At 47.1% G+C, this 103,852-nt stretch overlaps 3 protein-coding genes across 3 annotated transcripts in view; 1 reads left to right on the top strand and 2 right to left on the bottom strand.

The window, feature by feature from the left end:
• The first annotated feature begins 2,214 nt into the window (after positions 1–2,214).
• On the top strand, positions 2,215–16,222 carry SUN5 (Sad1 and UNC84 domain containing 5). Its single transcript, XM_010960863.2, has 13 exons — positions 2,215–2,300; positions 3,773–3,831; positions 4,050–4,124; positions 5,137–5,203; positions 6,083–6,144; positions 9,482–9,531; positions 10,854–10,888; positions 11,457–11,565; positions 12,886–12,964; positions 13,570–13,685; positions 14,232–14,399; positions 14,908–14,994; positions 16,067–16,222. Exons 1-13 carry the CDS (start codon positions 2,215–2,217, stop codon positions 16,220–16,222), a joined length of 1,149 nt encoding a protein of 382 aa, XP_010959165.1.
• A 10,003-nt stretch (positions 16,223–26,225) lies between these two features.
• Positions 26,226–70,426, bottom strand: EFCAB8 (EF-hand calcium binding domain 8). The gene is given in 27 exon segments (XM_074347899.1): positions 26,226–26,892; positions 27,895–27,993; positions 28,079–28,283; positions 29,484–29,616; positions 34,330–34,498; positions 36,792–36,929; positions 37,502–37,723; positions 40,579–40,713; positions 41,759–41,968; positions 42,837–43,041; positions 43,823–43,893; positions 45,036–45,263; positions 46,334–46,447; positions 47,745–47,851; positions 47,854–47,881; positions 49,246–49,397; positions 49,732–49,799; positions 53,387–53,517; positions 54,169–54,236; positions 56,069–56,193; positions 56,728–56,812; positions 57,002–57,107; positions 59,785–59,920; positions 61,555–61,655; positions 63,004–63,122; positions 68,714–68,969; positions 70,421–70,426. Coding segments are annotated over 27 exon segments (3,891 nt in total). The 3' UTR covers positions 26,226–26,418.
• Positions 70,427–81,221: 10,795 nt separating this feature from the next.
• The window catches only part of MAPRE1 (microtubule associated protein RP/EB family member 1), a 25,090-nt gene continuing 2,459 nt past the window's right edge, over positions 81,222–103,852 (bottom strand). The window contains exons 2-7 of the mRNA XM_074347134.1: positions 101,612–101,735; positions 94,126–94,271; positions 91,815–92,022; positions 89,130–89,251; positions 84,587–84,739; positions 81,222–82,965 (exon numbers count right to left, since the gene is read on the bottom strand). Of these exons, the coding sequence (XP_074203235.1) occupies positions 82,909–82,965; positions 84,587–84,739; positions 89,130–89,251; positions 91,815–92,022; positions 94,126–94,271; positions 101,612–101,732 (807 nt within the window). The 5' untranslated portion in view covers positions 101,733–101,735 and the 3' untranslated portion in view covers positions 81,222–82,908. The remainder of the gene's footprint in view (positions 82,966–84,586; positions 84,740–89,129; positions 89,252–91,814; positions 92,023–94,125; positions 94,272–101,611; positions 101,736–103,852) is intronic.

The following is a 103,852-nucleotide window of genomic DNA, read 5'->3' as shown; positions in this document are numbered from 1 at the left end:
CACTAGGTCATAATTACTGGCATCAGAGGAAAGAGTGTGTGTGTGTGTGTACATGAAATGGGCATGTTGCCCTCTTAGTTGATGGTGTTACAGGCCTGTTTACACAAACTTACATGAGTGCAGGTGTGGGGAGTTTGGTGGACAATATGTAAAAGTAGGCTTGGTATACTGAGTGTGTCTGTGGGTCTGTGTGTGAATGTGTGTGTGTATCATGGACTGTTTCCTGACATTAGGGGTGTGCAAATGTGTTTGTGTGCGTACATACACGTGTGCCCCGGAGATGATGGCAGAACCACAGGTAGGCCCCCCCCCATTCCTCTGCATGGCTCACCTGGGACACAAGCACAAGGAGCCTTGGGGCCTCCTCTCACTCCAGAGCCTTCTATGGCTCCCACTGATTCCATTCCGGCCCAAACCTCAGGTTCAGAGGCCAGGCCCACCTGTGCTGGGTCCCCACTAGTGCTGACAGGAACTGCAGACCCCACTGGGCCCTCCCCCAGAAGCCAGAGCTCACCTGGACCAGCCCTGCCTCCCAGCCAGTGCTCCCCTGCCCCATTCTATAGACAAAAAGGAATGAGCAGAGTGAGCTGCACGCTCCTAACACCCTATACCTGGCCTCAGTTTAGCCACTGATGCACAAGACCAGCCCTCCTGGTCCTCACTGTAGCCGAGGCAAACAGCAGACTCAGCATAGAATGGTACAAATATTGACCAAAGCCACTCTCAGTGTTTGCTCTCGACATGAACACTTCCTCTTTCTCGACATTTCAAGCACCAGGGGACATTGGGCAACAGCCAGTAGACACAAAGGAGGGAGATTCTCACCAGCCCCTCCTCCCTGCGGTGATGGTAAGCGCCGTTAGTAGCACCTGCTACGAGCAGGCTGTTCTTCGGTCACTTTACCCTCTTCCCCAGGGATGGGAGCTGGTTCTGCTCCCCCCTGTGATTAATAAATAGCAGTGCTTATTAAACACTTGTTGAATGAATAAATGAATGAATGAACCATTGAAAGACCCTTGTAACAATGACAGTGGCCACATTCCAGAGCTTCCCCTTCACCAAGTTTTCCTCAGAGCACTGTATTAGTTTCCTATCACTGCCATAACCAACTACCACAAACTGAGGTACTTAAAACACAAATTTATTATGTTACGGTTTGGGATGTCTAAAGTCCAAAATGAGTTTCCCTGGGCTAAAATCAAGGTATTGGCAGGGCTTTATTTCTTTCTAGAGGCTCTAGAAGAAAATCCACTTCCTGGCCTTCATTCCTTGGCTCGTGGCCCCTTCCTCCACCTTCAAAACCAGCAAGTGAGGCTGAGTTCTCTTTATGCTACTGCCGCTCTCCTCTTCTGCTGCCCTCTTCCACTTATAAGGACTGCTGTCATTACACGGGACCCCCCCGGATAATCGAGGATATTCTCCCATTTCAAGGTTAGCTGATGAGAAACTTTGATCTCACCTGCAAGCTTTAGTTCCCCTTTCCTATGTAACGTAACATATTTACACGTTCAGGTTTTGGTACCTCTTTGGGAAACAGTTCTGTTTACTGCTGGTACTTAGCCTGCAATTTGAGCAACTGCCACCAGGGGGCAAAAGTGAATTCATTTTAGCCTCATGATCCAAATAGGCTCTCCACAGGCAGGGCTGATGGAAAAACCATAGCCAGACATTCGCATTCTGTATACTTTTACTTTTCACCAGTAAAAAGTAGAACTTTATGAAGACAACAACATGCACACATTGTTTTATGTTATGTAAAACGTCTGCCGGTGAGAAGCTCAGCATTAGAGTGCATTCGTGTACAGCCTAAGAAGGTGGCAAGTCTGGAAGCTCAGAGCAAGAAAGCAAGGGTCTGGAAGCAAGAAAAAGTGTGACCTGGATATTGGAGCCCTGGGTCTTGCCCCTGCCCAGCCCCTGGGACCCTGGCATGGCCATCCCTTTCTTGAGGCCTCAATTTCCCCATCTTAAAGGTGGAAAGTTGGTCAGAATGGACTCCTCTGAGGGGAAGTTCCAGGCCAAGCTGGAGACTGGGCAGACCACCCCCACCTGCTCTGTGAGGTCACAGTGCCAACGGCAGCACTTGACCCAGGCAGATTCCACACAGCACCTTCCAGGGAACTCTAGGGGGAGGCGGCAGCGGCAGCGGCAGCTACTTCCTCCTCGCCAGCTCCCAGAGAGCCCCACCACTAACTCCCCGTCCTAGAGAAGGAAGCAATGCCACGGTCCTCAAGAAGCCCTGGGGACTCGTGTGACCCACCCCAAGATGTGGCCCACGTCCTCAGGGATGCCAGGCCCAGGAGGTGAGGACAGCAGCCCCTCCCTCTGCCCAGCCCTTTACAGTTTACAAAACTCTGCCCCTCTGCCTTTCTTGGAAGTGAGCAGGCATTAGCAGCTACACTCCCAGATGCAGCACCTGAGGTCAGAGAACTTTGGGAGTGGCTTTCCTAAAGTCTCCCAGCCAGGAAGTGGTGGAGCAGTCATCCTTTCAGCACGTGCTCTTTGAGCACCTGCTGTGTGCCAGGCGCTGGGCAGAGTGCTGGGGGGACGGCTTTGCACCAGCCGGACGTGCTCCCTGCCCCGCCAGAGCTCACGTGAAGGAGACAGATAGTAAACCAGGAAACACGCATCTCTGCTGTCTGTATCAGTAGGAGGCCTCCGGTTGCAGGTGATGGAAATTCCCACTCAAAATGGTGCCTACCTCTGGGCCCCCTAGACAGGTGTACATCCCAAGAGGGTGTACAAAGCAAGCCACTGGGGTGAGGGGGAAATTATTTGAACTTCAGTGTGTATTTTTTTAGCTCATCCTCTTTTAATTTATATTTCTCAGGAATATATAAAGTTTGTACGTTTGAAAGGGTAAACTATGTTAGCACACTTGGAGAGATATATACATATATAACATACATTGGGGGTATAATCAAAAATGAGGTTTGGAGATCATTACCTGAAGAAATAAAGAAAAAATGTACAACATAGGGAATATAGAAAACATTTTATAATAACTATAAATGAAGTATAACCTTTAAAAATTGTGACTCACTATATTATATATCTGTAACTTAGAAAATAGTGTGCGTCAACTATACTTCAGTTTTTTAAATTTTTTAAAGAAATGAAGAAAATTTATCTCACATACCAAAAAGATACCAAGATGTGGGTGGCTCCAGAGAACATTAATTCCGCAGATCTGCAATGCCACCCAAGACCCAGGTTCCTGCCACCTTTTTGCTCTCTCTTTTGACCTCCTCTCATAGTCACCAATGGCTGTCACCAATCCAGGGGTCACGCAGAAGCCTGGTTGTGTAGGGAGGAAGGAGAATGGGCATTGTATCCTGCGGGTCTCAGTTTAGCAATGAGGAAACCTTTCCCCCAAGTCCCAGACCCCCACACCCAGCCTACAGGCCCCCTGCAGACTTCCCCCGCCTTGAGCCCACAGCAAGGGGACTGAGAGTATTGCAACAGCCTGAGACCAACCAAGACCGTCTAAATCACACGAGAGAGAAGGGGACCAGGGACCGAAATCAGCCTTCTTCCAACAAGAGAAAGGAGTGGTTCTTGAAAGGACAACTGCCTGTGACTTCCACGGCAAACTGAGTTTTTTTCCCTCTAAAAAGACCTGGACTAGGGGGTCAGCCAGACCTGGTCCATCCCTGATCCACAGACCTGTGGTCTTGAGCAAACTTCTCTGCAATTCACTTTCTCCATCTGGAACATGGGGACACCGTGCTCCTTGTAAACTGTACAATGCAATTGTGGATCTTGTCATTGGCAGGATCATCCAGCGAGGCCGGAACATCTGCAGGATGGCAGAGGAGCCCTTGCCAAACACAAGTGAGACGGGAGAGGAGAGGGGAGCACTGGGGTCTTTGTGGGCAGTGAGGGGCTGAGGCTCAGAGACATCAAGCGGCCAATCCAGGGCCCAATCCACCCAGCAAGGGGCAGGGCAGGGGGCAAGGATGCTGGCACCAAGTCCTGGGTGCTCCCCCAGTGTCTGCAGGCACCATGTCCCAGAAGCTGGCAGCAACGTGACAGCCCTGTGCTCTCTGCAGGTGACGCCTTCCTGCTGCCTATCCGCATCAATGTCCCGGCTCCAGGCCTGATGCAGTGCGTGCTGGGATGCATGTGTACGTATACACTGAAGAGCTGGCTTCCCAGCAGTGTGGGCCTGGGAAGAGGGCCCAGCCTCAGGCCAGGCTGACCTGGAGGCGGGGCGAAGGCCAGTGCTGGGCTGCAGGGGCGGGAGAGAGCTGCAGGTGGCGCTCTGGAGGGCTTCTCATCAGAGGTGCCAGTGATGTCATTCCAGCGAGGATCTCTTTGGTGGTTGGAGAGAGGGAGTGGTAGGGCGACTTGCTGTTTAGAGGAGGAGCTAACTGCCAGCACCCCCTGCTCTGCCGGCAGCCTGGTCACTGGGCCAGGAGGCCACTGGGGAAATCATGGCAATGATTTGAGGCAACTCACCCTCACTTCAAGGACACGGTTCTGACCACACCCTAAAGACTGGTCTTCTACTTCCATGTCCATCCACCCACCCTCCACTTATTTATCCATTCAGTCATCTATCCAACCATCTGTCCACATAGCCATCTGTTGTAATATCCATGCATCCCATTTGTTCATCCACCCATCCATTCACTAAGTCAGTTCATACATACCTTTGTTAATACTCACACCCGCCCGGTCATCCACCCATCCAGCCTTCTGTCCCTCCTCTCACTCTCCCTTCCTGTCATCCATCTTCCAGTTCATGCATCTTCCAAGCCATTCTCTCACCCATTCTTCCATCCACCCACATGTCCTTCCACCTACTCTCCATCCTGTACCCTTTCTGTTTGCCTAGCTCCACACTGGGCAATGTTGGGGAGCCAGGGATGTCCTGGACAAGGATTCTTCCACGAGATGCTCTCAGTACATGCTCCCAAGTCACTTTTATGTATTTATTGACTGCCAGTTGCAAGCAGTGCTTACTATCGGTCCATTACTCACTCCAAGCTGGTACTTACCCAGAAGCAGAGCCAGGGACTGTCCTGGGCTCAATCAGCAAATTGAGAGGGTCTCCCAGCAACAGGGTCTCACCCCCTGTGAGCTGCTGTAGGATAAGAAGGAGGTTGCAGCTCCTCCCTGCTGTCTCCTCCACAGCCTGGATCACCTGCCTGGCCTGCTTCCTGAGGACTCAGGCCCACCAGGTTCTGTTTGGCACGTGCAGGTGAGCAGGGGCAGGGGAGGGGAGGGTTATGGGGACTGGGACCGTGCAGCTGGTGACCATGGCAGCCCCATCACTAATCGGGACCTCCCCTTGATCACCAAAACATATAAGCTATCCCAAACCAGGCTTTTATCAAATCCCCTCACCCTAGAACCCACTGTGGCTCCCTGTCACCCCAGCACCTCAGCCTGTGGCCCTCTGAAATATTGCCCCACCCTTCCTTTCCAAACTCCCCTTATCCCACTTTCTGCTGTGGACCCTTTGGGCCAGCAAAGGGTCCACACTCCATGGACCCACTATTTCTATTCCCACCTCCGTGCCTTTGCACACGCTGTTCTTCCTGCCGGGAATGCCTGCCCCGTTCCTTCCTTTCCCAATTCTTCCACGTGAAAATGCGTCTGCAGTTCTTTCCTTTACTTTCTAAACATTTCCTTAACGTCTACCCTGGGCCCAGCCTTGGCCTCCACCATACCTGAGCTCCCCGTCAGATAGCAAAGGCAGACACCAAAAACAGTGCCCACCTGGGAGTGTTGGCTCTGGAGGTTGGAGGCAGAGGGGACATTTGAACTGAACCCTGATGGATGCATTAACCAGGAGAGAAGAGAGGGGACAACCAGTAAGTACATAGATGGAGAGAGGGACTGAGAAGGACGTGGGTATGAGTGGATCTCTGATGGCTCCAAATACTGGAGAAAGAGCTTTCTTTCCTCTGAGATGCTGTGGAGCCACTGAACACGGCCAGCATCTTGGAGACAGCATCACTGCCCAGATTGGGACCTACCCCCCAGAGTGGGAAAGGGGCAAGGAAAGGCCAGGCTGAGACTCACCAGCCTGTGCAAAGCCCTGCCTCACCCTGACCACGGCGTCTCTATTTTCCAGATGCAAGCTGCTCTTCCAGAAGCTCATGGAGAAGACAGGCGTTCTGATCCTCTGTGCTTTTGGTGCGTGTCCAGGGCCCTGCCCCAGGCTGGGGGGGTCTCCCTGGGCTCTTGCCCATCATGGGGAGGGCAGAGTGAAGGCTCTGGCACTGACTATGTGACACTGTGTGAGACGCTGCCCCTCTGTGAGCCTCAGTGTCCTCGTCAGTGTCCTTCAGTGTCTATCAACGTCCTCAGTGTCCCTACTGTCTTCTAATAAGTGTTGCTGTGAGGACTAAACAAAAAGATGTCCAAGAAAAATTTTTGAAAGCTAAGAAAAACTTTGAAAATGGTAAAGCTCTCTCCAAACCATGTTACGCCAATCATTACATTCCGCCTCTCTCTGGGTTTCTGTGGCTTCCTTCCAGCTGCCACCACCACCTCCCATGTCACAGCTTTGCTTTCTCCAACAAGGCAATCTCCTCCCTCGGCTCGAGTAGATCAGGGTGTGTGTAGGGCAGGGCGTAGGGGGATCTTTCCTAGGAAATTAGAAATTCCTGGGTAACATAACCTAACAAATAAGATTTTTTAAAATAACAGCTTTATTGAGATGTAATTCACATACTATGAAGCACAATTTTAAGGTGTGTAATTCAGTGGGTTTTCGTATATTCACAAAGTAGTGCATCCATCACCACGATCACATTCCAGTATTTTCACGGCCCCAAAATAAACTCCCCAGTCCCTGGGGAAGCAGTCATTCCCCAGGCCCCATTCCCCCAGACATAGGCAACCACTAATCTATTTTCTGGCTCTATAGATTTGCCTATTCTGGACATTTCATATTAATAGAATCATATAATATGTTGTCCCTGTGGCTTCTTTCATTTATCATAATGTTTTCAAAGCTCATCCATGCTGTTGTAAGTATAACAATTTCATTCCTTTTTATAGCTGAAAAATCCATTGTACAGATGTGCTACATTTTGTTTATCCGTCCATCAGTCAGTAGATATCTGGATTGTTCCTGCTTCCTGGCTGTTATCAATAATGCTGCTATGAACATTCCTATAAAATTTTCGCACGGACACACGTTTTCAATTCTCTCGGATATACACCTTGGTGTAGAATTGCAGGGTCATGTGGTAACTCTGTGTTCAACCATCTGAGGAATTGCCAAACCTTGTTACCAAGGGCTGAACCATTTTACGTTCCCACCAGCAATGGGTGAGGGTTCCCACTGTTAATGTCTGCCTCTTATTTTAGCCAGCCTAGGGGGTGTGCAGCGGTATCTCACTGTGGTTTTTATTTCATTTCCCTAATGATGTTAAGCATCTTTTCCTGTGCTTATTGGTCACTGGCGTATCTTTTTTGGAGAAAGGTCTATTCAGATCTTTGCCCATTTTTATATTTTATATTGGGTTTTTTGTGTTGTTGTTAATGAGTTATTAGGGCTCCTAATACAGTCTGGATACAAGTCCCTTATCAGATATATGATTTGCAAATATTATCTCTTATTTTGTGGGTTGTCTTTCTTGTCCTTTGCAGCACAAAATTTTAAAATTTTAACTAAGTCCAAGCTATCTATGTTTTCTTTTGTGCTCTTGGTGTCATTGCCTAACCCAAAGCCATGAGGGTTTACTCCTGTGTTTTCTCTTAAAATTTTTATAGTTTTAGCCCTTACATTTAGATACATAGTCCATTTTTCAGTTAATTTTTGTATATGGTGGGAGGTAAGTGTCCAACCTTATTCTTTTGAATGTAGATATACAGTTGCTCCAGCACCATTTATTGAGAAGAGCGTTCTTTCCCCCACTGAATTGTCTGGCACCCTTATTGAAAATCAATTGACCATAAATATGAGGGTTCATGTCTGGATTAATTCTCAGTTCTGTTCCGTTGATCTGTATGTCTGTTTGCTAATCCTACCCTGGATTGAGTGCTAAAGCTTTATAGTAAGTTTTGAACTGTATAAGTGTGAGTCCTCCAAATTTGTTCTTTTTAAGATTGTTTTGGCTGTTATGGATTCCTTACGTCTCCATATGAACTTTAGGATCAGCTTTCCCATTTCTGCAAAAAAGGCCATAGGGATTGCATTGACCATAGATGAATTTGGGGAGTAGTGTCACCTTAAGAATATTAAGTCTTCCAATCCATGAACATTGGGCTGTCTTTCCATGATTGATTGATATCTCTACATCTTCTTTCATTTCTTTTAATGAGGTTTTATAGTTCTCAGAATGCAAGTTTTATGCTTCTTTTGTTAAATTTACTCCTAAATATTTCATTCTTTGAGATGCTATTATAAATGGAATTGTTTTCTTAATTTCATTTTCAGATAGTTCACTGCTAGTGTTTAGAAATACAGTCATCCCTCAATATCCGCAGGGGAATTGGTTCCAGAAGCCCCTGTATGTACCAAAATCTGGAGATACTCAAGTCTCTTATATTAAATCACACAGTACAATGGATAGAGTCAGCCTGCCTTACCTGCAGGTTTTGCATGCACGGATTCCACCAACCGCGGATGGAAATTTTGATCAACAGTTGATTGACTCTGTGGATGTGAAACACCTCAATATGGAGGGCAGACTGTATATTTATTGAAAAAAATACAAGTGCAGGTAAGTGGACTCCCACAGTTCAAACCCTTGTTGTCAGAGGTCAACTGCACAGTTGATTTTTGTGTACTGACCTTGTATCCTACAACCTTGCTGAACTCATCGATTACTTCTGACACGGGGCAAGACACCCAGTGTTGGATACTTTAGAATTTCCATAGGCAAGATCAGGTCATTTGCCTTTTATTTCTTTTTCTTGATTAATTGACCTGGTTTGAATCTCCAGAATACTGTTAAATAGAGATGGCAAGAGCAGACATCCTGGTCTTGTTCCTGGTCTTAGGGAGAATGCATCCAACCTTTCACCGTTAAGTATGACGTTAGCTGTGGGTTTTTCATAAATGGCCTTTATCAGATTGAGGAAGTTTCATTCTGTTCCTGGTTTGTTGAGTGTTTTATCATGAACAACAAATAGGGTTTAAAGGCTTTTCATAATGGCTTGAATGATGGGGTTTCAGGCAGCATGGAGATCATAAAATGCAGGAGAGACCACGCCCTTTTTTCTTTTCATCAGTTATCCCCAGCAGGACTGAGACAAGGAAGGAAGAGGAAACGTGGATTATTTGATTTACATGAGACACTTTGCATATATGATGTCATTCAATCATGAAGTGGATATTAGCATTATTTCCATTTTGCAGAGAAGGAAACTGAGGTATAGAGAGATTAAGTAAATTCTCCCAATGCTGCACAATACTAGTATATGGCAAGGCTGGGATTTGAATCCAGGTGCCTTAACTCCAGAGCCTAAGCTCAACTTTTCACTGAAATGGCTCATTCTCATTCCCCTGGCCCCACAGGGTTCTGGATATGCTCTATGCACTTACCGTCCAAAATGGAAGTCTGGCAGGTGAGTATATGCTCTTTTCAGGCCCTACCACTGACTGGCCTCACCCCAACCAGTCAATGTCAACTTCATAAGCTCCTTTCACTCTTACCGCATCTGAACCCTACTCAGTTTCTGACTCATTTCAGCTCCAAATCTCTGCCTTTGCCATGCCACCCACCTCGAACCCATCTCTCCCGCCAAAATGTGACTTTCAAGGACCAGATGCATAGTCCCTCCTCTAGTATGCCTCTCCTGCCACTCAATCCCAGAGGTGACCCATCTCTCCCTTATCAAGGCCCCACCTAAAGTGGGATAGTGAGGCCAGAGAAGACATTCCTCTTTCTACTCAAGGCAGTTTATTCTTCTGCTCAAATGAGATGAGACCATTTTCTTTGTGTTCCTGGGGAGGAAGGAGGAGGAAATCAGCAGCCAGAGCTCTCTGTCTGAGGACAGCAAAGAGTCTCAAAAGGCCTAGAGAGAAAGGATCTGATGTGCCTGTCCCTCCCTCTCCTCTTATGAACTCTACTATATGCTTCAAGATCCAGCTAAAATATCACCTCCTCCAGAAACACCCAAGCAGAGGTATCCAAACCTCCCTCTCTCTTCCCACAATTTTCTGTAATTATTAATGCAATTTTTTATAATCATAACTTATTTCCCCAACTGTATTGGAAGTCCTTAAAGGCAGAGCCAGATCTGATTCATTCCAGTAATGTCCACTTCAAGGCCAAGCACAAGGTTGCCATGATCAATATTGGTCATCTAGATGTCCAGATGAGAGTGTGAATGGAGGGAGTAGATGTAGGGATGGGGGGAAATGGATGGGAGATAGATGGATCGATGAATGAAAGAGCCTATGGATACGAGTGAAGATGGGAAGTCGAAGGGGATATACCTAAGTAAATGGATGGGTGGATGGATGGATGGATGGATGGATGAACGGATAGTTGAATAGAATGGTGGATAGATGGGAGGGTAGCTGGATGCATGCACGCATAGATTGATGAGAGGGTCAGAGGAGAAGATAAGGTAGATGGATAGGAGGGGAGATGGATGAGGAAGATTGGATAAATGGAGGAGCAGATGGATGGGAAAGGGTGGATGGATGGGATGGTAGATGGGTGGGAGGGTCTGTGAATGTGGATGAGAATGGATGAATAAAAAGGAGAATAAATTGGATTTTGAATGGATGGTAGGTGGGTGGGTGGGTGGATGGAAGAATACATAGGAAAGTGGATGAAAGGATGGATTTATAGTTGTGGGAGGATGGATGGAAGAAGATCTATTGGGCCCAGATTTGGCCGTCTGAAGGAGAATCCTTGCTTTCCTCAACACCCTACCAGGATGACAGCATAAGGAGTCCACTGCAAAGCTTGAGGTAAGAAGAATCTGCTCAGTAGTCCTATTATCACCTAAAAACCAGAGCTATAACAAGGACTGGGGATGTACTGGCTAAGAATGTGGACTCTGCAGTCAGACCAAACTGGGTTTAAATACCAGCTCCCATATTCCTTCCTGACTGAACTTAAGCAAGTCAGTTCACCTCTCTGGGGCTTTGACCCCTCTGTTAGGAGATGAAACATACCACCCACTTTGTTCTAGGTAATTATGGGTATTACAGAAGATGTAAACTCTCTTAAATAGTTCTGGACCATAGTGAGTGCTCAGCCAATGGTACCTGAAAAGAAATTTTAACCAACAAGACACTACCTGATGGTAGCATCCTTAACTGCATATAAAATATTTGAATATTTGGAAGGAATGAGCTGGGTTTAAGGATATTCCAAGCATATGTAATGTTTTGAAGATAAGTACCTTCTGGGTAGGTCCAGAAGAGTGGGAAAATGTGAAGCTAGTTCTTTGTGGGCTGACTGGCAAAGGTAGAAGCTGAGGTTGATAGTAGCAGCATCACAAATCAGTCTATGTTCTCACTCCTTGTTTGCAAGGATGTACCAAGAGAAGGTACGACATCACACTGGGGAAATCCAGGACCTCCGAGGTGACGTGAATCAGCTCATTGCCAAGCTCCAGGAGATGGAAGCCATGTCAGATGAGGTGAGATGCTGGCCATTCTGCCCTCAAACACCTATCTTCTCTCTTTGTTTGATGCTCTGATCCTCATTTCCCAAGTTTTGGTGGCACACATCCCCCAGTAATTTCCTGGGAAAGAGTCAAATAGGAGGTATATTAATTTTTTTAACTTGCATGTTTGAAAATGTCTTTATTCTACTGTTGCACTTGATTGATAGTTTGGCTGGGTATAGAATTCCAGATAGGAAGTAGTTTCCTCTGAGAATTTTGAAAAAGGTCCACTGTTGTGTTCTATTTTATACTGTTGCTATAGAGAAGTCTAATGGCACTCATTATCGGTCCTTTGAGTGTGGTCTGTTTTTATCCCTTGGAATTTGTAGGATGTTTTTTTGTCCCTGGTGTTCTGTACTTAACCTGCTTGGGGGATTGCTGACCCCATTGGCAGCCTTTTCTTCCAGGGGAAAGCTTGGATTCTCAGCCTCTAATTGTACCTCATTCATGCTAAGCATGTGCTCTACCACTTGAGCTATACCCTCCCCTCTGACTCACTTCTTTTAGGGCAGCAGTTCTCAAAGTGTGGCCCCCATTCCAGCAGTGTCAGCATTACCCAAGAAGAAAGTCCTTGGGGCTGCCTCTTACCAGTGTGACTGCATATGAGTTACCCTCCTGTGCCTCAGTTTCTCCTTATTAAAATGGGGATGATGGTAGTGTAACCTCCCAGGGCTGCTGGGAGGGGGTAAGTGTGAACATATGTGAAGCCCTGGGCTCTAGTAGTGGCTTTGTAAGTCTCAGCTCTCACCCTCACAAAAGTGGGAGTTGGACCTGGGTATAATCCCATCTTACAGACAAGAAAATCAAAGCAGGGAGGGTAGAGCTCAGTGGTAGAGCACATGCTTAGCATGCATGAGGTCATGGGTTTGATCCCCTGTACCTCCATTAAAGAAAAAATAATAAAAATAAATAAATAAACCTAATTACCTCCCCCCACAAAAAATTGTTCAAAGAAAGAAAAGAAAAATTAAAATTAAAGAAAGAAAATAGAGAATCAGGGGGCAGGGGGCAGTAACTAGACCAAGGGTGCACAGCAGAAAAGGTCTGTCTGACTCCAGGCCCCCTGCCCTTAACTTCACTGAGACTCCTGTCTCATGTGTGACACCCATCGCAGCAGGTGTGAAGGCATTGAGAAAACCCAGTAGGTGGGGTGGGGGCAGCCCTGTGTGTGGACCAGCCTTGGCCTCCATTGGCAGGGGAAGCAGGTAAAGACAAGTGGGGTCCTGCAGCCATGTCACCTGGCATGAACACACGTGTGGACTAGTGCACAGCTTGTGTCTTCTGCCTTCACAGCAAAAAATGGCCCAGAAAATCATGAAGATGATACAAGGGGATTACATCGAAAAGCCGGACTTCGCCCTGAAGTCGATAGGTAAGTGATTTCCCCCCTCCCCCACTGGTCGGCCACCTCCAGTGTCCCCAGAAACACTTCAGAGGGTGGATTTCAGTCCTGGTCCAGCGCACACTCTGCTGCTGGGAAGTTGGTCCTCAGGGCCAACCTCTGCCACCCGGCTGGTTTTCTCGCCATAGTTGCCTATTTTCTCTCAGGGCAGCTGAGGTGGGAGGGGAGGCCCGGAGCAGAAGAACCAGGGTCAGAGGCAGAGAAACAGGGCATCAGTCTAATCTCTCGGGGCCGAGTTTCTTCCTCTGTGAAATGGGTATACTAGTGGCCATAGTAATAATAACTAGGTTATAATAACTAGGTTGACATAAGTGACTACTTTGCACCAGGCAAGGCCAGACAAAGTTTGGTGTAGTAACTCATTTCAGCCTCGCAACCACCCTGTGAAGTGGAGGCTATCTTACTGCTACTATCGTTACTATTAGTACTCCCATTTCCCAGAGGAGAACACCGAGGTCCAGAGAGGACCAGTGACTCTTCCAAAGTCCTCCCCTGGCACATAGGGAGACTCCCCTCCACCAGGCAGAAGCCAGGGCTGCTCAGCTGAGACCCGCCGCCCACCACCTCCCATACAGGGGCCTCCATCGACTTTGAGCAAACGTCCGCCACATACAACCACGACAAGGCTCGCTCCTACTGGAACTGGATCCGGCTGTGGAACTATGCCCAGCCCCCGGACGTGATCCTCGAGGCAGGAGGAGTGGCGGGGGCAAGGGGAGAGTGGCAGGGGCGTGGCCAGGGATCTGGGGGCAGGAGCTGAAAGCAGCGCCTGGGGTGAGAGTGAAGGGGGTGGGGGCCTGGGGCAGAGACAGAGAAAGGGGGCAGTTGATGGGGGTGGGGTGGCTGGGGAGAAGTCGGGGACAAGGGCAAGAGGCGAGAACAGACAGCAGGGACCACTGGGGGCTGGGCAGGTGTAGGGGACGGGAGCAGGAAGGGCCCACCTGCTTCAGTGCTGGAAAGGGCCCCTCACCTAGCCCTCAAGTCTTGAGGGTCAGGGAACCCTCAGGCCCCAAGAAGGCCCCTGCCCTTGCCGTGCTGCGCTAAGGGGAAGGCTCATCCTTGCTGCCTCCAGTCAGGGAAGCTTCCTGGAGTTGGTTGTACTCAAGCCAAACTTCATAGACAGAAAGGATCTGGCTCATCCAGAAGGACCGAGATGGTCCAGGGAGCCAAGGTGGGATGAGGAATCCGTTCTCACCTACCCACCCAGCCTAGCCCTCACTGCATCTGCCCCTTCCAGCCCAACGTGACACCTGGCAACTGCTGGGCCTTCTCGGGTGACCGCGGCCAGGTGACCATCCGACTGGCCCAGAAGGTCTACCTGTCCAACCTGACCCTGCAGCACATCCCCAAGACCATCTCGCTGTCGGGCAGCCTGGACACCGCCCCCAAGGACTTTGTCATCTATGTGAGCATGCTCCGGCAGGGAAGGGTGCTTCACGGAGGGGACAGCTCAGATGGCGTATGCCAGGCGCTGTGATAAACTGTCACACAACGCACGTAGCCTAGAGGTTCTGGAGATTAAGGCTGGAAATGACCAGGGTTGGGGTAGATGGCAGCCTTCCAGGACACGGGATAGACAGTATTCTGTTTCAACCCAAGCTTTTCAGAACCTGTGTAGTCTTCAGAGACCACTGAGCTCTCATGTTACTGATAAGGAAACTGAGGTCTAGAGAAAGGACAGGGAAACATCAAGCCTTACAAGTCAGTAGCAGAGTTAGAAGTGGACCCTCAACCTTCTGACTCCCGGTCCGCTGCTCTTCCCTCCCCTTCACTCTGTGCTGCAATGGAACAGTGCCCAAACAGGTAGTGAGCTTCCCATCCTGAGAGGTGTGCAAGCCTCGGCTGGAGAGGGGCGGCACCCTCTGGAGGTCCTGCCTGTACCTGACACTTTCTCCTTGGTTCTGGTTCTCCAGGGCATGGAAGTCTCCTCCAGGGAGGAGGTGTTCCTGGGGGCATTTCAGTTTCAGCCAGAAAACATCATTCAGATGTTCCAGCTCCAGGTACGTGAGAAAGCTGCCTGTGTTGAGCACCTACTATGTGCAGGGCTTTACCCAGAGGGCCCCACCTCATCCCCTAGCAGCCTGAGAAGGTGCACAGGTGTCACTAACGCCCTTGATGGATGAGGAAACAAGAGTCTCAGAGTGATGGAGCCCAGGCTCAGGGCTGAGAGTGAGACCCTGAAGAGACCCACCCCATCCCTGGCTGTCCTGTTTCCCTGACCCACCCAGGAGCCCCACCCCCTACTCCACTACAGGCCCTCCCAGGGACAGCAGGTGTTGAGCAGTTGGGGCCCATCAGGCCAGGGTCACTGTCTCCACACTGGGAGGCCACATAATCAGCACCTGGTCCAACCACAGGCTGGGAAACTGAGGCCTGGAGAGGAGGGAGTTGGGGACAGAAGCAGGATGAGAGGGGGACTGATGGAATGGCCCTGAGCCTCAGTGGAGTATCTGGGTTTGGGAATCAGGATGACATGGGCCCAAATCCTGACCCAGCTACAAATTCTGCATGATCTCAGGCCACGCCCTTCCTCTCTGGGCCTCACTTCCCCCTGGTGTAATTTCCTGGGAGGTTGAGACCATCCAGTGAGATCTCACAGGCCAAGGACCCCTTTTCACTGGCCTCCATCCCCTCTTAAGGGGGAAAAGGGGAGGGGGCCATGCTGCTGGCATCACTGTGTGCCTGGTGCGCATAAGCTATCTCAGCCCCAAGGTCTCTCGTTGTGCTCACGGCAACTCTGGGAAGCAGGTATCACCCCTCCCATCTTGCAGAGGGGGAAGTGCAGCCCAGAGAAGGCAGTGGTTTCCCCAGAGTCCCAGAGCACCTGTGTGCCAGAGCCCAAAGCCTGGGACACATTCCCAATCACAGTCTGTCTGTCATTCTGGCCTCAGCCCGTTCCATCCCAGTCCCTGAGCATCGGCTTGCTGTGTGGACAGTCCATTCCTCTCTGAGCCTCAGTTTCCCCCACTGAGGAAATAGAGGTTTCCCTGCTCCCTGACTCCCAAACACTCCTCTGGACAGGCCTGGAGGGGGGCGATGCGTGAGCTGCCTCATGTCATGACTCTCTTCCAGAACCAGCCTCCCAGGACTTTTGGGGCAGTCAAGGTGAAGATATCAAGCAACTGGGGGAACCCACGCTTCACCTGCCTGTACCGAGTGCGTGTGCATGGCTCTGTGACTCCACCCAGAGAGCAGCCTAACCAGAGCCCCCATCCCAAAAGAGATTAAAGTTTATTCTTCATGCCCCAGCCCAAGTCTGAGTGTCTTTTGACCCCCAAAAGGGAGGGTGGGCTAGGGTTTGCTTCCTGAGGCCCAGTTAGCAACGATCAGTCCTGTTCTGGGTACCAGGAACCCTTACAACACCCCCATGAAGCCCCATTTCACAGATGGGGACAGTGAAGTCTCCAAGCAAAAAGGTGACTTGCCAGAAGTCACAGCCAGCAAAGGGCAGCACCAGGATTCAGACCCAGACACTCTGACACCCATATGTGGGTCATCTTCCCCTGCTTCAAGTCAAGCTCTGCCCCTGACCCAAGTGTGACCTTGGGCAAGACCCAGCCCTTTCAGTCTCCCTGTCTGTACAATGGGAACAGGATTATGGCCATTGTATCAGATAAGGTGGGAGATGAAGTCTGACCCCTGACCACCGCAATGTTTCAACATCACACAGACAATTTACTGTGTGACATTAGACAAGACATACACCCTCTCTGGACTCTGTTTTTCCAGGTGTAAATATTTCTAGTCCATTGTGTGCATCAAAAGACAGTATCAACAAAGTAAAAAGGCAACCCACAGAACGGGAGAGAATATTTTCAAATCATGTATCTGATGAGAGATTAATATTCAGAATACATAGAGAACTAAAATGCAACAACAAAAACCAAACAACCCAATTCAAAAATGGGCAAAGGGTTTGAACAGACATTTCTCCCAAGAAGATACACAAATGGCAAAAAAGCATATGAAAACTTGCTCAGCATCACTGATCATTAGGGAAATGCACATCTAAACTGCAATGAGACCACTTCACATCCATTAGGATGGCTATTATCAAAAAAACAAAAAACCCAAAACAGAAAATAGTAACTGTGGATGAAGATGTGGAGAAATTGGACTCCTCATGCACTGTTAGTGGGAATGAATGTGCAGCCACTGTAGAAAACATTATGGCAATTCATCAAAAAATTAAAAATAGAATTACCATATGACTCAGCAATCCCACTTCTGGGTATATATCCAAAAGAACTGAAAGCAGGGTCTCAAAGAGGTATTTATACACCCGTGTTCATAGTAGCATTATTCACAACAGCTGGAAGCAACCTAAGTGTTCATCAACAGATGAAAGGATAAACAAAATGTGGTCTATACATATAATGGAATATTATCCAGTTTTAAAAAGGAAGAGAATTCCATAATACGCTACAACATGGGGGAACCTTGAGGACATTATGCTGAAGGAAATAAGCCAATCACAAAAAGACAAATACAGTATGATTCCACGTGCGTGAGATACCTGGAGTAGTCAAGTTCATAGAGATGGAAGTATAATGGCTGCCAGGGCTGGGGGAGGAGAGGGTGGGGGGTTGGTGTTTAATGGGTACAGAGTCTCAGTTTTACAAAATGGAATGAACTATGGAGATGGATGGTGGTGATGGTTACACAGTATCGTGACTACATTTAAAACCACTGGGCTGTACGCTTGAAAAAGGTTAAGACGGTTAAGTTTTATGTTATATATATTTTACCACAACTTTTAAAATTGGAAAAAAGTTATAAAATATCTTAAATCTCGTACAGGAGAAAATCTGGGATACTTTGGAAACGTAGGAAAATCCTATAAATTCTGATAGCACGTTCCATATCATCACTGCGTACTATTAGAAATGCAGACACAAATTTTCTGTTCCCTAAATTAGTCACTCATTTTATGTACATAAGCTTTGTCATAGCCTAGTCCCACCTGTTTTAGTATTTACTCAAGAGCTTATAGAAATGCTGAAACCAGTATCTACTGCGAGTATGTACCATGGTTCCCCCCACGGAGCTCTCAGCACAGAGCAAGGCACCCAGTAGGTGCTGGGTAAATGATGGGTAAACGATCACCGATCACCGAGGTAAATGATCAGGGCCAACCTCCAACCCAACCCCAGGAGATGCTGCCCCGAAGCAGGGCCTTCCAGGCTGGCAGGGTGGCTGAGCTCGAAAGCGCATAGGGATGGAGCCTGCAAGAGAAAGACTTCATACGGGCAGGGGCAGGCCGGTTGAGAGGCTGACAAGGGTTCAGCTGGGCATTACGAAGGTGGATAAATCAGAAATACACTTGTCTCCTGGGAGAGCAGCCTGGACAGGCCCCTGTCCTGCTGCAGAAACTGCCCCTCTGGCCACCCGCCAGGATCCTCACCAGCCCCCGGGGACCCTCCAGCACCCAGCTCCAGGACCTGACCTCTGATGCTCTCAATGGTGGGGTGGGCTTCAAGGGGTCACCTCTCCCTAACCCCTCCCAGCAATCTGTGGACGTGGGAGCCAAACGTATCCAAGCCAGCATTATTTCCATAGTTTTTATGAGAACCATTCTTGTTATCAACAAGAATGTTACTAACACAGCATACTGAGGTTTGGTGAAAAGTAAACCCACAGACACCCCGCTTCCCCCCACAAATGCCTCTTCCAGTCTCTCTGCTCTAGCTGCTCTACATCTTTTCTTCTAGTCGTTTGTTTTTCAAATTTGTTTAAAGTGTCTTTCGTTCAGCAGATTTTTTTTTGAAAATTTTACACACATGGTTAAATCAGTCTTTTCCTTTGTAGCTTCTAAGTTGTATGTATTGTCAGGAAAGCCCTGCCCAGTTCCAAGATTATAACAATATACTCCCTATTTTCTTCTACTAATTTTATAATCTATGTATAATATATATGTGCATACCTACACACTATAGATACAATATATGCTTTTAAGTGCACTCACAAGATTTAGATGTATAAAATCTCTTTCATACATCTGGAATTTATTTTTGTGCACAGTGTGAGGTAGGGATCTAGTTTAATTTTTGCTGAATTGCTACCCAAAGGCCACAATATGGTACCACTATCAAACAGTTCATCTTTCCTCTGTAGCTTGGAAACAGAATCAGTGTCTAGCTTCCAGTCTTTTTCACTTCCTTGGGCCCCTGCCTAGTCCTGCACCAAACTGCTCTCTTCAAGTTACTGTAGCTTTGGAAATATGCTGGTATGTGCTATACCACATACCCTCTTATTTCTGTTTCTGATACACTTTCTCTTTCAGACAAACTTTAGAATCAGCTTGCCACGTTGCATTTTTTTAACAGCTAAACTGGCACTGGTTTTATGGATTCACCTGTGGAGGACAAATCTTGTGGCCACATCAGCTCTTCTCTTTCTGGAACATGGTATCTTCTCTCCATGCCTTCAGGTTTTCCTTCAACATCTTTAGTAAAGTGTCATTGCTTTCTTCATGTGACTTCTGTGCTGTTCTTGTCAGATTTAATTCTGGATGTTTCACCAGTTTTAGGGTGACTGTAAATGTGATCTTTACCCTCAGTGACATTCTGTATGGTTGGAGTTGCAGCAAAGGAAACTCGTGTGGCCTCGAGTTCCATGGTCCCCATCCTCTTGAGGGTTCAAGTCAATTCTCCTCATATCATCCAAGCATTCCACTGTGCACAGGTGTGTTCACGCCTGTCACCTCGCCTCCTCCTCACTACTGGGACGAAGCATCCCCACAGGCAAGGTGACAGAGGCTCAGAGAGGTGGAATGACTTCCTAAAGTCAAACAGTGGGTCATGGTGGAGCTGTGACACCAGCCCAGACCTTCCACGCCCGAAGTGCTTGCTCGCCACCCCCGAGCCTTCTCACTGTCATTTCAGATCCCAGTGGGTTCAGGTGGGCCGACTGAGGAAGCGTGAGGGAGGGAAGGATGGCTGGGTCTGTCCCCACGGGGCCCCACAAAGCAGCCTGAGCTCCCTACTGCATCCCAAGATGCTGGGACCATCACCCAGGCCTCACCGGAAGGGCAGAGCCGGGAGGCGCTCCACCCACCAGGAGTCCTATTCTCCAGCAGCCCCCACTGCACGCGGCTCAGCCCCCCACCTGGATCATCAGGTCCCCCTTATTCACCATGGGTTCCCCCTTCTCCTGCCCCCTACGTGCCCCACGCCCCACAGCCCCTGCCCTCCAAGGCCAATAGGCCCTGGATTGGGCCTTACCATCCACTGCCCCCTTGAACAGACAAGGAGACAGGCCCGAAGGGGACCCAGTCTCACCCAAGGCTGCTACAGAAACCTTTTCAGCCCAGCGTGGGGCAGGGGCTGGTTCCTGTAGGAGAACAAAGGCCTCTCTCCCCCCACCCCCACTCCAGGTCCACAGAGCACAGCACTGGCGGCCATCCACCTGCCATCCAGCCCACACGCTAGCCTGGAGCAGAGGAGTGGGCGGCTGGCCAGGGTGGGAGGCAGCTCTTGCAATGACCAAGACAGGACCGGAGGCACAGAGCACCAAACCACCTCCCAGGGCCCCCAGAGTGGCGCCTCCGGTAAACCCAGCTCAAGCTCCAGGAATTTCACTAATCCTGCTAATCCCTGGACACCAGGCAGGGTGAGGCTGGGGCTGGCGGACAGGGCCTGGCTTCTCAGAGGCTCAGGGACCCCCTGGACCAGTGATAAGACAACGCCCTGGGCCCCACCCTGGCCTGTGCTCCCTCACGAGTGACCTGGAGGGAGTTGGCCTCTTAGCCTCAGTTTCCCCATATGTACCTGGGAGATGCTAGTCCTCACCGCCTCCCGGCCAGAGGCGAACTGAAGCCCCCAAGATCCTGGTGTGGAAAGCCCTTGTCGACTGCAATCACGTGTATGAACCCCTCACACACACAGCGAGGGAAGTATCACTTTATTTCCCCAAATCACATCCAGCTCCGAGACCCCAGGTATCTAGGCCAGTGGGAAGTCCTATAGTGGTCACAGTGGTTTTTCAGATCCCTTCACCCTCCCAGGGCTCTGGGGATGACTCAGCCCTAGAGAGGAGGGGCCAAGGCTGCTGGTCACCATGTGTCATGGTCACAGCTGGGGAGCCTAAACTTAAGCACCCACATCCATCCCTCTTCACCATGAGGCCTAAGGGCTTATGGGACCTCAAGACTGGCTATCCCGCTCTGGAGTCGCTGCTGGTGGGGTGTCTGGGAAAGGGAGGGCTGGCAGTGACAGGGGTCGGAGGCTGTGGTGAGGACTCTCCTGTGGCCCCTGTGAGATGCTAAGGGACCATGGTCTGGCACCCCGACCCTCACCCCAGATCGCCCTCCTATACAGAGCTGGGCCAGGGCAGAAGGCACACACAGATGCCACCCAAGGAAGGAAGGAGCGAGAGGGTGACAATCTCTACAGAGACTTGGGGACCAGGGGAGGTAAAGAGATTTACCTGTAAGTACTTTAACTGTTTTTATATTAAATTATATTATTAAGTAAAAGGTGAAAACTATGCTAATTTTGTAAAAGAATTGGAGCCTTCTGTTGAGAGTCTATGGGCTCCACCTCCGGGGGCGGGAGGGGGGTTCCCTGCCAGCTGCCTTCAGGGAGGCTGAGGTCTGCCCACACCTGCCACCCATCTCATTACTCGCTAAATACCCCTCCATTCTCCTCACTAGCTGGGGAATTTAGCCAATTTCTGAGGGGCACCAGGTCCAGGCTCTGCCCTCCGGGTTCACACCAGCAAGGCTCACTGAGTCTGGAGGCCCTTTTAGGGGGGCCCTTCCCTGTGTCACCCTCTCCAGTGAGGAGCTGCCTCAGAGCAGCCTGGGGCAGGGGCCCAAGCACCACTCCCTGTGTGACTGAGGGCAGATCCCAGCCTCTCTGAGTGAGCCTCGGTTTCCACCAACGTGACCAGAGGCACTGGAGCAAGTGAGCTCTGGCCCTGCTCAGCGTGGAGCCAGCCCCAAGGGGACAGAGGGACAGACAGCAGCCTCCTGGTAACAACAGTAACAGATGGCGCCCTGGGCAACTGGGATGTGCCAAATCTGTCTCCTGCCTCATGTCCTCACCCCAGGAGGTCGGTGCCTCCACTTTCCCCCATTTGACAGATGGGGTCCCTGAGGCCCACAGAGGGGCAGTAACCTGCCCACGTCACACAGCAACTTAGGGTTTGGACTCAGATCTGTTAGGTGCCAAAGCCTGTGCTCCTAAGCCACAGAAGGACTCAGAGCACCCCTCCCCAAACCCCGCAAGTGGCATCAGGTCAGCAACCTCCATCCTTAAGGCATCTATACCTTGCAGTGTGGGTGGGGAAGGTTCCCCTTTCTCAGAAGGTTTGGAGGGGTGTTTGGCTCCTCCTGAGTCCCAGCTTCCTAGGACTTGGGCAGTGAAAGGGCAGCTGGAGGTAGGTCTGGGGACCAATGGCCCCAAGGCCATCCCTGCTTGCCTCTCCATGTCCACAGTGACCATGAGTTTGCATCCATAAACCACAAGCTTGGAGGACCAGGTCCTGCAAGGGAGGGTCAGTGGAGGCAAAAAGGGGCTCCCAGGAGTTGCCCACCCCACCGGGTCCTCACAGGCACCCAGTTCCCTCTGGAATTTCCTGTGATCTGCCTAGAAGCATAGCTCCCTGTGGGCCTGCTGGTGCCATCTTCCCACCATTAGCACCATGGCCCTTCAGCCTAAAACTCTGTACCTAGTCTGTGCTGCTCTCAGCCACTCACACTGCAGTGGGGACGAGTCCAGAGGAGCCTTTCCTAAGAGCCACTGAGACAGGGATGGTGAGATAAGAGCAGAAGGGTGGATACCCCCGCAGCCTTCACCAGGTTGAGTCTGACTGAGCCCTGGGGCCAACCCAGTAGCAGCTCCACAAAAGCACACACCTTCACCAGGGGCCCGCCCTCCTCCAGCAGCTCAACGGGGGCGCCCAACAGCACCTGCATTAGCACCGGGACCACAGATGGTGGGCACAAAGGGCACTGCAGGGCATCAACGGCTGTCTCCAGCCTCTCTGAGAACCCAGAGGCTCCAATGCCAGGCCTTGTCCCCTTCCCACCAGGGAATTCAAGCACCAACCATTTATCCCCATTTTATAAATGTGGAAACTGAGGCTCCGATAGGTTGAATCACTTGCCCAGGGCCACGCTAGGAGTGAGGAGAGAACACATGTTGGTCCAGTTCTGGAGTCCACATTTCCTGGCTGTGTCCCCAAGGGTTCAGCTCTGGCAGCTCTGTCTCTGTTTATTCTCCCCTACCTCAATGGAATTCTTTCCAAAAAGGATGAGGCACCTCCAGTCCCCTAGAGGAGCTATCAACCCCTTCCCCAGTGAGCCATAGGACCATTTCCCACCCCCACACCTGAAGTCTGCTTTTAGTCTGTCCTGCTCTCCAGTCAACATGCCCTTTCTTTCTAAGCCTCCAGCTTGTCGCCTATAATAGTCATGATGGTAATAATAATAGGCCACAATTATTGGGCATTAGGTACCTTCAGAGAGCCAAGACAGTGTGCTGATTGAAAACATACTATTTAAAACGAAGAAAAAAGGGGGGGTGGGGGCGGGAAATAGGCTTTGCAGCCAGGCTTCTTCCTGGATTTGAATCCCAGCCCCACAACGAATCATCGAATCATCGAGACACCTCTCTCTGGCTCTCTGGGTTTCAGTTTCTTTGTCTAGCAGATTGGGATAATGTTAGTACCCACATCTTAGAACTGGTGTGAGAATTAAAAGTAAAGACTTTAGAACATATAAGGCCTTTTGAACAGTACCTGTCCTATATTTACCTGTAGTAAATGCTCAATAAATGTCAGTTATTATTATTACTGCTGAGGAATGATATTGGGCTGATTAACAGTATGGCTACTACCCAGCTGTGGGACCGTAAGGCAGTTACCCAACCTGAGTCCTGTGGTTGTGAGGTTAAATGTGGTCACATCTAACACAAAATAACAATAAAGACTTATTACCCTTCTATGTCAGATACTGTGACCATCTCAATGAGTTTTCACAGCATCTCACGAGGCACGTTCTACCAACCCCAGAGGATTGCACTCCAGTGGCCCACAGTAGTAAAGCACTTACTAATAAAGCTCTATTGACTGGCTTCCTGTCTCTCCTCTAAATGAAGACTTCCCTGAACTGACTTCAGAGCAGAGCTGGTCTTTCTGGGGATGGGCAGCATGGATGACTGAGTTTGACCTCAAGTGTCAACTGAGATTGATTAGAAGTGGCTGCCTGGGAACGGATTCTGAAGCAAGTCCAAGCTCAACAAGAAAGTTTATGATCCATTAATGATGTCTGCCACAGGCAAGGTGGGAGGGAAGTGGTACACACGCTGTCAATCTGCCCAACCTTCACCCTGGAACAAATAAAATTTACAGGGCCTGTCGACTTTAATATTTCTCAATGCTGCACGTTAAGAAGTTGTGATTGGGAAAAGGTTGGGTGAAGAAATTTCTGTCCAGTTCTACTGGCTCCTGTGACTGAGTGAGTGAAAAGAAAATTGAGGTTGGAGGGGCCACACAGGATGGGCACTCCCTCCTCAACTCCTCACATCAGAGGCCAGACCTTGGAAATCAGAGCCTTGCTGCCCTCTCTGCAAAGTGGAAAAACTCAGGATGGCATCTCCATCTGCAAGACCTCCCCTCAACCCTCCACACACGCCCCATCAGTGCAAGGCATGCGCCCCGGCCCAGGGCTCAGGGGGGCGGTAGCTCTTTCAGAAGAAGTGAGTGGCTTGCTCAAGTTCTCCCCGCACACTGAACAGCTTGGACGGCATTGTGGGGCAACGGGACACTCCCCTTTCCCTGGCCTTTGACCTTGCCTGTTACAGGAGGTGGGGGTTTCCTGTCACAAGGAATCTTCCCACAACTTTTCTGTCTCCAATGTTCAAATGCAGCACCCCCAAATCCTGAGTATCTCAGCCAGGAAGAGGCAGAAACACCTGACGTCCCTGGTTGGAATCCTAGCTCTGACATTTCCTGGCTGGGGGACTCCAGGCAAGTCATCATTCTTTTTGAGCCTCAGTTTTCTCCATCTGTAAAATGGGGATAGATGACCTACCTCATAGAAACTCTGTGAGAAAAATGTGTGTAAAATATCCGACAAATTGGAAGATTGTGTCATCCCCCTGTCCCACCCCAAACAGGCTCGAAAAAGAAGTACTAGACGTTCCCCACTCACCTTCAATCTCCTCCACAAGCCCAACTCCTCTCCAGGAAAGGAATCTGCTCTCTTGCATCTCTGAAGGAGGCTGGGCTGTGACAGGATCTCTGTCCACCAGGGGGCGCTCCCTCCCCAGCAGGATTGGTTTCACTGCCTTGCTTCTATTCCAAGATACAGTATCAACATAATATACTGTATGGGCTCATCAATTGTGAGATACATCCCAATTTCTGAAACCTTTTAAAATTGCTTTTTAGTACAATTTTTGAATTATGTCTGAGAATTGAGGAAATTTGATAGTATTTAAAAGCTCTTAAAGTAAAAAGAAAAAAAAAAGGTTTTGAAGGGAAAACAGCCCAGAGCTCCTCTCCCGCACACTTCAGAGGCCCCCCACGGCCTGCTCCTGGCCATCAGTGTCTGCACCCTCTGGTCCAGGACACCCCAGGCACCCCTCCCCACCCCCACCCCCCGGGCAGCGTGGCGCACAGCAGGGGCTGCTCTGGCTCTCCACAGGCTGCAGGTCATGTGTCCTGAGCCCCCACATGCCCCAGAACAGGGTGTGGAGCTGCTGAGAGGGCTGGTGGCCCAGCAGAGGTCTGGACAAGTGCCTCCAGGCCAGTGGGGGACAATGAACCCAGAGATAACAAGGCACTCCCAAGCCAGACAATGGCAGAGCCAGGCTGGGGGCTGCCCAACACACTTCCCATCCTCTCTTGCTCAAGAACAGTCTGGAAACACAGATTCCCCACGGAGGAGTGTCTGACAGGGAAGGAGGACAGACACCCAGCAGGGGCAGGAGACAAACAGCCACTACGCGCTCCAGATGGCTGCTGACCTCACTCCTGCCAGGAAGCTGAACCAAGTTTCAGAACCAAACAGCTCACCCCAGCGGCACGACCCACCCACCACATCACCACAGGGCCTGTGAAGGCCCGGCCCCGGGCTTCGGCCTGGCCCTGTGACAGCTGCACCAGGTGTCCTGGGGAAGGGGCTCTCCTCCTTGCATCTGCCCAGGGTCTTGCCAGGAAAACGTGACCCCATCTCAGAGACACAGCCTGGTGTCTGATGGGGCTAGGGACACACAGCCTGCTCTCAAGGCCAACATCTGAGAACATTTATTTTCTTCTCTAGGATTCTGGTGAGGGTCAGCTTCACCAGACAGGCAGTGTGAGGATAGCCAGGGGAAGGTCTGTATCTTCTGGGCCTGGCAGGGTAACCCAGGGACAGACAGGACCCCATGGGCCTGGTGGCACTGCTGGAGGCCTGGGGAGAAGAGTGGGCCACCTCAGAGCCTGATGTGGGAGTCCTTCTTCACAGAGAATGAAATGCTGGCTTTCAGAGGCCTGGAGAGCAGATTGAGGGAAGAGGCGACGGGCCCGGGGGCCGCCGACCCCTGCAGGATGTACCAGGGTACGTGCAATAGGACTGCGGGGGCCGACTGGGCCTGGGGCCTGACAAGGGCTGTAGCAAGGAGCGGGGGTGCTGGGGCTGGGGCCGCAGCTGCCAGGAGGTGGGCAAGGAAGCTGGAGTCTGAGGCTGACAGAGAGAGCGAGCCAGGAGAGGAGGCCACGGCAGTGGGGGTGCTGGCCGCGCTGTCGGGCACCATCTCCCTGCCGGGATCCAGGTCTTTCTGGATGCGCTGGGTCGCCAGGAGGGCAAGCTGGCCCTGCTGGTCTGCGACCTTGTGCATCACGGAGTCAGGCTGCTGGATGGGCACCAGTTCATTGAAGTGCAGGCTCTGGTAGATCTGAGGCGAGATCTGTGGGGAACAGAGCAGGGGAGCGTGCAGAGGCATGCAGACCAAGGGTAGGCTCACGGGGATGCTGGGCCCTGGGGTCTCCCATGAGAAAGAAGAAAACTCCAGAATACTGTGGCTATCACTGATGACCACTCCCTGCTGAACCCACTGTCTGCCAGGCCCAGCAGCCAGCCCTCCTCTTGGTGCTGGTAACAGTCCTGTGAGGTCAGCACTGGACTGTCCTCATCTTAGAGTGAAGCCTCAAGCTGGACCCTGAGTGGGGCTCAGTGCACAGAGCTCTCCAGGCGTGCCCCCACCTGTCCTGTTAGCACTCACCACGCTGTGCTTTGAGGCTCATCTCCAGGAAAGGGCAGGGATGCCAAGCGTTCCTTCTCTGCACTGACCTCTCCCCAGCCTGGGACAGAGAGGTTATCTCACTGATTCTGAGTCCCCACCACAGAGCGAGGGAGATCCCCCAACACCCCTAAGGCAGGTGAGGAAGGAGAGGCTGGGATCCACCCAAGCAAGAGGCAGGATGGGACCCAAAGCTGGTCTTTCCAAAGCCCCTGGCTCCTTTCTCTCCCCAAGGACAAGGCTCCTTTCCATTCCTTCTGTCTCTTACTGACTGTGTGCCTGGCACCAGAAAGCCCTGTGTCTGCTCAGGAGTGGCCTGCAGTATGGAGACACAAGCAGTGAACACGCTAACAAAGAAACAATCAGACTCTGGGAACTGCTTTGAAGGTGATGGACAGGTGCCGGGTCCACGGAGGACCACCTCCCTTAGACCCAAGGAGGTTTGTCCTTAAGGATGAAACCTGTGTCCACGGCCTCAACCAGGGCCTTGACAGACAAACCAACCAGATTAGCTTCATCCCAGAACTGTCTGTGGCCTAGAATGGATGGATGCACCCCTCACCCCACTGGAGGGCCATATGGGTATAAGGGTGGCCGCCAATGGAGATGGGATCCCCCGCCTCCAGCCCCAGCATCCCAGGGAGCTAGTCTCCCCCATGCCCTCCTCACCTGGTGCTTCATCCAGCCGTACTGCACGTTGGTGAACAGGAGGCCGGGACTCTGTGACCGCTCCCTGGGCTTGTATGATGCTCCCATGACTTTGCTCGCCTGTAGGAGTCCCAGGCAAGAGCACAGGCTCAGGACTGCGGGTTGAGGGCGCCCCTACCCTCCCTGCGCCCCGACCTAGCCTCACCTGCTTGCCCTTGGACTCCCACTTGTGCCAGCTATTCTCAGTGTCTTCCGGGGAGCGCTCTCCAGCCCATGGGGACATCAGGGTTATCTTCCGCAGTCTGGCCCAAGCTTCAGCCTCCGTGTCCGCCTTCCCATTCAGGAGAGCCATGAGGGCCACCTGCTCCCGTCACTGGTACGTCAGGGCCTCAGCAAGATCCTGCTTCTCCCTGATGTGAGGGGCTTTCTTTCATAAGATGCCCTCGGCACCACAAGGCGGACAGCCCTCCCAGGAAAGCCAGGAGGGTTTCTCCCTTCTGGGCCTGATCCTTTCCAACCCTCTCATCCCTCCCCTGAGGCCATACAACCCAGGGCCCATCACTGAGCAAGTGTTCAATTAACACCAGCAAACCTCTGCTTACACTGGCTCCCAACAAGCCCTGCAACCCTTCCCACCACCCTATGCCCTCTTCTATGGAGGCATGACACCCCATCCTGACCTTTCCCGGACCTCCCCTTGTAGAATACTTAAACACCCTCTCCCTCCCAGGGAAACCCAGCCTCTGTCTTGTTTGATATCCCCCCTCCAAGGTAAAAACATATGCCTTGATAAGAACATAGGTGCCACAAGGACTCTGTGAGTGCCTGGCAAACTCCTACTTACATGTCAAAATCCAACTCCAAAGTCTCTTCTCCTATGAGGCCTTGCTTACTTGGTCCAACCAATCAGGTGATTGTTCTCTAATCCATCCTTGTTCTTAACAGTCTCATCACTTTTCACATAGAACTGCAGCCATGGGTTTGCATGTTCGTCTACCCAAGTGGACTGCGAGTTCTTTGAGGCAGGACCTGCGTCTGGGTTGTTTTGGCTCTCAACCTAGCACAGGGCCTAGTGGTCAGCAGGACCTCAATAAATATTTTTTGAATGACTCAAATTTATACGAGACTTGGTCAGGAATAAGGGTAGAGCAGGGACAGAGGAGAAACCTGCAGAGGAAAGAACAAGTAGCAAGCAACCTGCCTCCCCCTCAAATCAGAGAAATAGCACAAGTGTCCGTTCAGGACCAGAGCCCTGGGCACTCTCCTGCCAGGGGCCTCTGGCCACATGGAAGTGGCCTCTGCAGGGAAGCCAGCCCTGGCAAATCTGAACCTGACTCTGGGGCAGGGTCCCATCTAAGGAATTGGGTTTTTATATTTCTGACATGTACTGCTCAGTCTTTCGGCTGATCTGGGCTAGAACAGAGCCTCAAGCTCCTAGGCCACGGCTGCAGAGTCAAGTTGCCTACAGGCCACAGGCCTTTGGCCTTCTGAGAGCTCTTCCCAAATATGCCCAGCACTACCCAATCCAAGTGAGGCTGCCTGGGGTCTGGGGAGGCTTCCAGCATCCCCCTCCTCAGGCCAGAGTTGCCCAGTGGGCTGTGATAACTCACTGCAGATCTAGATGGAAGGCCTTTTGGGTAGTGTCTATGAAGTCACCCTCCTCCTTTGAGCTTTTTTTCAGTTCCTGATCACTGACTGTCGGGGCATCCTGCAGCATTTTCCAAACACTCAGGCCAAACGTCCCTGTGATTTAACCAGACCCAGTTCAGTAACAAGGACTGGCCAACACCCCGCCGCTGAACCCTCTGCCCCTCACCATCCACTCGCAAGAAGTAGCCAGCAACCCCTAACCCCTGGCCTACACTTTATTATGCCCACCACATTCCAGGCATTATGCTAGCTACTCAGCAAATACCTGCAGGAATCAGACACTGGCCCTAGGATATACTTGGAGCTCAGGCCTAAAGCATCCTTCCCCACATGTAGGCTAAGATGGAAAGAGTACCATGGCAGTGACTGAATGGTCCTCATTTGGGCTTTAAGTTGTTCATGTATAAAATGGCAATAGCACAAAATGATCAGGTGTCTATCCCCTATGTGAGTTAGAAGTGAGTTTGGGGAGGAATGGGGCTGGACTAGAAATTAAATAGTGAGAATAGAGAAGCACGAGTCCTTTGGACAGGGTAGAGTGAGTCGTAGGCCATTCTTCTGCTGAATTCATTTTAATTAAGAAAAACAAAACATAAATGTTACAAAGTCACATTTTAAAAAATCACTATAGAACCATGAGTTATCACCTCACACCTGTCAGAATGGCTATCAAAAACAACACAGATAAATGTTGGTGAGGATGTGCAGAAAAGGGAACCCTTATACACTATTCGCAGGAATGTAAATTGTGCAGCCACTATGGAAAACAGTATGGAGGTGTCTCAAAAATCTGAAAATAGAACTACCACATGATCCAGCAATTCCACTCCTGGGTATAATCTGAAAAAAGTAAAAACACTAATTTGAAAAGATACATGCACCCCAATGTTAATAGGAGCATTATTTATAAATGCCAAGAAATGGAAGCAACCTAAGTGTCCATCAATGTGTGTGTGTGTATATGTGTGTGTATACACACACGTACCACATGCACAATGGAATACCACTCAGCCATAAAAAAGAACAAAATTTTGCCATTTGGGGCAACATGGATGGACTTGGAGGCATCATTCATTATTTGTAAAGACAAATACTGTGTGATATTATTTATATGTGGAATCAAAAATACAACAAACTAGTGAATATAACAACAAAGAAGTAGACTCACAGATACAGAGAACAAACTAGTGGTTCCCAGTAGGGACATAGGGGAGGGGCAATAGGGGGGTAGGCGAGTGGAAGGTACAAAATATTGGGTGTAAGGTAGACTCGAGGATGTATTGTACAACATGGGGAATGTAGCCAATATTTTGTAAAAATGGAAAGTAACCTTTAAAAGGTGTATTAAAAAATCACTGGAAAGCTGAAAAAGGAGGAGACTAGATTAACTAAGATTGCAGAAAGGAAAGAGTCCTTCCAAGAAGAACTGAAATTGGAAGCTGCTTTCTTCTCTGGGGGCATTTTCTGAGTCTGGGCACAGGCTGAATGAGAACCAGGCTCAGCTTAGTAGAAGTAAGCAAGGAAGGCATGGAAGCCAGGAGAGCTTCTGACAGCCAATCTGGCTGGCATGATGGATTAAGTCTGAGGGAGTCCCAAAGGCATAGCTGTTTTTCCCTCCAGGACATTTGCTAAGCACTGTGTGAGCTGAAGTTCCGGGGGCTAGAAAGACAGAGTGAGATCATAGGGAGACAGAATCCCACTGAAGGAAGAAGCTGACAACAAACATGAAAGACTTCACTCTTGAGTCAAATGAACACAAGTAAACTGAGTCTCTTAAAGCTGTAGTCCAGCCCCAACCAGCTTACTTCCTAACTGCCTTGAGTTGAGATGCCCAATACAAAGGAAAGAGCAAGTATACAGTAGGAAAAATCACATCAACCTCAGACTTTACAATTCCGAAAAGTTTGGTTTAGTTTGGTTTGGTTTGGTTTGGGTTTTTGTTTTGTTTTATTGGGAGTGTTTCTATATGTGACATGTGAAAAGATAGGAAAATATAACCAATAATCAAAAGAAGAGATAGGTATTAGAATGAGAACCACAGATAATTCAGATAACACTTTAAATAACTATTATAAATAATGTTAAATGGAGGAAAATATGAACAAAATGGAGGAAAAGAAGAATTTCAACAGTGACTTGAAATCTATAGGGAAAAAATCAAATGGGTATTCTAGAACTACAAAATACAATATCTGAAATTAAGAATCAATTGGATGGATTTAATAGCAGGCTGCATACAGAAGAAGATAGGATTAATGAACTGGAAGGCAGGTCAGTGAAACGATCCAAACTGTAAGGCAGAGATAGAAAAAATGGAAAGAACAGAATAGAGCATGAGAGACTTATGGGACAAAGCCAAATGCTCTAAAAATACATGTAATTGGAATCCCACAGTGAGAGGAGAGACAGAATGGGCAAAAATAATATTGAAGAGATAATGTTCTCATAGATGCAGAAAGTAGAATGGTAGGTGCCAGGTCCTGAGGGGAGTGGAATACGGGAAGTTGTCCAATGTGTGTGGAGTTTCAGTTATGCAAGATGATTAGGTTCTAGAGAGCTGCTGTACAACAAATTACATTATAGTTAACAACACTGCATGTGCACTTACAATTCTGTTTAGAGGGTACATTTCATGATCTTCCCCCAGCACTACTGAGATATAATTGCATATAACATTGTGTTAGGTTTAAGGTGTACAACATGATGATTGGATATATGTACATACTGCAAAATGATTACCACAATAAGGTTAGTTAACACATCCATCACCTCTCATAGGTATCTTTTTTGTGTGTTTTGTGTGTGGGGGGGGGACTTTAAGATGTAATTCCTTAGTAACTGTCAAGTATATGATATATATATATATAGTATTCTTAACTGCATGGTGTACATTAGATGCCCAGAACTTAGTCATCTTATGACTGGAAGTTTGTGCCCCCTTGGCCACCTTCATCCACTTCCCCCATGCCACGTCTTGCCCTTGGTAACTACCAATCTACTCTGTTTCGATGAGTTTGGTTCCTTTGGATTCCATAAATAAGTGAGATCATGTAACACTTTTATTTCTCTGTCTGACTTATTTCACTTAGCATAATACCTTCCTGTTGTTGCAAATGGCAAGATTTCCTTCTTTTTATGGCCGAATAATATTCCATTATGTGTATGTGTATATATACACATATAAATCATATATGTTACATATAACATATATATTATACACATCACATATATGTCACATTTTTTTTATCCACTCACCCATTGTTGTACACTTAGCTCAGTTCCATGTCTTGGATCTTATAAATAATGTTGCAATGAACATGGAGGTGAAGGTATCTCTTTGAAATAGTGATTTCATTTCCTTCGGATGTATGCCTAGAATTGGAATTATTGAATCAGTAGATTTCATGTAATTTGTTTTTTACCATAATAAAAAAAGATTTGACCCAGTGTGGGGGGAAGGGGCAAGATATAAAAGGCACAAACCATAAAGGATGAGATTGATAACATGGATAACATTAAAATTAAGAACTTCTGTTCATCAAAAGACATTCCTGAGAATAAAAACCAAAGTGGAAGGAGACAGCTATAAAACATAGAATTGTCAAAGGACTCATATCCAGAAAATATGAATAACTCCTATAAATCCAAAAGAGCAAAACATCTCGATAGAAAAACGAGCAAAATACCTGAACAAGCACTTAAAAAAAAATACAGCCAAGTGATCAATAATATATACATAAACAGATGCTCAACTGCACTACTTATCCATCAGGAAATGCAAATTAAAAGCCACAATGAAATGTCACTATGTATCTATCAAAATCGCTAAAATTCAAAGCACTGACAATACCAAGTGTTGACACAATTACGGGACAGTAAGAGTTGTTCTACACTGGCGGTGAAAAAGGGCAAGTTGATAACCACTCTGAAAGACTGTTTAGCAGTATCTGCTGAGACTTAATGTGCATACACTGGGGTTCAGCAATTCCATTCTTAGATATATACCCAACAGAAATGCATACACTTGTTCACCAAAAAAATATGTATAAGAATGTTCATAGCAGTGCTATTTTTAATAGCCTGAAATAGCCCCAAAGCCCACCAACAGTAGCACAGATAAATAAATAATGATGTATCAACAATATAATATTAGCAGCAATGAGGATGAATGAACAGCCAACAAATGGCTGAACTGCACAAACACAATGGTGTTTGAGAGCATGAATCCAGACACAGAGGAGAAACTGTCACATGATTTCACTATACAAAGTTCAAAGCCAGACAAACCTAATCTTTGGATTTAGAAATCAGAACAGTGCTTACTTTTGGAGAGGAGGAGGTAGAAATGGTCAGGTTGGGGGATGAGGGGAGCCCTGAGTGCTGGTAATGTTCTGTTTCTTGATATGATGGTGGCTCCACGGTAATATGTTTACTTTCTGAAAATTCCCCAAGCTGAACCCTTTTGGTTTATGTGCTTTTCTTTATGTATGTTATAACACAACAATTAAGTTTATTTTTAAAAAGAGAACGGAATATACCTTATCAGATATATGATTTGATATACAAAGGCAAATATTGTTGGGTGGGTGAGTGAATGAGTGGATGGACAGCTGATGGATGAACAGACAGACTACTGAATGGACAACTGGAAAGACTCACATCTTGTAATAATGTTTGGCCAAAGGCAGCTGCTATGGCCTGATACCCCCAACCCCACAGGATATAAAGTTTGTGCCAGCTTATGTTCCATTAGGGACAGGGCCAGGAAGGGCCATGGGGCACAGCTGAGCTTCAGCAGGACCATACCAATGGCATCACCAGAGAGTTTCCAAGCCTTGACGTCCTGGTCCTGGCCAGCACTGATACTCAGCTGGAAGCTGTCCACATACAGGATGTCTGCCACACTCTCCAAATGGCCCTTCCAGGTAATCAGAAGCTTGGGCGGAACCAGAGAAATTGTCTGGCCAGCCACAACCTACAGGGGACAGTACAGGAAAATTCATTATACTAAGACACAGGCCCCTCAGAGGGCATCCAGAGGCAACAGGGCCCTCTGGAAGGACCTTGGGACATGGGCCAGGGTTCAAGTACTAGACACGTTTCCACAAGAACTTTCTGGTGACCTTAGGTAAGTCCCTGCACTTCTCTGGTCCTCACTGGCCTCTTTGGTAAAATCATAAAAAGCACTGCATATTGCTATGTTGTTTAGCAGCTGTCTGTATACAGATGACCTTCATAACAACCTTATAGGATGTATACGAGTCTCATCATCGCACAGAAGAGAGACGTGAGAGTCAGAGATGTTTAGTAACTGGCCCAAAGCCACACAGCTAGAAAGTAACGGGGTAGACAAGAACCCAGGGTGTCTTCTTTACTCAGCTGGGCATCGGGAGTAGAATAGGGTGAGTAAGGGGGAATATATCACATAGCACTATGAGAGTATAAAACTCTACTTAACTGGAAAATGAGTGCAAATACCCAAGACCATTTTTAAATAAAACAAGATTAATGAAGGGGGACATATTTTACCATATTCAAGTATGTTAAGTCACAATAATAGACATGATAATAAGCTATAATGGAAAAGAATCTGAAAAAAATATGTGTATGCATATGTATAACTGAATCATTTTGCTGAACACCTGAAACCAACATTGTAAATCAACAACACTTCAATAAAAAATAAAATTAAATAAATAATAATAACAACTAAACAGAACAATGGAAGACAATAGCTCAGGAACCAACACAAATATATATTTAAAACACTGCTAGATGATAGAATGATAGGAAAACTGATGGTAAATAGAGAGCAGGACTCAATCAACAGTGTTGGAATTCCTGATAAACCATGTAGTGAAACTTAAATCATTATCTTACAACTGAATAAACACGAGAAAGGTCGAAGAATTCTTTTTAATGACACCACTAAACATCTAAAAGAAAGTATGAGTGACTAGTTATTTCTGAATAAGAAAGTGATAGGCAATGAGAAATATCACAATGGGAGGAAAAATTGACTTGGTCATAAAAATATACTGTAACTTAAAAACCATCATGAGTGAAATTAAAAGACAAATGACAAATTGGGGAAAATATTTATAAGATATATGACAGGCAATGAGTTAATATCTTTTAATATATTTTAAAATGATTATACATCATTTATAAAAGATGGTTACCACAATAGAAAAATGGGCAAAGGACATGAAGAAGCAACACAAAATTATATATGGCCAATAAAATAAGGAAAGATGTCAACATCACTAATAAGCAATGATATCTTGATTAAAATCAAAAGAAACTATATCTAAAAATTGGCCCAAAGTTTTTTTTTTCACTTTAAACATTTATTTATTGAATGGATACTATTAACAAGGCACTCTGATAGACCCAGGGGATGCTCGCTCAGAAAAATAAAGCTAATAATAAAAACTTTATGTTGTCAAGGATTAAAGCAAAACAGACTAATAAAGTGCAAAACTGTATAAACTTTCTGGAATGTGGTTTGGCAGTTCACGTTAAAGACCTTAGCGGTTTATGTTCTTTTAAATACTACTTCCTTGGGATAAATTACATAAACAATTACAAAGATCTGTGAAAAAGAATATTTGCTCTATCGTTTCTATTTCTTTTAAACACAGCTCTATTGAAATACAATTCACATACAATTTACCCATTTAAAGTGCTCACGCCAATGGTGTATTAGTATATTCACGGAGTTTGCAACCATCATCATCAATTTTACACCATTTCATCACCAGTTGATCTATATCCTTGCCAACATTTGGTATTGCCTGTCTTTTTTATTTCATTCTGCTAGGTGTGTAGTGGTATCACATTGTGGCTTCAATTTGCGTTTTCCAGACAACTAACGAAGAGATATGTGCTCATCTTCATTAGTCACAGGAGAAAAATCAACTGATTTTTGAGCTATGGAAATGTGTTACCTACTCAAGAAAATACATACATATTTTCAATATTTTTAAAAAGAATTAATGATTCTAGGGCCTTTATTACAAAGATCAAAACCCCTAGATAGTGTGTGTGTGTGTACATGTGTATGCATGTGCGTATATTTGGTATCTGCATACTTGTGTGTTACTGGTTAATGGTGACTTCTGGTTAACAGAAACATTTCCACCTCACCCAGACAACTTTGAACAGGACACATGAAAGATTCAGAATCTCAGTAAAGGAACCATGGTCTAGCTTGTTTGTGAGGCTCAAAGGCACTTTTCTGAGCAACCTTTCAATAATCTTCCTACCTTCTTCTCCTCCAATGGAATGTTGTATGGGAGGCTGGTCTGAAACTGTTTAGGAGTTAAGAACTGAAACCCATTTGTTCTACTGGGATGGGCTGCTTGCTTGTCGGAAAATGTGCAGTAATCCTTGATGTCCCAGATCTAGGCACAAAGTGTGGATTAGTGGCCCAGCACTTCCTGATCCCAACACCAGCTCAATCTGAGGGCCCCTCCCAGACTATTTCTCTCCACTTTAGGGGCATAGGTCTTACTCATCCCTCTTAAGTACCCAGACACTCAGGGCCAAAGGGGCCCAAGGGATCTTCTAGGCCAGGCCCTTAGCTAGCTTGCACAGAGAGTGTGACTGAGACAAGGATAGGACAATCTTGCCTCATGTCATCACAAAGCACAAAATCAGTTCCTGATCGCAGATTAGATGTGTGGCGGGGGGGGGGGGGGAAGCGGAGGGAGTTGTAGGAAGAGAAAGATGGAGCACAGGACCCACTGGGGAAGGCTTCTGGGCAGGGGGGCTCCTGACCAAGCCCTCACTCATTTCACTGGGCCCATGAGAGCAGGAGAGAACTTCTAAGGCAACCCACCCTACTGCCCACTGTTTTACAAGTGAAACCAGCACCCAGAGGGCATAGGGACTAGGCGAGGGCCACATATAGCAAAGAGGTGGCCAGAGCTGGGCTGCTGTCAGCCCCTCAATCTCGACGCCAGTTCCTCCTCACCTTGATGTGTCCCTGACAATCCCCTGTGACAAGAATCCAGTCGTTTTCATCAGTGGCCTTGGCGCCCACAACCACGTCCCTTTTCTCTTCAAAGTCCACAGGGAACTTCCCCAGCAGGCCTCCACTGCCGTGGATGGACCAGGCGTAGATGTAGCCGTCCATGCAGCTGCTCAGCAGGGCAGCCGTGTGTGGCAGGCAAGGTCTGGTCTGCAAGAAGATTATCTGCGTGAGAGAGGTGAGCGCACTCAGTGGGGCTGGGAGCCAGGGCTTACCCTGGCCACTGTCCCACGGTGCTGAGGGGCCCGGGGAAGAAACCACACCTGCCTGGTCCCCCAGTTTCCTAGATACCCAGTGAGAATGGTGATGGGTTACCACCCTTCCTACCTAGCTGGTGACCAGGAACATTTGGCTGGACCATGAGCTCCTTGAGGGCAGGGATTTGTCTTTTTTTATTCACTACTTATCCTCAGCAACCACAATGCTGTCTGACATGTAGTAATTTATCAGGGCATGGTTATTGAATGAAGACATACAAGTTTGGTTTGTCTTAAAGGCTCAAACAAGATTTTCTAAGACTTGTGCTCAACTCAAAATGATTTGGAAAATGAATTCATTCCCCTTCATATATACCTACAGTGAAATGCCAGATTTTCCAGCCAATCACCAAGAAGCTGGTGTTGGCATTTTAACCAAATTCTTCCTCCAGTTTTGTTTAGATCTTGCCCTTTGCTAAATCCCTCCTCTGCTCACTGTCACCTCACACGTCACTCCTGTGGCCCCACGGTGCGTGAGAAGGAAGCTGCTTGCCTGGCAACCACCACGCATGAGGCAGAGAGAACACAGTCAGAGGGAGAGGAATCAGGCCTGGCAGGAGAAACTGGAAGCTTCCCCCTTCCTGCTAAGTCAAAAATCATAGTGTAGTAGCTTATGTGTCCCCAAAACACGTTGCCAACAACAACAAAATCTTGATTATCCTTATTGTCATAGAGACCCAAAACAAAATGCTCAGCCTGTGTCCTGTTGGCCCAGGACAAGAAGTCTGTAAACCATAGACAAAGGGGAAGTATTTTCCCACTTTACACAAGTGTACTTTGCATGCTGTACAAAATGTGGACAGATGAAAAGAAATTAAAATCACCCACAGATTCTAACACCCACCATTAAGATTTTAATGCATTTTCTTCTGGCTTTTTTCTAATTGCATAAGGACTTTTATCATTTCTTTTAAAATTGTGAAATATACATGCAAGAACAGACAAATATGCCAATGGAACAATGGTCTAGAAATAGACTATAGAAGACCACAATATATAATAATGATAGAATTTCAAGCCAGTGGAGAAAAGATAAACTATTCAATAAATGGTGTTGGAAGAACTGGCTACCAATTTAGGGGAAAAATTAGATTTATACATCACACTATATACAAAATTACTTAGACGGGACAAAAAAAGTTGACTAAAAATATATAAAATTATAAATGTCTAAAATATAATAAATTTTCCTGTGATCCTGGGATAAACAATGACTTTCTCTGTTGTCGCAAAGGAAAATAACAAAAATGGCAAGAAAAAAATTAAAACCTCAGTGTGATACCATGAATGCAGATAAGGTGAAAATAGCTGTAAGACACAACAGGCAAAGGATTCACTTCCAGAGAGTACAGAGAGCTCCAAGGAGTTAATATAAAAAAGAATGGAAAAGGATGTGAATAGATATTTATTCCATTGAAGAAATACAAATATCTAACAAATATACAAAAAGCTCAAACTCACAAATAATCAGAAGAAAAGTCAAAAGGCAATGCTATTTTCCAGCTATCTAACTGGCAGAAATGAAGAAAAGGCTGATGTCTGGAACTGGCTTGGTGTGAGGACAAGCAGACTCTCACACTGGTGAGGGGGATGGAGATCATCAGTCTTCCTGGAGAGCAGATCATAATGTAAACTGTGCACAACTGGATCCCTCAGACCTACTTCTGAGAAATCCAGCATAACCTGCACAGATAAACCTAGAAGGGTCTCAACTGCACCACAGTTTATAATAGTGAAATACTAGGAACAACTTCAGTGTGTACCAGTTGGGCCTTCATTAAATAAATTACGGCAAATCCAAGGAAATACACTGCAGCCGGGGCAGAATTATCATTGAAGTTCATGAAGTTCTAGGCCAAGTTAAGATCAAGGTCGAGTTCAAGGCCCTTCCAAGGTCATGAGAGGAACTACCAACATGCTAGTTGTAACTTCGTCAGCTTTGTACGTTTTGAAATATGCTGTCATTTCTTTCTCATTCTAAAGAAATTTTCACTTTTCTATCTAATTTTATATTTATAAATATGTGTTATTTTTCTTAAAGGGTGCCTCCTAAACTGTGTAAGTTTCAGGCTCCGAAAAAACCTACATCAGCCCCCTGTATGAAACTATTAAAAAGAATGAAGTAGATAGACGTATATGTACTGAGAGGAAAAGTTGTCCACTGTGCATTGCAAAAGAGGCAAACAGTTCAACTACGGTCTCAAACATTCCCAGCTTTATTTGAAAACCAAAATCATACCTGTGTGTACACATAGCACATAGGCAAATAAAAACACATCCTAAAAGATGCACACAATTTTTATAGTAGTCATTATTTATCATTTTTAAGGAAAATTTAAAAATCTTGTCATAAGAATCAGATCATTAAGTATTCTCCTAAAACATGATTGCAGGATTCACCAAAAAGATATGCCACGAAGATCTTCCTTTTCTGAACTGGGGGAAAGCTGAGTCTTCCTTCCCAACACTTTCTCCACCAGCGCTGGGACAGCTGAGCAGGCAGGATGGAGGCAAGTGAGTGGCAAGGACTGGCTGGGAGCACACGGGCAGGGCTGCGTCGTCAGAGTCAGGAGCTCCCCTCAGACACAGCGGCCCGGCAGCCAAGATCCGAGTGGTACCTTCATCTCCAAGCTGCCTCTCCTGGCCCTTCTCTGGGGAGAACCAGCTCGCAGGCCCCCAGGCTCAGAAGCACTGCATTTCCCAGCCCACCCCAACTGTTCCTCACGCCGCCTCACAACTAGACCCTGCCTGCGCGTGGCCGACCTTCTCCACTGATGCATTGGACTGCAGCAACAGCTTCCTCTGGAAGTCTGCTTTTCTCCTTTCAGCCTCTCTGACAAGTGACGGTCTGTCGTGGGGTGTTCTTGACTGTTTGAGGCTGTAGGCGCTGAGAGCCTTCTGGAAAGTAAAATGGACCTCCCAGCTCATCATGAAAGGGTCTCCAGGGAACAGAGACAGAGGCGGATGCTGAAAGAGCAGCCCTACACAGTAGATACGCCCTTGTGCACATGGTACAGCTGGGTGTCTAAAGGATCCTGGCTGTAAAGACACTCTGATGCTGGGGAGTCCCTGTTTTAAATTATAAGCAGCTTCTGCTCTCAGGGCAGAGACTTGAGTTGACCTTCGGGGAAGTACTCTTCTTGGTCCTGGAAGAGACATTCTGACTAGAGGTGAGGATACAGGGGTGTGTGCACCTCTTGCTCTAGAAGATTTGAATGTGATGGTGCAACCCTGACACTTTGAAGATGGTACGAGAGCCTCACAGTGACATACAGTGTGGGCATCTCACAGAACTATGTCCTGGCCGGTCACGTGGGGCCGGATGAGCCCTACACCTCCCAAGCACTGGGTATTTGGGGAAGGTGAGGTTTCTCACTCCAGCCCCAGCTCCCAGGAACGGGAATCAGGCTTCAGTTGCTCAGACCACCTGATGGGCCCCTCAAGCCCCACACAAGAGATCACTGTTGTCACAGCTGAAGGTCTGAGGCCAAAGCCCCCCCTCTGGGAGTAGGGAGAGCAGCTCCCCTACTCTTCCTTGCTACTCCCTCCAAAATCGGACTGTCAGTCAAGCCTGGGAGGGTTGACCCTGGGGCAGAGGCCAGGGCTTGGGGGAGGAGGGAAGTGGTTGCTGCATCTGGGCCTCAGACCACTGGAGCCTGTTCTCTGTGAAACGAGGCTTGTTGGAGGAGGGAGGCCCCTAGTGGCTCCTCTCTGCCAGGGCGACAAGAGCTAGAGAACTGACAAAGGCTTTCAGCTGTCAGTTCTCTGGGTTGTGCTCCCTCCAGGTCCTGCCCGGGAGCCTGTGGACACAGGGGTCTATACTGGCCATGCTCTGGGCAGGGGCCAGGCCCAGGCTTGAGGCCACCATGCAGCTAATCAGGGAGGGACCCTGCCTGGGCCTGGAACAGCACCTCCTCAGGCGGCAGGATTGTGGGGCACCCACCTGCAGGGGTGCAGGGGGGGCTGGTTCCTTGTCCCTCTGGTGTCTCACCACCGGGGGTGCCGACATCAGGTTCCGCCTCAGGTGAGTGTTGGCCAAGGACCTGGCGCCGGGGCTCTGGGGCTGTGTGTGGGTTTTGTGTGCCCACTTCTGCTCCACACAGGGCTTGCTGGCCCCGTGGCTCTCAGTCAAGCAGTCATCCACATCCTGCACCTGTGCCAGGGAAGGGGCCGCCCCTAAGGTGCTGCTGCGTCCCAGAGGGTAAGGGAGGGCCTCCCCCAGCCAACACCAACACCACTCAGCCCTCTGGGTTCCCTGGGGCTTGCTTCCCAGAAACCGAGTACCCCTAAAGGCATCAAACCAGAGCTTAGAAGCCTGTGCCTGGGCCAAACACTAGCTCCCCAAGTACCCACTGGCAGGAGATGGCTCCCAGGAGGGACCAGTCTCCCTACCTATAAAATGGATAGTGTTTCTAAGTATTTTTGAGGTTGTTTTTAACCTGAAGGGAAACTCTAAAGTGTAAAATAGATTTTTAAAAAACTGAGGTGCTATGGGTGAAGCTGCTGCAGTAGCCTCCAAGCATCTCTCCACAACATGCAGGGAAACTACTAGGCAGGGTGGCCCCAGAAGCCCCTTCCAGCTCTAATCCACCCAAATACGGTAATTCAGAGACTATATGGGCTTTCTAAATCCTACTGTGATCCCAGGGAGCCCAGCGCGGTAATCTGTAGCCGCAGCGGGTAAGATGTGAGCCACCTTCAACGAGAGTGGTCTCATGGGAGAACAGGACTAGCACCACCAGGCTCTGGAGGCAGACTACCCAGATTTGGATGTATTACTTCTTGGCTGCGGGTCCTTAGGCAAGCTGCTTAACCTCTCTGTGCCTCAGTTTCCTCATCTGTCAAATGGGGATAATTATAAAAACTACCACCCACCTACCTAGCTTCCAACCTCCTCCAGAACAAGTCACCACCATCCCCTCTACTTCCTGGGGTACACCCTCCCCCACCCCGCAAGCCCCATGATTCTGGCCCACAGCTCAGAGGGAAGTAAGAGGGGAGCGTGTTCCTGTCGACCGTACCCTCTTGGGCAGCAAGGGCAAGGGGCTCTGAGAGGCACTGAAATTGAGAACGGGCTTGAACATGCTGGTGTTCCAGAAGAGGATGTCGCCGTTGTAGGAGGAGGTCCCGAGGAACTGGTTATGGTACTTGGCCATGCTCAGGACATCCTCTGTGTGGAAGGTCTGCCAGTGGTAGCACAAGAGCACCAGCTTGGTCTTGTGGAACCTGCACACAGGCCCAGAGGCAGGAGGGCTGAGTGTTCAGCCTCAGTGGTCTCCTGGGAGAGCATCCTCTAGGACTCAGAGCACTGACTCAGAGGACACCTCCGGGGACATGTTGGAGCAGGACTGAAGCTCTGCCCTGCTGACCTCATTTACTAAGCACCTACTACCTGCCTATTCTAAAGGCTCTGTCCTAGGGGCTTTACATACACTACTCTTACAGATTTGCCCCATTCAGGCACCTGAGTAAGGATTCAGGTTTAAAGAAGGGGAAACAATGGCCCTAGAAAGTCCCTTTGAAGGGAGAGGGCCCCTCTTGTCCAGAGCCCTTCACTGCTTCACTGAGACCCCTCCTGCTCGCTCTTCAGATCCCACTCCACCCATGACATCCTCAGATGAGCCTTTCCTGATGGCCTCTGAGACCCGATCAGAGTTCTGTCCCCTCACCATAGAAACCTGTACTGTTTTATTTTCATGGCACCCAAAAGACTATCATTATAAACCATTATAAATTATATTATTTGATTAGTATCTGCCTTCCCCTAGGAGCTCCAGGAGGATGGCGACTCCATCATTCTTGTTTATACCCGATCCCTAGAACCTATCAGCCTCATGGAGTGATGAATGGATGGACAGATGAACGCCTGAAGCAATGAACATCACCCACCACTAATTTTCTGCCTGGTGTTCTAACCAGCAGCAAAGCTAGGACTGGAGGAATCCACCTGAAGTGAAGAGAGAACAGTCGGCTGCCCTACCTCCCCCTGTGCACCCTGGCTACTCACATGAAATAAGTGATTCTCTTACTCCATCCGGTCACATAGAACACTTTGTTCATACGGACAATCCCACTGATCTGTTGAGGATGAAAGAAAACAGAACTCTAAGGTACCTCAGAGAAAGTGGCTCCAGGCCCCAAATGTCTTCCTAATCGTACCATGCAAGGAGTCAAAACTCTCCATGATGACAAGGCTCCCCTAGAGGTGGTACTGCCATCTATTTTCCAGAGTGCCCTCACATCCCATTGTCTGTTTGATGGACTTGGAGGAGGCAGACAGGGTAGGTAACCAGGTCCATCTTACAGGCGGAGAGCAGGGAAATGGACAAATGACTAAGCTAAGGTCAAATAACTAAGTGACAGAATCTGGACCAGTCCTATAATCCCTGGCCTCTTGGCCAAGTGCTCCTTCTGAGTCGGCTAAAGGACTGTGCCACAGGGGTTAGTAATGGGCTCAAGTCCCAAAGTGGGACTGCTGGCTGGCTTTGGACTTTGCCACACCCACAGACTGTCCCTATAAGCCTGTCAGGCATTTCTCAAATGGGGTGAGCACGGGGGCTCTGAATCCCCTGCCCCACTGCTAGAAATGCCATCCCAAGCTCTAACGTGTAGGTAAGAAGTGCTAGCATGCTAAAAGAGCAAGAGGAGCTAACGTCTGTGAAATGCCTACTAAGGACAGGCACCGATCGGCAAGACCAACTCCATGTTGATGACTGGCTGCCATCTCAAGCCAAGCTGACCGCAAGCCACAACTTCCGCCTTTAGTTAAAGCCCCTTCTGCCAGTAAAACCCTCCCTGGACCTGAGTGAGAACTACTGGTGGGAGCAATCATCTGACACGCCCCTCTCTCTTTCAGACACATCCCCCTTACTTTCAGCATCCCTCATTTGCATAAGAACCCACCAATCAGCTCCTCCCCCCATGCATAAATAACCAAGCCTGTATGCAGAAAGCAGGCTCCAGTCTAACTGGAGACTCCCTCTGCAGGTTTCTCGCAATAAACCTGACTCTGCTGTTGAGCTGTCTCTGATCCTTTCTCTCTGATTCAAACAGGCACTGTTACCTATCTTCATCTTATGCACGAGGACACAAAGGCTCAGGGAGGCATGAAGCCAGGCAGACTACATGTACAGACTTTCGGGGAGGCATGAAAAATAGTGCACCCCAGGGTTCTGGGAGCTGTGAGGGACCCCTGGCCCCAGCTGATGGACCAGACTGACCTCCATCTGGTCCGGGTTGGGGAAGGTCAACAGGCATTCACCAACACTGTAGTTCCACATCTTAATGGTGCCATCCCGCAGACCCATGAGCAGGCACCCCTCTGACTCATCCAGGGACATGGCAGTCAGCTCCACATGCTGGTCATCAGTCACAGAGAACTCCATCATCCTCCTGCCTGTCACGACCTCCCACACACTCACCATGCCGCTCAGGCAGCCGCTCACCACCTGTGAGCGAGCACACAGCTGGGGCTTCTCCCAAGGGCAGCCTCCACCTGCTGTGATGGAGGCTAGCCCAGCCCCGGCTCCGTGCACTGAGGAGAGAGATGTTCAGGGTCCTCTGGTGGCGGGATAAGCCACTCTTAAAAACAGGCCTTCCTCTGCTCTGGGGCACAGGGTGGTGCAAACTGGCATAGTTCTTTTAGAAGGAACCAGTTTGGTGAAATCCTCTTTAATTCAGAAACAAAATTTATCAGAATCTACCCAGAGAAAGTAATCTCTAATTCAGAAAAGACTTTTACTGAAAAGTCATGAATCATGGAGGGAAGAAAAACCAGTAAGAGATACACTAACTACCCCTTAAGTAGGGAAGTGCTGAGAGGAAAGGTAGGTCACTCCACCAAAGGCAACATTTTGCAGCCATTACAACTGTTACAATGTGACAGTTGCAGGTGGGGCTGTTTCAGACCAACCTTCCTGCTGAGGAAGGGGGATTTTTTTTTTTAAACTGTTTGAAGGCATTGAAGAACCCTAAGGTATGAGGGCGTGTGGCACCACGAGCCAAAATTAGAGGGAAGTTGGAGAGGTGAGCTCTGGCCTCATGCAGCCCAAGGCCACCGCTGTACCAGACACAGCCTGTCCTGCCCAGAGCCTGGGCCAGAAAAGGTGTTTCCATAGGAGTGGTCAGAGGGCCCAAGAGCCCTTTCTGTTCCCACACTTCAGAAACCCAGAAACCGTGTGCCCAGTTTCCCTGCCCAACACAGAGACCTCTACTCCAGCACCCACCCTGGGAACCTCGCAGGGCAGTCCACGCCTCATGTTCCATCCCACACTGTGCAAAGAACTGCCCCGAGGCAGCAGTCCCGGGCATGCAGGCTCAGAGGAGTTTGATGACCCGTTGACCACGTGGTGGAGCTCCCATCTCACCTGGGGTCAAGCCCTCTGCCGGGCTGCTGCTGGTCCGCCTCCCGCCGCCCACACCTCCCTCCACGCTGCTCTGTGCCACCCTGGCCCTGTGCTCGCTGCCCCACATCATGGGGCACTCCTGCCGGCCCCAGAGACAGCTGTAGCCCACTCACCTGCTTGAAAACCTTGCTGTATAGGATGGCGCACAGGGGTGCACTGTACATCGTGATCTTCTCCTCTGGTCCCCCAGGCCCCTGGGTCTCTAAGTATCCTTTTAGGATGCCAATCTGCAGGTAAGGAGAGGGGCAGACAGCCAGGGTCAGAAGGGCCCTGCCCTCAGTGACTGGCCCCAGGAAGAAACTTCCGGTAAACTAAGACATCAAGACATCCTCAGCTGCACTGCACACAGGCCTGCTCATGCCTCTTGCCCCTACTTTGTGGCCCCCACTTCCTGAGATCAGGGCTCCCAAGCCCCAGTGTTCCTACAACCCGGAAGTCCAAGTCCAAGGTCCCTCTTATAACTTCTGAAAAGCATGAGGCCTCAATCTTGTGTCCATGAAGCACCCAGCACACATCTCCATCATAATACAGAGCAGTTTCTACTAAATTTGTTCTTCTATCCAATAGGTTCCTCAAAGGATGGGACAGTGTCTAATATATTCTCTGCTCCTGAGAAAGAGCAGAGAGTTGACAATGTTTGATGATCTGAAATGAACTTCAAAAGTCTATTTAATTCAACAAATGCTGGCAGCCAGTCTGGCACTCAGCAGAGATGAAGGGACCCACCAACTCCCATCTGAATAAACCTGCTGTCTGGGAGAGCCAGCCAACGGCACAAGGCCAGAATATGTGTCCCCTGCCAGGATGGCCTGGCCAACAGAGGGTAGGAGGCCTCAGTAGGGCCACCACTTCCTCTCAACCACAAGCAACACCCTGGTCTCCCTTTCTAGACAAGCCTCCCCATCCACTGGCTGCTGATCGTCCTTACAGCTCCCTAAGCTCCCGTCTTGTCACAGGCCCCACTGCCACCCTGGACAGTCCACCCCTTGTGCCTCCCCCAAGCCGTCCCATCCTCTGGGGTCAGGAAAGACCTCATATGGGCACCAGCTAAGTCTTGGTTCACAGTCTTCACACCAGGTCTCTCCAGGCTCTCTCTTTCAGAGGGGCTGCTGGGGTGTGGGCCCTGCCTTCCTGGGGTTCATGATTTGGCAGGAAAGACAGACATGTAACCATGACAGGGCAGAGTAACAAGGGCCATGACTGAGGGGAGGCATGGGAGCTTGGATCAGGGGGCTTCTAACCCAGCCTGGGGGTCAAGGTGGGCTTCCAGGAGGAGCGTCCGGAGGCCGCATAGGTCAGGAGAAGAGCGCAGAGAGCAGGGTAGAGGGTGACTGCTGGGGCCTAGAAATGTTCCTCCAGGAAATCCCAAAAGACAGAAGCTTCAGGGACGAGGACACAGAGTCTAGCAGCTTTGTCCTCATGGCACAAAGCGCAGTCTCAGGGGGACAGGATGTGGCCATCCCTTGGCGTTTCTCAGGGCTTCGGGCCCGGCCACAGTGCCCCACCCCTCTGCCCAGCACTCACCGAGTAGGTGCTGCAGATGAGGCTGTTGTCATCCCTGTGGAAGTAGGCGCTGGTGATGCGGCAGTGTCCCAGGGCAAACAGCTTCCCACAGAAGGACTGGAGGCTTCGTAGTCCTGCATGTCCCACACGCGAATATTCTAGGGGTGGGAAGCAGGCAAAGGGGCCAAGAGTGGGTCCTCAGGGATGCAGCTGGCACCTGAGGCCGGGGCACACAGGGAAAGCACTTCCAACGTACCCCCAGAGACACTGTGCCTATGCTCATATGAGGAAACCGAGGCCCGGCTCCACCCCCAGCCTCCCCTAGGGCCTCCACCCTGCTCAACAGCTGAGGACGAAGCCCACACACGGCAGCACATGCCCCTGCAGACCCTCACTAGTTCCCACCCCAGCCTTCCTGAAGTACAGCCAGGTGGGCACAGAGAAAGCTGCCAACATAGTTGTCCAAAAGTCCCTCCTGTTCCCCTCAAGTTCCTCTCAGGTTGAGGAATTGTCCCCAGAGAGGCCCCACAGAAGTCCCCCAGGTCACCCATCACTCAGCATCATGGACAGAAAGCTGGACATGGTATGAACTTAGAGTCTACCAGATTCCAGCCCACATCCTGCCTCTGACATTGCTGTCTGTGAGGGTTGGGACAAGTCTGTTTCTGTTCCTTCCACCTCTCCAGCCTTGGATCCTTCATCAGAGGCGATGATACCCAACTTCCAGGGCTAACAGGATAATTCCAGACAATAGCAAGTGTGGAGATGTGTTGGGGAGTGTGACCTGGTGACCCAAAGGCCCTGCCAGCTCCTGGTCTACTGAGTACCAGAAGACACAAACCTGTCCCCAAAGGAGGGCTAGAATAGTTGGCCTGCATCCCCCAGCAGATGGGGTGAGCCTCTGAACCCATAGCTCAGAGCAGCACAGTAATGGGTTTGAGCAGGGGAGCCCCCAGACATTTGAAGGTCCAGTCCGGCCCTGATAGCCAGGGCAGCCATGAGAGGGTCCCTGGGAGAGCTGCGAGGAGCAAATTTGGACCTGCGGGGAAGGGAAAGGCAGGGGAATGGCTCACATGTTGTACACCTACTATGTGCCAGACAAGCACTGCCCTTGCACCACCAGCTCTCCTCTAAGCCACTCGACACCCATTCTCTGGACAAGGAGATTGAGACCCAGAAAGGGAAGGGCCCTGACCAGAACCACAAAGTAAGAAGCCAGGCTGGGCTCCATGGGAAGCCCACTCTGGTGGCTGCTCAGAACTAGGCTCAGACCTCTGCTGGGTGTGGTCAGAGACCCGTAGCCCCTCATGGTGGTGCCACCTAGGATGCATCCCTCTAGGCCTCAGGCCAGCAGTGGGCCCAGGGGCAGGGAGGTCACACCATTGCCCTGGGCCTCAGGCTCCCACCACCTGCCCGCCCCGCGGCTGGCTGAGCTAGCTTGTTATCCCAGCTTCGTCGGGGAACGGGAATGCGGGGTGGGGTGGGGGGAGAGCAGTAGGGCCGAGCTCTCCGAGGGTGACACCTTGTCCTTGGAGGTGCTGAAGAGGGTGCTGCTGCTCTTGCTGCTCACGAGGATGTGCGTCACCAAGGTCTTATGCCCCTTCATCAGCCACACAGGCTTTTTCGAGAAGAAGGGATTCCACAGGTGGATGAGGGGGTCATAAAACCCAGTCACTGGAGTCGAAAAATGGGTATCAGCCACCGGGGGCCTACACGGGGACCCTGCCCTGGGGCCAGGCCTTGGGTCCCAGCCAGGCTCGGCAGAAGAGGGGCGTTGCTGCGATCCATGCCTCTGCCCTTCCCACAGCTTCCACCACCATGCCAAGCTAGCCCATGTCACCACCCCAGGTGCCCATGAGCAGGGACCAGAGCAGCCAGAGAGGACGCGGGACAGAGGCTGGACGCTGCAGGGCCTCCTCCTCAGCTCTGATGCTCTCCACACCCCCCAGCTGCCCTCACCCTAGTTTTGTCAGACCAGCAGCCTCTGCATGATATGAGGTTTACTTACCCAGGATGTTCTTTTCTGGGCAGTAATCAAAGCAAAGAATCCCTTTTCTTAAATTCAGCACTGAAAACCTACGACAGCAAAGGGGGAAGGCTGTGAGCAGAGGCCTCAGGGAGCCTCTGAGCTTGGGATGCGGAGGAGCTGGAGGCAGGGCCGCTGCGAGGCCAGGGAGAAGTCACTACCTCTCCACCCAAGGAGAGGAGCAGCCCAGGGAAATCCAGCCCTGGGCTCACCCTGCAGACGAGGCAGGGCTGAGCACTGTAGGCAGAGCAGCAGCCCCCACCACTTCTGAAACCAGCAGTGCAGAGGAAACACCTGTCTCCCGCTGTAGCAACTCCTACAGCTGAACGGTTTTGCTTCTTCCAAGGGCAAACTTAACTCGATCTTCACCGCAGCTATACTGGGACAGTCCTACCCATGACACCAACCACAAGGTTGGGGAGGGGGGCAAAGGCTAGGGGAAGAAAACAAAGTCTCTGGGTGCCATGTCCCTGCCACCTGCTGGTCGCTGTGCTAAGTGTTGTCTCGAGAGTCACCTGGACCCCTCACACAACCCTGAAGACTGAAATCAGCCTTGGGCCACAATGAGGATATGGGAGTTAAGGAGCTTGCCCAAGGTCACATGGCTGGCAAGGTGAGGGGTTCAGGATTCAGACCCAGGGTGGGCATGGCAGGAAGAGGCAGGAGGCTCAGGAACCAGAGCTCTAGGAAAGGAAGAGGTGCAGCAGGGCCCGGTGGGGCTCAGGAGGCTTGGTGACCCAGGGGTTCCAAGAAGTTCAGCCCTGGAGGTCAGCCCTGGAAGCTCCGTGCCTTTGCACAGGCTGTTCCCTCACGTCTACACATCCTGCCTTTTCAGCTCCTCCTATTCAAACTGCCTTCAAAACTCAACAAAGGTCCCCCATTGTAGGGCACCCTGGCCCTCTAACATAGACTGTCCTCCACCGAACTTGCCCTTGACCTGCTCCTCTGCCGCTCCCATGGGCCTAAGCCAGTTGCCTGGTTGTCATCCTGGAGGCTCCCTCTCCTGCACTCCCATTATTCAGGTGGGCTCCACATCCTCTTTACCCACGTCCCACACAGCCTTGGCCTCTACTTGGTTCAGAACCCTTTCATTTCTGTATTGGCCTCCTGGGGGGCTCTCAATCTCCAGCCCCCTCCCACTTCCCTGTGCTCCCTACTCCACAACCAGAGGGATTCATCTAAAAATCAAATCTTCAAGAACAACATATCAAATACACATATCATCAAACCAGATATGTCTCTGTCGTCCATGCATATATGTGCAGAGAAATATTCTAGAAGAATGGTCACAAAACAGTGCTAGAAATTATTTCAGGCTGAGTCACCCATTTATTCAGCAAAAATTTCCTGGCTCCTACGCCCTTCCAGGATGACCAGACGCATAGATATGATGCCTCTGCCTTCCCTGGGGCTTTCCTTCTAGAGGAAAATGGCATGAGCAAGTAAAGGAACAGAGAGCTGGGGGTGGACATGTACACATCATGGTGAGTCCGGCAGGGGAATAAACTTTAAGTGGCTTTGACAGGACGGCTGAAGGAGACCAGGTCTGCAGGCGGCTGCTGTGCAGAGAAGGGACTGGAAGGTCAGAGGGGACACAGGGAAGAAGTCCACAAGGCCACAGCAAGCAATTCAGGTGGGAAACGACAGTGGCTTCAACTAGGTGGTTGTGGCAGGAGTGAGAGGGGAGGAGGGAAGCAGGGGAGATGCTGTGGGTTGGTCCACATGCTCAACACAGGCTCCCTCCACCTCCACCCCGGCTTCTTCTCCATCAGAGTCACTGCTGGCTCGGAGCAGGAAGCCAGACCCTGAGACCCACATTGCCTTGGAGGCTGAGGCCAACTCCAGAGGCCGTCTGGGTTGGCAGGGCTGGGCCCCAAGAGGTCTGCACAGGAGACCAGCTGGCGGTCAATGGTGCCACCCGCTGGCCAGTGTGTGCACTGCCGTCAGACAAGAAGGAAGAGGGTGCGTGTGCATGTGTAAAAATATATTCTCCAATCCATCCCCAAAATGTATCTCAAATCCCCCCATGTCCACTCCACTGGCTGACTCCAGGCCACCATCACATGTAGCCTGAATTATTACAATAGTGTTCTCACTGGTGTCCCCATCTCCCCTCCTGCCCACATACAAACATTCTGTTTGCAACAGAGCAGTCAGAAGGATGCTCCTATGTCAGACCGCACCATTTCCTCTGCTCAAAACCATCCTAGAATTGTGTCTATATCTGATTGCAAATAATTGTAAGAACATTCTTCTGAGACACTTGGGGAAAGATTAACCTGAACCGGGTACTTATGATATTAAAGCATTATACTATTTTCTCTACATTTGCGTGTGTTTGAAATTTTCCATGATAAAAATGTTTTAAAAGCAGGCAGAGAGGAGCAAAGCAAAGGCCTGGGGACAGGAACACGCCTGAGGCACAAGAGGGCCAGTGTGGCTGGAGTGGGAAGGTGGCAGGGCCAGACAGTGGAGGCCCTCATGGCCAGGATGAGGTCATCCCGTGACATCCTCCTGCTGTGGAGACCCAATAAAACAAGAAGTTGAATGAAACACATCACAGACATGAGGTGATACTCCCACCAAATAGAGAGACGGTCCTCAGCAAACCAGCTCCAAGCAAAATTCCACCACACTGCCCTACTCAAAGCATGAAAGTCAAGACAGAAATTCACACCACCTCAGGCAGATGCTCCTCTCCTTGCACCTGCAGCTCATTCTTGGACTTGGAGGTTGGATAGGGGACGGGGTGGGGTTTACAGGATTCCAGTTTTATATATGATGTTTTGATTTTTTATAAGGACAATGTATGTATGTATATTTGTGTGACTAAACGCTGAATTTAAAAAATAAAAAAAGAAGAGGCAAAGATTCACTCTGGGGTAGAGGAATACTAGGATGAAGGATATAGATTAGAATCATCTCCAAAAAATGCGTGTGGCCAACTGTTGAATACATACCAGGTACAGCGCTCACTTAAGTAAGCCTCGTGGTAAGTGAAGTAAGGGCTGTTTTCACGCCCTTTTACAGACGAAGAGACTGAGGTTCACAGATGTGAAGAAACTCGCATTCATTCCTTTGTCCAGAAAACATTTTTCTGTCTAGTTACATGGTGTGCCAGCTTCTGTGCTGAGTTTTGTGCATAAATTGGTGGATAAAAGAGGCTACCGATATTTTTGTTGCTGGTGGCAACACTAGAATGATGATTAAAACCAGACTTCATAAAAGTTTTCATCACGGGAAGAAAAGATGTGTAACTGTGGGTGGCAATGAATGTTAACTTGACTTATTGTGATGTCTTCAAATATATAAAAATAGCAAATCGTAAACCTGAAACTAATATATTATACATCAGTTTTCAAAACTGACAATCTCAGTTTAAAAAAAAAACTCCAGAGCCCACATTCTAACCGCCACACCCCACTGTTGGCCCTTAGGACAAGCAGTGCTTCCTTGGACCCTGTGTGATCCACAGGACACGGTACTGCCCGTGGGAGATGCCACTGTCCCAGAGGCAGGCCCACTCTTTGCAGGGACAGCCACATGTGGCTGAAGTGAAGCCTGACTCTTGGAGTGACTGTCACTGCCCACCCCCTCCCAGCCCCCTGACCTCAGCCTGGAGAGAGGTGCTCCTTACCTGAGGCTCTCTGGGGCTTTGGACGGCAATATTTTCAGCACCAGAGAGGACTTGCTGATGGCTGAACAGGAGGCCACCAGGTTCAGCTGGGGGATGAACTTGACCCGTTGACACCAGTTGGGGTGGAGAGCCTGGGAAGAGAGCAGTGGTGGTGGGAGACCCAACTCAAGGATAGTCATCCAGGCCCAGCCCCCAGAACGTGGCAGGTGCTGGGGGGAGGGACCAGGAGATCACCGAGTCTAGCGCCCTTTCAGTGATCACAGCTCTGACAAAGTGATCCAGCTCGCGGTCCTAGCCCAGGTCATGTGACCAGGGGTGTGTGGCCATCACTTGTGAATGGAGCAGGTTAAAAAGCACTGAAGTCTACTGTCATGTGAATTTATTTGTAAGTTAGTGGTGAGCATTTGAGATTTTGTTCAAACAGGAGAGCTCCTGGGGGATTCTGAGTAAAGTGCCATGGCTGGGCGTCTAGCTCATGATTCCTAAAGCTGCTGAATGGGGAAAGGATGTGGGGAAACCGCAGCTGCCCAGGAGAGGTGGTGTCTGAGCAATGATGGCAGTGAGAGAGATCAGCCGTGCCTGGGATGCTATGGATTCAGCAGAAAGAGCGGCCAGGATCCAACAGCTGCCTCCATCCTGTTCCCAGAGACCAAGCCCCAAGGCCTCAGACTGAACCCAGGGGGCAGATCCACCCCCTGCATTTATTTCTGAGTGATGCTTGTATATAGCTAATTACCATGCTAACAGCTAAGGGAAGATTCCACTCACCTTCAGCCGATAACCCGATAACTTCTATGCATAGGGGACTTCTCATGCAAGAGCTTCTGCGTGGAAACGTTGGTCCAGTGATCTGACAGGGGAGAAAACCAAGGCCTACGTCACCAGCTCTCCTTGTTTGCCAGACAAGCAAAACCTCAGAAGACCCCTTGGGTTGGTTTGCAACTCCCATATGTCTCAAAAGGCTTTTTCCCTCAAGCCTCACTGTGTCCTGGTGAGTTCAGTGAGGTGAACTCAGCACCCAGAAAACAGACCCAGTGGACACTGCTGCCCGGAGTCCCCCTGCTGGCTCCTGGCAGAGCTGGAACCAGGTTTCAGGGCTCCTCACCCTCCCCAGCTGTTGATCTCCATTAGAAAGCTCTGACTTTGCTGGAGTGGAGAATGAACTGAGATCCTAGGATCTATTGATTCTGAAAATAATCATTTGGGAGTCGGCCATCACGCTTCAAACTACATGCCTCCTTGTCCAGCAAACACAAGTTCCAAGAAGTTGCCTGCATGTGCCATCCAGCAAGCGTGTCTGGAGCAAGCACACGAAGCACGGCCCTGCCCTCCTACTTTCCTCTCCTTCCACCTTATAGCAAAGCCATGAACAGAATGTGCCCATCCCCATTTGTATAAGGGAACTGAGGCACAGAGAGGTTAAGCGACTGGCTCCAGGTCACACAGAGCTGGTCTGTCCAGCCTCTCCCAAGTCAACATGCAGCTGGGCCCCCTTCCTATTTGACCCCCAGATAGCACATGGCACGGAAGGACTCCTGTCTGACCACTCCAATGTCATCTGCCACACACCTTCCGATTTCCTGTCCACCACTCGGCCCAAAGATCACCACAACCTCCTGTGCCAATTCCCAGGGTGGCATAGAGTCACCAAGGTGGGCTGGGTCAGGGCAGGGCGGGCACCAAGGGCAGAGGCTGATGAGGCAGAACACAGCGTGGTGCTGGCCCACTCCTGCATCCAGAACTGCATCCATCTTCTGTTTGGCCAGTGGGGGATGCTGCCCCAACAACCTGGGCAGGAGTTATCACCGAGGCCAGGGAGCTCCCTGGAAAGTGTCCTGCTCAGAAACCGACTAGAAGCCCAAGGGGCCGCCTGGTGTCCTGGATGGAAGGGACCCGGTGTCCCTGGGGCTGGAGCCCCGGCCCCCTCTAGATGGACGTGGAGCAGCTTGGAGGCCCGACACCGTGTTGAAGGCTCGAACCTGGTCAGGGTCCAGTTCAGATGAGCTCCCAACAGTCCCAGCTCCGAACCCTCGGGATCTAGTGCCCTTCAGGAGAGCGGCCTCAGACAGCATCCTCCAGCATTTAGTCCACTTGGGATACAGCCCAGCAAGTGGTTAAACTGCAGGCTCTGGGGCAGACTGCCTGCCTCTGATCTCAGCTACCACTGTGGGGCCTGTGCAAGCGCTTCACCCCCTAAACTCCAGCTCCTGCTCCCTTAATGGGCTGTGACAACAGCCGCTCCCTCAGCTTGCGTGGAGCGGGGCTTTCCTCCAGGCTCTGCAGAGCCCACGTTTGGGGCAGCCTCTTAGCCCCACCCCACCTACCCATAGGCAGCTCCCAGCCAGGAAGAGCAGAATCCTCCTCACACCATGGAGGAAGCCAGGGCCATCTCCCCAAGACCCAGCAGGGTCACACAGCTGCCATGGGTTCTTTCTTCCTGGGATGAGGAAGGTCCTGAAGCCCTCCCACCCCTACACCAGCTCTCACATGCACAGCTTCCCACCTTCAGAGAGACTACCTACCCTTCCTGTGTCCTGCTGTCACCCCATCACCCCATCTCCCACTGGTGGCCCTGAGCTGGGCACGTGGGTGACTTCCCAGAGGCTCTTGAGCATGGAGGCAAGGAGTAGGAAGAGCACCGCCGGGCAAGACGATCCCCCCAAACTTTCACATCTTCACTGCCTCATTTGGAGGTCCTGGGGAGGATTCGGGGGTTGAACAGCCCATTGGTCACATCGTCGGAGGTGAAGACAATGACATTGCCTTTGGTGTCCCTATAGCAGAACACAGCTCTGTGGTAGTCAGACCTGGAAAAGGGGGAGGCAGAAGAGGCTGTGAAGCCAGCTGGGCACATCCAGCTGCAGCCCTCCACCCCTCCTCGGATTCCAACAGCCTTTCTCCACCTTGGGAGTGAGGGTAGTTCCCACACACCTTTCCAGCCTTGCCCTCAACAGCTGACAAACATGGGCCCAGCCACCCTGATCCAGACCATTGGTGAATCAGGTCCAAGATAAATCAGTAATTTATCTTAAACCAAAATAAATGAATTCCTGGTCCTCCAGCTGCTCTTTGTCAAGTCACCCTACTGATGGACTATGACATCCCCAGAGCCTTCAGCCACAGCAGGACAGGCCTTGGCAAATCAGATGGCTGACTTGGTGGGGGAGGGAGAGGAAGAGGAGTCGATGAGTCTGAGGTCTGAGTGACCATGAAAGGGGAAGCAGCTTGGGGGAAGAGAACACAGGCACACAGGTGGGAATCTTTCCAGGGCTGCTTCCACAGGCCCCTCCAAGTGGTGGAGCTGCTGCCAAGACTGTGCACTGGTCTCCCAGGGAACTCACCAGTAATCCATGGTCAGGACGCAGCTGTCCAGATCAATGAAGGTGAAGGCCCAGACACATCTATGGTTACTGCTATCAAAGAACTCTGGGAAAGAAACAGAGGAAGGCATGCTTGGAACCAAAGCCTATGTCCCAGGCCTTGGGGGTCTCCACCTAGCAATGATCCCAGGGGACTCTAATCCACGCTCTCAGTTGGCTAGGTGACAGACCTCTCCAAGTGCAAATGCACGGTTCTAGTGGCCAGGAGCAGGCCTGGGGAGCTGTGGGGACTCACTTATCTTCTGGTCAGTTGACACGATCGCAACCAGGTTCATGTTGTGGAGACACACCATGTCGATGACCCACATCTGCTGGCTGTGGAGTGGCTGGATCTGGTAAAGCTGCCAGAGGCAGGGCAGAGGAGACCTGGGCTGGGGAAACTTGCCTAGGAGAGCACGCCAGGAACGCAGTGTCCCGTGAACCCTCTCCTGCCACCGAGGCCCCGGAGTCAGGCACACACCTGCTGTGGAACCCAGAGCTACCATCCACTACTAACGGTGGGGCCTTGGGTAAATTCCCTAACTTCTCTGAGTCTCAGTTTCCACGTCTGTAAAATGGACTTAAAGAGCACCCATCCTCACAATCCCCTTTCAGAGCTATTTGAGAAGCTCATCAAAGTTTTAAACGTGCATCGTTTGTGATCCCAGGATCCATTTCCAAGAGGCTCCCATGACTGCGCCCACGTGTACTCACAGAGACGTGTAAGTGGGAGTGGGTGCTGCTGCCCAGCTCTGACAGCAACAGGCCAGACACTGCCCGGAAACACGCCTCACAGAAACCCACACCACCAACCACTGCCCAGACGCTAAGAACAAGGGAGCTGTGTATGTACAATACAGAATAGTGGCCAAAATCTGTTATTAAGTGAAAAAGCAAGGTGAAAGCAGCATTATAACGTGATACCAGTTGTGTATTTAAAAAGGAAGTAGGGTGAATGTACAGGCGATTCCTCCCCAAACTGGTCACAGCAGTTGCCTCCAGCGAGAGGAATTAGGGTCTAAGAGAAGGAAACTGACTTTTCCACAGTCTGCCCCCTACGCCTGAATCTTTTTTCTGATTTTTATTGAAATATAATTGACATTTAACATTGGTATTAGGTGTCTTTGTTTTGTCTGAATTTTGTTTACCATCTGCCAGTGTCACCTGGCCAGAGTGGCTTATTAACGAGAAAGCATCCTGCCGGGTTGTGAGGAATGGATGGAACTGGGGACAATAAAGCCTCTGGTGTGCTGCCCGGCTTTGGGATGGGCTGGATGGGTGCCTCCCACCCTGGTTGGTGCCAGCCTCAGTAACCCTTATGCAGACAGGATTTGAGCTGGCACTCCAGGCAGAGGACACCATGAGCAAAGGCAGATCAGCAGAAATGAGCTGCTATGTCCAAGGAAAAGAGGAGGCCAGCCCGACAGGCTTGGGTTGGAGAGCATGGGCTGTGGGTGAGGGGCGCCAGCTACGGAACTTGTATTTTACTCCCCAAATAACGCTACAGGCTCTGAACTCTTTCATCAGAACCCAGAGCACCAAGAGCAGAGGCCTGGGCTAACAGCTGGGGCAGTGAGGACAATGGACCAGGGACCCTCGAGGACCCTCTCTGGCCCAGGGCTGGGGGTCTAATGCACACACAATGGAGATGATGGTAATGGCCATCACCCCTCCCTACCCATGCTCAGAGAAACTGAGAGGGCATCTCAGAGACTTGCCCAAGGTTGCACAGCTAGTAAGTGAAGCCCAGCCCCTGCCCCAGACTCCAGGGCTTTCCATCTGCACCACCGTGGACATACAGTTGGTGTTCAAGACGGTACTTGGTGGCTCACTCTTCCCAACCTACTTGCCAAAGCAGCCCCTCAAGGAAGCATGCCCAGCTCTGCTCAGCCTTTCAGGGAGCCTCCCTCTGCCCTCTTCAGCCATCCCAGACTTTGGCCCTCAGGGGCATTGGTGACCATAATAGCCACGACCAGAAGCTCAGGCTATAATGTGAACCCCCTCCCCCAATAAACACACAAAAGAAAGTGAAATGTGCCAGAAACCCCAGCCTCAAGAGCACAAGTATGAATCCACGTTGGTCCTAGACTACAAAGTGCACCCTAGAGAGTCGCTGGAACTCCACCAACCTAGTTCCCTCCCTTGGCAACTTGGGGGAACCATCCAGAATCCTCCTGCCCCAGGGCTGACCCCCAGTGCAACCAGGAAATGCTCGGTAGTCACACAGCACACTCACTCAGCCTTCCCTGTGGAGCTGTGCCTCCCTCGTCTGCGGGAGGATTCTGGACTGGCCTGGCAACACCAAGTACACAGTGGGTTCTCCTGAGTGTTTTATCATTTACCACACTTGGCCAGGGGCTGAGGCACAAAGACAATGGTGATGTCAGCTTATGTTTCTCAGGTGTGTGCTGCTGCCCTGACCTGCTCCAAGCACCAGACATGGATTATGCCATTAAGTGCTCCCAACAGCCCTGCGAGGGGTACTGTTACCAACCCCATTTGACAGATGAGGAAACTGATGCTCAGAGTGATACAGTTACTTTCCGGGGAGCTAGAAGGTGGTGCAGCCAGGGTTCTACGCCTGGTAGTTGGGCTCCAGAGCCCATGCTCACAACCACTGTGACTTCTTCCCAGGTCCAAGGGAAGGATCTGAACCAGCAGGACTTGGTGATGGAGTGGGTGTGACGGGGAAAGGAAAGAAGGTTGATCTCTAGCAGGGAACGTTGGTAGATGGTGATGCCATTCACTGACATGGGGCACCAGAGACGTAAGCCTGGTGGGCAGGGAGGGCTACAGCGACAGTCGGTTTGGACAAACTGGGTTTAGGGTGTCTGTTGGGACATCCAGGTGCAGTGGACATCCAGGTGGAATCCTGCTTTCAGAAGAGAACTGTGAGGCCACAGTCCCATGGGGAAGCCAGAAGCCAGTCCCAGGAGCTGCGGCTGCAAGTGAAGACTGCCTAGTCCATGAACCCAGGGAGGGAGCCCGCTCTGTGTCCAAGGCATAAAGGCAGAGGCTCGCGGTGCGGGCCCCACTCACCCTGAAAGAGCTGGTCAGCGAGAAGGACTCCGACCAGAACTACAGGATCCCGTCCTTGGTGACGGTCAGGAAACGCCCAATCTTCCTAAGCTGCTGGACTAGAAACTCTACTTTCACAATCTCACACCCGTGATTCCTGTGGAAGGTAATAAGAGAGAGGAGCCCAAACAAAACCAGGGCAAACAGCACAGAGGAGGAAGGCCAAAGCCGGCAAGAGGAGCTTCCCTCACACCCGCACCACAAGACACTCTGGCTCTGAGAGAAACTCAAGACATGGGCTCTGCCCTCCTCACAGGGGACTGCTACCATTATCCACGGTCACCAGAAGGAAAAGAGACCCACTTATGATGCTGGGATGAGACAGCGCTCCCAAAGCAGTAAGTTTATCCCATGAAATAGCCAGTCAGCGTCCTCAAGATGGGATGGGCCAGAGAAGACAGGGGACAGGCATCTTTTGCAAAAGTTCTTTCATAGGAAGAACATCCATGGAAGGCAAGTGAAGTGAGGTTTGTCACAAGACAAAAACTGAAATAACAGCGTTTCCAGCAATGCTCTAGTGTTTGGAGGTGGAGTGGGGAATAGGGCCCAAGAATGAGATGGAAGTGGACAAGGGGATAGTGAGAAATCAGGACCCCATGCACCCAACTCTTCTCCAAAAACCTGCCCTGAGTGTAGCAAACAGCTCCTGGGGCAGGTCTGGCCTCACCAGAAGCCACCGAACAGCCTTCCCAGCGAATTTTAATGCCACCTTCCAGTGGCTTCTTTCTGGCAATTAAAGGGCCAGACACGGCACAGCACACACTCTCCCACTTGATGTGCCCACAACTCCAGGCCCCAGCAGGGCAGGTAACGTTGCCCCACCTTACAGGGACAGGGGATAACCATTTGCCTGGAGTTATGTCCTGGTTACCAGCAGAGCTGGAACTAGAACCCAGGCGCCTTGATCCCCACTCCAGCCAGAGCCGTTTCCACATGTCACTATGGACGTGATCTGAGCCATGACTTACAGATAACCCATGACTCTGGGAAATGCTACTGCGTTACAGTCTCTGCAGAAAAGAGGGGGGACTCGTCATCTGGACATGGCCCTCCTCTTACTCCAGCCCTCAGCCCACAGCTCTGCCCACAGCCTGACGAATATTCACAGTCTCCCCTCTAGCCGTCACTTCCAATTCTGCCTCCTCTGCCAGGGCCAAGTTGTTTTAAAAGTTACCCTTCCGCAGTTTTCATTACACCATCTTCTCTATTAAAATCCAGGTTGCTTGAGGGCAAAGACAGTCTTCAAGTTCATGGTCTGCCGCGTGGCCTGATTGGGGTGTGGTCCCCTGGGACAGACCCACCCACATCCTCTCCTAACCAGGTCACAAATGTAGGTCACCATACCTGGTACCCAGGACCCATTCCTGGGCTCCAGCCACCGGCACTGGGCATCTGGTGTCGCAACAAAGTGGGCTCCGGGAAGGGAGCCAGGGGCCTGTGGGCAGCCCAGCTTAGGAGGCCTGGGCCTGTGGTCCACATCCACTAGAATGTTCCTGGTTCTTAGGGAGTTTGCAGGGGTGGAGGCACACAGGGCCAGAGCACAGAGAGAGGATAAAGAGCCTCATGAAGGAGTGGGCCCTCAGGGTCAGGCAGAGGTCAAAGCAGGGACAAAGAGCCACTTGGCCCAGGAGTGGCACAGGGCTCAAGGAGCGGTTTCCTATGTGGCTTTCCATGCAGGGCTAGCCCCAGCCTTGTCCAGACACACCCTTCAGTACAGGAGAGGCTCCTTACAGGGGGATGATCCTCATGGGAAGGTGGAAGCACGGGCGGTGGCTCCTCATCATCTTCTCCTTCGCTCAGAACTCGCGTATCACGTAATCCACGTACTCCTGCTGCCTCAGGGAGAAACGCAAGCACTGCCATACGTGTCAGCCAAGAGGTCTGAGCACTGGCTTCCAGTGCCCGCCCCCATCTCTCCCCAGCCAGCCACAGTGCTGTTCTTGGATCTGGGTGGTGCGAAGGGTCTGTTTGCCAGCATTTGTGAAGCTAGCACAGCAGTGCCTCCCTCCTTAATTTGTTTCTGTAATTCTAGATAATCCTCACTCACTTCCACATCTGGCATCTCATCTGAGTCTCTTCATTCACCCCACTTTGGGGTAGTAAGACTGAGGCCCACAGAAATCTAGATGAGTTGCCCCAGCTCATATATCAAGTCAGCAGCAGGGGAGGACCCCTAAGCCAGGCCACAAAGGCAACTCTAGGCTCTGTTGACCAGTCTCACGAAAATATGGCCAAGGTCAAAGTGCCACCACCATATGAAACTGTAACAAGAAGTAGGGAGTTATTAAGAAAAATCATTGTGTAGATGACAGAGTGCTGGAAACGTGTTTATTACAGAATATTAAGCGAAATGAAGGCAAAAAAAGCCACAGAAAAACACAGAATGTATGTCTACACTGAGTGGGCTTTTAACATATGGGATCTTGAGGCAAAATCCCTGGGTCTGAAGACTGACTCGGCACTAACTAGCTCTGTAACCCTGGACCAGTTTATTCCTCTCTTGCCTCAGTTTCCCAATCTGTCAAATGGAGGTAAATTACCAGCAACTACCCCATAGGATTCCTGTGAGGTTTAAGTAAAGTAATAATATAAACTGTTTTGCACAGTGCTTGGTGCAAATGCTAGTTATCATTGTCAGCAGTGCGCCATCAATATGTCAGACTGTTTCTTTGCAGTTCGTTCCGCATTCTTAAATGCTATACATGCTCATTGTAGAACATTTAAAATCAGCAGGAAAAAAGCATTACTATTAAAATGCTCTTACATCCTGACATTTTTTAAATCTAATGGCCCCTGAGTGACCATGAAGGGCAACAACATGGTTGTGGCCCCAGCCGGAATCCCCTTAGCCAGATAGGAGGCTGGAGTGCAGGGGAGCCACGTGGCAGGTGGGGGTCCTTGCCGGTCTCATGCGGGGTCGCTGAGAGTTGGTTATCCACTCTCTTGTACCCCTGGAGGGGAATGAGCTGCAATGAACCCAGCTCACAGGAGTCTCAGGAGGGCCCCTCAAAGACTCCAAGCGTTCCCTCCATGCAGCAAGCCCCCCAGAGTCCACGGGAGGCTTTCTGATGTTGTGCCCACCCCTCATCACCAGCCCTCCATGTGCTCCACTGAGCAGCTGAGGCCCGACCCCTCCAGCCTCCCTCCAGCTACCTGCGGCAGCAGGGGCGCCCTCCTCACCCAGGTGACGGAGCTGTTACAGTTTATGTCCTCCTTCAAAAACAGCGCCTCCAGCATCTCATCTGACACATTGCTCAGAATCTTCTTCACAGCCTTAATGAAAGCCTTGATGTCCAGGGCTTCAAAAGAGACAAGAAAGAACACCGTCTACTTTATGGCAAGTCCCTCAGGTCCATCACTGGTCATGGAGCTGTCTGGGTGCTGAGTGGGGGACACACAGAGGATCACGTTGCATCTCATCTGTTCAACGTTAGATCATCCACAAATGCTGGCTGCGCACCTGCCACACGAGAGCCGTGTGTTGGCCTCACAGCAGTGGGGCCGGGGTTGCTAAAAAAGATCAGATCCAAGATCAGATCCCATTTCTCAGCAAACAAGACAGACCAGGCTTTGAGACAAAGAACATTGATGAAAAAAAAAAAAAAGTAAACAGTGACAACAAAGAGACATAAATAAATTCAAAGCTATAGCACAAGAAGTGAAGTGCATCTTTTAGAGGCAATTAAAATACAAACTTGGGCTGGAGAGAAAGATGGGGAGGGGAGAGGCACAGGCGCAGGGATGAAATTTTCTCCCCATGCTGGGTTTTACGGCTACAAGGGAATCTGCCTGCAAATGGGTCAATCACCCCTGTCTAGATCTTTTTTTTAAACTAAAAGAAGTGTTTCTAAAACCCACTCCAAGTGTTGGAACCCTCACCATGGCCTGAATGCTGTGTGTTATCTGGCTCCTCTCGGACCTCAGGTCCCACCTCCATCCCCTGCGTTCTCTGCTCCAGCCATGATGGCCCCACAAGATTTCTCACCCTGCCAACCTCAAGGTCTTCACAGGTCTGGTTCCTCTACTTTTCTAAGGAGGCTGACTTTCCTCATTACCATCCTAGCCATGAGCTCTGGGAGGGCAGGGCTGAGTCTGTCCCCTCCGTGTCAGTGATGGCAATGACTGGGTGCCAGTATCATCTGTGTTTATTCATACTGACCTCCTGACGGTGTCGGAGGTGGGGCGGTTAGGGGGACTCGTAGGGAAACTGTGGCACAGAGAGGTGGAGTCACGTGCCCAAGGTCACACAGCTGTGAGTGGTGGCACTCAGGCCGTCCCCAGCAATCTGGCTCCAGAGGTCAAGCTCTCCCCCAATTCCATGCTCCTCATCCAACGGCCAGCAAGGCGCTACAGCAGCAGTTATCACTGACTGCTAGACTGAGGAACAAACGAAAGCCTAACAGAAGCTGCCCTGCTTAAAGGAAGATCCATCTTGCTGACCTGAAGCAACAGCCAAGAGCCATACACGTCTGAGTGACACTTAACGAACAGTCCTTCTGTGTATCACATGGACCTCAGGTGACAGTCCGAGCACGGAGCCCTCCCCTCAGGAAAGAGCTGGGAGTCAAAGCGCCTTTGTGTAGCTTTAATGAACAAACTACTCTTAAAAGCACTACAGGGAGAGTCCCTTCATTGGTGTTTAAGAACCTGTACATAATATTCACTGCTGTATTATTTTAATATCCTTCTTCTTACAAACAGCTTACCGAAAAAATTTTGAGGATCACAAGAGAACAGACAAAGGTGTCCTGCATACCATGAAGACCAGTCAGGTCCCCTGCTTGTCGCCTCTAAAAGGAAGCACTCACTCATCTCACACCAAATGGTTCATTAATAGCTCTGAAAGCACAAATGTGAAAACGTCACTTCCCTGGGGAGGGCATCACTACATTCCCTAGGATCAGACAGGAGAAGACTTTCTGGGAGACCCCTGCCAGCTGACTCCTCTGAGCCACCAGTGACCTGGAACCACACCTGAGGGGGGCTCTCCTGGTCCTAGAGCCTCTCCTCCCTTCCAGCAGCAGCGAAGCACCGGCCACTCCCGCCTGCCTGGGAGGCTCTGTCTCCCCCAGGCTCCACTGCCTGCTCTGCCCTGTCATTCAGCGTTTCTCTTCCGTGGGATACTGCCCTTGAACAGCCTCATCTACTCATCCATCTCTACATCTCAGGAGAGAATTTATCTCCACGACCCTGACCATTTCCAAGTATCCCCCGGCCCCTTCAATTTAGCATGTTTAAAATACAATTTATTATCTTTATCCCAAAACTTGCCCCACTTTACTATGTTCATTGTCTCTGCTAACGGCATCACCTCCACCCAGTCGCCCAGGATGAACACCTGAGGGGTGAATCCTGTGGTCCTAGAATGCAGGCACTGTCATTCTCCCATCTTACAGATGAGGATAGAGAGGCACAAGAGGCGTGGAATTGGCACAAGGACACACAGTGGTGCAGCGGGGATTTGGAACCAGAAGCCTTTCTCCTCTCCTCTCCTCTCCACTGCCCTACACAGGGCGGTCACATGACGAGCTCGCGCTCTTTCAACCAACCTCCCTGCCATGTCCATCCTGACCTCCTGGCCACCATAACACTTACCTTTTTCAAACGGGTCTAGATGTGTCACCTCCCCATCAGCCCCACTGTGGGAGTTCAGGACCGCTTCTGATCTAAGAGCACCCCACCACCACAGGGCTGCCTTGCTCCCAGCCTCACCTGCAGGACACCCCTCTCTCCTGGAGCACAGCAACACCTCTCTTAAGCCAGTCTCTGCCAGACCTGCCCTCCTCCCCATCTCCTGGGAAAATTCCTACTTCACCTTTCCCAGGCATGTCCCAGATTATTTCCTTTGTTACAGGGGCAGGAGTCAGGGGAGGGGTCGCAGGGAGAAAGCTTCCACTGCATCCTCTGCACTTCTCTGCACTGTCTGAATTTTCTACCTATACACACTGCCAGTCCCAAGTGCCCGCTGGCCCCAAGCCCCTTTCTCGTCCTTTCTTTGTAATGCCAAGAGGTAGGAAGATAGCTTATTTTTTATATGCTTACAAGCATCTTTAGAATAAATGGTATATTAAAAATGTTTAAGAAAAGCATGGTGCTTCCTAGCCTCCATCCCTCCTCTAGGAGAAATAAGGGACTGCTCCCCACGCTTGCCCGGAGGGCACACCAGATCACCAAGGGCAGGCTGGTGTGCGTGAGGGCTCACACCCCTGCTCTCACTGGAAGGGCATCTGAGGTGTTAACACACGCTGGGGGAGCCCAAGAAAGCCCAGGGTTTGGAGTCAGAGGACCGCTCTGTTGGGGCCTGTTGTTGGTGTCTGTCTGAGCAGAGCCCCCAGCCCAGGCTCCTCCTGTGGAGTCAGGACCCCTGCTGCAGGGCTTCAGGGAGAACTGAAACCCGACAGAGGCCTCTGCAGCCTGTAAGGCCCTGCAGAGCTTGGTCAAATGTCTGCTGGCCTAAGGGAGAGGGGCACTCAGCACATGTGCCACCCACGTCCGCCCAGGAGCACCTGTGCAGAAGGAAAGCGCCCTCCTGGCTGCAGGCCGAGCTGCAGGCCCCCCAGCTCAGTGCTTCTCCTGTGACCCCCTGAGCAGCCCACAGCATCCCTGAGGCAGGCCCCACAAGAACGACAGGCTGGGGCACGTGGACACTTTCAAGACCAACAAAAATAGTACAGCCAAAAAGGGAACTTGCGGAACAGGGAAGAGAACCCTGTATCTCCCCTGTTCCCTCCGAGGCAGGCACGAATGGTCAGGGTTCCCGAGAAATGGTATCAAACAATGCTCAGAATCCACCTCTTTTAAAGACTTTTGAAGGAGAAAAATGATCCTGTTTTCCTTTACCCTACATCAGCTAAGGATGAATTCTCCTTTTTTCCATTTAAAACTATGGCCAGTTTTTTAAAAATAAGGAAGCTCTTTTTACATTGATAGGAAAAGATTTCAAGACATACTAGGTTAAAAGCAAGGGGGGAAACTTGATTTTAAAAAATTATTTTTTAAAAAAGCAAGGGATAACACAACACTGTAAATTAACTATACTTCAATTTTTTTAAAAAAGCAAGGAGTAAGTAGACAATTGTGTGGATCTTTCACAATATATATGGTATCAAATTATCACTTGGCACACTTTAAATATATTGCAATGTTATTTGTCAATTATGTCTCAGTAAAATTGGAGGGAAAAAAAAGCCAGGAGTAGAACAGTGTGGACGGTAGGCTGCCACTGCCTAGAAAAAAGACGAGGAGCCACTACTTGCACTCGGTGCTTCTGAAGGTCACAGGAAACTGAAAGCAGTAACCGCCTAAAGGGACAGACATGATGGAACTGGGTAGAACTATCCAGCTGAGGGAGACATTTTCTCTGTATACCAAGAAAAGGTGTCATGAGAAAAGTGCCTTTTGAATTTTTTGTTTTTTGGAAAATGTTTATAACGCAACATTGTAGAAATACTGCATTGTGGTCTGCTTTGAAAGGAGGGAGAGATAAGGGTAGCTTCTGAATTTTTAACTGTGTGAATATATTACCATAAAAACAAAACACAAGCACAATAAAAATCGTGGCCAAAGTTGGCACTGTTGGTTCCTCCAAGACACGTGGTAGCACTTCCTGGTTGCCCAACACCGACACCCAAAGAATTCTAATTAAGGACCATCTCAGCTTCAGGTCTGGCACAAATCATCCCTCCCCGGCCTCACTTTGTAAACTGGCCATTTACGCTTTCCTGCCCGCATCATGTGTAACACGTAAACATCACACAAACACAAATTGATGGGGCAGGTACCTGTGGCCCCAGCATTGGCTCTCAGAGTCTAGTGGACAGAAATACAGGTGCCTTTAACTATTCCTATTATTTAACTTGATGTGTATCATCCCAAGGGGAAAAATCAAGCTCTAAAGAGAAAAAAGTCTGATGCACAAAGGACATTCTTCACAATGTTATTTAAACTCAATAAAATCTAAATGTTTTATTTAGGGAAATGGCTTGGTCAACCAGTAGAGCACTTGTATTCACTGATAATGATGGTTCAGAAGACCACACAGCACTATGAAAACCCTTAAGAAATTAAGAGGAAAAGAGGGGCCTGAAATTACATATATAGTCCAATTATAGACATGTGAAAACACACGCAGACATCTGGGGCAGAGACTGAAGATGGCCCCATGATGTCCTCTTCCTGGCTCTCACGCTCTCCTGTGATTCCCCTCCCCTTGAGTATGGCATAGCCTGTGACCTGCTTCTGACCAGTAGAATATGGCAAAGGTGACAGGATGTACGGAACTATATGTGCATGATTACAAGATTATAGCACATATCTTGCTGGATTTTCTCTCTGCCTGGCTTGAGCCTTGAAATCAGCCATGGTGGTGAGTCCCACAGGGCCAGGAACTGGGCAGCTCTAGGAGCTTACGATAATCACTAGCCAATAGCCAGGAAGAAACAAAAGCCCTCAGTTCCGCAGCTTAAAGGACTGAATTCTGCCAACAACCTCAGTGAACTTGGAAATGGATTCTTCCCAGTAAAGCCCCAGCTAGTCTTCAGCCCCAGGTAACACCCTGATTGCAGCCTAGTAAGACCCTGAGCAGAGGCGCCAGCTAAGCTGTACCCAGACTCCTGACCCACTGAAACGGTGAGATTAATAAAATAAACATGCATTGGCTTAAACCACTAATTCTGTGGGAATACTGTTAACACCGCAATAGATAATAAACCATACATATGAAGTTGTTTGGAGGAAAGCACACTGAAATGCTGACAATGGTTACCCAAGTGTTTGGATTAGGGCTATTTTTTTTCTCAGTCCCAAATAGCTTCCAATAGGCTTCCAATGCAATATAAAAAGTTTTAAAGGAGATACTGGATGCAGAAAAACTTGAGTCTACACCCTCCACCCACACCAGGTACTGGGTCTCCCACCCTGCACAGAAGCCACAGGGACTGAGCCCACAATGCAGCCTTAACTCCTCCAGTCGAGTCAACTGAATTCTCAAACATTTTCTCCATCTCTGCCAGGTGTGGCTCAGTAAACAGCTGAGACTCGTATTGGAAGTCGGATGTCTGGCTAAGGGTGAATGATGGTGCTGGGGAGCTAAGAGCCTCCTTGCTCTTCTGGAATCCACCTGGAGAGGACACCTGGAACAAAGATGACTACAAAAACCAGGGACTAAGAGGGTTGATTTCCTGAGATGAACATTTTTAAACACATTTTATTGAAAGAGCACATCTTCGGGGTATGTAGCGTTATGGTGTGTAAGTCTTAACCACTTTCAGGCTTAGGAAGATGAAGGAAGATCTGGACTGCTTCTCCTGACTTCGGGGTGTTAACTATCGTTCCTGTTTTACAGATGCCATGACTGAGGCTCAGCGAGGTTAGTGGACACAGCCAAGATCCCATCTCACACATCACAGGACTATAACTTACAAGGTGCTTCAGTCAGTAACCACATAGTTTCAAATCTTCAGTGGTCAGAATTCAAGACCCCAAGGCATGCAGCTCCGTCTTCCCGAGACTGTGATTTTGTCCTGACCAGTCCAGACACTCCAGGTCAGATAAGACCACCTGCACACACAGTCCCTTCCAATCAGGGGCTCTCGGCTTCTTCTTCCTCCTCCTCCTCACCTTCTCACATCCCCCCTTACCCTTCCCCACCCCTCCAGCCCTCAACAATGCTTCCTCTCCACAGCCTCTATGTTCAACTCATTTTGACACTGAGCACAATGTTTCAGGTGACTAACGTCTTGGGCCATCAAAGGCTGCCTCCCCCAAAAGACTCCAGGTGTGGACTACATATAACCAGTGAGGGTTGCCCACTGAAATACATTGCTTTGGGCCTCGGGCAGTCAAGAAAACTTCAGTTCAAAAAGTCAAAAGACCACATGGAGGTTGGATTGCTCACTCTCCTCATCCCAACTGCACCAAACGAGCAAACACATTTGTCCTCCTGTGAACTTGCCTTCATTCACTCATGGTCTATGTACATCTGAGTGATAGGCACTGTGGATTCACCAGTGAACAGAGTGGAGACCTGCCTTCATGGAGCCAAACAGATGAGCTAGTTAATGCTCTAACCAGCCACACAGGCTCCCAGATTAGAAATGCCAGCACCATCTTTGGCTCTTCCCTCTGCCTCCCTTGAATTCTTACTGTCCCTCCTCCAACTGAGTCTTACTGTGATCCATCTCCCACATCTAAACCTTCCTCTTCCACATCCTTGCCCCTCCTCAAGCCCTAGACTTTTGCTGGGACGAGTACAATGACCTTCCCCAACTGGGACCAGAGTTTACCCTTCCCTTCCAATCCTCCTAACATTGGCACCAGTCATCTTTCTGGAAGGTAAATCTGACCCTGACTCTAGCTGACACTTCCCAGGCTATTCCCACCACCCCCAACTCCTGAGCATGGCACTCAAAGCCCTTTGCAATGTAACCCAGACCTGTCTCTCTAGCAAGAATTCAACTTTACCCACGTTGTTACCTCTAAGCAAAACAGACCATCACCCAGAGAGGTGAACTGCTATCTGTTCTTCAAAGTCTGGCTCAAATGGCATCTCCTCCAAGGAGTTTTTTGGTAACTTTCAGGTGAGTGTCATCACTGCCACCTCCATGCTCCCAAATTCTCTGTTCATATCTGCCATATATGCATGAGACCTGTGCATGCCTGACCATACATGCAGACAGCAAGGTGTGACGGGAGACGTGGCTGTGGAGTCCCAGAGCTCTGGGCTACAATTCTGCCTGGCTCCCTACTTCCGAGCTAATTTATGTCGGGGTTATCATATCACTTCTCTGAGCCACAGGTTTCCTCATCTGCAAAATCTCTCCCCAGTACCCACCGTGCAGGGTTGTGGTGAGACAAAATGACACCTGAACACACGTGAAGCTGCAGCAAATTGTAGTCATACACTGATAGTTCCCGTTATTACTCCCCATCTCACAGCGAGCTCTTTGAAGGCCAGGGCCTTAAATTCTTCTTAATTTAATCTTAATTCAACTTATACAAATTATTCTCTGTATTCCCCAGCTCCAAGTACATAATAGACACTAAATACTTACTTGGCTTGATAACAATTTCTACAGCCCACCCCACCATTATCACAACTTGGCTGGGCAAAATTAAATACAGTCCATATAGAGACTACAAATTGATGGCCTGAGACTTGCCCCTTTTGGCCCATAGAGTGCTTTAAAAGGGAAAACCCGCCTGCTGCAGTGTGGGTTTAAGTTACTTTGCAAATATCTAAGTCTGCAACCTCCATACCAATGAGTGACATCTCGTGGCTCTGGAACACTCCCTCCCATCATCAGCTCTGATGGTTTTCTTACCTTTTGAGACAGAGAGCTCTCTCTTAAGTCCTTGGAAGACTCTGAACTTGACCTAGAATAGGGAATCATAGTTGCTTTAACTCCAGTCTTTGTAAGGACCATGTGGGAGGCTGACCTAGCCATGTCACAGGAGAGTGGAAAAGAAGTCACGGTCAAGGGAGAGGGTGGCTGCCCCATGCCCATGGACACCCCCTACTCCATACACATTCAATGAGCACCTCTCCAACAGGGGCTCCTCCAACAGGGAGCTTTTCTACAGCTTAACTTGTAAGTCTCTTTCCCCTGATAGGAAAGAGTTGTCCTACTGATGCCTACTGGGCTTCACAAGTGACTACATTCCTGGCTTAATGCCAGAGGCTTCCTAAAGGGAGTCGCCCTTTCTACAGAAGTAGAAAACGCTGAGGAGGCCACATGGGGGTCCAACCACAAGTCACAGATTAGGGAAATAAGGTCCAGGACAAGCACATTTCCAAAGGGTCAAATACATGCACCAGAGGTGGGGCAGGACAGGCCCAACTTGCCACTGTGTGCTCTGCCAGCCTCCCTCAAAGCCCTTGGAGGAAGAACTTCTGTAGGAGAACTGACGATCTCTTCTCACGGTAGCATGGGGTCAGGTGCAACACGTGGGAGCAGTCCATCCCGTGGGGCTCTGCTCTGACAATACCAAGGGCACACTTCCACAGGGTCAGCGGCACCTCCATAGGGGACGGAAGACAGCGTTTTATTAGGAGTACTGGAGCATGAACCCACCTCATCAGCAAGTCCCCCTCGAGATGGTCCTCGAGGACGGCCGGGCAATGGCCAGGAAACAGTCAAGCCCCAGACGGGCCCAGGGGATAGAGTGAACGAGCCAGCTTGGCTTGACAAAGGGCTCCTGGCGGGGCAGGGGGTGAAGTGAGGAGAGGAATAATGGAAGGGGAGGAATAATGGAAGAGGAGAAACGAAAAGAAAAATGGAAGCAGAATGTAGAATCCTAAATATCTTCGCTGGGGAGTCTGGACAGGATGAAGGGCAATTACGAAAACATCAGCGTGAGATGGGGGGAGAGGGGAGGAGGAGGAAGACTGAAAACTGGCCAGTGGTGTCCTAAGCTAACTGTGTTTTGGCACCAGTTCAGATATAAAGACCAAAGGAGAGAGAAGAGCCAAAGGAAAGGAGACTTGGAAGCCAGGAACCAGGGTAACTGAGGGAAACACCAGAAACATTTCCAGAAAAGGGAGCAAGGCGGGATAGTGGCTTAATGCATGTGATGCTGGGCTCTCCGATTAGAAATAAAAAACAATTACCTGAAATACGGGGACTGAAACTTGAGGAGTGGCTACATTTAGGAGCCAAAGAGGGGAGTAACACACAAAAGTCAGGATGCGTCAGCTAGGAAGACTGGGATGCTCCAGAGCGGGTCAAGATGGTTAAGAAATGAAAACCACTGAACACGGCAATTAAAGGTCACCCGTGAAAAAGCCGCAGAGGTGTATCCATAAGTTCATTTCTGTTACGCATATATGCGCGTGTATGTTAGCCTGGAAAAATACACTCCAAATCCAATGGCAGTTATTGCTGGCAGGTGAGATTATGGAGGATGTCTATAGTCTAATTCATGCATTTCTCTATTTTTCTTTTTAATTCAGAATAGGTTAATGGCAATCTTTAAGATTTATTTCAATGGAGTGAATGGTGGGTACTTATCTGTGAAAGACCATTGTACAAAAGTGGTTGCTGCAGCCAAAAATAAAGTGAATGAGTATCTAAGAGAAATGGCTCATTAAATCAGTACACCTGCATTCAGAATTACCCAGGCAAGCAGAAGGATGAACCTGACCTTCAACAGATGACTAGGAGGGATTTTCATGAGATCCTATAAGAAAGCAGTGCACACTGTGATGTCAATTTTTATAGAAGAATGACAAATAGGTATGTGCTTATTATATAGATAAGAACACGTGTGTACACACACACACACATAAACACATTTATAAACAGGACGATCCTTAATAATTATGGGGCCGAGAGCAAAAGAATATTGGTCCACACAGCTAGTCTAGTTATTTAAAATGTTTATAAATTAACATACTATTAAACAAAATACATTCTATTCTCCTACCTTCATACACACACTTTTATAACAACCTGGAAGGCCTCGTTCAAATTTAGAATTCTGGAATTCCTCAGCTCAGTGACAGAATTTGGCAGTGAGGAGAGAGCCAGCCTCCAAACCCTCTACCCACCCCTACACCCCTCCGTCCTGCTTAAGAGGCTTGTGGATGGTGGCGTGTAGGACATCTCAGCCCCTATACCCAGGCTGCGCCTCCCCAACACCTCTACTGCTCCCCCGCCACTGCAAGCCTAGGCAGGGCTGCCCTCAAAAATGATGCACTGGGGGAAAGGCCCATAAAGACTCTGGAATCAGGTTCAAACTGATTTGGACAGGGAATTTCAGTACTCAGAGCAGGGATGAGGGGCGTGTACCAGCAGGGCCTGAGTGACCATCCTCTTAGCCCCTTGGACCTATCTCATCTGGTGGAAAGGGACATCGCCAGAGGAGGGACAGAGTGGGATACCCTAAAGCTTGGCCCTGGGCAGGGACCCTTCCTGCCTGGGTCTAAGGTGGTACTGTACTATCAGTAATACAAAAGTATGAGTACAGAGAAAAATATGGAAAGACATACACACTAGGGTGTTGATACAGATTATGGGAAGCTGGGGGCTAATGTGACAAAAAGGGGGGGGGGGGCGAAGAATAAAGGAATAGCAAAAAGTCTGCACTAACAAAAGGCACAGGTATCATCACATTTATACAAAGCAGGAAAGCATGGGGATGCATAAAGAAAATAAGCATGCTTTGTTTTGCTTTAAAGTCTTCACTAACAAGTGATTAAAGTTAACATCACCAACAAAGGACACGCACCTCCTGCGTGCCACGCTCAGGACTGTCCCTTTGGCCCTATCCCCTGCCAAACTGCAGGACATTCTACAAAACAACTGGGCTTTACTCTTAAACTGTCGTTGACATGAAACACAAAGAAAAGCTAAGGAACTGTTCCAGATTAAAGGTGACTAAAGAGAGCAAGGCTAAAGGCAATAGGTGATTCTGAATTGGATCCTAGACTGGGGGGAAAAATCTCTCAGTGCCATTATTACGAGCATTGGTGAAATTTGAATGTGACTCTACATTATAGGAGAATACTGAATTAATGTTATTTCCTGCTTTTGGCAACCGGGCTGTGGTTAGAAGAGAATGTCCTTGTTCTTAGGAAATATACACTTGAGCATTTAAGGGTAAAGGGGTACAATGTCTGTAATTTATTCCTAAATGGTTCAACAAAAGTATACAATAAAGTAAATGAGGCAAGATGTTCACCATTAGTCTTCCCAGGCAAAGGAGAGTTCTTTATACTATTCTTGCAACTATTTAAATCTTTTTAATTATTTCAGAACTGAAAGTTCTGTAAGAGAGAAATATGAGTTTAACCAGAAGAGAGGGAGGAGCTCTGTGTATGTTCATGGACTGAGGCCAAAAGGGGAAAAAACATCGGTTGAGAGCAACAGAGACACCCAAAAGCAAAGCACCAGAGTAAGAAGCCGAGCGTCCTCTAATGCTGGAGGGGAGGGAGAGAAGAGTTAGATGCAGAATTAAACGTCTATCTAGGAGAGAACAGGTAAGATCAGGGGACGCCTGCTCTGAGGGGAAGGGGGTGGGGATGGGGTACAGCACAAACCTGGACACACAAGTGAGAGCTTAGAGCAGCCACCAGGGAAGCACGTGGGGGAATGGGAAAGAATAACTGGTTTGCTGAATAATCAGTTTGTCAGAATTTGTAGAGGCAGATGATTTAAGGCCAAATGCAGTTAAAGCTGTCCTGAAAACAGGTAAGAAAGGCTCTCCGGTTCAGCTTTTAATCTCAGGCAAACAGATCTCAGGGCTCAGGTGTCCAATCTTTTGGAGATAACTTTAACCCCAAACCTTCGCTCACCCTGACCCGATCTCCTCTCCCCAGTTAATCCTGCTGGCTATATTTGACAGGGGCTTATTGGTATTCCACTTCCTTCCCGACTGAGACATCTTGGCAGCTGTCCCCAAGTCCAAAGCAGCCCCTCTATGAGGTTACTGTTGAACTCCGAGGGCTTCCACCTGACTGCAGTCAGTTGGCCCCCATTTAGAACCAGGAAAATGAGACAGAATCCACACACAGAACACAAAACGGAACATCAGAATTCATTCCACAAACCATAACCACGCAGCCATTTTTCATCTCACGTGAGACATTTTATTGATGAAGTTGAACTTACAGCAGACACAGCCAGGACAAATATGAGTAGAAAGCGAGCCACAGGACAAATACAGCACAGAGTGCCCACCTCTCATGGAAACCGTGGAAAATGCCAAGGAGTCTAACGACAGAGCAAGTTCACCGAAACCAAAAAGCCAACTGGCCCCCACAGTTGGGACAGTGAAAGGCACAGCAGCTGACTTAACATGCCCTCTGCATGAGCTCCAATTCTTTGAAAAGAGGAAGGCTACAAGAGCACAATGTGTAAGATGGGGGTCTTACAAATCCAGACTTCATGGCAGGCCTGGACTTTGTGCAGCACTGTTCAATCTTGCCCCTGGCACAACACAGCAGGATGAGTTGGCCAAAGCTAAATCTCTTGGGGAGAATTCAACCAGGGGATGCCAGACTTAAAGATACCCAGCTAAATCACTTTTCACAATGACCTAGATGTTACCAAAACATGAACTGACCATGAAGCAAACCCTCCCCAAATCTTCACCACACAGAGAACACCCACATGCAGGAAAAACTCTCTGCTCCCATTTCAACAACAATGGAGACAAAAGATTTTGTCACATTGTGGAACATGAAACGTAGAGTGGCTCGATGAAATGCTGTAAAAGGTATAGAAAAAAAGTTTTAAATCAGTTTTATTAAACTAGATATTAATAAATTAGAAGGGTTTATTTGGATTAAAAAAAAAACAGAAAGAAGACTGATGATGCTACATTTGACTGTTTCCCACTGTTTTTTGGCTAAGTGCTTCCATTTTCTAATCCAATGTTACTATTCCTACTTTCAGCAATTCTTGTGTTTATCAATATTTTTATATGGGCCTAAAATATGCTAAATTCTATCACAACAAATGTAATCTTCCTTCCCTGGGAAGAGGCATGAGCAACGGGGAAATACTAAGATGCATTCCACTTTTTGGGTAAGGAAAAGTTCAGAAAACCCCCACCTAAAAAGAGCACCATATGATCATCAATAACTCAGGTTTGAAAACAAAAACCAAACAGAAGCAGGAGGGAGGGCATTTAAAAGAAAAAAATCTCCCAGATAAACCTCTGCACAGAATAATTCTGGAATAAAGTTCAAAGTCCTACTTGAGACTAGTTCAGGCATCACTTGCTAATCCTGAAGAGATTCTGTTCCGCTCCCTGTCAGCAGAGATGGGATGCTTCCGGAAGGGAGCAGCCCCGGCGGCCAGCGCTTCAACAGCCGGTCAGCTGCTGCAGGGAAGGCACCTCCACTCCACTGAGCAGCGGTGCCAACACTGTCGTCTCCAGCTTCACCACGGTGGGTTTTAAAATGTCAAAAACTGTACCCTAATGTACAATTTATATGTGCCAATTATTCCTCAATAAAGTTAACAAAAGTTCGTGTTCTTCTCAGCTTTATAAAATTTGTCAAAAATTTTAAAATGTAACTTGACAACCAAGAGAGGCTTTTCTCTTTTCAAATTCAAATAAACAAGACAGAAGTCAGTGACTGGTGGAGGTGGGGGGGGACCCTGAGGGTTAATGGCAAGATCACACCTTCAGTTGAGGCTCGCATGATATTCAAAACAATGCTCCCTACCACACACCACACTGCCAAAGAGAACTCCGGGTTCAAACACCAAAGATTTCAAAATACCAGGATTCAAGAAAAAAGGAAGATTCTCAGGGCAATTCAGTACCTACCCACCTTCTCCCCCAAAAAGAAAGAAAAAAAATTAAGTCAGAGAGTTAAAAATTCTTAGGAAATTTTTAAAAATAATTTTTATTTCATTCAACACTGAATAGTTATTTCTTCTCTCAGCTTTTAAAATTAATAGGGAGGGAGGTGCACACATAGGGGCAAGCCGGGATTAGCCTACAGCTACCTGTAAAAAACACAAATAATTCATTCCATTCTTCCAAGCAGGGTTTAAAATTTCAAAGTAAAACCAGCAGTCATATATAATTACACATTTAACGCTCACATTATTCTGTAGAAAAACATTTAAAATACAAAAAAAAAAAAAAGAGAGATATCAGGTTAGAAACCTTTAGAATGCTAAAATCCAGATGACCCTGAGGTACGCTGGATCTAAACTACTTCAAAATATATAAACAGGTCCCGTTATGAGAAATATAAACACAAACATGCTAAAACTGTGAAGCAAGCAAGAGAGGAAAGAAATCTGAAGGTCACTCAGCTTAGACTAGGACAAACCATGACAGATTCTGGGTACAACATACTTAGCTTCTTGCACTAAATGGCGATTTGGGGACAAATGCACTAGCGAAGCTCTCCCTGCAGCTTGCAGCCTATGGGGGAAAAAAGCCAAATGCATGTGAGCCACTTTTTACTTCTCCTGTCAAAACCTCTTCTTTCAGAATCAAAGCTTTTATTTAAACACCAAAGTTGTACACTTTACAAACCATTTCATTGTGAGAATTTTTTCAAAATTTCACATGCAAAAGGTATGCAGCTGATGCTGAGAATCATTGTGCTTTTTCTTTGTACCAAAACTGTTGCTCAACTGATGAAAACTGGCCTCCAGAGGCAGTATTTGCTGGAACTGGGCACTCTCCCACTCTTTCCAGCTCCAGTATCCTACTGGCCTTTACAGATCTAAGTAGCTTTTCCTGGCTCAGAAGGGATCCTGGGGAAAGCATCCTCACTCATCTCCTCACTAAGCCAATTGAAAAGCTGTGCTCTGGAGACAAGGGATGCAAGGCCTGGATGAAGACTCCGGTCTTTGGCTCCCTGATCACAGCACTTCTCCCTCGTTCATTTTGGTAAAGGTCAGGGAGGAGCTCCAGCCGCACACTCCCTTTATATATTCAGTCTGCCCACTTGCATGCTTGACCTTGGCTTAACTTTAATAGGCTACAGTGTGATTTGTGAATCATCCATGAAGGCTGAATCTTAGAAACTCATCTTTGTCCCCAGTGGAAACTAGGAAGAGCCATAAAGCCAGCTTTCTTAAGACTTACCCTGATGGACTGAATCTCACTACCAGCTTCTCAAATCTCATTGTACCATCAAAACTGAAAATTAAAGATATCACTAAATGGAATAAATTACTCTTCCTCCTCTTCGTCATACCTGCATCCAGCCTATCCTCACCAATGATTCCTGCAGACTGTGAAAAGTATGAAAGTAAACCACAAGAAAGTTAAAAGAAAAAAATTCTTTTTTAGTTTTTAAGGTAAGGCATCTTACAGAATTCCAAACTGCTAACAGATCACTTTGTCATTCTAAATTTATCTCTTGATACCATTTACAAAGTTCTAGGCTTTGATGGCTAACCTGGTTTGCTTTCAAACGATCACAGGACAAAGACTTGTCTCTCCCCATTTGGAGAAATGCGTCTGTGAAGGCTCCTTTCATTTTACATTTCAGAACCTCAGAGCTTCCAATAAAAAAGAAATATAGGCTATTTTAATTTTTTAAATTTATATATATGGTCTTGGAATAAGGGACCTAGAAATTCAAATCTAAGGTTAGACTTGCTTACCTAGATAACCAAACTAATGAAGCAGCCTAAACACAACCTCAATAGAAATTCTGTGCTCCAAGGACTAAGGTAACATTACTTTCCAACTCAGATTAAGCTACAAGGGTAAGTGACCTCCACAAGTTATAGCCGCATAACAATCTGGCTGAAGGCATCTGGGGTAGTGGTTCTAAGGATAGTCAAGCTCGATGTAAAAGTACAGAATCCCTCTGTGGGCTTTCTTTCAGACAGTTATATTCTCACATGTGAAAACTGAGAAAAAAGCAGCAAGTGTCAGAAACAAACACAAACTCACCTGGTTTTAAAATTTTATAATTGAATGTATGAATTCAAAAGTACGACATACTCCCAATTTTAAATCAACAGCAACAGTACCACCAGACCAGCAAAATGACTGGTGAGGCACAAACACTGACCACGGGCTCAGGCTCAGCTCGGCTCAAAGCAATTACTTCCACTCTGCTGACAGCAGTCACATCTGGGTCACCCACATACTTGCAAGCTAATCTGATTAGGCTGATCAGGCTTAAAGCCTAGGTTTTGTTTGCAGACTATGGTGAACTATACTAAACATCATTAAAAAAAAAGTCCTTATACCAATCTCATAAAACAATCCTTAAAAAACCACCTCCCTAGGGCCATTCTGGTTATTACAAAAAAAAAGGGGGGGGGGCTTCCTTTCCAACACCAAACTATATTCTAGAGAGTAAACCTTGAAGAAAATACCTATATTTAAATCAATGAATCTGAACTACTGAATGAATCTCCAACTAAGAGAAAATGGTGGAAGATGTGTTTAGACTGATTTCACTTGGGGAAAACCAGGATGAAAATCAGAGTCTGAAAATGAAAGAAGCTGGACTCATCAATGCCTCCAAAGCTGAAAAAGAAACATTAAGAGAACCTGTTACTTATTTTACAAAATACTCAAAACCTATCTTAGGAATTGTCCTAAACTCTTCTGACCTATAAACAGAATTTCAGGCTGGATCTGAAGAACCCATGGGGGCTTTCTAACACTGTGGTCACCTTTTCTGTTTATCAGCTCATTCTGATCTCAATAAGCACCCAGTGAGGAGGCACTACAGCCAATAACATGATCATCCCCATTTTGCAGGTCAGAATAAGAAAAGAGATCAGTTAGCTCAAAAGTTACAAAGCTAGGAGGGGCCTACAAGGACTCCAATCTGATGTTCCCCTTGCCAGAATTAGGCTTGAACTTGCAGGCATAAATGTGAGGCTAAAGTACAGGTCTGAGGACATCAAGCCCAGGTCATCTGAGGTTCACAGTAAAATGCAGACTTCTAATCTGACTCAGAATTTCTGGGACTGGACTTTAGAAATATGTTATGTCAGTCAAGAAATACATTATGTCAAAGATTCTGAAGCCCATCAGTTTGAGAACCACCCAGCATGAGTGAATTCTAAATCCAACTCCAGTCAGAGAACGGATCTGTTTACCTATCCTGCATGCCACACAGACCTTGCCAAGCAAACCAAGCAGCTTATTCAAATTAACTGCACCAGTGACCCAACCTGAATAGGTCACATTAAAAGACTTTATGTGCCTCAGCCTAAAGAGACAGGCCAAAGGACTTAGGTCAGAGGTACATGCAGTATCAGCTTCACTCTTTCCAAGGTAAATTCTCAGTTGACATTACCCAACAATATAACTCCAGGGACTCCTGGAGGCAGATTCTTGTAGATTACCAACACATACCATCTCCAATTCCTTCTGAGGTGCATAACATTTCAGGAAGGTATTACACTGTTAACTTCTAAGGAAGTAATATGGATATAACCCGAGCCAAAATTATCAAGTTGGGTTTACAAAGCATCCGTAATTGTGGTGGGTAACTACCTTCTGCACATCTCCTTTTGAATTCATTTTTTATAGCATAGAATTTCAAACGGAAAGAAGAAATGGTGACATTTTTATGTTACGTTATAGATGGATTGTGTTGATTGCCTTTGAAACATACTTTCAGGGAAAAAAAAAGTATTGCCCCATTGTATCCACCAAGCTCTGTCCTGCTGTATTTCTCAGGAGGAAACAGCCTGAAAAGGTTTCATGGAAGCTAGGCCAAGCAATGGACTTCTGAAAGATCTCTCACAGTAATATGAGAGTGTGAAACAGCAGGAGGCTGAGAAATGTACTGTGAAGAATGGAGAAAAAAGAAACAGGCTTAGAAACAAGCACATTTGAAAAACTAGTGAAGGATTTCAAAAGATCAGCCCTAATTTAAGAAGCATGGGTACCTTATCATTTGAACCTAAAGAATATACCCAGGGCAAGACAAATTTCAGAAGACATGATACTCTTGAAATACAGAATTTTATTTAGAAACTGTTTAAAGTAGAAAAAAACCCTGTCAAGAAAGACCAGGTGGAAAATGGGTTCCCAATAAAATGGAATTTTAGGGCAACAAAAGTCTAAAAGGCCACAAAAGAGAAATAGCACCACTGTTATTTGAACAATGGCTAGTTACTTGCATTTTTTGGCATTGTTAATTACTGAATCTAGGTTTTCCTCTGAATTCCACACAGAGCATGCACTACACAACAATTTATCATAAAATACCTGCTTTCTACACACATTTTAGGACAAGCTACCACCAGAAACAAATCAATACAAATACATCAGGGGCTGAACAATCTCAGTAGTGGGTGACACACATTTTGCAGAATTCTGCCAAACAAAGGAACTGAACAGGCTGTGGGCAAAGCAAATGAGGGAGAGTTAAGGAATGAAATATTTTAAATATTAATAATTAATTCAGACATGGTACTGTATTTTCTGCAAAAGAAAATTAACATTTAGTAACACGCTAACGTTTTTATCTCCAAAGAGATTAGTGCACTGGCAAAGTATTCCAATAACAGTGGAGGGCTGTGGACAGCAGGTACCAAAAACACCCAGCCTTGCAGATCCCAAGGTAGCGATGGCCTTCACTGATCACTGTCTTTGCCAGAGGTCCAGATAGACCTTGCAGCATGATCACCTGCCTGCTGAACTTCCACTCTAAGCAGCAAACTTTAAGGAGCCAAAGAGGAGTCCCCAGTGGGCAAGGGGAGCAGAGAAGAGAAACACGTTAAATGTAAACTTAAAAGACAGTAAAACGGGACACAACCCCCATTCAAATCCCAGAGATGTGGGCAAGTCCCCAAAAGTAGTTGTTAGGTTTAAAAACTAGACGCACCTCATTTCCAAAAAAACACAATACATAGAAATTGCAGAGATAATTGGAAAAGTCACCAGAGAAATGCGCAATGAAAATCAAGCTCTTCCACTCAAACTTCTCAGGGCTGAAACACACACTCTATTCATCCAGGCAACAATGCCTCTTGCTTCTTAGCAGAGATGCAATTGGTCAAGGACACTAAATGGCTTTACAGAGTAACTTTTTAAACTTTCCTTTTGGGCCAAGGTCTGGGCCTATGAGGATCAGAGCAGCCCCACAAGGGCTGTGAACTGCAGGTTTCAAAGATTCCAGGTTCTGGCCCTTCCTTCCCAGACACAATGTCAAACACATAATCACCTGTCACGTTACATTTTATATTTTGAAATATGGAAGCATATTTTAAATACTCTTAAGGCATTTATTTATTAAAACGTTCTCTGCCAAGATTTCACATTAGTTTAAAATTCAAATCAGTCTTTACAATTCTCTATTAGAGGTCTCCTCCTCAGTGTATTACATAAAAACACCTTCTCCAGCAATCAGTGTTACCAGCATCCACACAGTGAGCCCATGGTCAGCCTCTTTGTCCCCTAGGTAAACCAACTAGATGTTAATACTGCTCTGCTACAAGGTAAAAGCTCCTAACTCAAACCTATTGGAAAAGGAGTGAAACTTCTGCAAAGTGCACTTTAAGAAGAGGTACTTTTTTGCTTATGAAAAGAAACCAGTGAGTCCTCTAAGAATAATAAAAGGGAGTATTTTACAGTTAAGCACATGATTTGGAGTGAAGAATTCGGATGTTGCTCAGCTGGTCCAGGCTGTTAATACTCTTCCTGTTCCTCCTGTGGGCCCCCCTCATCAGGTATCACGAAGCCTTCCTAAAATGGGAAAATGAGAGGGGAAAGCTGTTACTCAACACTGAAGGAAGGATCGATTTCTACTGTGGGTTCACTTTCCTCATATTTAAAACCTCTCAAAGTCAACGGTTCTTCCTGTCTCTACCACACACTTGGCATTTAATGGCACAAGACCAAGTGACTGCTATTTTATTAGTCAGTGGACTCACATCTCACAGAAGGCATAAACTGAGCACAAATTTACCCTCAAACTTTTGAGGGTGATGGATGTGTATGTACACTGTCTTAATTACGGTGATGATTCCACATACCAAGTTGTACTTAAATATGTGCAGTTCACTCTGTCAAATGAACTTCAATAAAGCTGTTTAAGAAAATTTACCCCCAAAAATACCTGACATCACCATAACAGTACCACACCACCTCCTCTCGATAAACTGCTCACACAGCAGCCTTCCTTTATGTACTTTCCCACTTCGGAACCACGCATGCTATTGCAGGTGTTGTGAGGGTTTTGTTTACCCAAAACCCCCACAGCACCCATAACAGCCCCAAGACTGACCCAACATTAGAGGCATGGGAAAACATGTATGGCTCCCACTTCACCCTCACTCCACCGCATCTGGCGTGTACTAATGGCTATATTACCATAAAAATTCAGACTTTCCCCTTTAACCACCATCTTATTTTTTTTTAACTAAATCTCTATGGCTGAATTTACTTTAGATGACTCCACTAAAACAATACTCAGACTAGAACAAGGACCCCTATATCTTTAGCATCTTTGCTTTCATTATCTGGCACAGAGCAAGCTCGAAATAAGGATTTATTTGAACAAATTATCAAGTTTTCAGTCATCTGTCTTAATCCCCCCAAATTCACTTGATACGTTTAGAGGACAGTGTTAATAACAGCAGTTATTAACATGTTACCTTTCATCTATATCCTGCCACATACTACGAAACACTTAGATGTACACTGTAGTTTGCTCCTACAGACCTTGCTAGGCACGCAGAAGAATTATCAATTACAGCCACTGAACAGTGGACACAGCAAGATACCAAATCCTAAATCTAGGGAAAATCAGTTTTCCCTGTTCAGTTAACACAGCATAATTAGTATCAGCAGATTCAGCTGTGTAATGTACATGGATCCCAAGAAACATGACCACAAAGGGGGAATAGGAACCAGGCACACTCCTGGGTGGGAGGAGTAAAGGTGACAGCTGTGGGCAGCAGACATCAAATAGGGACCATGTGCCTGGTTCTCCAGGGCACGCCTGGGGCTCTGTTCAAAAGGAGGCAGCATCTCTGGCTGAGGGGTCCAAGCTGAAGGGGGCGGAGTGGGGATGGAAGGGCTAAAAGCATTCTGTGGCATTCTTGATCTATTAGTGGCCACAAACTACAGAAGTAGGGCAAGCCAGCCACCTCAGTGTCCTATGCTCAGAGACCTCAAGGCAGAGGCTGAAACTGGGCAGAGGTGCCCTCTGGCTGACTTTGAGGGTCAAAGATGAAGTCTTTTGATGAATGCTATGCTGTAACACAACAAGCATCAGCACTGAGTCTGGCAAAAGCAACCAAATAAAATGTATTTTCTCTTAGATGGCAAAATGGCAAGAAAGTATCCTCAGGTCAATACGTACGTCTGTGGCATAGAGAATGTCCACAATCCTCTGCAATACAGGGTTGTTTTCCCCTTCGTTCTCCTGGCAAATCAATTCAATGTTCCTTAGCTTTCCGAAGTAGAAATCTCTCTCCTTCTCCAGGTCTTCGACGGTAAGTTTCAACACGTTGACCTGCACAAGACATTAGAAAGGGTGAAACATCTGGCATTCACACACCAGTAATATATCACACAAACTTCCAACCCAAAATGAGATGTGATCTTTCACCAAACTCTCTAACATGGACAAAATCCCACTTCACTTTAATGTCAATTTTCCTCAGCTCCAGATAAGGAGCATTGGCTTGTTCATGGCCACCTTGACTATAACAATTCCCAGGAAAGATCAAACTACACCATGAAACATGCATAACTTCTCAAGGACTAAGACAAGATCAAGGAGAGAAACTCATGGGAGCCTGAGACAAATACAGAAGCAGAATCCACCCAGCCCAGCAGGGTGGCCAACAATCATCTACTGAGTCCTTACCAAGGCACTGCTCAATCAAGTCCAGCTCTTTCCAAGTTGAGATCAATAGTAAGAGAGGGTCTGGTCCGAGGCAGCGGGGTAGAAGTGGCGAGTTAGGAGGGGAAGACTAGCTAAGGATGACTATAAGGATGACTAACACTAGCCCAAAGACAGCTAGGACTGAGGGGGACCTGGGCTTGGAAAACTCAATGGTTCTTTCTCTCCCCAATATGTTGGGGTGGGGGTGATCCATGACTCAAAAGAAAAGTATCCTCTGCAGAGAGAGTTCTTGCACCACCATCTACCCCAAGAGAGTCTCAAAAGGGAGAGAAGACGGCAAAGGCAGGGAGCAGATCCCACTACATTCCATTCTAGCCTCTTTGAGCATCTTCTCAGCTCACCACATATGCTGCAGGCTCCCACGGAGGGCCTCTAATTTCCACAAAGGGGCAAGGAAGAAATAAATCTCAGTGCTCGGGCCAGGACTTCATCCAGACAAGAGTAGTAAAAGTCCCGACAACCCTCACGGTCCTTTGTGTATGTTAAGCACAGTGCATCTTCATTCCAGTATATTCAAATCTCTGACATGCGAATTCAATTTAATTTTCACTAAATGCAAATTATATGGCATATGGTGTAGCACAAAATCCTCACAGGCCTTATAGGCTGGGGCCACACGGAAAGGTGAGGGAATAGGAACCAGGCACACTCCTGAAAGGTGAGCCAGGAAATCACAGGTGCAGCCACTAAGAACAATTTGGATAGCAGGGAATTCTGAGAGCCAGAAGGCACCACCGAAATCTAGTCCACCTGAACTTCTAGTTGCAGAAACTGAAGCAAACAGCTTAGCCGGCTTCCCCACAGCCGACAAAGAAGCGAGACCCAACCAAAGCCCCATCCAGGGTGGAAGGAAGCGCCCCTTCATAACCTGCAGTCAAGAAGCATCCAGAGATGAGAAGCAGGTGACTAGAGCCACCAGGACCATTTTGTCAAAGACTTAACTTCAATGTTCATCATCAAAGGCCTGAACAGACCAAACCAGAATCAAGGTTCCAGATACCTTTCACTTTTCCTTTCGCAGTCACAGAAATCACTTTTAAAAATAACTGAAAGTTTCAATAAAGTACTATCATTACCTAGTACCGAGCAAAACGAAACCATCCATCTGCCCCCATTCTCCCCACCCCTGCTCTTACTGCTGCTTGTCACCTCTCCTTAAACTATCAGTTACTCTCAAAGTGGAGTACGAAGGGGATAAAAGGGCAAGAGGTGACTAACCCCGCCAAGCGGAAACTGCCTTGGATCTTCAACTCCAAGATCCAAGGGCCAAGGAAGAGGCCTTCTAATCACATGAAAAGGAAAGAAGGAAAAGGAAGTCAAAAGCCTTACTGAGGCACGCTACCTTGGAATCCACCTGTACACGCATGTTCCACTAGTGCCTCCCTCACAAACTCACTGAAACCTTCTCTGGCCTACCAGTCGTCAAGGGCACCAGAACCCAGCCCTCCAGGCCCCACCAAGGCCAAAGCAGCAGTTCTCCCTGACACCACTCAGTAACTGTGACTCCAAAAAAACAATAACCATACACTAAGTCACCAGCTTTCACCTGGTACTCCTCTATTTATAAGGTTACTAAAAATCTATAGCTAGCAATCAATGTCACTCTTAGAGCCATGCCTTACAGTGAAGTAATAGCTATAACCTGAGAAGCCCAAGGAAAACACTTCAAACTTCCACTGGCCAATATGGTAGCTATGAACTACACAAGGCTTCCTGAGCCCTTGAAATGTGGCCAGTGCAATTGAGACAGCCTATAAACATTAAATACACATTGGATTTCAAAGATTTAGTACAGTGGTCAAATGTAAAACATCTGACAATTATTTGTACTGATCACATGTCAGAACACTAGTATTTTAGATATATTGAATAATGTGTTATTAGAATTAGTTTAATCTGTTTCTTTTTACTTTTTCCAATGTGGCTACTAGAAAATTTTAATTTATACATGTGCCTCACATTCTGGTTTGCATTCTATTTCTGTTGAACAGCACTACTTAAGACTAAAATCAACCAGAAGTAAATTTCTCCAGGACAACTTAAGAATGTGGAATCACTGCAGTTCTCCTAATGCTATGACCACCACAACATAACTTGTGTAGAATACACTGCTCTTCTCTTAGCCTACCAAGCCCACGTGGCTCTATTTTCCACATCGGTTGTGTCCTCCAGACCTCCACAACTTCATCAAGGGCCATCACTTCAAATACTTTCAGGGTTAGAAAGATCATGTAAATGACCATGGGATTCAGGAACAGGGTGTGCGCAGGACTTCGGCAACCTGGAGAGAACCTAAAATCCTTCATATTAAAAAATAATAATAATAAAAATAAAAACTCTTTGCAAGCCAAACAAATTAATTCCAAGGCAGGGCTGGACAAGCTAGCTGTGACCTGGGTCCAAACCCCAGGTCAGGCTATTTAACCTCTCTGAGCCGCACTGTCCTTCTCTGTAACACTTCACAGGGCTGCCGCAAAAGCAAAGTGCTTAGGAGAGCAATGGCGTGCACACTCTAAAAATGTTTTGTTTTTGCTATTAACATCTGTTCATTTCACCAAAAAAATCTGATTCCTGTGAACTTTTAAAACTCATGTTAGAAACCATGTCAGTCTATCAAGACCACAGACAAGAACCATAGTAACCACAACTGTCTTTCACCCACTGCCATTTACCCCATTTATCCCACACTTTAAGGCACCTGACACAACATCAGCTCATGATCAAAGTATGAGCCCCACTGCACACGCAGCAGTGCACTCAGAGAGGTTAACTGCCTTGCCCCAAGTAGAAGTGGGAGCACCAGAACCATCCCCAAATCCACACAACCCGAAGGTGGCATTCCCTCACAGAGGACCCAGCTGAGCAGCGGGTCCCACAGAAGCCGCTGCATCATCTCCCGGAGAGCATAAGGCCAACCCTGTGCTGGTCACCATGTCTGGCCATGAACAACTCTTCCCCGTTTTTCCCTGAGACTGCTTTGTGTTGTTACCCATGCCTGGAACCAACAGTCACAGAAGTCTCCTTACTCTCCAGGACTTCTGTACTTATGGTGCCAGTGCCTAGAGGGTGCACGAGGCAACCAAACCATGGGGGTGGTGACCCAGTCATCTCCATACTCCAGAGGCACCTATGACCATGGGGCACACACAAATCAAAGAATGAAAAAAACCAAATGTGATCTTTGGGCAGGCTTTTATGTCCTGATTTCCTAGGATTATGGTCTGGGTCACAAGAGGTTCTGGATTAAAGTGAGGCCATTTCCCCTGGGCTTTAGGACTTGGCTTTTAGGAAAGTAAAAAGCTTCAATCCCAAACTCACAGGAATCACAGAGCATTCTTGATTTTAAAACTGGAATTAATCAACAAAATCATCCAAAAGCAATGGAACAAATGAAACAACTATAAGAATTAGTGAGAAAATGTCTAAAAGTTTTAAAATTTGTTCTGATTCACAGAGACTCTACCAAGTACCTTCAGGATATTTAACTAATCCCAAGGAAGACATTTCAAATCACTGACCTATTAAGCACAAAAGCAACAAGTTTTCATACCACTTCCATTCTCAACTTAATTCTCTAGTGAGCCCAGACTTCAGCAGAGACAGACTGCGGAATCTTTTTCAAATTATTATTTAGAAAGTTATCTCTCCTTTATCTTTTGCCAGAGCCAAAATTCAATAGACATTCTCCAAATCCCACAGAACCCTGACAGCGTTCCAGAGACTTTTAACAGGGTTCTATTGTATGGACGGGTTTCCAAACAGACACTGGTTTCTGTCACACTAACAGATTTCAGAAATGCCTGATACCGTCCCCCACCTCCACGCTCACAGTCCCCACACAGCACCCGAAGTGCTCACACACGTCATGAGGACTGCTTTTCTACACAGACAAGGCAGGTCTTTCAACAAGAACACGGACAAGCCTCCCCTGGTCAGGGCAGCAAGAGCCCTTTCCCCCCTAATGCCTCCTGTCTTGAACACAGGAAGTGCCTACCTGCTGCATCAATTCGGCTGCTTCGTCATCCCCATTCCCCACACCGGGGTTCTTCCGCACCACACCCGGGCCAGCCTTAGGGGTTGCAGTAGTTCTGTGTGTTGCAATGGGCCTCTGGGGAGCTAAGAGGAGCAGACGTAGTTTTTTAAGAGGAAAAATTTCATGACAAAAAAGAACCCACCAGACAACAAGAGGAAGCTGTGATCAACTGCCCTCCACAGCTATGTGAGGGGACCCAACGTAGAGAGCCCAGCATGCAAAACAGCACCCTCGTGTTTGCCCAAAGTGGTTTTTCATCCTGGTAGCACAGATAAGTACCAATTTTAGTCACGATCTTTCGTGCTGGGACTAAGTCCTTCTGTGTGGTCTTTTTTCCACTGGGGTGAACAGGACTATCATCTGAAAGAGGCAAAGTCATTCGGGCACATTTGGATGATCTTCCTTAATGCAGCTCCAACCAAATTCACAAACAGGGCAGCTTTACGCAGCAAAGGAAAACTTCACGCCAGGAGCTCACAGTCCCAGCTGTTGCAGGGTGCCCACGATTCCCCATCTGGAAAGTAAGGTGCCTCCGAACTCAGAACCTCGGGCTCCTTGGATTGGGAAGAGGCGGGGGTAGAGACTGCTCTGACCACTACTGACTTCAAAACCCGTATCTTGCTTAACTTTCAGAGGGTGTTTAGAAGGGTTAGGAGAGAAAAGCAGCACAGTGACAAGGATTTATAGGCTTCTCTCAGTAAGAATGGGCAAAAGAAAAGACAAGGAAAAAGAGGTAAAGGGGTCAACCTATCTACAAGTTAAAATAAGAATAATCAAGAACAATCTATCTTAAGGTAAATTTCATGGTTTTATTCATTCATTCAGCAATTATTTTGTAAAGCTTGTATGTTATGCCAGGCTTAGAAATATTTGATCGTCCTGTCACCCCAAACTGCCCAATAACCATAATGCCTTTCACCCATAGTAACAGGCATTTTCCCTAGAGGATCTCTAGTATATGTTTACCCTGAGGACTAAATGCATAATGCAAGTCTCCACATGCCTGTCGGCAGCACCTGAAATTTGCACAGGATTATCTACACACTTCCCCATTCTAACAAGCTAAAGAATAAAAATACTCAATATATGAAGAAATCTGAACCCTCATATACTCTGCTGATGGGCATGTAAAATGGTTCAGCCACTCTGAACAAGAGTCAGGTAGTTTGGCAGAAGGTTAAACACAGAATTACCACATGACCCAAGAATTCTGCTCCAAGAGTACCTACTCTTTTTTTTTTCCCAAGAGTACCTACTCTTGAATCCAAGAGAAATGAGAACATATGCCCACAGAAAGAAACTTGTATACAAATAGTCACAGCAGCATTGCTCAGAAGAGCTAAAAAATGGAAACAACCCAAATGATCATCAGCTGATGAATAAATCATGCTACAGTCATACAATGGAATATTATTTAGCCATACAAAGGAATAAAGTACTGACATATGCTACAACATGGATCAACCTTGAAAATACTACACTAAATTAAAGAAGCCAGACACAAAACATTACATATTCTAGAATCCCATTTATATAACATATTCAGAATAGGTAACTCCATAGACAGAGAGTGGATCAGCAGCTGCGTAGGGCTAGTGACGAAGGAGGAGAGTCAGGGGAAAATAGGAAGTGACAGTTATCAGGAACATATGACGTTTCTTTTTTAGGGTAGTGAAAATGTTCTAAAATTGATTATGGTGATAGCTGAACACACTGAGAATATACTAAAAACCATTCAGTTGTGTACTTTAAATGGGTGAATTGTATGGTAAGTGAATCATAGCATAATAAAGTCATTAAAATTAAAAAGTACTCAATGTCCCTCTCTACCTACCAGGTAGATTAGTCTCTCTCAGGGTACTATGTGGCTCTAACTAATGTTCTTGAAACCTTCTGGAAAGAAGAAATTAGCAACTAACGAACACCTACCCTGTTCCGAAGTATACATATGTTCTGTAAGTACAGTACTGCAAACACACCTTGGGAAACCTACCAGGCCAAGACCTTTTAGAGAAGGTCTGTAGCAACACCCTCCCCTTGCCTCCCAGATTCTGCTGGTATCACAGCAAGCCAACACCACTAAGCAGCTGAAGTTCGAGGGAGGGCAGGGAAGCGGTAAGCACAGGAAGCTGACCTGCAGACGGAACAATGATGCAGAGAGCCAAGAGCAATCCTCAAGAGACCTAGAAAGTTCTGCGGTTCCTGGGAGTTCAGGTCTGGTTGTAACTTCCTATCCTAGGGCTCTGTGAAACGCCCTTGTGTTCAAACTAAAGATCTCTTTAATATGAGCTAACCCAAGGGATTTCTATTCCATACAGAGTGTTGGCAAAATCATGTACAATAACTCATTCAAGTCTTAAGAACAACCCTCTGGGGCAAGTATTGAAATTCCCATTTTACAGAGGAAACAGTGGAGAAGAGGTGAAATGGATTACACAGGGCTCCAGAGATCTAAGAACAAACACAGGGCCCTGATGCCATAATCCATGCTCCCGCCACATGACTGGGTTTATGCTCTTTAAGCTCCCTAAGCCTATAGCTACCCCAAAAATTCTGGTTGAATATTGAATGTATGAATCAATGAATGAATATCTGGAGTATTATTACTTGGAAATGGTGTTTGTGTGTGTGTGTGGTTTTTTTTACCTGCACTGCTAGAGCTGAGAGGTTTCTTCGGTTTGTTCAGAGCTGGAGCAACAAGGGAGGGGGCCACCACAGTTTCTTGACCTTGTCTGGCAGCTACAGGGTCATAATCTTTTCCATCATAGTTTGCATCAAAAAACTTCTTGAACCACTGAACGAATTCAAAATTGTCCTGAAACTTTCCTTTTACTAATTTGTCCACAGGAATTATCTGCAGAGAAACATCAAGATTGTTGAGCCCAAAGCAAGAGGTTTTTGGCAAGTATCAAACATATCCAATCATCAAATCAGTTCAAAGCTCTGCCAAAAGGAGAAAAAAAAATTTTTTTTAGAGGCAAGACTAAGTGCTCAGTAAGCCCCCAGAAGTTTGTAGAGCAAGTTTCATTCAGTTTCCTCCACAGAGAACTTACACCTGCCAAACACCCTCCAAATCCATCAGAAGAAATCAGAAATGCAAAAAAGCAAGTATCATATATAAGTCACATATCCAAACACATCCTTAGACATGTCATTCCACTGTAAAGAGTAAATCTCCCGTGTAAGTTGCATGGCCACAGTGCCTGTCAGAGTATGAAATCCATAGCACAAACTAACCACAGGTGTCTATGAGATGTGTTTTAAAATAAAATTATCTTAAAGTAGGTCAAGGTACAGAATCAGTCCTGGGATAGACTTCCACAAAATGGTATGTTTTTCAAGTAATTCCAATCCTATTAAAACATACTTTAAAAGACCCTCTACGTTTTTTTTTTATTATAGAAGAATACTGTGCTATCAGGTATTACTTCAAATGGTTGGACTGCAGTCCAACTCAACTATCTTCTAATTCTCAAAGGATTCCAGTTGCAATGATACTTTTATTTAAAAAAAAAAGAATATACATAATAATCTGAACTGTATCACCTTTCTGAGCAAATAAATTTTTAAAAACTTCTTTGTATGACACCAAAACATTTACAAATAAAATGTTACATCTGGAACTCATTTCAAAATAATCCATGAGAACAGGGGGTGGGGTAGAGGTATAAATGAAATAAAACTGGCCTTGAGTTGATAATCGCTGAGGTACATGGGGGATCATTGCACCTTTCCCTCTATTTTTATATACTTCAGAAATTTTCCTTATACAAAAAAAATAAATGCCATGAAAGAAAAAATTATTCTATATAATAAACTACACCTAGTTAAAATTATGCCTGGTAACCAAATGATATTCTTACAGTACAAATGCCTATTTTATATACTGCACACAGACAAAACTAAAATAAAAAGACTGACTTCACGGTACGTAGAAACCAGATACAGCATACAGTAGCTAACTAGGGGGTGATTACAAGCTTTACTTAAAAAAGTTTACCCCCCCAAAATGGCTTTTTAAAGGATAAGCCCTAAAAAAAAAAAAAGAAAAAAAAAAGGATAGGCCCTTCTAATGGGGGTGGGGAATAACTGCATAATTCTGCAATAATCTATTATCTCCTAAATCAGGGATATTTGTCCTAATGAAACCTGGTGGACTGTGTCTTTGATACCTTCAAATAAGCTTGGGGGCAAGTGGGAAATTCCTAGCACCCACCAGCAATCTTCTTTGTATCTTGCTATAAAAATCAAGTATTTCTAGAATCTTGTCTGTTAGAACTACTTATTCTACCATATGGTATGCTTTACAGAAGTAAATCCAGAGATTAAAGGAGTCAGATGTCAGATTAATAGACTAAACAGTAATTAAAAAAAAAATTTACAGGTAGATTTACAGGTTAATTCTTCACAAAGTTACCAACTTCAAAATGAAGAAGGAAGACAGCAAGGGGGTAGGAGAGCAGAGGGAAACTTTGCTCCCAGTAAATTCTGTTAACTGGAGAAAAGATAACTATATAAATTGAGAAAAGAAGAAAATGTCCAAAGTAATGGGCCAGCATCTGTATCCTCAGTAATTATCACTAGTTTTTTTTTTATTGGCATATAAATTAGTATTTCACATATTGTTCTTAAAATAATTTTCACAAGAGTTTCATAGAATTTTGCTTATTAACACTTAAAAATAATATTTATGAGATACATTAAAAACAATATTGATCAAAGACTAAATTATTCCATGTAGTTAGGGTGACCATCCATCCAGGTAAGCCTTTCTTAATTCCTTAGTTTTTTTGTGGAGGGGTAGTTAGATTTATTTGTTTTTAGAGGAGGTACTGGGGATTGAACCCAGGATATCAAGCATGCTAAGCATACTCTATACCACTTGAGCTATGCCCTCCCTCCCAGTAATTATCACTAGTTAAGAAACAACCTAAATGAAAGAATAAAATTTACTTACTTTGTCAACACCCATCCTCTTAAAACCTGCTTGTAGTATTTTGAAGTTCTGGATGTATTCGTGTTCTAGCTTAGCTTGGAATTTCACTTTCTTCAAGGCAATAGAGCCGGGGAACAGCATGTCCATAAACTGACAATAGGCAGCCCCTGAAGGAACAACAACAAAAGAAGAAAATACACACTAGGTCACTAAATGCAGTAGCTACTAACAAAGCAGGGTGAAAATTTACTCAAACTCATTTAATCCATATACAATTTTAAAAGCTGTAAAGTGGAAACACAAAACCCAAACGCTTCATTATCACATGACTTCAGTCAATTTTTTTTTTCCCAAAGTCAATTTTTTAACTAACAAGACTATGGTTTTACCTGGTAAGTTCTACAACACACTTGCAACCTGGAATGCTATGACGAGAAAAAGGAATGTTTCTATGAAATTTTAAAACTTTTCTTTATAAGAAACCAGCATGACAATAAAACAACTACAAAGAAAAATGAATGCTGGCAGGAGGAGGGATTTCCCCACTATTTCAAAGATCCTTCCTCTGACCTAGGTTAAAAAAATGTTTTTTTCTATGATATCTGTTTCCCATCTCTAAATAAACTTAACCTATCATTTTATAAACAAAGTTGAATAGAAGACATTTTTGTGTCTTAAATTTTTTTCATTTTAAAGGTCATTATAAGAAATTACTGCATATATTTCATTCCATTTGTTCCCCAATTTCACTCCTTCCTCCACGTGTCCATTTTTATCCATCGCCACCCCCAAAAAGTGTTTTCTTGGCACTTAAAATTTCCAGGCATGTTATTTCTCTAATGCCCACCAAACTGCACTCTCCTAATACAGGGCAGGATTCATGTGCACTTACTGCCCTTTCAGGAAAGGAGGCAAGAAACCCAGCAACTAAGCAATAGGTGTTCTGCAGAACAAGGCTGCCATAATATGCATATTCAACTTATTTTTACATCAGGCCAAACTGGCTCCCTACCAGTTCCAGCATTAGAAAAAAGTGCCATTATCATTATTTTTACAAAGATGCAAAGAAAGCAGAAGCACTTCAATGACCAGAGTGACATTCTTACTAGAAAGGCGCATCAGAAAGTGAAAGCCTGATTCTTCAGTGTCTGATTTATTTACTCAACCAATAAAAATATACTGTGGGAATTCTATATACCAGGCACCAAATTAGCAATATTTATGTTTTTTAAATGGAGAACTAATAGCTCCCTAAATTCCAGAGGTCTCTTTAACAAACTAATAGTGTGACGAGTGATGACTATTATATTTTAAAAGAGATTTAAAAGTCATAATTTACCAATTGCACTGTACAGATTTAGCTTTGGATCCTGATACACACAACTCAACTTAAAAGACACACACACAGAAGAGAACCTATTAAGCATCTATATCCACAGCACTGCTTTACACATGGAAGGTATTTTTTCTGGAACAGCAAAACAATGTGCATTTATTAAATGCACAGTATTCTCAAGCCTTTCATGGGACTTTCCATTCAAAACCATTTAAAAGCAGCAGTCATCTAACTCAGAAAATATCTGCTTGAAAAACTTTCAGTTTTTATTTTACAGCTAGAAGATCCCTTAGAGCTATTATAAATTTAAAACCTGAGGACCAAAAACTGTGGCCCAAGACCACAGAGGCCAGACAGCAAGCTTAGAACCAGACCCCAAGTATCCTGACTCCCTGTCCACTGCTCTTTTCTGTATCATTACACACCATCTTGAACAGCCTACAGTGGAATAAAGAAGCATTTCCCAGATTGGGGGAAAAAAGATATGCCATGCTGATACACTCTAACTGACTGAAAAGAGTGTGTGTGTGTGTGTGTGTGTGTGTGTGTGTGTGTGTGTGTGTGTGTGTGTGTGTGTGTGTGTGTGTGTGTGTGTGTGTGTGTGTGTGTGTGTGTGTGTGTGTGTGTGTAAACACTGAGACCTCAACTAAAAACAGACAAATTAACTGGACAATTCACACACGAAAATGTAAACATCTAATAAACACATGGGGATCCAGCCTAAGGAAAATTTTTAAAAATAGGGCAAAGATTTACACATGAAACCTCTATCATAACTTTATTCAAAGGAGTAAAAAATGGAAACAACTTACATGTCCAACAGTAGGAGCAATCGATTACATAAATTCACACACCATCACCTGAGAGAATATTATGCAAGCATTCAACATATGTGTATTTTTTTACTTTCTGGGGAAAAGACCAAGATTTATTATTAAAAGAAAAAAATCCACAAAAACATATCTATAAAATGTCTTTGTATATGTAAAAATACCCATCTTAATATATATACATAGAAAAGATTCATATTAAACCATATGAAGTTATTGTTTTATATATCAAATATGACTGAATAGTGGCCATTTCTTTTTAAAATATTAATTATGTGCTACAATGAATATTACTTTTATAATCAGATAACAAAAAAAAGGTAAATGCTTAAAAGAAAAAAGTCTGTCAGCTGCTTTTTCACAAAAGGGCTCAAAAGTTCCTGACCTATAAATGTCCTAAGTGGGTACAGAACAGGTTAAAAAGGGCCTTCCTTCCAGTCTCTGCCTTAGTAACAAAGGCTGGCAATGTAAGCAGGGCTAGAAGAGGACCCCTCGTAGATGGCCGCTGTCCCAGTGGCCTGTGGCAGGTGTATTGGCCATGCCCTTTGTGGCTGGAAGCTGCAGACAGACTCAGGGCAGTACCAGCTGCGTCAAGGCATCAACTAGCAAGTCTCCACGGACTGCCTCAGCCCATCCCTACCGGGACCGGTGCGAGCACACAGAAGGGCACCACGCAGCCCCTGTCGTATCTAGAGTGCACTGGCTCTCAACCCTTTCGGGTCAAGGGTCCCTTGGAGAATTAGTTGAAAGCTGAATCAACATTCTACACAGAATAGATGCCCTCCTATCAGAAAACTCCAGATTAAGAACTCTCAAAGTTTTAACACACAGGAAACATACTGACTATTAAATGTTAGAGTGTTCAGGCATCAGAGTAGGTGAGGTGTGAGTCATTTTAAAGAATGAATAAAATTTGGAAACAGAAAGCTGTGAGGTGTCATTAACGCAGACATTAAAAGTCAGCCTCCAGATATTTTAACATGCAAACATTAATCCAATTTTAATGTTAAAAGCAGAAAACAAAACTGTACAACACATGTGTGCTTGTATTTGTTACTTACTGCAACAGTCTGCAATAGCAATAGACTAGAAACAAACTAAATGCCCATCAATAGGGGACTCATCCAAGGAAATCATGGTACTACACAGCCATAAAAGAAAGCAGAGTGGCACCTGCTATAAAAATATGGCACACTCTCCAGAATATACACACTAGCACTTGTGTAAAAGGGGGGAAGAGAAGACACACACACAAAATATGGACAGATGGATATTTCTGCTTGTACACACAGAATCTCTCTGGAGGCCACCCAGCTGATAACACTGGTTACTTCTGGGTGGGGGAACTGGGTGGCTAGCAGATGGGTTTACTTTTCACTGTTTATCTCTTTGTTTCTTTTAAATTTTAAACCACTTTGAGACCTTAAGTTAGTCAAAAAATAGTGTGACTATAGTATGTCAATTATGTTTTGAACTTATGGAAAATACAAAGTACAGCTAAGATGAGTAACCTTGGACAAGCTGTTTAACCTTTCTATCTCAGTTTATAAAAGGGGATGACAGTCCTTACCTTCCAGATTATACATAAATAAGTAACATATAAGTAAAGCATTTTGGAGAGTGCCTGGTCTATGATAAGAGCTCAAAAAATAAAACCAGAATTGGGGGGGGGGAATACAGCTAAAAGAGATAACAATAACTATCACTAACTTGTGACAACACAGAAGATTATGATTTTCTTCTTAATATATTTCTATAACAAAGACATAACTACTTATAATCAGAAGGAAATAAGTTTCTTGTCTTTTGTTTTGCTTTAATTAATGCAAAGAAAAATCAAGGAGGTGCTTGAAGAGTTAGGCAAAAAAATTTAAGCGATACTTCAGCAGAGGAGCTACTCAAAAAAAAAAAAAAAAAAAGGTTTTTTCTAAAGGCTGCAGACTATCTTGGTAAAATGAGAGTAGTGGGTGTGAGGGCCCTGGAGGGAACCTAGGGCCCGGTTAGGAGGCCACTGTGGCAGCAACCTGCAAACTAAGGAGCTAGATCCTGCAGAAGATCCTGCAGAAGACATAGAACTTTGTGAATAGCCTCAAAAGATGCTTCTCAGGCCTGTGACACTGGAAGAATGGTGGAATCACGGCCCAAAATACAGTGTCTGGAAAAGGGAGCCAACATGAGGAGAAAAACAAAGTCAGAGGTGTCACACTCTCAGAGTGGCTCTGGGAGCAAAACTGACAAATTGTTTTATTCACGCTCGAGGGCTGGCGGGGCCGCACAATAAGCAGAGGGAAAAGGAAATCTAGCATTGGCCTGCGAGCATCTGAACACCTCTCCTTTCTGTACAGCATAGGAACTATGAAGGAGACCAGGCTGGAGGGGAGAAGACAAGAAGTCAAGGGGGACCCAGGAACATTCAGTGAGGGCCACTCCACACGTTCAGAGCACCGTGCTAGGCCCATGGAAAAGTGCAGAGGGACCAGAAAGCAACCAGCATCCCCCCTTTGACACAAGCAATCCCTCATCAGAACCACTCTCTTTCTTTCCAAAATACTTGATGACTAACTCTTTCAGAACGAGAGACTAGAGAATGTAATGAAATCTTGAAACAACCAGCCAACTCTATCACTGAAAGCTACCCTCACCTTATCTCACTACAAGAGCCAAGCAAAGGCTCATTTCACTGTTAGGGGCAGCGAGCCCACAATGCTGACAAACAGCCATTTCACAGGCAGCCAGCACATTAATAGTGTAGCACCTCAGAGTTTTGCCCTCTCAAGGGAAAAAACCTATTCACCCCTTTCAGAGCTTGTGTTTAGTAGAGAATTCGGTCTGCGTGACCCTCTGCTCATCAGAGGGAAGATCAAGACGGAACAGGCACTAGTGTTAAAGGCTACTGGGATTCTCCTTGGGCCTCAGTCAACTGAAGGATCTGCGGAGTCTCACTCTGACTCCAATCCCCTGGCAGCAGATCTTCTGCAGGGACAATGTCTGTAGCTCATCCAGTGTGGTCTCATACTGGAAGCCAAGACCCCATTTTCTAAACACCAATGTGAAACACAGTGCAACATTCTGCGTATTCTGAGAAAAGTCCTACACAGCACATACGAGAACTAGCAATGAATGAACGTTTGTTTACAAATCAAAATGTTCTGCACTTGCCACTTTTTACTGGGGAAAAGTACTTTATCTAGGACAACAAAAATGCAGGTAGCAAGCAAAGTTAAAAATCTTCACAAATTTTTAATGAGACAGTATCATTATAATTCATTATATGTAATTTACATCTGTTTAGCTCTTCAAATGATTCTTTTAAAAAGATATAGTATGTATATAGCAAAAAGTGTGTGGGCCATGCAATGAAGCCTCTTCGTGCCCAGTCCTGACTATCAATGACAGGCTCTGCCCCAATGAGATAAATCTGGAGCCAGATCAGCACATGTACACCTTATTTACACATGAAAAGAGATCTCATTTCCGAATTAACTAAGTAAAATACACTTTGGAGTATATTTATAGAAAGAGGTAAATTTTAGGGAGAAATTGCTGGTGAGAAAGCTGGCTCCAATGAAAACTAAGGTGACCTCATCCCCACATTAGTCATTAATCATGCGGCAAACATTGCTTTAAAAACCTTGAACAAATGCGGACGTGGTGATGAAACTGAGGAAATTAACAAAAAGCAGGGGGAAAGCAGCAGAGATTTAAGGCTAATAACCAGTGCCTACGACTAACAAAGTAACTGATGTTTAATAAGTATGACTCTTGGGCACCACTGTCTCACTGTACAACTCCACATCAGGCCTCTCTCTGACTATCTATAAAACTGAGATTCAATCTCACAGCGGAAATAAGAAGTCAAGCAAATGAAACTAAGACCAAGACTAAGCCCCAGCTATAAAATAAGGAAGTACAAAAGCTGAATTTAAAAAAATTTTCATATAAATGAAAGCAATAATTTAAGTCAATCCAAATGGCACTAGTTGGTAAAAGAAAAGTTTAGAGAGCAAGCTACAGGGATTGAAGAACGTGAGCTCTTGATTGAACAATACTTCGAGCCTCAAATCTGTTCTTGATCATATAACTCTGTACTTGCTACTCAGTTTCTCTAAGCCTGTCTCCTCATTGTAAAATGAGGTTAATAAATATCCCTACCATGCAGAGGTATAGTGATAATAAAATGAAGAAATACTTGAAAAGTATTTACATACGCTTGGCACACAAGTTCAATTAAATGACTGTTGTTCTAATTACTAGGAGAAGCTGAAGGTTCTAATTCTCTATCCAAAAAACAAGAATTTAAGTAGCACCAGGATATACAGGTCACCCTTCTTCTGGTATATTCTTGACCTCACCTCCTGTCTACGGCAAATCCAGTTTGGATAACTCTACATGTTACATTCTTTTTATGTCAGGACAGTCAGGGGCAGTCAGCAGACCTCACAAAAGGTTGAGACAGGAACTCTTTGGAGGAAGTAGAAATTGACAACACTTTTTTGAAAAATAATTACCTAGAGCCTAAAGTTTATACCCTTTGATCTAGTAATTCCATCCCTAGGAATCACTGGGAAATAGAGATAAAATTTATGGTAAAGGATACCACACCTAGCCATTATTCACAATGGAAAAGTTAGAAATAACCTAGATGTCCAAAAACTGGCAAGATATTAAATAACTCCACCATATCCACAGAAAGAAATAGTATACAGCCATTACACAGAAGTATTTCCAAGATAGTGGAGGACACTAGAGAATATCCACAATATAACGTAAAGTGAAAAAAGCTGGAATATATACAAATATATCTGTGCACAGAAAAGTGAAAGAAAATATCCAAATAGTGGCTTTCTCTGAATAATGAAACTAGTGGCATTTTTTATTTTCTTCTCTAGTTTTCTAAAAGTTATACAATTAGTATAATTGTTTTAAATCATTACCTCTGCCAGATTCTTATTAAGTAGTAGTTCACTAAAATTGTGGGTGAAATGGTACAACTTGCCTAACTTTGGTCCTGTGCTACTTGGGAGTAAGAAAAGCCACTGATAAACTAATACAGAACTAGAACAATTACAATTATTCTCTCAAATAAAGCATTTCAAATTTGGATGAGCAAGAGGGCAGACAGAGAAGCTGGAGCTAAGCTGCAGGCCTCAGAATGCAGCCTCTACAGCCAGACAGTGGACAGGCGGTCTTTTCAGAAGTGGAACCAGGGCAGGGCTGAAAGAAATGGGGCAGCTCTAACATCAAACCCAAACCTGTCTGTGGCTTTTGCAGATACAGGCCTGTGCATCCATGAAGGACCTGCAGTCTCTCCTGGAAAAGGGGTCTACTGGATTTCTCTTACCTGAGCACAACTGTTCGATCTTTGTCAGATTCAACTGCAAAGACTCATTGATCCAGGCCAGCATGTCATGTCGACTTAGGTTATCGCTGGTGACCGACGTTGAGTACACGTTCACTGCCATCTTCTACAGCATGTGAAGAAATGAGAAAGGCTCACATTATTAGGTAGCAAGAAAGAACCAATGTCTCCTGAAGCCACTCATAACAGATCTATGGGAGCCTCACCTTCCTCCCCAACAGGCCAAATCAGAGACACTCAGATTCCAACCATGAGCTTGGATTTCCATGCATAAACATGACCTGAAATGAACTGCCCAACACCAGCCAGCCTTAAATTCAGGCCCCATCTTAATGTGATTGGTATAAAATTTTAAGCTACAAGAGACACTAAGTAAAGGGATGATAAAGTGCTTTATGAAGGGAGGCTGATGCACAAGAATATTCTCGGCTTAGAAAATGTCAATCGAAGTTTATCTATTAACATATCAAAATGTTTACATCAGTTTTCTTCAGATGGTGGGCTTTTATTAATTTCTCTTTACAGTTTCCACTATAAAGGTTCCAAATTTTCTTTAAAGATTATGTCTATTTTTATAATCAAAAAGAAAATAAGCTTTTCAACAACCTAAGTACCACAAAGGTGGTGGCAAATGACCTCACAATGAAGAGCCCTTGGTAACCAATTCTCTGTTGAGCCTCCTGAAGACAGGAGAGCAGCTGCGGGCCTACTAAGCACCAGAAGCTTCCCAGACATTTATCACTTAACCCAACAATTCATTGTGAGGCTCACTACATTCTCCTCATTTTACAGATGAGGAAAGAGAGGCTCAACACAAAAGCCTTGAGAACCAGTGCCAAGTCCACCCAACCCCACCATCCACATTCTTTTCTCTCCCCTAGAAAAGGCTGCCCCTCACCTTTCTGCCAGGCTTCCAAATTCCAAACAATACACAGAAACATAATAAGCTAAAATATTTATGAAGCACTGCTCTAGGGAGCAGGAAACAAGTAAGGAGAGACAAGCTGTCTGTCGGCAGGGAGCGCACTATCTAGTAGTGCAACTTCAACACTGACCAAATACATAAATGTCATTTCATATCGGCCATTCAGGCAATGGGGGTGGAGGGAAATGTGGTCAGGAAAAGCCTCTCCAAGTTAACATTTGAGCTTAAGAATCAGAAGGAAGCAGCCACGCGGAGATCTGGAAGAAGGGTGGCTACAGCCCAGTGAGCAGGAGGGAGAGCAGCAAAAGAAGTGAGAAAAGAAGCAAAGAAGCCAGATCACATTACAACCCTGCAGGCCATGGCAAGAAGTTCAGACCTTCTTTAACTGTAAATCCCCACTGTTGTGGGGATTTAAGTGGGGCAGAATCACACTCTCACCGAAGTTTGAAAAAGATCACCCTGACTGCTGGCAGAGAACAGACAGTGGGAAGGGAAGACTCAGGCAATATGAGATAAGGGCAGGTTTATCCAGAGCTAAATGAAATCCCTGGGCAATTACCATGAAGATACATGACTATAAAACACTAAATTTCAGTAAATCTTGACACGTAATTTTCCTCACTTCTTGTAACATCAGTATTACCAATGGGGGAAAAAACTCAGAGCTAAAGTGGTACCACCATGGGACCCCATGCTCTCTTACTTCTCTCCTCCAGTGACTAGCTAGTCCTCCCACCTATCTCCTGCAAGCCTCTGCCTCCCGAGTCACATGGCTGCAGAAAGTGAGGGCTGCTAAAGACAGATATCTACCCATTCAATCCCTTTTTATGAACACAGATGACTGAGGTCTGGAGAGATAAATGACTTATCAGGTCTGTGCCCTCCAGCCCCACATTCACCGTCCCCCCACAGCACTTGGCATAGTGCCTTACACACTGCGGGCTCAATAAATGCTACTTGTTTTCAGATTGGCAGGACAGTGTCAAATATAAACTTTTTTCAGAAAGCAAAGTATCAACACTCTTACATTAAACTCAGATGATAAAACCATGTTATACAAGGAGCCAACACAATTTAGCTCCTGACTCCTCTGGGAAATTAATCCCTATGTTCCTACAGTACTTCATTCAAACCTCTGCAATTGTCATTATCTCTTCATTTCTGAATCATTCCCAGATGAGACCTGGACAGGCAGGCAATTTGCTCTATGCAAAGAGCTGAGAATTTTAAGCTTGGGTTTCGCATTAAACAAGCAAGGTCCAGGGAAGGGAGGGACCCTGTCCCACTCATTCTCCCAA

This window comes from Camelus bactrianus, chromosome 19, assembly GCF_048773025.1.
Source record: "Camelus bactrianus isolate YW-2024 breed Bactrian camel chromosome 19, ASM4877302v1, whole genome shotgun sequence".
NCBI lineage: Eukaryota > Metazoa > Chordata > Mammalia > Artiodactyla > Camelidae > Camelus > Camelus bactrianus.
Note: the sequence above shows the minus strand (reverse complement) of the source record. Positions and strands in the feature narration are given on the sequence as shown.

What these genes read in the sequence shown, in the direction of transcription:
- SUN5 (XM_010960863.2), top strand. Translation starts at nt 2,215, where the DNA reads ATGCCACGGTCCTCAAGAAGCCCTGGGGACTCGTGTGACCCACCCCAA. An exon ending in GTTCTGTTTGGCACGTGCAG is followed by an intron (nt 5,204 to 6,082) that starts GTGAGCAGGGGC and finishes TCTATTTTCCAG; the next exon opens with ATGCAAGCTGCTCTTCCAGA. An exon ending in TTCAGATGTTCCAGCTCCAG is followed by an intron (nt 14,995 to 16,066) that starts GTACGTGAGAAA and finishes ACTCTCTTCCAG; the next exon opens with AACCAGCCTCCCAGGACTTT.